Below are 144,179 nucleotides of genomic sequence, written 5' to 3' on the forward strand. Positions count from 1 at the left end.
GTTCATTGTATTGATGCTCTATCATTAAAAAAGTACACTATTTGGCACATAATGCTAACTGTCTGCTTGCTCTTGCTTTGGTGTTTGCTGGTTATTGCAATGTTGCTCGTGAAATGAATTTGATTTCAACTACACCACACAGAACATTCTGATTGGCTTTAGTGTAATTTAATAGTGACAATCAACCAAAGCCCTAATTCTGCAGCTCTCAAGAATTATTTCTAGTACTTTGGGTCTCTTTCCATATCTTCTCTTTTATCCTGTGTATTTGGTCAGCACAGTGGGCAGTCGGTCTATTCATTCTGCTTGGCGCTGCTCAGGTCAGAATATGTTCAACCAGCAAGTCCAAATTATAATGATACATTAAGACTTCGTTTACTGGGTGGATGAATTGAAAGCATTATATCTCATTCTAAGAGTATTTTTGAGAAAACTACCAGTGCCTAGAACAAGTATCATATGCACTTCAACTCTCGATAGTTTTAAGTTAGGTAGGCAAATATCTATAGCTATGTATACTTGTGCGTATACTTTCAACATATTAGCTAGTGTTTTAGCTACACGAAAGAGCCTGTGTTGTCGCTACTTAAGTCAAATATATGGTTGATGCGCCGCTTGTTTTATTGTGCACTTGCACTTACTTCTGTGGTGTCTTAATCACTGTAGACGCCTGACAGCTGAAGTATCGCAGCAGTGTCGAAGCTAACTTGCACCTACTATAGCTACAGTATGCCAACAGAGACCTATCACCGTATTTGTTCATTTTCTGAAAACCAGCCGTGTTTGCTAGGTGAAATTTGTAGTGTACTTATGAGTTCGCCGGTCAGTTCATGTAACTTATAGGACAGAATTTACACGAGGAGGAAACGGGTACCATACAACATGACTGCTGCTAACTGACCATTTATTGTGATGGAAGGATTAAAAATAACAATAACATTGTATGCGTGATTATATTGTGCACAATTCTTTCAGAGCAAAGGCGTAAGTTGTATATAAACGCATAAAATCACGAAAAACGGTATTTGTGCAACAAGAAAAGTAAATATGCGCAGACTAATTTAAATCACTTGTCATCTAGACACGACGCCTTTTTTTCCATGAATTGATAATGGGGTCTGGCTCGCATGTCTTATTTAAGTGGTATGCCTCACTAACTCTCTTGTAAATTTTTCATCGTGGGTGAAAACAGATAGGTGAACGATGTTAATCCAGCCTGAATCCTATCGCGGCAATGCACGGCCAAACTGGACGAGCATGCTGGTATTTTGAGTGAAATATGGGAATTTATTTGACACATTTAATTGCCGGTCAGTCTGCCCTGTGTGCATTTGACCATTTGTGAAATAAATACAGCACACTGCCTCTCATACACTAGACAAATTTGGTGGTATCTTTAACCAAGCAAACCTCCCTTGCCTGCTCGCGTTTCTCAATTCACTTGTAGACTATCGTGCATATCCTGCTTACTTTATTTTTCGCTGGAAATGTGTGTGCATAGTAGTCAAAATGTAAATTTAGAAAGGCAGCCAAGAAAGGAGGCTTGCTGAGTTAAAGATGCAACCAAATTTCTTTTGTTTCATAAGGGTTAGCATAGTCTGTTCCTTTGATCATGAATGTATTCGGTCAAATGTACAGGGGCAGACTGGCCGCTGCCTCAACATGCGCCCAGGAGGGCACCATAATTCACTGAAAGGATAAGTATTCTCATGCCACTTGACGATGCATTGGCACGACTGGTGGAGCGCGCCAGATTTTGATTGTTCTTCTGTTTTGTTCATCTATGGCAACCAATTGACCATCAAAATCAGTGAGGAATACCACATTAAAAATAGAACGTGTGTCAGTTGTAGAGGTAGAAGCTGTATTTTGGCTATCACTAATTGCTCAGAGGGTGATTAGAGGCAGTTGCTAGGAGAGCTCTTCATCTGGTTGGCTGGCACAAACTGTACCTCTTTAGGCATTTCAAAAAGCTGACTCTACTTGGGATCACGGAAACTGCTTATGTGTTGCTTGAATACTCTCTTTAAAAATAAATTTGAAACAGGGTAAGCCATATAATTTTGTGTGCAGCCCCTACACTAATGCCACTAGACGTACCTGCCATTTCCGGTTACATTTATCGCACAGTTGGACATACTTCTTTTTGCTACCAGCACTTAATGACATAAAACCGATGGCCTATTGCGCAAGCAACAAAAGCACATCAAAAATGCTTGGATTGATGTCAAATTTAGGGGGGTTCATGTAAACAGAGCAAATAATTGCTTCAATAAGAAAGTTTTGCAGACTGCGTGGGAATAGAACCTGTAGTGTGAAAGGCGCACGCTTCCCTTACGCCATGGCAGCTCTTTGGTTCTGGCTGACTTAAGGTGTGCCTAGTGCGTGTGTCACATTGCGCACGTCACATTGCAGCCATTTGTTTGACTAAAGGTGCTTTCATGTTCCCACACGTACGCAGTCTTAATGTGTCTCTGCCATCTTCTATTGCAGGTACACCTAGGAAATGTTGTATACATTGGCAAGGATAAGTGGGACCTGCTGCAGTGCCATGGCCGGGACTCCCTGTTCTGCGAAGAACTGGCGAAACTGGTGCGGGGAGTCCTGGCGCTCGGCGTAGAAGCACCACAGGGGCTCCTTGTTGGCGCTTGAAGTACGGCTTTGCTGTTGAGAAGCCGACATTCAGCTGTGGGGAGTAAGTATCATTCACATTCTTCCAAGTTTGTTTTTGTAATGTTTCTAACAATACATGTATTGCGCCGAAATTATTAACTTTTCAGATGCATTTGATGCCTAGCTTTCGAAATGTCGTGCCCCTGAGGTGAAGAAATCGTCTTCTCCTCATACTTGGTTTTGGCCGGGAGGTTGAATCGAGTGACCGACAAAGTTTTTCGCGTTTAGGTAGCCCAAGAAACACTATCGTCTTTAAAAACAAACAAAAGCAGAAGTAACGAACCAGCTTATTTGTGGCTACCCATGAGGCGCGTTTTTTTTCCCTTTAAAAGTGCCTCCGAAGTGGCGCTAACGTACTTATCAGGTCCAGAATTTTCGAATAACCCCGCTTCCAAAAGCTCGCGTTCTAATTTGGTTTTTCCACAGCCTACAGCTTCCGTATTCCTCATCCGCGGATAGCAACCGCAACTTTTGCAGTGTAGAACAATATTCAACCATTCTCCCAATTTGCAACACCTGTAGCGTTGTCGTAGCCGGTCGTTCAGGCACTGGCTGGTCTGTCCCAATTAAACATGAACACAGTGGCGCATGGGCCACGCTTATGCAAGTGTTTTGATGTACAACAAATTCTTTCCTGACTACCCGCGATGCGTTTGCACAGTATTGCCAACTTGCATGACGCAGAGAACACAAGATCCACTCCATACTTCCTCTTCCCTGCGACTTTCCTTAAGTTGTGCGAAACCTTCGGCACATACGGCACAACCGCGAATAAAGACCTCTTCTGCGGAATACCTGCAACCTTTACCGCTGCTCTTTGTTCAGCTATTTAAGAAAGGTTTCTGCGACGGCTTGTAGGAGCGGATGCGGGAAAGCGGCCTGCTGTACTTGCAGGAAGTTTTTTCCAATAAACGTTCACAGTTGACAGTAGCGCTTGTCCCGTCCGTCTCGCCTCACTCTGTCCCGTCTTTCGCGCTTCACCACACTCAAATATGCATCACCAACGGGTCCAAAGTTCCACCCTCTGACTACAAGTGCTATTCTTGAGGCGAGCAAATGAAAAATAGAGAATTCTGTAATCTCAAAATAACCATAAAAAGTATTTCATCTTTGCACTTCTGGTCTTCACGCGCCAGTTGCATGTAGCTGCCTCTGCTAAGTGTGGCCTCCGAGATCTGATGGCATCCTGAGGGTTGGTTAATGCATACGTAGCACTGTCAATGCAACCGAGTGTGTTGTTTATGCGCAGTAACATGTACAGTCGCCTTTGCTAATTGACGTTCGCAGGACCCCAAGAGTTGGTTGAATTATCCGAAAGATTGAATTAACAGTGGCAAAATAAAAGCAGGTATTTTTGATCACCCGAGGAGGTCTGTAATGGTTTCCTGCTTGCTCATGAAGCACAACTCAACCGACATGCATCACTGAACGCCAACATGTTTTCCTCAGTAAGGAAAACTTAAGTTCTGGAAGTTTTGAAAAATAAAAGTAAAGGCAAAGTAAAACAGCTAGACACCAAGGGAAGCAGTACAGCTGTCTTTTTGGATTTCTTGTTTTTCAAACTTTAGTGGCCGCTGCTCGCATGAGGGGACATTGTAGAGGCTGAATTCACCAAAGCGACGTGCTTACGCACTCTTATAAGTGTGTTTTTGTTCCATGGCAATATGTGGTTTCTTGTTTGGACATTGCAGTTCTTTCGAAAGTAAAAAGTCAAATTAAGCGAGGTCAAGGTACTGACAGTTGACTGTATATATTTGTCATTTGTTCGTTGTATTGTGCAGGTAGCCGACATAATGCGGCCTTTTGCTGTTCTTTTTTTCGCTAAGGCGCATCTCAGCTATGCTCTGATAAAGTACGGGCTTACCAAGTGGCATCTTTTCAAGAAAAGCTTACGCTTTAACGTCTTGTACTGCTATAGTGAGAAACCACAGAACTATATTATTCAAGTCCACAAAGCTGAACACTCGCCGAACTTAGATGCAAGTGCTACAACACCAGTTACCTGCTCGACGTGCCACTCAGGCACTCGACTGATGACAAAACATTTATTGTGGGAGTTCCGCAGGCTACAAAGACATTGCGTAGACATATCTGAAGCTGTACATTAGGACTTAAAAGAAAGGACAATACCCAATAACAACAGCCCACGCGACACTACAGTCCTTCACTACAGTCGACACTACAGTCCACGTCTACAGTCTACTTCGACACTACAGTCGACGCGACACTTCACTCCTTGTCTGTAGTACTTACTTCGTCCCGTCGTAGCACTGTTTGTTACCGTCCTAATGATGTACCAACCAGCCCCGACCAGAATACTCCGTCTGGGACTTCATACACGAGGCATGAATGGACCATTTTTGTGATTTCTCCATTTCTCCTCTATTTACCCCATTTCACTATATAAAGAAACTGCATATAGAAACTGCAAACGTGCATAGAAACTACTGGCTTGAATGACTATATATATAGTCTTTTAAGCCAGTAGTTTCTATGCACGTACAAATTTATCGGTGAATTGCAGTGCAGATGTAGGCAATGACAGAAGAGTCAAGACGACTGGCATGCGGCAACATTAACAAAAAGCGTTATTTACCCCGACCCATGTTTATAGCGTCCAGTCACCACATTGCACATGCGAAATTCGCACCCCTAGGAAGAAAGTTAACTCTTTGTCTGACAAGTGTACAGATGGTGTGCTGATACACACAGAGCCAAGTCGCAAGATCTTTTCAGCCTCAATTATTTCACGTGTCAGTTCATCACCGCTTCTGCTGGAAACAGTACACTGAGCAAACGACGGTTCAGAGTCACACGAACTGCAATGACATTTAAGCCTACCGTCACGCGCGTTTTTCTTGACATTTTATGAGTGTTCTCTCAGCGGGTCATTGATAAAGCATCCTATTTGACCTATGTACTGTTTTTACCACAAGAAAGAGGGATGCAATAAGCCACGTTGCTAACACAGGTGACGAACGGAATTTGGTGTTTTTGTTACATATGTGTGGCCTGCTGCGACATTGCCTTTGATTACACAACTTTATGATATGCAATTTTCTTGATATTGTGAGAGCTTATTATGTAGGGTATGACGGCCACTTTTTATGTCTGTCAGATGCAGTGACCACATGACGTCTACTCTAAAAAGCGCATGCGCCGAGTGGTTGCCATGTGGCCACTGCATTTGACAGACATAAAAGGCTGTCATACCATACATTCATAAGCTGTCTCACAGTATCATGAAAACTGCAGATCGTTCCAAAGTTCAAGTTGTCTTCTCTGCACCTCAGAAGTTTATAAAGTTGTGTAATCAAAGGAAATGACGCAGCGCAGCACACAAGTGTAGCAAAAAGCACAAGAAACCGTTCGTCACCTATGTTAGCAACATAGTTTAATGTACCCCTCTTTCTTGTGGCAAACAATACACAGGTCGAACAGGAAGCTGTATCAATGACCGGCTGAGAGAACACTCATACAATGTCAAGAAAAACGTGTGTGACAGTTGGCTGCACGTCGTTGCAGTTCGTGCGCCTGTGAACCTTTGTTTTCTCGCTGTACTGTTGCCAGCAGAAGCAGTGATCAACTAACACGCGAAATTATTGAGACTGAAAAGATTTCGCGACTTGGTTCTGTGTATGTTAGCATCTGTACACTTATCAGACACAGAGTTGACCTTCCTAAGGGTGTGAATTACGCTTGTACAATGTAATGAGAGGCGGCTATAAACATGGGTCGCCGAAAATAAAGATTTTTGTTGGAAGTTAGCACAAGTCTATTGTCTCGTCTTTTCTGTCGTCAATAGCTGTGCTGCAATTCACCAATATGTTGTACCAACAAGTAAAATTTATCACTCACTGATTGGAACTTTCTTTTCATCTCGAATGAAATGTGGTTTTGGGACCGTGGTAGAGCATTCACTTCATTTGTAAATTTTTTTTCTCTTCCAAGACTGAACTGGATGTAACAAGCAGCAGTGGCATTGCAAGGAAGCTTTATGTTAAAGGAATATACTGATACCCAGGTCTTAACTGCTTAGCGCAATAAAAGAAGTTGTGGGTATTGTTTATTGTGCTTTTCTTGCTCTTGTGTCCGAACTTATGGCTATAATTGTTAGGTTTTACTGAAATTTGATTTTGATGTTTTGCATCATTCTTCTGCGTAGGGTCACTAATGTTTGTTTCACAGTTATGCGAAGCTTAAGTTGTAGGCATTTTTATAGCCTGTTTTCACAGTAAACATGGTTTCCTTCAGTTTTTCAGATGGCACTTCATAGGTTGATGTAATTCATGTCTCTGCAGGTTGCCGCATTATTGACTTGGAAACCAGTGAGGTCTCTGGATGCAAGCTAATCGCCCGAGCCGAAAGTGCTGCCACCGCCGCTGGGGCCCTGGACTGAAGGCTCCACCCACCACGGAGATCGACACTTCTCCGTGCCTAATTAAAATAAAGTTTTCTCTCTCTCTCTTTCTCTCTCTTTGGATACAAGTTAAGCTACTGAGGGAGGCATGTGTGCATCACGTGTGCTGCTGGCCATCCTGTGCAAAAGTGAAGGCTGGCTGTCCGTGCTTGGATGACTTTCTGTCCCTCTACGCCCTGGGCTGTGTTGACTACTTCACACTTGCTGCCATGTCTGCAAGCTTAGGACAAACACTGGCTGGATGCTTGGCAGCACATAGTATTCAACCGCAGTGGTACTGTGCTGTGCTTTTGCACATTACAAAGTGAATAAGGACAGTATTTGTGCTGTTATTAAGAAGTATAAATTGTGTTCCGCCATTGAAAAATGAAAACTTGACAAAAAGCAAAAAATTTCGAAGTCTGACCTAAATGGGAAGGCAACATATATGGTGTTGTAGTTGTTAGTAGAGTGTCTTAATATGCGATACAATCCCTTGATGTTTAATGAAGAATATTTTTAAGTGTGTTATCAGTGCTGTTCATGTTGTTTTTCTGAGTTACTGTTATCTAAGTGTCATTATTTGTTTGCCAGTATGATGTCAGCAGACGGTAAATAAATGCATGGTTTGACATTATAACCAGGTTTGTCTATGACATATTCACTATTAAGGTGGACCAATGCATATTCATGGGTGCATATTCAACCACCACATATTCCTCCTGCACAAACAATTCCTACATACTAGCCTTTGTTCTTAGCAGCTCATGTTGGCTGTTATGCAATTTCTTGAAAGCACATGCAGCTACCGACACATAATTTTTGGAGCAGTAAGTCGGAAGCAAAGAAACTGATTTTTTTCTGTGGCCTAAGTTTAAGTGATATGTTTTAGGAAAATGAACATTTGTGGAATATTTTTGCTTTCCAGCTTTGAGAACCTTTATACAAGAACCTCTGCACACTGGACGTGCATACTGCTCTCTTGCTGTTATAGACGAAATGAAAAAGTGTTTTTATGAACCACTTTGCAGCTTTTCATTATGCACTTTTACTTGCAGTCAGCATCTATATGCTGTGCTATGGGCAACAGCAAGACAAGTCAGGCAAACCACCATTTGGAACACCTTACAGATTCTGGATTAGGGCGCGTAGGTACCATATTACCCCTTTTCCCGGTGCTCCCGTGGGTGCTGCCCTGTTTGATCACGTGGTTACGAATCCAATGCTTGCTTCAGCCGCCTTCGTTGGCTCCGTGTTTACAATGCAAGCGCGTGACGCCGGCGCGGCGCAGCAAACCTCCGTTTCGACAGATATCGTAGACGGTGACTGTGTGGACGACACGAAGCTTTGGCCATAGCTTTAGAGGACCTATGTAAGTGCTTTCAGAGCTCATTACGCGCTGTCGAAACGGCGCGAGCAGCGTATACGTGGCTTGTACTAAATGCGGGGCTAGAAATGTATCCCAAGCTGTCCAAACTTTCCGCTTATGAATTAAACCAGGATCAGTGTGCTCTTTCTTACTTGTGAAACATTTTGAAGCAGCGGCTTGTCATGTTTCTGACTCAGTAAAGTTCCTCGGTGCGTGCACTATCTGATTGTTTATTTTCAGCTTAATCGCTCGCGGGTGTGCTCTGCGGCGATACAGTTGTTCTTGCTGCGCACAAAGCTTGGAATGCAAATGTTCTGTACTTTGAGGTAGCTTGTAGCAAAGACGTGTTATTGCTAGTCCCTCGGTTACTCTGTGGACCGTCACGAAACGTTCAGCTTCCCATATTCGTGTCTTGTCGGTTTAGTCGCCGTGACTCATGCTTCGGCACATTGATTCAAGTGAGAGCCCATTCACTTATTCGCATACGTTGACAATAGGGGGGGGGGTGGTAAGTTTGCTTTGGAGTAGGGGTGCATGCGTGCAGGCAACGTACGAGAAACCGACTATGCCAGTAAGTGGCACGATTTCTTTTTGTAAGGAGCGGTACTCACTCCTAAGTGCCGACGTTCCGGAGTTGAAGTCCTTTTTTGGACGTTAGCTATACAGCGCTGGCGGATGAACTATCGTTTTTTTTATCCTCGAGGAAAGCCGTGCATCACGGAGGGCCGGCAACACAGGCAGACCTTATGAAGCAGCGGCCACACAGGTTCATTCCGTTTCTTACATATTCCTCAAATTCGCATTCTTTATATGCGCATCACTATTTTTGCAGCTAACTACCGCTCACGTCTTCTCTTTATCGCTTCACATTTTGCAGCATGAATTGGGTGCAGTGCATTAGCGAACACGCACTTGCATTCCGACAGCTGATCGCACAGTACCAGGGCCGAAGCAGGAATGATTTCGTATTAGTGCACATTCGCTGAGACAACGTATGGGGCGCGGCCTAAAGCGCCATCTCGTTCGTCTTGAGCAAAAGCTCCGCGAAAAGGGTCAATATAGTGCAAGACAAATCAGCTGCCCGTACAGCAGTGCTGTCAGCATGACACGGCTGACAGCACCGCAAACCCTTAAATTTATGTTTGCTTGACAGATTACGCATTCCAGTACTTTTCATGTTGCATAAGCATGAAAATGTAAACAAGAATTGGGAAAAAGCAGGATTCTTTTACGTATACATATTTTGTATATTACCACCACAAGGTAAGATACATAGATATCTTTGTAAGATGCACAAGATATATAGGTAAAAGAATGCTGTTTTTCACCAATTCTTGTTTAAGTTTTCATGCACATGCAACATGAAAACTACTAGAATTCATATTCTGCCAAGCAAACATAAATTTAAGGGTTTGCGGTGCTGTGAGCCGTGTCATGCTGACAGCACGCTACAAATATTCTGCAAATACTCTACAAATATTCAACAAATAGTCTACAAATATTCTGCAATGTCATTTGAGTGTTGCGTGAACGTCACATACGTACGTTGCCTGAAAGCTCAAGTGACATAAGGCAACTTCCAGATTACGTTGTCGGGAAGTTCCGTTAACTTTATGCCAACGCCATGAATGTGCTGCTCAACGCTGCTACAACGTTACTACCCAACGTTGTCTGGCGATCAACAAACCGCACATTAACAGCATGTAGGCAACGTTATGCACCGACATTTGTGCACATTCACAGAACGTCACGGCAACATTTTGCGTTACTTGGTTTAGCTAGCTTTCAATCGCGCTTTGTCAACGGGCGTCAGAGTACTTAGCTCGATACGTTAACAGATACCCTGTAACCAAGTGTCCTGGTTGTTTACCTTCACTTTGCTGTGTGATTACCTGTGTTGCTTATATTACTTGCTGTGTGCACCAGTAAACTTAGTTATGAGTCAGCGCTCTCCCTTTGTTCTTTCACGCCGTCCGTCGTTTTTTTTTCGCACTGTTAGAATTGTGAATGCTAAACCAACTCGCCCACCTTACCACTTTATCGCCCGGCCTAATTGGTTCCTACAATAAGGCTGGTTGCTTATTTTGTGCAAAAGCCTGTTTATTCCGCTTCGATATCTGGCCTTATTTAAATTGGGGTGAAGCGATGTGTTTGGCAGCAGAGATTTAAACCCAAAAGCTAGGTTTTGGTCGTGAATCATGTGGAACATGTCTGAATCGAAACGGGAGCCATATTCTGCTTCGACTGACGACGGCGTAACAAGTCAGTCTTTTAACATTGGTGCCTAAGTCGTTATGCTGTACTGCTCTCCCTCAGTTACTGGCGGACGCAAGCTAACGAACTAGATCCTACATTAGATATCGGCATTCGGGACCTTCCGTTGCTGTAAACCTTTAGTTGCGAGTCAGCATCAGTGTTTGTCGTCTTGTAATTTTTACCTTCCTTTTTTTCGCAGTTTTTTTTTTACAATAAGGACACTTCATACGACAGTGGGTGCAAGAAACGCCGCACATTCGGAGCATGCCGTCGTTATACACAAACAATCAAGAAAAGAGAGAGAAATATATCGGAACGCGTGTCACATTTTACAACTTGTAGCCGTGGCCATGGGCGACCGAGTTTCTTTATATATATATATTTTATGCCTGCTGGCAACTACTTTCTGTAAATTAAAGTGAAAGTAATGAATTTAAGGCTTTGGGCAGTCGCACACATGACAATTGGACCATCTTCTATTCTGGTTAGTTCCAAATGTTCTTGCTGTTCAGTTTAGTTCACCTTAGAGTAATTATTTTTACAGTAATGAAGCGATGCACCGCATTCGTGCAGAAAAAAATGCATCAGTCCTAAGAGCTTTATTTGTTTCATGCATTTGCTAGTGGTTCTAGCAGTGTGATAACTTCTAACGTATATATGGGCCCACAAAAGTTCTCATTTGTGATCCCGATACTGAAGCTGTGGACATGCATGTTAGTTAGGTAGACACCGATCATTTGGTCTTATGTTAATTTACACGCTGCTTAAGCATCCTTTGTCGGTGTTCTTGGGTCTTATGTTTTACTGTTGTGCCCCAACAGAGCCTGCACCAAGCACTTCACGACCCAGTCAGCTGACCCAGCTGCACGACTCAGTCAGCATGACCCAGCCAGCCTTCGCTCAAGGTGTGTTCAGAGCTGGTGTACAGCTAATTGCTGACTTTGTTGCCTGTGCTGTATCTTATGTGTTACTGTTCTGCCTCAACAGATTCTGCACCAAGCACATTTTGTCCTAATCACAGGAGCATCCATCTACACCAACAGGAAAGTACCGGATCTGCATTCGCAAAGTCTACGAAGGACTGTCAAGACTGAAAAGAACATCAGCCTTCGTTCCACCAGCACGGAGATTGACCGAATCATCCATGTACCTCAACAAAGACTTTCTAGAAATTCTTCATGTTCGGATGCAACAGCAACCTCTGAAGAAGCACGGACGACGCTGGCCAGAAGAGTTCCGTGAGTACGCCTCTAACTTATACTTCAGTGGCCCAAAAGCGCACAGGTACCTGATAAAACGCTTAGCCTTCCAACAGTAAAAACGTTAAGAGCCTGGTTATCGGTAAGATAACTTAAACCTGCATTGATGCCAGATATCCTGGATTTCGAAAAAGAAAAAAAATCGTGTTGTCATGAATAGGACACGTGTGCTAATCTTTAATGAAATTTCTCAAAAACGAAACCTGCAGTATGACTCTAAGCATGATTGTTGTTGTTTGCTTTGTTGACAGCGGGACTCAAAGGTCTGGTCGTGTAACAAACACAGTACTCTTGTTTCTGATGTCGGGTGTAGCGAAGCGGTGACTCCAGCCTGTAGCTTTCATGACAGGTGATGGTGCAGTTCATTCTGGACCCTTTCTAAGTTTACTGAGAGAACTAGTAAGTAAGCAGAAGGACTGTGGTTTCTATGTAAAGGCTTTCATTTGCGATCAAGCTAGCAAAAATTGCGCACTTGGGACAGCACTCGCCGTAATTCGACGGAATACTTTTTTAAATGGAGGGGGCAAAAATATACTTTATTTTTGATCCGCCGCCCTTATTGAAAATGTAGTAGTAGTTGATTAGTAGCTCATGCACAAGTACTGCATTACAGTATTCTTCAATAGCTACGTAGTTTCGATGATGCTCAATGACCCCTATGTTACAGCAGAACATTACTGAGGAGAGATATTTGGCAATGCTCTTCCCCTTCGTAAGCAGTAAAACGTCGCAAGCCAGCTTTCTCATAAACGTCACGAAATATCAAGCAAGCATTCGTCCGCTGCGTATATAAAATCACAAAACATATAGAGCGCCCATTCTGACTTTCCGTTTTGAAATGACGTCTAAACACCTAAACGGCGTGGAGCTACGTCAATACACGGCTAAGACGTCAATCGCGCCCTTAAAGAAACGCGAGGAGCAAATGCGCACAAGCAAGTAGAAACTCATGAAAAGGGACAGTAGAAAGCCAGAACAGGCGCTTACGGGCTTAATAGTTTCATCGATAGTTGAGGTAACTCCTACAATGACCGTAGGACACGTTTAGCCCTGCTCTACCGCCGCGTGGAATTGGCTGCAAGAGCAGAAATAATAACCAAACACATCAAGTGTAAAATGGCTTTCTTGACACACAAAAAAGGTACCATGCCGTATTAAAAAACTGAAATGCTTTTTTTCGTCATTGTAATTATTTCTCAAGGCCCTACAGCGAAACTTCCCTATAGCGAAGTTGAAAGAGCAGCCAAACTAACATCGGTATGTCGGTGTATTACTACATTACTATACGGTTACTATTACATTATTCTATAACTATATTTTATCCGATTTGCGGCCACAGCTGACATTGGCCTTCTAGTGCAGTTATGTGGGAGTATTGTTACTACTGAGTAATCCCGATTGAGAAACCCCGATTGTACAGTCGAAGTACATCGAAAGATGGTTTTCTGCCTTGTTTTCGACTCTTTCGATTCTCTAATCGATTTTCCTGGTCAGCCATTGTCCATTTTCGCCTTCATGGTGCACCCCATAAGTAGTGGTTAACACGTTTTACAGCGTTTTGCGAGCGTCCCGGCGAAGCGGGAAATTACACAGCACTCGTTCTTGTACTCTTGTAGACCCTTCTAAGGAACCACAAAAATATGTGCAGATCGAAAAGAGAGTAAGTTATTTAGATGAAATGAAAAATATCGGCAACATTTTGCTGCCAACAATAAATTGTTCAATGATTAAAGGATGCTAACAGGACGTGATCTAAAAAAATTGCTGCCAATAAAGCACTTTTCGTTAGCATGCCTAAAGAGTCAATGAAGAAAAAACAGCAAAAAACCAGCACAATCTGCACTTTGTGCAAATAAACAACAGTCAATCAAGTTATTCAAATAGAACAAAATAAATAAACAAACGCACAAGGACATGTTCAGTGTTATTATAGGTTTATGGTGTCACTTTCAGAAAAGAAGATTAATAGAGCTTTCAGACATGATCGCTCTAATCATGGGTTGTCATTGCCCAAGCAACAGTTCTAAACTGAAGGCCGATCATCTAGCGTCATCACTGTTATCATCAAAGCACATCTTTGCTGTTCAAACTTAGGACAGCTTATGAGAACGTCGGACGCCTTTAGGACCAACGACATTGCCAAGAAATTTGAGCTCTTGGAACCCGAAGTAGCATTTTCAGGCTTGATGATGAGGTCGGCAGTACGCACTGCAGCGACGACGCGATCGAGTCATGCGAGATGTTCGTCAAATGTGCTCGAGAACATGACGAAGTCGTCCAAGTATGCGAGGAAGGTTTGCCATTTGAGTTCAGCAAGCACGGTATCTATCCATCATCTGCTGAAAGGTGGCAGGTGCGGAAGCGAGACCGAAGTGGAGAACTTTGAACTCATAAAGCCCGTCAGGTGTCACAAACGCTATTTTCTCACGATCCTGTTCATGAACCTTGATTTGCCAATACCCATATTTAAGGTCCAATGAAGTAAAAGCTTGGCATGTTGTAGAAGGTCCAATGCGTCGTCGATGCGTGGCAATGGATAAACATCGCCCTTGGTGACACGGTTCAACTCTCTGTAATCTACAAAAAGCATACTCTGTTGTCTTTCTTTCTGACTAATATTACAGGGGTTGCCCACGGGCTTGTGGACGGCTAGATCACGTCGTCTTGGAGCATCTCTTTCACCTGCTGCTTGATCGCTTCCCTTTACACTGGAGACACTATGTAAGGACGCTGGCGAGAAGGACGTGCTGACTCATCCGTAGTAAGTCGGCGTAAAAGAGATAAGAGAGAGAAAGACAGTAAACTGGGCAGAGGTCGCAAAGAATGCTTATCGTTTTACGAGAATAGCGATAAGCAACGCAGATGTCGCTTATAAGCAAGACAGATGTCGCTTATAAGCAACCCAGATGTCGCTTATAAGAAACGCAGATGTCGCTTATAAGAAACCAGATGTCGTCGCTTCAGAAAGATTACGACATGTGCGTTGCTGTCTTTGCTGACATCAGGATTGTTGTCGTACAACAACAAGGCCGAAGCTTCAGAATGATTACGACCTATGCGTTGACCTTATGGCACATGCGGCAATTCATGATAGAATGTAGAGCACATTCTCATAAGGTGTCCTAAGTTTGAACAGCACAAATATGGATTGAAGACTGCAATGTTAAGGCTAGACGATGGTCTCTTCAGTATACAGGGTGTTTCATTTGAGCAGAACCAAATTTTAAAATATTCCCTTTGGCAGATAGCGCAGTTATAAACTGCTCGATGAGGCGGTCATTACTTCCACGAGAAATCGAAACACCTAATTGAATAATTAACATGATTACGATAGATAACTTTTAAATTCATTATTTCAATCTACGAATTATAGCCGCTGAGTTCGCAAGGCGTATCCACTTGCAACAAAATCTCAGGACTGAACAAGTTTCGAGGTATTAATTTTCAAAGTGTCTGACGAAATGCATGGGCGTTCCAGTGAACTTTGTGGTTCAATGCATAAAACAGCGTTTTCCTCAAACAAGGTAACTGGAATTTACCACTTTGCTGGACGCTCGCAAAATTCCGTAAGACGCATTAAGCCACTACTTGCGGGTGCACCGTTTACCAGGAAAAATGGATTACAGAATGCAGTCATCTCACGAAGGCAAGGCAGAAAACCATCTTTCGATGTGCTTCTGTAGTGCAGTCTGGGTTTTTCAATCGGGATTACGCTGTACTAACAGTACTACCACGTCATTCCACAAGGCGACCAATGTCGGCTGTGACGGCGAGAATCTGATAAAATGTAGTAATGCAGTAATGTAATAGTAACAGTAATAGTAATGTACTAATACACAGACATACCGATGTTAGTTTGACTCCTCTTTCAACTTCGCTATAGCGAGGTTTCAGTGCAGCGTCTTGAGAAACAATTTCAACGACGAAATAAAGAATTTCAATTTTTCTAATGCTCGATGGTACCTTTAGTGTGTTTCAATAAAGCCATTTTAAACTAGATGTGCTTGGTTAATACTTCTTTTCTTGCAGACAATGAATGCGGCGTTAGCGTAGTGCAAAATGTTTCCTACCGCCGCTGTAGGAGTTCGCTCAACTAGCGATGAAAATATTAGGTGCGTAAGCGCTTTTTGTCGCTCTCCGCCATTCATTTTTTTATGCTTCGCTGCTTCCCTGTGCGGGTTTGCTTCTCGCGCTTCTTTAAAGCCGCGATTGACGTCTAGGCCGTGTATTGACGTAGTTCCACGCAGTTTACGCGCTTAGACGTTATTTGAAAACGAAAAGTCAGAATGGGCGCTCCGATTTGTTTTCCTATTTTATTTAAGCTGCGGACTTGCTCCGGCTTGACGTTGCGTGAGGTTTAAGAGAAAATCGCTCGCGAGCCTTTCCTGCTTACGAAGCAGAATAACATTGCAATTCATCTCCTATCGGAAATTTTCTGTTGCAACCAACGTGTTATTGAGCAGCATTGAATGCACGTAGGTAATCGAAAATGCATTAAGGCAGCACTGCGTGAAACCGCTAAACCGTTAATCACGCACCGTTAATTACGGTGCGTGAAACCATTAAGTACGCTGCACTAGCAAGCAAGCATGCTTACAGTTGAATGTCACATAGGATGGCCTGTTAATGGAAAGAAATCCCTGAAACATTCTAATTCACACAGTTACATGAGAAACGTAATACGATATTTCACAGCAGCCTGACTGGAGAATCCAAAAAGCGTGCAAGATTAACTGTTAATCGCCAAGTACACGTCCAGCAGTGACTTGATGGGGTTATATATCTACATGCATCGTCGCCGTCACAGAGTTTCATACAATTACTGGAGAGAAATGGTGCACTAGTGCCTAAGGCAAGTGCAAGCAGGGCAGTTCAGCCGGCATGGGAATGAGCGGTAGTAGATGGATTTGCCTGCACTTCGTCTTTCTGGTTTTCAATGGCTTCGTGACCGTTTAACGTGATCATTTTTAAGAAAGCGCTTCGTTAAAAATATTTACATAAACATTTCTACAATTGCCTGACTGCAGGATTCGAACACAGGACCTCTAGCAGAGAAGCCCGATATTGAAACCGCAAAGCCACTGAGCAACCACAGCTGGTATAAAAATGTTCTACAATCCAAATATATTGCTATACTGCCTTTAATGTCTGTGTAGCTCTACGCCAGCCACTGTTATAGTTTGATTACCTGTTATAACCGTGCCAGTTATGTGTCATTCGGAGGTAACCTTTAGTCTAGCTATTTATGTTAATGTCCATTTCTTGATGCTGCACCGCCATGAGCGTTATTAACTAGTTATTGCAGCGATACATCACCGATAGTGAGGTTTGTGCTCCAATTTTGGAGCTGTGGCCCTATCGTGTTTCTCCCGTATGCCAGTTTATCCAGAGGGCGGAGGTTGAATCTACGTTTCATTTTGCCTGTGCACGAATATATGCTTTGAATATATATGCTACGTGGTCCACTGATGCCGTTGGCATAGGGGTGTGCGAATATCCAAATTTCGAATGCGAATTGCATAGCCTGTGCTAATATTTTAACATTGGATGCCAGAACCCACTATTTGAAGCTTTTGTACCTTTATTTCTCTTCGAATAATCGAGCATACTTTAAGTATACTAGAACCATACTACAGGTACGCTAGAGACCGTTTATAGCGGACCGTTTTCGGGGTAAAAGTAAAACGTGCGATTGACACATCACGCCTTGTACTAAGTGAAAACTAGTTTAGTTTTTGTTCGCATTAAAATCTGGTAATGCGAATTTTATTAACATGAGGAAATCTCTAGTCGGGGTTAGCAGGACGCGCAATCGCAGTGGACGACGCACGCAGCCCTGATAATTATCCAAGAACATACATGTCATATAGCGTTAATTTTCTACTTTGGAACAGCTGCAAAAATTAAAAGGGAAACGCAAAAACGGTCGTGTACCGAAATTTAGGTGCACGATAAGAAGCTCCATGTCGTCCAATTATTCTGAAATCGCCCACTAGACCGTGCCTCATAATCAGATCTCGGTTTTAGCGCGTATAACCCTCCGATATTATTCTTATAAAAATAAAAGCCTTTTGTTTCACTGGCATTTTTGTTCTGTGCAGGTAAATATAAAAAAGTATATTTCACCGACTGCACTCTTGCCGAAGCACAAAACACAAAGGCGCGTTAGGTGCAAATATTTGATTACCTCTAACTTTTATTATCCCCATGACTAATTCATGACGGATAAGGTAATATAATAATAGGTTAGCCAACTGGGAAGACATATATGTAAATGTAGCTCTAACTGTTCTCGCTTGATTTCGCACATCGGGAACTATCAACCTCTTGCATGTTCAAAATATTACAGCGGTGAAAGGCAGTGAAAACAACACCCCCCCCATCCTCCCCCTACAGAAAAAGCAGTGGCGCTGTAGTATGACGCTCAGATCTATCAAGGAGCACAAAACTGTTACATGCATCTGAATACGCACTGTTGTTTTGTTTCAAGACTATTACTGTCGTCGAGGCCACTGACCATCAGCTTTTAGCTATTTCTTATTTGCGAGCTTTTCAGTAAACCTAACACCCATTTGCAAGCTGTACTACACATATCAAATGAGGTTAGGAAGTGATTTATTTTGCCAAGCAGACTCCATCATGCAAACGTCTTATTTAACTTTGTTATGCAATAAAATTATTTATATTACATTCGCTTTTCCAAGGTACTGAGCTTAGTAATACAACAGCAGCTAAAAAAAGGCGGAAGCTTGCACTAGGCCGCGCGAAGCTCAAGACACAGCGAAGCTGGCCGATTGATTGCGTCTCCAGGTTGTAGCTAGGTTGAACTTGGCTAGGTCGAGGTTTAAATGTGGTTATAGCTACGCCTAGTTTCCAGTACTATGCTAGTACTGGAAAGGTGCGGCGGTAACGCGACGGTGTGGGGGAGCATGACGTCATACCAGCTGTGGCGGCGGTGATAGCGTGGACGGTGGCGTGGTGGCGCGGCGCACCTTTCCAGTACAACCGCAGCCTTTCCAGTACTAGCACAGATGACGTACATGAGTATAGGCCTAGCTACAACTAAGTTTAAACCTCGACATAACCAAGTTCAACCTAGCTACAACCAAGAGACAATCAATCGGCCAGCTTCGCTGTGTCTTGAGCTTTGCGCGGCCTAGTGCAAGCTTTCGCCTTTTTTTTTTCTCCTCGCTCAACGCGCCGCGTAATGAAGACAGGCGGGGTCGGGAAGTCAGGGAGCTGGCGAGGAGGAGACCGCGTGCGAATACTCCGCGCCGCCCTCCTGGGTGACGCCGCCCTCCTTGTTGCCATGGCTACGGCGCGGCAGCTTATTGATACGAACCACATATTACTGCTGGCTCAAACCGCTTCGCTGTTAAATATTTTGAACGTATGATGCTTCTGTTTAAAGGCATCAAATAATTTAAAGGACATCGATCTGAAATGGATTCATCCCCGGGAACAAGCGATGTGTCGCTGTATCGCTGGCATTTGACGCTCGTTTGAAAGAAATATAGACTGCAAAGAAGCCACAAACAAAATTTTCCTTAAAATTTATGCAGTACGAAAATCATTGACGCATTTATCAACAATTCAGTAGATGCTTCGGAGAAGCGCTCCTTGTATTTAAGTGCATATCGTACTCTCGAGAATCCAAAAACAAAACAAAAAATCATCGATATATGCTTGGGCACTTCCATAAACAATGTAGACAAAGGGATTCTGAATGGCGGTATAATCATTAAGTCTAAAATATTATCATGGCTCTGGTGTATAATGTATAAATATATAGAATGTCTAAACTTTGTTGCTGATAAATCTATAATAAACACATGAAAACCGCATTTGATAGTATTATCCTTGCTGACGCACGGAATCAGTTTATGCGTACTTTTTTGACCGTCTGCGCTCTTTCTCGTCTCTGCCATGGCTTATATAGAGGCCGCTTTCCTTGATCAAACGGTACTGTCTTCTTAGGAGGCAACTAAGCGCACCAACCAAATGGCCCACAAGAAATCCATTGCATTGGTGGTTGCTTTATACGGTAAGCTATTTTATGGTGTTTTGACTATGATTCAGATATTGCTTCCCATTCCTCTGAATGCTCCGGCGATATATATATATCATTTCTCTGTCTCTGTGCCTGCTGTCAGGTCATTGTTCTTGCCTTGCTTTCTTAGAATGCCTTCCATCGTGTGTTGACACTTCATATTTATTGTCGCTCCAGCTCCATACTTATTGTCGCAGTTCCTGCTTCCTGCCTTCCTGCCTTTAGCTTTTATCTGACAGCACATTAAGCTGATTGTATGTTTTATAGTGTCGTTGAAAAGAAAAGTGTACAAACATTGCATTCTACCGGTGCTAACATATGGGGCAGAAACTTGGAGGTTAACAAAGAAGCTCGAGAACAAGTTAAGGACCGCACAAAGAGCGATGGGACGAAATATCTTAGGACTAACGTTAAGAGACAGGAAGGGAGCGGTGTGGATCAGAGAACAAACGGAGATAGCTGATATTCTAGTTGACATTAGGCGGAAAAAATGGAGCGGGGCTGGCCATGTAATGCGCAGGTTGGATAACCGGTGGACCATTAGGGTTACAGAATGGATACCAGGAGAAGAGAAGCGCAGTCGAGGTCAGCAGAAAACCATATGGTATGATGAAGTTAGGAAATTTGCATGCGCAAGTTGGAATACGCTAGCGTAAGACAGGGGTAATAGGAGATCGCAGGGAGAGGCCTTCGTCCAGCATTGGACATAAAATATAGGCTGATGATGATGATGTTTTATAGGTTTAGGTTATGTGTTCAGCGAGTCTGTTTCCTATTTATGTACAAGGCCACTATTTTCTCTTTTTTAATGCAATTAAATGCACTTAAGTTTGATGGCACCTATATGTGGCTGCATGTAACTAATAGATATCTCGTTTTGTAATGTTTATGAGATGCATTTCTGAAGCATATGAATGATCCAGGGGTACCAAAGAAGGTACCAAAGGTGGCACCGAAGTCAAGCCCTGCTGCTGTGTCTCAAATTATTTCGGCCGACGGCTAGGAGCGACGGGGGAGATGGATTTCTCTCCTGACATTCATTGACTGGTGTTTTTTTAATTAACTTGCTCCTCCTCTTCGTTCATGAAATTATTAAAATAATCAGCAGTACTATTATGTGTCGCCTTGTTTATGCGAATCTGTTAGGTAGAGTATTCCACCTTGGAATTTATTTGATTTACTCCAGAAGCTTCCTCCCTAATACGCTTTTTTTTCTCGCTTTTCTAGCGATGCATATAATATCTGGAATATGTGAAGGTGAGATTCTAACCTTTTTTAGCTTCTTTTTGCATAACTGTGTAATTTCGGTAGAGCATACCAGGTGTTATTTTTTAGCACAAACACAATTTTAGAGATCTCCCGTGGAAGATAGCAGGAAACTGGTCCTTGAGCTCTATTATTTAAAGAGCTGGACGTCACTCACACCACAAATCAAAATACATAATTTAAAATGCATAGTATTTCACTAATAAATGTTATAGGTAATTATTTCGGGCAGACATTTATTGGAGCTAGTGAGCTCTGAGGGCACGTCTGTTGGAACTACTCTTGAAATTGGCATTACATGTAGATTACCATCGTGAAATTTGAGGTAAGATGCACTGTTGTTCCGCTCACTCTTTCAAGAACACACCTTTTTCTACACTGAAGGAAAAATACCTAGAACTCCAATGTCTTTAGTCGCACGTCTTAGGAAACTCATAACTTAAAACCAGTGTCATCCTTATAATATGTTACCAGCGCGGTATCTGTAGAGCACAAGTAGAAATCACTGGCACCTAAGCAGCAACAGCTCTTCTGGTGTCTGAGTCGTCTCTTTGTGTTAACTGCGGAGCACTTTAGGGCCACGGGCCGTCGGGGTCGGCGTCTACCGTGTGATCACGCTCAAAAACAAGTGCTCAATACAGGGTCAAAACAAGTGCAGATTTGATCAAAAGCGGTTCAAAATAAACTAACATGAGGCAGAATAATTTAAAAATGTGGTTGATCCCTCTTATATAGGAATCGGTATAGAACACGAAAGTGAAACGTGTCTTCACAGAAGTAGTGTAATGTTTATTGCACATTGATATATAATGTCTATTGGTGTTTTGTGGCTAAAGCGCCCTTAGGCGTTGATGCACCCACGCTGACGCCTGGTGGCACGTCTCCTCCATCACGACTACCAACGTCGATGACCATGAGCAACCGTCGTGCATATGGAAGCTGCACTACGCTGCACACGCTAGCACAACGCGAAAGACGAAGCACGTAACTGACACACTAATACAACGCGCAAGACAAAGCACGTAACTGAATCGTCACCGAGTCAAATCAGCGCGTACAGCGCGTCGTAATTGCAGCCTCCGCGATCAACTTCAGAAACATTTTCAGAGCTAATTGCGGAGGCCACGCTCCGCTGTGCTGAGTACGGTGAACGCCACCTAGGTGGCGTTGGTAGTGCTTCTTGATGCCAGCGTCCCTTCGAATGCTGGCATCGAGGCGTCGTAGTGCTGAGACCACCGAAGCGTTCACTGTCGGTGCGCGTTAAGCCCGGCCCACATTCAGCGTTTTCACCGGCGTTTCCTGCCATTGCGTCTCTCGGCGTCGTTGCATCAACGGCGCCGGAGAGGTCACCCAGCCACATGAGACGCACGCAAACAGCGCCAGTCCAGCGTCGCACAATGTGACCAGACAGATTTAACCAGAAGCAGTGTGCAATGTCATTCAAGTGAACTATGAGTAATGTTCCCGATTAAGGTTTTTAAGCCCTGTTTATAGTTCTGCGGCACACACACACACACACGCACACACATTCACGGCAGCGCGCTCGAAGGTACGAGCGGCTGCTTTCTCAGACGGCGCCGCCTCGCCGACGAGACACTGGCGCCACATGGTGGCACGCACGCGAAATGGTTGCTGCGGAAGTCGCTTGCAAAAGTTGCCAGCAGCGCGGCCGCAGCCATGCGCTGATTGGTCGGCGCCAAGTCGGCGCTCATCGATCCGCTTCCGGCGGCGGCGCCGGCGCCGAGATTTCTGGTGTGCCTTGAGTAGGCCGTTTCGGCTTGGCGCCTCCCTCAGCGTCGACGCTGAGCGGCGCCGGGTCACGAAACGCCAGGAAACGCCGGGAAAACGCCGAATGTGGTCGGGCCTTTAGTGTCATAATGCAGTACTTCTCTTTTCTGCTCGTAGGCGGCGGCACCGCCCCGAGCAAGAGCGCGGGTACACGGAGGAGTGTTAGATATATAAGGCGCGTCTGTGTAGCTTTCTGCAAATGCGTTTGTGGCGCAATGGGTTAAACGCTCGGCGATCTATCGTCGCGGACCGAGAGGTCGTGGGTTCGATTTCCAAATTTTGCATGTTTGTGGAACTTTTTCTTCTGGTTTCTTTCTTTGTATTATGTTCTATGACGTATTTCCGTGACGGAAATACGTCAGTGAAGTCTTGGTGGACCCCGGCATAAAACACTTTCGTGTTAAAAAACAGAAATAATCAAGCATTCAGCGCAATAATTAGCAGGAACTCGTTAAAATCGCTTGTAACTATCATCAGCAATCTTTGGCTCCATGTGGGTGGCGGTTTCCCACCAGTTGTGCCTTAGCACAGGTGTCAACAGAGATGACGGATTGTTAAACGAAACGGAAACACCGGCGAATCACTACTCCGCATTTCCCCAGCTTTTCCGTTGACTGTAACTGAATTACCGCCGAATTTATGATCATTATATCAGTTCATTTATTATTCCTGCTTACAAGAACGGCAGCAGATGACAAACATAGCCTGGCAAAACGTCTCTGCTCCTATTACAGTTCGGCAAGCAGGCCGACGAACATGACACAATTTTGCACCTCTAATCATATCGAGAAAAAATTATGGTTCACAGCACAATAAACAAGAGGGAAACAATGATTAAATTATACACAGCTCGGAAATATACGGCTTGTGGTCTACTTTAGTAAAACCCTCTTAGACATTGTATCAATTCCAGCTGCAAACTGGCATATCCCAATTTTCCTTTCTACTCTTCTTCTAAAAATAACGGCTGCTTGCACTACTTATCTCAAAGTCGAGAGTCGGATGCCAAGCACCGGCGGCCTCATTATGACGGAGGAGATATCCGAGGACATGAGTTTACAGAACATTTCGCACTCCAAGCAGCACGGCAAAGGAAGCACACGCAGTTACTTGTAATGAGCGCACATTATGTTTTACAAACAACGTGTTTCTAGAACCGATGGCTTGGTTCAGTGCTGCGTGTTTAAAATTTCGCAACAACAACGCAAGTGGCCGCATTTAAAAATAACACTTGTTACCTGCAATGTTTGTGCGCTATAGGCACTATAATTTTTAGAGTGACAACACTTGTTTGGTTTGCCCATCGTTTGCACACAAAAACTGAAGACTTCACACAGATGGCCAGTTTCCGAAGAAAGAAACGAAAAATGCTGCCTAAATTTCCCTTACGGGCTTTCATGCATGTCACTTTTTATATACGGATTTGCTGCCTGTTACGTTTCCCATTTGTAATCGAAACGCTAACTTTGGCCTTTCCTTGCACGCCCCAATTGTGCATGTGCGAATTCCGCACCTGTGCACTGGCATTGTCGCAATGTACAATCAGCCCGAGTACAGTAATGCGCTGCTGTAGAAAGGATCGTACACAGCCTGCGATTGATTTTAAGACAACGTTTCTCTAATCTCTTTTTTTACTACTTGGGTGCATACACTAGCAGCAGAAATGGTAAGCGCCGTTCACACATTGTCTGCGTGGGGGTGCACGTTTTCGGACGGGTTATCAGTCCAGATGTCCGATAGGCACTATTTACATATTCTACTTCGAGTAGATTTAATTTGGATTCCGAAATGCTTCCGTAGCCTATCCGAGGCTGACGTGCAGTTTTGGCTTTGAAACTTTTCCAGCACTTCAATAAGACACGAGGGCGAATTTGTTGTGAAAAATTATTCCTAATTGTTTTGTTATTTGAAGTATAAATAGCAGCAAAGAGGATACATCCCACGTAGCGCAATGGTATAGCAACTGAAATATCTGTGATGATGGCAATATTATACGGGGTTACGATTTTTAAGTTTTGTAGAATTTTTAACTATCAGCTGTTGCAGATAACATAATTCTAGTCCTTGAGTTGGATTATTCAGAGAGGCGGAGATTACTTGCACAAGAAGTTGAAACACATATTCAACTAATTAAAACAGCCACTGACTAACTTCTCAAATATATTTACTTTACGGCACATATTGCAACTTAGGAATTATAGCTGATGAGTTTGGAAAGTGTATCCACTTAGAATGAATGTCCACAACGACACTAGTTTGGAAATATGCGCCCTCAAACACGCCGTAAAAACGCATTGTTGTTTCACTCCCCTTTTAAGGGTCTATTAAAGCATGAAAGTAACTGGAAAGACTATGTATTTATTCCCACAAATTGGGAAAGAACATCTCGAAATTGGTGCCATACTGTAGATTCAAGTGGATCCGTGTTGCAAGCTAACCGGTTACAATTCTCAAAATGTAATATGCGCCGTAAAGTAATTAATTAAGAAGTTTATTGGTAAATTTTGAGATATGAATAAAAAACGCCTACCACGACAGTCCACCAGTGACCATCTTGCGTTTACTTGGCGCTTACCGCTGCCTTGTTCGCATACCAAGCGGCATTACAGGGCACTCGGTATTAGCCGTTCTGTGTTTTGCAGCCCTCATGAGTTGAATAAAGCATTAATATTATAGTTTTCATATAGTTTCATTATAGTTTTTCAGTACGGTTCGCACCCTACTAATTCGCGTGTCTGCAACAGCTAGCTCTTGCTGTTACGAGGAGCGCATACGATTGTTTGTTCATTTACTTCGGACTACCCTTCCCTTACAGGCTAAAACAGAACAATAGATTTGGAACAATTTCAATAGCTAGGCTATCAAGGCCACTGCTGAGGTGCAGTGTGGTCGTATTCTGCTGTTGTGTTTTTTTTTGTTTTGTTTGCAGTGAATCAATTTGTTATGCAATGTCCGCGTGTTGTGTGGAATGAATCATGAGCAGAAAGAAGTGTTTGGAAATTATTGCACACAGCAAATCCTGCATGCATTTGTGTACCGTGATTTTGGGGAAGAGCTTGGGGACTTTATGCAGAACCCCATATTCTCAAAGTAATCCTTCGCTTTCCACTGTGTTAAACAACACCTTTTGGTTTTGGTGCAAAGCAGACGCAACTAACCACACAACATCGGTGCTTTAAGCCTAGAAACATCGTTTCTGTGCAATGTATGCAGGTACGGTGCACTGCGCTGTATGCCCAATTCCTCTACAAATTATCATCTGGCGCAGTTAGTATTCGTGAAAGGAAGTACTTGAGATAAGCTTAGTTTTCCGACCGAGCTGCCAACCGCGCACTTAGGCATGAAATACCCTGTTATGCTGGAATCTATTGAAATGCCGAGGAGCACGTTGTTCTTTGCACCTACTCGAAGGCTATATCGAAGCAAAAGCAAATATCAGGCTAAATGCAACACCATATGCACTGATTACTCCCACAAGCGCTCAAAGGTGCCTCACAACCGGATCCTGTTTTTGGCACTTCAAATCCTAGGAATAAAAAAAAACTGCACCGCATGGTCTTTACCACAAGATAGGCACACTTATACATTGTCTTTAGCGTGCGCATAGTTGTAAATTTCCAATAGTATTGCGACTGGTGAGCACAGCAATGGATGCAATAAATAAGATCGACGGGACGGCTATCTTGAGTGGTGGCTACTCCTGCACGAACGAAGGATGGCTTTCCATCGGAGGACGGTGCACTTCCGGACAACTCTCCGACCGTTGGTATCATATACAGTAACTATATCAGCGGTGACCTGAGTGGCGCCGCCTAGTAGGGAAATCTGAACTACTCCCCAGGTACCTGCCGCGGTAGCAACCCTTAATTTTTTTAATGGGAAGATGCTAGATGTGTGCGCCACTGAGCTTTACGGATATGAAAGGGAGTATGTAAGTATAGACAAGCAAATACGATGACCTCACTGGACCATTCGATCAACTCATGTGTGCTCATGTAGTCTTTAAAATTGTATTAGCAAAAACGCTCTTGAACATCGTCATAAAAATTACCTTTCGTGTTCAAGCCAGCTGGGTTCCTGAAAAACTACCTGAACGTTGTGATACCGCACGCACTTCTTACCGTAGATGACAGCTGCGTGAGCCTCCCGTAGGACGGATAGCTAGGCTAGATGCAGTGAATTCATGCTTGAAGTCTGCGTGGAAAGCAACGGCCGCATGAAAAGAAGGACAAAGGAAGAGGGGTGTGCTGGTACTGCAGTGCTCATTTTGTGTCCTTCTTGTCGTGTTTAACTCATTTTCCACACTGATTTCAAGTAGACGCCCACACCTGCATCCGAAAGCGTGTCCCTGTTGAGCGCCAACTTTATGGCCACACGAGCCACAATGTTTTTAGCGACTACTCACATTTCGGAGAAGGTAGCGCGTCCGTCTATTTCTGCACAGTATAACGCAAGTGCAGGCAGTATGGGTAGCAAAGTTGAGAAAATGTCACTCTTTCTTTCTACTTCATTCACAGATGCAGAAGAATCATCCGGGCAGACTGAGCCATACGATTATTCTGACGGTAAGAACATTGTGAAAACCTCACAACTTATTTCGTTCTCTGAAAAGCCATGCAAAATTATTTAGAGTATTTCCATGCAGCTTCATCTGATATCAGAGGCACAGTGACAAGGATTATTCACAGGAGCATGAGAATTCTACAGAAGAATTATCGAAATGATTAGTAATGTTTTTTTAATTAGTAACGGCAAATAATTGCCAGTGTGAAACATGGATCCGAACGTAGTTTCGATCCTTCCTCTATGTTGCATACACGTGCCATTTGCGCGAATATTTTTGCCGTATAGCAAGACTGCTTTCATACTTTCATTTTCTAATCTCCAGATGGCAGCATATTCGTTCTGGCTTATTTTGAATCTTGTTATTTAACGATAGCGTTGAAGGAACCACCACACCGAGGTAATGAGCTTGAATTTGAGCAGCATTTTTGAGCGAAAAGTGTATGTTAAACCATAGGCTGCCACAGCAAGCTCACAAAATGTGAGTGCATTCGGTTCAGTGGAAAATTTGTATTTTATTTTTTGACGCTGTTGAACCGCCTGGAGGCACAAGTAATTGCAAAAGCGAAAAGACACGGCTCCCTGTAAATAACGTAAGCCGATCTCGAACGCGATGCTTTCGTGTGAAGCAAGCACCGGAAGCCATTGCAAGATATGAAAATTTGTAATAGCCGCTATACGTCAATCGTTTCGTTTTTATGGTACTAGCATCTAGTTACATTATGTTGCTCAAGGAGCACACCGGAAGTCGGCCTCAGGCAACCGGAAACTGAGGTGTCTCCGAAACCGTGAGAATAATAAAAAACTCATCTAAAAGGAGGTAATGGTTTAAGTTAAGAGTTGTATAGGATAGGTATGATCTAGGAGCATAACCTTAATTAAGGCAAGAGCAAATAAACGTCAGGTCTGCCTCATCCTTATGATGATTACCTATAATCATCAGCAATGGCTCGAGCGTCGTCGTCTTCTTCCACAGATGGCTCTTTGGCGCCCCTCGGCGCAATCGCGCGAACACGCTCCTGCCACTGCTCACGTGGTCGTCGTCTTCTTCCACAGCTGGCTCCGTTGCCGGCTATCATTCCAGCGTGGAATTTCACTTCTCTGCTGTCGGCGTAATAGGGAAGCCGCGTTTACGGCGGTATGAGGCATTGCTTAAGGGGGTATGAGCCATTCATAATTGGGTGCGTTGGGGCACATCGTTAGCTGCTCCTCCGGGCGTAATAGAAGAAGGACGTGTGTTAACCTAAGTTTTAGGGGCTAGCGCCGTTAAATACACTTAAAGGTAAGAATAAGGTCGCCTAAAATTTCTTGAACGTGCGTCTTGGCTATCTGGCAGGTATGCGGTTCATTTTTATCGCGTCAGTGAAAGAATAGCGGGCAGAACTGAATGGCCAAAGCGTTGCTGCACCTTTGTGTGCCAGGAGGGCCCAAGCAGAACGTCCAGTGTAATCTTCAGCTGTTCCTAGCAGACGACAAACTTGTGGCACTAAATTTTTTGATGTCACACTGTCCGTGCCAAAATTGCAGTCGCTGTCAGTGGGAGGAGCTTAGAGGCATCGGTACAAAACTAAATTTTCTAGTTTGAATGTTCGATAGAAACCCACTTATTGTATGTGTATAACTATACTGGACGTCTACTCTCAGTCAAAGTGATAAATTTAGAATAGGTGGATCACGTTGTCGTGGCCTCGTTAATTTTTTTGCAAATACTCTTGCTTCGAAACTACATTGCCAAACAGCTTCGCCTCATCGCGTGACACTTTAAAGCACAATCAACATTCCATGGCCAACATGCTTTTTCGCATTTGTATAGTCATATTCGCGTTCAGTGCTTAACAGAACATGAATAAATTCAGACATTAGCTTAGCCTTTTTTCTAACGCACTATGAATGGCCGTATTTTTGAATTATTCTTTCCGTCCAGTTATATCTACTGTTCATCACCTATCGCACTGGGTGGCTGTCCCTAGGAATGCCAATTGGACAACGTCGTGTGGCCGGTTGCTGTGGCGCAATGATTTGAAATATAAAGATATTATGAAATACAGGAACATGATTTCATTACGTAACACCTCACATTAAACTTAATTTCTCAAGTATCATTGAACAATGATATCACCACAAGATCAAGTATCTTTGAGCAATGAAATCGCCACATGAGACGGGTATGTTGGCTAATCAGTCATTTACTCGCTGATATTGTGTTAGATGCGTGACTGGTGGAACTATTTATAACGTTGCTTCATCAATACCAGGTCCTACGTGCAGAGTGGTCATAGGCAAAAAAAAACACGCCTGGATTCTATTGCAGAATGTCTGTCCTCCATGGAGTCTATGTTGGCTAATTTTTGAATGAAATGACGTTCAAGTGCCATCCGAAGGGTGGAAGAAAGAAACCGTGCTACCAGTGCAGAACTAAAAACGAAATCAGTACTTATATTGTGGCTGCCCTTCCATAATTGAAACCTCCATAATTGTAGCTTAATATTCTTAAGCAATCGCGCTACCCTAAAAACACTTTGGTTTCAATTAACGGAATATCACCAGGGAAGTCCAAATTCGAAGCTTACGAGGCCCTTTGGCATTCAAGAAACCTTAATGACAGGTGTTAGAGGTTGTTAGTCGGATGTCACTAATAAATAGTTGAGTTTTCAAAATGGGCAGCTCGCATACGGAGGCTTTGCAGGCCGACGCCGTCGTTCGTCTCTTCACGTCGCGAGTGTCTTGCTAGTGGGGAGTTAGAGGCCGCGAGATGGAAGCACCAGCATTCTGCTTTTTTGCATAATTCGCATGTTCGTTTTGCATGTTCGCGCTATGATTGAGAACCCTTCAAACAAACAACGTATTTTGGTATGAGCTACTTTATATTCCCATATTCCTACAGCAGGAGCGTCGGTAATATGATGGGCGGCCAATGAACCGGTCTAAAGCCGTTGTAGAAATCCGCCACCGAGTGAAAAAAACTAAAAGCCACTACAGGGGCATTGTCCTTATGCGCAATACTTAAAAACGGGCTGCATGGAGTCGTGGACACAAGGTCATTGTTGCAGCGATAGGAGGGCAACAGTTCAATGGCACAAATGACTCCACAAAGGAGAAGGCACCTTTCCCCATTTTAACTTCCTTCGCCTGTTGTATGGGATGGCATTAAGAAGGCCCCCCTCCCGGCACCACCGAATAGGCCCTCCGAATGGAACACCATTTTTACCGAGAGACTGTTATCAGTATCTGCATGATGTGCATATCTACATGATGTGCACATGCTCAGTGCAACTGCGATGAGCAAGACTTTAGGCACTGCGCTTGAGGGGCACTTGATACGCAAAGGATCACGCCTGATACTTCGACGGTGGGAACGTCGTTGTTTGCGTTATGCACCTTTCTTGTGGGAAATACTACACCGGCCGGCCATGGCAACGTTCTACAGAACACTGAACAGATCATAGAATTGACCAGAAATACTGGCAGCGTTCGCGCTAGTGCCTTGAGTGTAAAGAACGCAAGCGTAACGCTTTTTTTGTCTGGTATAAAAGTGCTGCCTAATAACGCTCATAGGACGACGCGTCAAGCTTTTCATGTTTTTATCATTAACATTCCGGAAATAGATGTGTCGACTTACCCTCTCTTCTGCATGAATATAACAAAAAAAATGGCTTGACCACATGTCCTAAGGTGTTCTTTTGTATTGTATTCGATAGTGCATCGTGAGTAAAGCGCTTCGGTTGTCGCTTTTCGTTCCCGGTGCTGCTCGTTGCCGTTGTTCGTAATGGAATGCAAATTCCCTCAACATACGATCCATTTTACGTTTCAGGGCAATGCTCACCTTGTTGTCATGATCTGTCAGCGCTACATTTATACACGGACGAAAAGGACCAGACTTTCACAGGAACATTCCAACTCGCCCAGTTATCGCTACTTGTACAGTCAATTTGCGATAATTTGAGATATACTATTATTTAGTGAGACACTCCTTGTTCAGATATGTGCCAATCATCAGCATGTCATCGCATATTGAAATCAGACGCTTAAAGCGCGGAGAGCAAGTACACCGTCACCCAACTGGAATGTCTAGTAGTCGTCTTTGTCAAACAGAAGTTCCGGCCTGCATTATGTTGTGCCACACCACTTCTGATGCGTAATCGCGGCCGCGAGCGCTTCCCTGCATTCCTCAGAGGGGCTAACTTGCTCCTGCAGAAATGCCTTTCACCCATGCATAATGGGGTGATGCAAGCCCAACCGAGCTCCCAGCGCCAATGCCTCTGGAATTCTCTTGAAGCTTCTCCCTTCCGGAGGAAAAGGAATGCTACACGGGTGATGTCACTCCAGCCGCACCTTGTTACATCCGAATATAGACCGCCGAAGGAGCGTCGCCTAAGGCATTTAAGGCCGAACTGGCCGCTTGTTAGAGGAGAGAGACGCCGCCAGATAATCCTGTGTATCTCGTGGGCTCTGACAGCTATTTGCCTGTTTTGTGTCAACTATTTGTCAGCTATTTGCCAACTACCTGTTACATATGCACAATATGTAAATACGCGTATAAAGTTTCCTTTACTTCTCAAAGTCCGGGACTCCCCCTCAGTCGTGCAGACTGTGTCATTGTGTCTCTATCACTCCGTTTCTTAGGCTCCGTTCGTAACATTGGGCCCTGCCGTGGGTTTCGAAGACCTAATTCACAGCATTGGTCGCTGTTCTGGGATACCGAAGACGCCCCATCCCCAACAATGGCCTCGAGTTTGCAATAGCGACTCATTATTTACTCTATTGGTTTTTCGGGCCCCGCGATCCAACTGGCCCGTTGGCCCGCTGCGCGTTACCCCTTAAGAGCTGCATCTCTATTCGCCTTCAAGAGCGGGTGATGTGATAAGGACGCTGGTGGCCCATTCGTCTTCCCTTCGGTGGAAGCTAGTGTTCATGGTGAAGACCTCGAAGACAATCTGATTTCCGTCTTGCTGGTATTCTCTAATATCAGTACCTTCAATACTAAACAACATCATGACCCTACCTTGAAAGCCGTACTGGAATCTGCAGTTTTGTCAGTAACAACACAGCCTTTCACTTTTCTACGTTACTAGCTGTAAGGAGACTAAGTACGCTCTACTGCCAGCGGCTGCTACTCTACTAATCTGCACGGGACGCTGTTGCGTATGGCGCGGCCGCACGATTCCCATGATAGAATTCCGATGCGGGCAGTCTAGGCGCACCGAGGGCCGATGGCTTCGCGTGCGCTATAGCACCCATACGCTTGCGCCTCACCCACTGTAGTGCAAGGACATTGTGAGTGTTTATGTGAACGTGGACTGTTTGAGAGCTCTTGAGGCTTGTGAATGAAGAAAGAACATACAGAAGAAGGCGAGCCGCGGGCAGCTTGCGCGCTTGGTAGCGTTCAGAAACGAAACAACAGAAAAGGGAGAAGACTGGCGGGTGCCGAACGGGCAGGGGAGGCTCATGTGATGAAAGACGCAGGACCAGTGCGCTGTTCCAGGAGCTCCTGTCGCGGTACGTGAGACCTGAGGCGGCCCTGAAGACAACGCGCCTGCCTGTCGGTCCAGACGCAGAGTGGCGCCTGGTGTGACGCCGTTTGCAGCAGGTCTGGCTGTTGCCTGCGCGTAACCGCCTGTTGGAGCAGCTTCAGGCCGTGTCCGGGGCGAGGCCTAACCGAGGCCTAACCGAGGCCTTTGTTTTGAGGCCACCTCTTGCTCGAGGTGGCACGTGAAGTTACGGCGGTAGAAGCCACCCGCCCGAAACCCGTTCGAGGGCTCTGGCCACGGCAATGCAGCCGTGGGCGATCGCATGCCTCGTCTGATGACCAGTGCCGTCATGGTGCCTTGGCTCGCCTCAAACGGAAGTCGTCGTGACAGCTCAGATGATCTACCGCCGGCCGATGACATGATCAGGACTGAACCCGTGAGACGTACTTGCTCTTTCCTTAAACGCTGCGCGTAGGGCTTAGTGTAGATGTGTTTGCTTTAGGGACTTTCCCTCTGTAGTCTGTGTTAAGTACTTGTCTTGTTTCAGTCCTATCATGTTAGATAAATTTTGGCTTAAATCCGTTTGCGCGTCCCTGTCGTTCATTACGGCTTGACTGCACACAGACATACGTGCCGAACAACTATTCCATCACACCTGAATTCACAAAATGAAACATCACTGTAACTTTTTTGTAGGCATGGCAGCGCCATCAGCCAGGTAGCCAACTCCCGTTTGTATTAAAGATAGCATTTATGTTACTCCTGAGAGTTTTATTGAAACCATTATGGGTTTCCTCGTTTGAAGAATGCTCTTCGGTCACTGATTTTGTATCGGTGCGTCGAGGTGCGTTGAGGCGGTCATTTCCTGCACCAGGCCGGCCTGCCCCCGCTTCTTGCACGTGTTTTCGTCCAATGCATTGTAAGAAAGCCCACACACTCATAACAACGTGCTTATAAGAACATGTTACAGCGCGAGCAGTATGAACCTAACTGTTCTTACTCGCAAGGTCCACAGCACACTTTTTTTAATTATGGGGTTTTACGTGCCACAATCACAATCTGATTATGAGGCACGCCGTAGTGGGGGACTCCGAAAATTTCGACCACCTGGGGTTTTTTAACGTGCACCTAAATATAAGTACACGGGTGCTTTAGTATTTCGCACCCATCGAAATGCGGTCGCCATGGCCGGGATGCGATCCCGCGAGCTCGCGCTCAGCAGCCCAACACCTTAGCCACTGAGCAACCACGGCGGGTCAGCAGACTTGGTATAGCCTCCTTATTTCTTGTTCACATCAGTTACAAATAATCCATTACATTAGACAGTCGGTCCTACTCTCGAAACTGAAATAAACTGCACGTACGTTTATTGTATAAATTTATGAATTCACATAACTGAGAAATTTATTGCACAGTTAAGGATCCCTTTCACAGAAACCTGCATCACAAAAAAAGTTTACGCGAAGTAGAGTTCTTCACCATTGCATACAAAAATGGGCGTTTAACAGACTGGAAATCCCTGCAAGTCACATCCAATTACGAAAAATTTGCAGCAGCTGCTGTGACTTGTGTCGTGGGTTAGTTGACGGGCTCCGAATGCTGAAGAAAGTTGTTACGACAGCCAAAAAATCACTGAAGCGCCCGGTTAGAATGCGACGCTGAACGCCCTACGCTGTGCCCTGAGCAAAACTAAAACACAAGAAATTTGGTCATTAAAGTGTTATATAGTTTTAGTCTATAGGTTGTCGCTGCTGTATCCACACTCATATCAGTGAACATGGAGCATGGCTGTAGTAATTGTGAAATTGCAGAGCCAGGAGGCATGGGCGCAAAAAATATTGGGGCTAAAGGGCAATTCTCAAAGCGATAATTTCTGTTGCCGCTATTTTTATGAGCTTCACATGTTGCTGATTGTTCTGCTGGACGAAAGCGCGACTTCAAATGCCCAGACGGAGACCTAGCTGTGCGTTCGTGCATCGACTCGACTGCTTACGGCTTGTGTGTTCACATTTTCACATTGAGCACATTCTTGGAAATGTAGTCATATCATGCCGTCGAAACAAAGAAACAACCCTTTCGGTTAGGGATAAATGTGTACCGATATTGTTAGAGTTGTGAGAAAAAAATCAATAACGTTTCGAGCACCAGTTCGCACCAGCGCTGCCCAGTGTATCCTGCCACCTCGCGATATGCTGCACGATGCTCTGATTTGTCTGCATAGCGCAAGCGAAAGCTTTCTCAAGATAAAGCATAAATGGACACCGTGACTCATGGGAGACAGCATTTGATATTTTACATGAACAACGGTGAACAAAGTTTATGGTTATAGAGGTACAGCAGGCATACACATAAAGACATCTATCGTAGGCAGTGTCGTCATTAGGAGTGGGCGAGAAGCCCAAGGGCGTCCTCAGAACTTCTTGCATTGTAAGCAAATTAGTGCCGAGTTTGGAGAAGCTACATTGGATTTGATTACTGAGCAAGAAATATACTTGATAATCAAAATGCGAAGAATTGCTATCACTTCGTGGAAAGAGTGATCAGTCTCGCTGCCTGTGGGTTCTCCACTCATTCGCACTGATCACCACCACACAGCACAATACGTTCACCAACATGAAAGTTTAGTCATTCTTCCTAGAATAGCAGCTGCAGACGTCTTGGGTATTTCCTGGGCAAATTGCGTGGAGAAGCGGCTGATGAAGTCCATTTCTCCAGAACTACCAGGCGAGAACTACGTTAATGGTTTTCGTACCAGCGGGGAAGAATGTTTTGGTCGGAAGCAGAAGTTCAGAGTAAGTTATTTCTGAGGAGTCCCCAGTTTGCCTGCGCCACATCTCGTACCAACAGATGCCCTCTTCCTTGAAGTTTTCGATGCAGTCAAAGCCTTACAGTTCTTCTGTGAGGACAGCAAACTCAACACTACCTAAATACTTGATTTTTTGCTGAATGCAGCTGGATAAGTTTGAAGCTCTTCGCATTGCTTTCAGAAAAGCGGGAAGCCACAGAAGCCAAAGAAGCAATCCAAGTAGGGCACATACATTGCCACACGGTACCATTGCTCTGGAGACTGAATCCCGTCGTTGCCTTGGTGGGGCTGACGAGAGACTTGTCTTGGTAAAATATCGACACGTTGAAGCGATTGGCTGCCTCACTCGCTCTTTTCATGATGTCCGAGAACTGCTCTTCAGCGCTAGTCTGGCGGCCGCGAGAAAAATTCTGTAACTCAGAGATGCGGTCGTGTACAGAACGGATCTACAGAATGGTCGTGTACAGAATGGAATAGTCTGTAGAAGGTTCGTACCTGTTTCCATCTGTGCGCTGTGCTTCGCTACAATTTAAAAGCAGACGATGAAAGACGAGCTGGTTGTTGCATAGTAGAGGATGTGAGCTGCTTCCCTAGTTGCAGCGTTCGAGATTGATTCCATTGACGCGAGTGCTTCGACTATGGCCACGTAATGACGAGAGAAGATCCTAATTGACCTGAATTTTACAGACCATCTTGTTTCACACAGCATCGGAATGTTGAGCCCCAATTTGCATCGGAGCGGGCTCTCACGAAAGACTTTCATGGTTTGTTTGATGATCCCTGTTGTGTTTATAATTTCACAAACCTCGTTCAATCGTTGATTACAAGATTCAGATTGTGACTTGCGCAGTTGAAGAATAGTGCCTTTGAAGGCTTTTTCTGTAATATCCTGTTCACTGCAGCTTCTTTTCAATTCATTCTTGAGATATTGTCACCGCAATGTAATCCCAAGCAAAACGCTGAATCATCATGGCTTACTACGTCACCGGAGCTCACTGTTAGTGGAGTTTCTTCCATGGAGCCGACGACCTCAGCTACTTCCTGCTGATGAAAGTTTGCATCTCTCTGGTCAAATGCTGCAACGTTGTCACAATTGAATATTTGTCCTGGCAGCTGCATAACATTCAGTGTGCCAACCGCTGACACTGGAAGAAGCGTTGGTTGTCCATTATTTAGGACTGCGGAAAGCAAAGCTGGCTAGGGAGTTCCTCGTGGTTGATAGTGTTAAAAGATATACGCACAGTGATAGAAAGGGAATTAAACACGTACGCTGAAAACACGAAACGGCTATATTTGCATGGAAAACTCATTTTCACCCTAAAATATACGCTCGCAACTTTATACATCTCGCTCGATCTCGCTGGCGCACCAGCACTGTCGAGCAACAGCAAACGCACTGCTTGCCGCTCGTCCTCCCTCATGCGCTGTCCTCGATACTACTGGAGCTGGACTTTCACCGCAGTAGAAGCTTTTTCAGAGGCGGATTTATAGGTTTTGTTTGGGGCCTCGGGCGGTGCGGGGGGGGGGGGGTCATCATTTAGGAAAGGAGGGTCTACAAGGAGATGTGACGCTAGAGCGGGGGTTGGGGGTCATTACATTCTCCCTATTAAGTGTGGTGGTCAAGATTTGCTCCTAAATGCAGCCGGCACTTTAAGCGAAAACTGAAGTTATCGCGATAAGGCTGCATAAATCTCCGAGTTCAGAAAAAGAAAATGTCAGACTTATCCGTCTAAATTGTTCCGCTGTCTTGAATAGCCAGCAGGGGCAGTCTTTCTTTCACTGCAGTGGCATGACCGGCAAGATTAGACATGGTTTATGACGTGCAAAGTTGGCTCGCAATCCTGAATGTCATTTCGCACCGATAAGCAGGTACATTTCGGTATTTGTCATCGCAGAATATTGCGGCCACAGGTGAACTATCATACTTTTGTTTCGTAAATCGCACATTGCAATTTAGCGATATCAGATTTCCGACTCGAAAAGAAACCTTCTCATGAATAAATTCAAAAATTAAAATTCAATAATAGGCCACGGACAAGCACAGGATTACAACAGAAAAATAGCGTAGTGTCAAACATACAAAGAATCTTATTTTCTATACGTCACAATGTCCACAAGCAACTATAAAGGAATTCGCATATAATGAAGCAAGCAGCTGGGACATCAAGGGCACAGCTAAATGCACCTATCAGAAGAATAACATTTATCTGAAAAGGGCTAAAATTGAAAAAAGAAAAGAAGATAAGGAAATAGCTGCTCTTCACGCCGTTATATTTGTGCTGGCGCTGTGCTGCATGATCGCCAAGTTCACAGTGCAAGTGAGATAGGCTGATGACTGTACTCTACGTAAGAAAAGGCTAAAGTAACATGATGCATTTAAGCCGCCATCTAATGGTGGCTCAATTGTGCCTAATCTCGTTAGTAAAGTTGTTAGACTTTAGGCAACCATTCGGCACTCTTTCCCATCGTTCCGTTCTTTCTAATCCGACGCTCTTATTGATTCCTAGATTCATTTGCGCTTCAAATTTTTGTCCTCACGCTTTTGCGGAAGTTGTCCGCGGGCACTTTATCAAAGAATACCAGAAGTGAGAGGTGCCCCGGCAATTCACACGCACTCCATCGTTCTTGTCGTATTCAACACTAATACTTTATGAGGCCTCTACGAACTTTAGACGACTGGACTTTTCTCCTTTCGCTTACTTCTCGGCACCGTCTCTTCGCACGTCGGAGACCCCGGGATCCATTCTTTCCACTGGGTAGCATTGACCGTAGGTAGCTAGACCGGGTAAAAGGAAGGGCGGGTGCGATGTCATCCCCTCCACCCCCATCACACACACACACAACTTTGGCAACGGTGGAATCAGTCCCACATTCATGGGTGGTCAGGAGGTAATTGCACCTGTAATTGAGCTCTGCACGCACGGCCAATCATCGTATAGAGAGAGAGCCAAGAAACTGCTTTTAAAATGTAGTGCTTCACACCATTTTATCTGCACACTTTAGATATGAGCGACTTACCATTGTGTGTAGAGGAGGGGGGGGGGGGGGGCTTACAGTGGACTTGACTATGGAGCGTAGATATGTTTTTCGTGAGTATGTGCGTTTACCGAGCACACTGAGCAGATACAGGGACATTTTCAGGGATGCATTAAAGGCCGAGGTAATTGGTCAGAATCTCTGTGTCTGCTTGGGATGGCGCAACTTCCACGCCCCGTTACCTTGACAGCTGAACATAACATAATTTGCATTTTGCTTCACATATATGCTATCGAGTTGGTGATTAGCGAACTGTCGCATTTCATTTGCGGGTGTCAGAAACAAGTAGAATCGATACTGAGATCATTAAATTATAAATCGAAATCTCTAGCCGGTGGCAATTAAAGAAAGCAGGCAGCATTTCACAATTCTCTCGGTTCGCTGCTTATTTATTAGAAGCAAGTCGATTTTTACGCATCTGTAGGAGCCACGGAGCCCTTCGATGGCTAAAGGTTAAAAAAAGAAGTCTAAAAAAAGCGCGAACATTGTACTCGAGGATTATTTGTACACCATGACGAGCGCTGTTGTCTGTTAGAAACCCGGTTCAACGTGTTTTATTTAGAAACCCGCTTATCACGCATTGAGAGGGTAACACCGTTCATGTGCGATTGCAGGTTTATGGTTGCACGAAGCCACGCAGCTCAATTCGTTGGTCTGCCTACTGTCCCACCATGTAATAATTACGACTACAGGACCAAAAAGCATATTTATGTTGATATAAGTGGGTTATCACCACACAATTTTGTAAAAAAGTATGTCGCCAGCGAAAACACAGTGCACCCGTGCGCTCGCTCTTCGCCACGAGGGTCGGGCCATGCAGGGTGGCAAGGGCAATTCGTGACATATAACAGCTGACAGCGTATTTGCGAACTGTGATTGTCACCTCTTAATTCAACGCTCGTCCTGCGTGCTTGTTCTATTTGTCGTCATCCCATTTTCACAGCCGTCATATTGAACTTTTTTGAAAGTTGCTTATTAAATAATGTAAGCATCGTATATTGAAAAAGCAACACTACTTACATAAATATTAGGGGAAAATATATTGCTTTAATGTCAAATGAGCAGAAATCAAATACTATTAAAATATGGGGACCTTTTATTGGATATTTGTGAAGCGATATCACACTTCGAACTGCAAGTAAGTGAAACGTGCAAGTAAGTAATAATGGTCTTCTAATGCAAATGCTCTCTCGATGGCAATCATCAGTGGAATCACAATATGCCCACATACCTGTTTCGACAACCTCTTAGCGAATAGTTTTATCAAATTCCAACAACCAATCACTTCTATTAGCGAGCATCGTAAATTTCTTTGCCCATTCGTTGCTCTTCTCTCCTGTAGCATTATAACTGTTGTCGCCGTCCATTCACTTCAAACACCTGCGATACTTCAGAATATTGCGCATATGATTTATAACTCGGTGGTAGTGTGGACCAAATTTACATGAATTGATATCATCCTGAGTAGTGATATTTTAACTAAGCCTCACAAGAAAGCCTAGAACATTAGGATGCAGTACAATATTGGTAAAGAAAATTACCGCTCCAACGAAGCAGCCTTGTGATTTTTTTTCGCTGCGTCCGAAATTTACACAGACTGATGAATATACACTAAGTATTGTTCTTCTCACGTTCAAAATGATGTGTTGACATGACTATGCTAACTCTCACGTTCTGTATTTCTTCCAGGTGCACCAGTGACATGCTTTTTGGCAAATTCCTCGGTTGGTCTGGTGCGTCCCTCTAGTACATTCATATATTTCTTGTTCCGCTGACAAACGTCGCAGCATACGTATATATTCAGAAATACATACAAAAGTTTCACTGAGTGCATAATTATTTGCACGAAAGGCAAACAAAAATTGGTCCATTTCAGCAAATCATCTAGCTCAGAACTCGTTTAGTGCGAAAGCATTGACACACGCTACGGTGCGACGTTGTGCAAAACTTACGCAATGCCGCCCGCCTAATTTCAAAGAAGACAGCGCCTACCGCACGACAGAAATAACGCCTTGGGTGAAGAACGCACTTCCTTCACGTAAATTCAAGATAGCGAAGGCTGTTACCTGCGAAGGTATTTATTAGAATGGCCGGTCCGCTCAAAGCCGCACTAAGAATGACTGCTTCAACGCGCAACATCTATTTCATTGCCACCAGTTTTATGCGGCATACATAACCGTAGCCCCCACTCTCAGAACGTTACGTGCATAAAGGGCGCAGATAATCTGTAGAGCCTCAAGTACCACGGAAATGTGGAAAGAAAAAGGCAGAAGGCAGGGAGGTTAACCAAAATAACGTCTGGTTGGCTACCCTACACCGGGAGAATGGGAAAGGGGAACACAAAGATTACAGGGACAAAGAGGAGGGAAGGATAGAAGGGAAATTATCAGTGAGTTCGTTGACGCGTACGTTATTGCAGTAACAGTCACAGGCGTTGACACAAGCCCGTCGTCCTCAATAAAAGTACCACGAAAAACAAAACAACGAACTTGAGCCACTCATTCAGCTCCGCTCCGAACCAAATGCTTTGAGAGCAGATGTCGCAATCATATTTGGAACGTCTTTGCGATCGAGACAACCTCGTTCGCATCGGCTGCAGCATTGCGTGAAGTATATGCAGACAGGTCAGCCTTCTGAAAATATGTGTTGAAGAAAACACTTTTTCTTTTGCTATTCACACAACCTTCGGTACAAGTTATGAATGGTCATGCGGATATTGCCAGTGTGTATTTCTTTTATTTAGAAATACTCGGAACCCTCTCCTGAGGGTCATTACATACGCGATTGCATAAAAGTATGCATAGGAACGTTACACTACAATAATAAAACAGAAGGAAATTAACCTTTAATAAACTGCTTCCAACGCCTCTCGAGTAAATTCTGCGAGCCCCTGGGAGCAATTATGTCGGTTGCAATAAGGTAAATTACGGAAGCAATCATGCATATCAGCCATAACATCACAGGATCCGAACTTGTATGCCTCAGGCTTCGGACGTGCGAAATATGCTCCTACAACTCAAAATAGCAAACAATGCCTCAGAATTGGACGAATTATTTGCAATGTTGGTAACCCGGCCGATAATGAAAACACGGAAGGCGGCACTTGCCAAGTTGCGGCGCCCTCAATGGGTGAGAGTTTGGAACCGCAGTTTACAGTTTTCGCGGCATTTGTCGACCTGGCGGTAAGGGTCCGGGAGGGTCAGGCCAGCCGACACGGGAACAGTTGCGGCGGATGGCGCACCAGCATTGAGTGTTCATTTTCTTCACATGTTTCAGCGCGGGTGTTCGTGAATTAAAAAAATAACGCCACTATTCGGCTAACCTTGATACACGCTGTATATAACGACGCGAAACTGTCGCGCATGTAGCTGTGTACGACCAATGCCAAGAATACAATCCAAGTCCGTTACTACACATAGCCTGCGATGTTGTGGAGACTAGCAAGACTTATTTTGCGGCTGCGTTTACGCCAAGAAATGGCTTAGTTTTTTTTTTTACTAGAAATTACGCGACATTGATTTTTTTTACGGGGGCTAAGTGATAAACAAAAAATGATTTAAACCTTCACAGCAAATGAACCAGTTATACGGCGATTTATACATTGCTTTAGGTTATTTGCTAGCCGTTGTCTTCCTTTACGGGTTTTTCTCTTCCAGCCCATCGCGGGCGTCTCAAGCGCAAGCTCGCCCTGGACTAAGGAGAACATGTGCAGCCGCGACACTTGACGACGAAATGCACGGAGATATACATTCTGATTGCCGAGTTCCTTGCATAAATTTCACGGCGTTGCCCGCTAAATATGAAACTGAGTATATGAGTTTCCAGGCGACGCTGAACACCAGGCTGGGCTTCACTGCTCCAGCTCTAGAATATAAATTCCCGGACACAAGGAATAATTGTGAACATGTACAATGCCCTTCTGAACTAGCCGAAAATAGAAATTATTTGACTCGCACAACACAACATATTCCTAGTTTCCTGCAAATGTATTAGCTGTGAATTCTAACTCGGTGTATAATTTTGTTCTGCCATAACCGCGGTAAAAGATGACTATAATGCTTGACAACGTTTTCCAGTGCTGGGATAAGTTATTTCTCGGCGTAACTGATCCAGAGTTCATAACTTTGGCTGCACATAACCCTTAGCATAACCATCATTTCTACGAAATGTCAACTCGGTGAGCCATTCTGTTCTCCCAGGAGACGGGAATTTTACGTATAACGGCTTTATAACGATTTTGACATCGCGCATACATATGATCTTTTGTAAAACTCCTTATTAGCTGACGCTCTTTGAACTTTGGCAACACATTACCAGCATGACAAGTTTACAATTCTGTAACTCAGCAATCAACAACAGTCAATAATTGTGAAGCCGAACCTATTTAACCATACTGCTGGCGGCCCGGCCAGCCGCAGGTGCTCGCCCGGGGCGCTGCATCTTGAGAGCCATCTGAGGCGGGGACAAAATCCGCCGTGCGTTGTGTTTCCGCGGCTTAGTTCGCGTTGATGTGAGACGCAGCACGAAGGTCAATTCGCTCGCTGCTAGTGCCACGCTTATTCACTCCACCGTTTTGGCAGCGAGTTTCGGCGGTCAACGAGTGAGATGTGTTCATGTTTGCTTGTGCGCGTGGGACGCCATGCTTGTTAGTTGAGTTAATATGCCTATGTTTACAAGTTTATACCGCCGATAAAACTGCTATGCGGACTTGGTATAGCCGTCCACTAACTTGCTATCGCAATCCATGCTTCGCCTTTCGAGCGAAACTGCGACTTTTTTCCCTGTTCCTTGACATACAGCACATAGCTGTGCATCAATGCATTGAGCGCACTTCCTAAACAGATTCCATTTAGCACTTTCTTGCACAACACTCGCATCAACTACATGTGGTTTCGCATAAAGGTTGTCTATACAAGTGGGAAGGACCAGTTTGGAGTACTTCAGAAGCATAGCAAGACTAGAATATCAATATAGCACAATAACTTAGACTAACGGTGCACATGAACTACTGAACAATAATCGGCCGCGTCTCAATTTTCTTTTCATTTAGATATCAAGAAATTGCACTCTTTTTTGTACAAATGGCACATCGCAATGGAATGCCACCGCCCCAGAGAATGCTACATGTTACGTGAGTACCTTCTGCTCCATCTTTACATACATTGAGAAACTACTATTTTGGTATAGTGAGGTTCAGTTTTTCAGTGCTTGAACACATTGCCGCCTGAGAGTGTTAGCTGGAGATCAAGTGAAAGCTTTACCGAGCATGACTGCATCTTGTGCCATAAAGTGCGAAGCAATAGTGGGGCGTCATAAATAACACGTGCATGAAAACACTTTGTAGTACAGCAGATATCCCTTGCTCTAACATGCGAGGAGAGCGCGTATTAACATGGGCCTTCATTCATGGCTCTACAAAGTGAATATTTAAAAAGAAAAATATTAGAAACACTCTCGAACTTTCATGCTAATTTTGAGTTGAAGAGAATCGAATGTCACAACACTTCTGCCTTCCTATAAAGGGGCATGCGTCCCAGAAATTGCAATGCATTTTGGCTGAAGAGTCACTTTCGACTACACAAAAAAATGCAGATAGCCGACAACGGCAGCTTACCAGCGACGGCATTGTCGATGCGCGATGGCACACAGCACAAATATTAGACGCACCTTTTGGTAGAGCTTCATCAACGTTTGATTTAATTAGTATAGACATGTGTTAGATATGTTTGCGCTAATTTTTTCGCCGATTTTGACGAGGTGTTGCCCTTGCACAGGTGCGGGGAATTTTGAATATGTTTGTCCGATCAGGAGTTGGCTGAACTTTCACGCTTTCCTGCAGAACGCCATAATCAATTTGTTCGTTGCAGCGAGATACTTTTTCGGCATCAGCCATCGATGTATGCACTTGACGTCGACGCCGCAGTTGCGGCCGGCTGCTCACTTGCCGTGCTCCTCGACTCACGTGACAACCTTGATCTTAAATACAGCGTCGAACGGCCAGAAACACTTCCTTTTGCATTATGGACTCCCGGCCTGCAGCTGACCAATTAGCCGAAGGAGCTTGCTGAGATGGTTGCGACAACGGACCGCACAGAGAAAAGATGGCGCCTGCGCCTTGCAGAAAGTATCGCGGGAACACGAAGGACACTGTCCTGGGGTCACGTCCCTGACGTCAGAGGTCAAAGCGCAGCTTTTCCCATCTGATAACGGCGGGAGAAAGTATGCTGCCCGCCAAAATTCGATGACGCGAGGGCGAGACAAAAGCGTACCGAACGAGACTCCTTCTTGATTCTAAATTGTTTTTCAAACTTCGGTTGCTAAGTTGGGATACGGCCCATACATGGGGGTGGCCCTTACTCGAAATTAAGCGATAGTTACAAACGCATTATTCTCGTGGAAGTGGCTGTGCTAAATGGTGTACCCTCTCCGTTTAACGCGTGCGTGCTGGATAGTAATTTTCAAGAAATATTGTTACAAGCCAATCCCCTACATTGGAGAAGGCGCCAGCAAGTCGAGGAAGATGACCGAAAAAGCGCTCGTGTGGTTGTGGTTCCGCCATCTCGGCTTCGCTCTCTATATATTCCGTCACTACATTGTCCGTCTTGTTCTGCCTACACTTGTCCCCGTCGCATTTTTGGCGAAGGTGTGGGGTACCAACGCGAGACAACGGTGCTCCGCAGTGGACGGCGCCTGCGTCTTTCCACAATGCCCGAAGTGATGGTTCGCACCACAACTGTGGCAACGTCAACGGTTGTCGTTGCCAAGCCATGAAGGCCAGGCACGTTTTGTGGGACTGATGATGCTGACATCGAAGAGTGGTTGGCGATCTACGAGCGTGCAAGAACAACCGGCGGGTTGATACGGTCATGTTGGCCAACATCCTATTTTATCTTCAAAGGGACAGCTAGGGTGTGGTTGGAGGAACACGGAAGAGGAGATCGGAAGTTGAGATATCTGCCAGGAAAATATGTGTGCTCTTTTCGGGAAGACCCTCGGTCGAAAGATCGCGGTGAAGAAGGAGCTAGCATCACGTGCCCCAACATCAACAGAATTCTACCTGTCTTGCATACAGGATGTGCTGGCCCTTTGTCGCAAAGCGGATGACGCTATAGCAGAGTGGGAAAAAGTGATACACGTCCTAAAAGGGATAGCAGATGATGCGATCAATCTGCTAATCTGCAAGGACTGTGACACAGTAGATGACACAAAGGAGTGCAAGCGTTTTGAAAACGCCATTAGTAGACGTATTACCCATCAGTTCGCTCGACTTCCCCACACGGCAGCAACATTGTCCTGCAAAGACATGCCTCCGCCGCAGCTGCCGCTAACCGCGGAACACGTGACGAAGATCATACGGCGTGAAATTGAGGCTATGCCATCTGGTTCCCCGTGCTCCCCCGTCCGTGAGTCTAGGTTTACCATGTTACCGCTTGTCCAAGCCATCGTTCGTGTAGCGCTATCCAATGCTGGTCTGGACTCCATGTGCGCCGTCGCTTCCTCCCGCCCTACTGGCCGTTTCCCAGCTTCGTATATCCAACGCCACAGGCTGCGGCCGGCAAACAAGCCGAGTGGAGGACTGCCTGACGACCGGCCCACTCGCTTTATTGCCGTCGCATTGGTCATGTCGCCAGCGATTGCAGTAACCGGCGGTCTTGGCTTCAATTTGCCTATGCTCATAACCGTCGCCCTCCGACCGATCCTGACCGCTTCCAGCCTTACCGCGAGTCTCCTCCGCACAACGGTGATGACGTTCCGACCATGTCGTACCGTCGTCCTGGCCTCCCATTTTGATGTTGATTACTTGCTGACTCGAATATCCGAAGTTCTATTGGCCCGAAATACTGCCGCTCCTCACAGTCTCGTTACCATCAGTAAGAACACAGTGTCACTGCCCATCTTGAACTTTAGCTGGTGCCCGAAAATCATCCCCGTAGGCATGCTCTGGCTAACGTCTCTGCTGTCGAAGAGTATGCCATTTCTGCATTCGCTGCTGACGATTTTTCGCCTTCATCTGCGGCCACCACCTCGTGCAGTTGATCTGATGTCAGCTTCGATACAATGATAGTGACTCGCCTCGCCCCAGCACACGCTGCCGAGCGCCGGCATCTGTTGCTGTCCTATCGCGACATCTTTGTCTTTGATAACCGCCTTTTGGGTCAGACATCCATTGTGACTCATCGGATGCATACTGGCGACTTCAGTCCCATCCGAAGACGTACCTACCGCGTGTTCCATGCTGAACGGCAAGTGATTCAGCGCGAGGTCGACAAGATGCTCGCCAAAAACCTCACCGAACCTCCCTGTAGTCCTTGGGCATCACCTGTCATCACCTGTTGGGCTGCTGCGTCGACTACCGTCACTTGAACAAAGTCACACGTAAGGACGCATACCCACTGCCGCGGATTGATGATGCCCTCGAATGTCTTCACGGCCCTACATACTTCTCATCCATCGACCTCCGCTCGGGATATTGTCAGATTTCTGTCGGTGACCTGCATCGCGAAAAGACCACATTAATTACACGCGACGGCTTTACCAATTTAAAGCTATGCCTATTGGCTTATGTATTGCCCAGCCACGTTTGAAAGAATGACACTCTGCTTCTTGGCTACAAATGGTCGAGATGCCTCTGTTATCTCGACGGTGAACTTTGCCGACATTGCTCGTCCGCTAACACAGCTCCTGCAGAAGGACATCACATTTGCATGGGGACCTAAACAAGTCGATGCATTCCGCACGCTCACCAGATTGCTTACTTGTCCCCCCAACCTGGCTCATTTTGACCCCACAGCACCTACAGAAGTTGGTACCGACGCCAGTGGATACGGCATCGGCGCTGCTCTCGCTCATCGGCAACAAGGCCAAGACCGCGTCATCGCCTACGCGAGCCGCCTCATTTTCCCTTCCAAGCGCAAGTTCTTGATCAATTAATGTGAATGCTTTGCTCTAGTTTGGGCAGTCGCAAAAGTTCGGTCGTACTTGTTTGGCCGCACCTTTTCGGTCATCACGAGCCACCATGCGCTGTGCTGGCACTCGTCCCTCAAAGACCCGACTGGACCACATGGTCGCTGGGCGCCAACGGTTCAAGAATACAGCTTTGACGTCCTTTACAAGTCCAATGCCATGCACCAGGACGCCGATTGCCTATCACGTCATCCTATCGACCCTCCCGACTCCACTGTCCTCGATTCTGATGCCTGCGTCCTCGTAATCTGTGTCTTGAGTGACATCCGCAATCAACAGCTCAGTGATGCAAACTTACGGACCATCATCGATCCTCTATGCGCTACTCAATCTCACCCGTCTATCCACCTGTTCGTGCTCCTTGATCACATTCTCTGCCGTCGTAATAACAACCCCAACGACCCCGAGCTGCTGCTCGTCGTACCTACGACCCTCTGTTCTACTCTCCTCTACCAGCTCCACGATGCCCCAAAAGCCGGACACCTCGGGCTGGCCCGTACATACCACCGCGTGTAGCGTCGGTTCTTCTGACCAGGCCTTTACCGTTCTGTACGTCAGTGTGTTGCTGCTTGTGAGTCTTACCAACACCGCAATCGCCCGTTCTTGTTACCCGTGGGTACACTTCAGCCTGTCGACATCCCAACTGTCCCGTTCTACCGCGTGGGCGTCGATCTTGTTAGACCATTCCCGACTTATTTTACGGGTAACATGTGGATTGCCGTAGCTACTGATTACACCACACGATATTCCATCACCTGGGCACTGCCAACAATCAGTGCCACTGACGTCGCGGACTTTAAACTTCACGATGTTATTATCTACCACGGCGCACCACAGCTCCTGACTGATCGCGGTCGTTCATTTCTTCCAAAAGTCGTTGACGACATCCCTCGTTCGTTTCCCACACGTCACAAGCTAACCGCAGCCTACAATCCGCAAACAAATAGGCTTACCGAGCATCTGAATCGCACGCTGACCACGATGCTCTTCATGTACGTTTCCGCTGATCATTGTGATTGGGACTTCACTTTGCCTTATATGACATTCGCTTACAACTCGTCCCGAAACGACACCGCCGGATTTTCTCTGTTCTACCTGTTGTGTGGCCTCCACCCAACGCTGCCATTTGAGACTCTCCTGCCATGAGCTGCCGACGCTCCTACAGATTACGCCCACGATGTTGATGCTAAAGCTCACACCGCTCGCCAGATGGCACGCGATCGTCCCTCTGTCTCGCAGATCTCCCAAAGACCCGCTATGGCAGCCACCACAGAACTGTTCACTTCTCTCCAGGCTCTTTGGTTCGTCGTGGGCGCCGACCCGCCACGAGGGCCTATCTTCGAAGCTTCTGTCTCGCTACTCTGGCCCCTGTAAGGTTCTCCGCCAGCTCAGTGAAGTCACCTACGAGACCGCTCTGGTGGAGGGTAGCTCGTCGCCGTCCGTACCTCCTAGTGATATCGTTCACGTCACCCGTCTGAAGCCCTATACTGCTCCGAAAACGACCCTTCCCTTCCCTAAGCGCCGAGACAGCGCTCCCATCGGCGGGAGGGGCCATATGTTACAAGGTTACAAGCCATTCCCGTACATTGGAGAAGGCGCTAGTAAGTTGAAGAAGACGACGACCGAAGAAACGCTCTTGTGGTTGTTGTTCCGCCATCTCTGCTTCCCTCTGTATATATTCCGTCAATACATTTGCAGCTTTCTTCCGCCTACTCTTATCCCCGTCACAATATAAAATCTTTAGAGAAAACGTAACTGATATTAAATTCTGCCAGTTTGCACATATTCTTAGAAGTGCGAGAGTGCCATGACATTGCATTTTAGTGAAAGTATAATGCGCTACTGGTCGTTCAGTTTGCTGCGCTACCACGTCGGCCACACTTATTTGCTTATCTGTTTGAGGGAAGGCAGCTTATTTGTAGGCAGGGATCAGCGTTTTCGGAGTGTCTTTTCGGGCAAAATCTGAAGGTGTACTTCGCAGTTTATTTTTTCCACAGAAAACATGTGACAGCTTTCTTTTACGGTGCAATAAAATTCCCCAATGTTTGGTCTTGTGAGCCACATTCTCCTTTAGTACCTTCTTCTTTGTCAAAAGCAGCCTAGACGGTAAAACAATAACAAAGCGTTATAACCCCAAGAACCCTTTTATTTAGTTACCATTCACAATAGCAGAAAAGCTTACCAGTATCACAACATCGTGTAATATTTACATCCAGTTTCACCAATGTCTGAATCGGTCATTACGACAGGCTTTCCCATTTACGGCCCCGCAAATCCGAGAGCACAATTTAGAGCATTCATGCTGACAAGTATGAAAATTTCTTCAAGGTATGGTGGAAATAGAGTAGTTACTGGATTTAACCAATTTTATTTCTTTTTAGTACTACCCAACTGGCTTATCAGAAACTCCTGATGAAGTCCAAGCGCAATCGTACAACTGCAGTTTGGGGAAATGCCACAACGGCACTTGCATCCCGGATGGTGGATACGCTAGCTGCTAGTAACGGAAGCAAGAAGAAGCCTGATGTTATTTGCCCCAGGGGCTGAAAACTCCACGTGTTAAGTAAACCGGCTAATAATATTATGTAGAAGCAATTTACCGGCAGCTGTGGTTTCGTAAAAGGAAATAAAGTTTACATTCGGTGAAAAACGGTGTGGTGTCTCATAAAAACTCAAATACTGCTTTCTATAGTGCAGCACGTACCATTGTGTATTTTAAAGCGTTCGCTGCAATCTTCTGCCTAAGCACATTGGTGTAGACTAATGCATAAGCACCCTAGATTGCACAAAATATTCATCTCGGAGACATGTCTTTCATCACACAAGTGAGTGAATAAAGTTCAGGGGAACATCGTCAATGAATTATATATATATATATATATATATATATATATATATATATATATATATATTGTTACGCTACTCTGCACAATATCGAGGAAGAGGAGCACGAGCTTGGGGGCTGAAGAAGACGACGCTTCAGTGACTGACTGGTTGTGTCAATCCTTGTCAATCGTGTAAATATTGTAAACATACCTTCCCGTCTTGCTTCTTCCCTCCGTCACATATTTAGTGGAAGTGCGGGGTACTACTGTGCTCGACGGAGCTCCGAAGCGGACGTAGCCTGGCCACTAACAAGATGACGACCGCTGGAGCCGGTGCTGGTACAGCCGCCATGCCGAGAGGAACAACCGCTACCCCAACGCCGACAATCATCTTGTCCCCGCCCCGCGACCCAGGCATGTTTTCCGGGACCGACAATCTTGACATCGATGAGTGGCTCCACATGTGCGAACTTGTCAGCGCCCATAACAGGTGGGATCCAACTGTTATGCTAGCAAACATAATTTTCTACCTGCAAGGCACGGCACGGGTCTGGTTTCGAAACCACGATGAAGAATTGCCTAGCTGGGAGCAATGTAAGCGAAAGCTCCGCGAGTTATTTGGCAAGCCTGTTGGCCGTCAGCGAGCTGCGCAAAAGGAACTTGGGTCTCGCGTCCAGACGTCAACCGAATCATACCTGATATACATCCAGGATGTTCTCGCCCTTTACCGCAAGGTTGACGAGCGGATGTCAGAAGAAGACAAAGTGAACCATGTACTGAAGTGGACGACGATTTTCATCTGCTGGTATATAAGAATTTTTCCACCATCGACGACGTCATTACTGAATGCCGACGCTTCGAAGAAGCAAAATGTCGTCGCATCGCACACCAATTCACGCGTCTTCCAAACACAGCTTCTACGTCGCCGTGCGAGGATCTTCACTCTCCGAATCAGCCACCAACGTCCGAGAGCCTCGTTCGCGTCGTTCGGCGAGAGATCGATGCCGCGGCACCGGTTGGCTTCCAGAACTATGCTACCGATTCTCGACCGACAATTTCCCTCGTGCAGTCGGGCGTACGCGAAGTGTTGGCGAACCTTGGCATTCAGTCTGTCTGTTCCGTCAACCGATCGGATACCTACGCCTTTCCTTCGATGCCTGCTTCGCGACGCCAGTACCCCGCTCGGCCTTTTCGCAACCCAGCTGAATGGCGAACATCCGATGACAGGCCGATTTGCTTCAACTGCCAACTCGTTGGCCACATTTCCCGCCACTGCCGCAATACCTGGACGTCATCGCAATATCAGTCTGTGTCCCCACCTTACCGCCGCTCACCAGGTACTCGCGCACAACCGGAAGATTCCATAGAGCCCTACTATTCTACTCAAGCGTCCGCATCTACACGGAAGAGTCCTTCACCCTCACCACGACGCCCCCTGTCTCGCTTACCCACTATTCGCCGTTCTCCGTCCCCCATGTCGGTACTCTACGGGAAACTGACGAGTGCAGCTCCGAGGGGTGACGCTGCTAGATCGACCCGGACTGAAATACCTCTACTGACCTAAGCGACGGATAGGAATTTACTTGTTGTGTATGTGGGTGGCGTCCCTGTTACTGCTCTGCTTGATACCGGTGCGCACATCTCTGTGATGAGCGACCAGCTTCGTCGACGGCTCACTAAAGTCCTGACTCCTGCGGCGTCCTATGTTGTGCGAGTCGCTGATGGAAGAACACTGGCCACAATAGGAATGTGTGCCGCTCGTGTGGGCGTCGCTGGCCGCCAAACATCTGTATTATTTACTGTTATTCAAGAGTGTCCCCATGACGTTATTTTAGGCCTTGATTTTCTATCCGCTCACTCCGCACTTATCGACTGCTCCGCTGGACTTGTTCAACTCGATTTGCCTTGCCCTGACCCGCCTGAGGAAGTTCCCAGCAGACTGTGCTCCGCCGAGCACATTCGACTTTCCCCACAAGCCATGACCTGCGTCTTCCTCTCCCCCGCTCCACCTGTGCCTGACGGTGACTATATTGTTTCTCCTCTCGCGGACGTCCTCCTTGCCCATCACGTTGTTCTTCCGTACACCGTCGTCACTATCACCAACTCCACCAGCATTCCTCTCGTAAACTTCGGAATTGGGGACCACGTCCTCCCTCAAGGCATAGTCCTTGGGTACGCTGTCCTCCTCCCAGGACTGCCTGTTATCCGCCTTGACTGCTGATATTACGTCGTCTCCCGTTGACTCTTCAACTACTTTGCCGGCTGTCTTTCCGGAGTTAACAAACATGATTGCTCCCGATCTTCCGCCACACCACGCCGACCAGCTACGCCACCTGCTTGCCTCGTTCAGCGACATTTTTGACCTGCATGGTCGCCCTTTAGGCCAGACCTCTCTCATGACACACCGTATTGACACCGGTGACCATACCGCGTGTCTTTGCATGAACGATAAGTCATTCACAAAGAGGTCAAAAAGGTGCTCTCTCAAGGTATCGTCGAACCGTCAACCAGTACTTGGGCGTCCCCTGTCGTTCTAGTTAAAAAGAAGGACGACACCTGGCGCTTCTGCGTGGATTACTGGCACCTCAACAAGATCACAAAGAAAGACGTTCACGCTCTACGACGCATTGATGACGCCCTCGACTGCCTCCACGGTGCGAAGTACTTTTCTTCCATCGACCTTCGTTCCGGCTACTGGCAGATTGCCGTCGACGACTTGGATCACGAGAAGACTGCCCTTATAACGCCCGACGGCTTATACCAGCTCAAAGTCATGCCCTTCGGCTTATGTAATGCTCTAGCTACATTTGAACGCATGATGGACACACTCCTGCGTGGCCTGAAGTGGTCCATCTGTCTTTGTTACTTAGACGACGTCATCGTTTTTGCGCCTACATTTGCCTCGCACCTCGAGCGCCTCTCGCTCGTTCTTTCTGCTTTTCGCACTGCTGGCCATCAACTATTGCTATTCATCTAAATGCCACTTCGGCCGCCGCCAAATTGCTATCCTCGGTCATCTTGTTGACTCATCTGGTGTTCGCCCAGACCCGGACGAAGTTCGTGCCATACATAAGTTTCCTGTACCAACCTGTACTAAAGATGTACGGAGCTTCGTGGGTCTGTGTTCATACTTCCGCCGCTTCGTCCACAATTTTGCGGAAGTTGCCCATCCTCTTACTGCTCTTCTGAAGGCAGACGTTTCATTTTATTGGGGCCCTGCTCAGGCAACCACCTCCTCGAAGCTTATCTCCCTTCTGACATCTCCTCCCATCCTGGCGCACTTCGACCAGTCCGCTCCTACAGAAGTCTGTACTGATGCCAGTGGTCATGGAATCGGTGCCATTTATGCAAACTTCAGCGAGGTCACGACCGCGTCATTGCATAGGCCAGCCGTCTGCTTTCTCCCGCTGAGCGTAATTATTCCATCACTGAACATGAGTGTCTTGCGCTTGTCTGGGCAGTGGCGAAATTTCGCCCTTATCTATACGGTCGCCCATTTAAGGTCACCACAGACCACCATTCGCTCTGCTCGCTTTCGTCCCTGAAAGACCCTACCGGTCACCTAGGGCGCTGGGCGCTACACTTACAGGAATACTCGTACACAGTTGCCTACAAGTCCGGCCGTTTGCACCAAGATGCTGACTGCTTGTCCCGTCATCCAGTCGACCCTCCTGATGTTCCTGCGACCAATGCTTCTGCTTCTGTATTTTCGCTATCTGCTTTTGCTGACCTCGCTACCGAACAGCGCCGAGATCCCACCATACGTAGTATCATGGACAAGCTCACATCTGGGTCAAGCGATCCCTCCCTTTGCTTGTTCGTACTCCAGGACGGCCTTCTACATCGGCGCAGCATGCACCCTAGTGGACCTGAGATGCTGCTTGTCATCCCCCGGCATCTTCGTACCACTGTTCTGTCCCAGCTGCACGATGTACCAACTTCTGGTCACCTTGGGGAATCTCGTACGTACGACCGTGTCCGGCGATGATTCTTTTGGCCTGGTCTATACCGATCTGTCCGCCACTATGTCGCTTCGTGTGAGGTGTGTCAGCGCCGGAAGAAGCCGTCTGCGCTCCTGGCTGGTCGACTCCAGCCTCTTGACGTTCCTGCCGAACCCTTCTCTCGCGTTGGTGTAGACCTCCTGGGACCTTTCATCGCATCTACCTCCGGCAACAAGTGGATTGCCGTCGCAACCGATTATACAACTCGGTTTGCGATCACCAGAGCCCTTCCTACCTCCTGTGCAACATACGTCGCCGACTTCCTGCTGCACAACATCAATCTTCACCACGGCGCTCCTCGTCAACTTCTTACCGACCGGGGTCGCTACTTCCTCTCGACAGTTGTGGACGACTTGCTCCGCTCCTGTTCTACCAAACACAAACTTACTACTGCATACCATCCGCAGACGAACGGTCTTACTGAGCGGCTTAATCGAACAATAACGGACATGCTCTCCATGTATGTGTCTGATGACCATCGTTACTGGGATACTGCTCTCCCTTTTGTCACATTCGCCTACAATTCGTCGCGTCACGACACTGCGGGTTACTCGCCATTTTATTTGTTGTACGGCCACGATCCCGTATTGATTTTTGACACAATACTGCCTACACCTCAAGAGCCCGTGCCTGAGTATACCCGCGACGTCATTGCCCGAGCCGAAGAAGCAGGCCAAGTTGCTCACCATCGCCTTTGTGCTTGCCAGATCAAACAGAAAAGCATTTATGACAGTCGTCACCGTGAGTAGCACTGACAATTGGGCGAGTTGGTACGGATGCATGGCTTCAGAACGGCGCAACAAGGAAGACGATTAGACGAAAGAACACACGAACACAAGCTCCGAACTCAAGGGCTATGGTGATCGAACGGCGCTTGTGTTCGTGTGTTCTTTCGTCTGTTCGTCTTCCTTGTTGCGCCGTTCTGAAGCCATGCGTCACCGTGACGCTGACTATGCTCCCGGGGATCTTGTCCTTTTATGGTCTCCGACCCGCCGCGTCGGTCTCTCCGAAAAACTAATGTCTCGCTACTCCGGTCCTTACCGCGTCCTTCGCCAGGTGACCGACGTGACCTATGAGATGTCTCCGGTCACACCTACTACTCACTCCCTCCGGACTTTCCATGACATCGTTCATGTCAGCCGTCTGAAACGCTACCAGTCCTCTTATATCTAGGAATCACCGGGACAGCGCTCCCACGCCGGGCGGACATATGTTACACTGCTCTGCAGAATATCGAGGAAGAGGAGCACGAGCTTGGGGTCTGAAGAAGACGACGCTTCAGTGACTGACTGGTTCTGTCAATCATTTTCAATCGTGTAAATATTGCAAATATATTTTCCCGTCTTGCTTCTTCCCTCCGTCACAATATATATATATATATATATATATAGTGGTGAAACGACGACGACGACATTGACTACATGTGCGGCGCGTCGCGGCAAGAAGAGAAAGAGCACGAGGTGGCGCGGCGGAGAAAAAAAAGAACAGGTAGAAGACACGAGCGCAGAAGAGACTGGTTCGGACGGCGTTCGAGGAGCCAGGGTTCGAGAGGGTTGCTCGGGTGAACCGCTGGGCAACCTCCTGACCAGTTGCGCTCCTGCGGATGTCGGTGACCAGTGCGGCGACTACGTTCCCGCGAGACTGTTCCCGGCTAGTACTGTTCCTGGTCGTCTGATCTCATGCCGTTCCTCAACGTTCGAGCCGCCGCCACCGCTAACCCAGCATCTCGGCAAGTCGCCCCACTACGTCTTTCTCAGCGACCAAGTCGTCCCGTCACGGTCTTCTTCTACTGAAGACGACGAGGACGTGAGCGCGAGCAAGAACCTTGTAGCGTAGGGACTTCGCATGTATGGGTTACATGTACTTTAGTCACTGTGTGATGTGTGCGTCGTGCTGTTTGTATAGTATTTTACAGAGTGCTTAGGTCTAATATATGTTATCTTCAAACCTAAACGTCCACGGCTCTATCCTTCACCGCACCGCACGTCAACAAACGTGATGGTCCGCAATCATCTATATCATATATATATATATATACCCTTTGCTAACAATTTTCTATTTCTCGCTTTATGGCGAAAGCGATGATATCGACACGTCAGGCAAATGTTCGCTGTTGTCGCCGTGATGTTCCGTATCCGATCCAATCGCCATATGCATGAGCGACCGATACTGTGTGGGTGCGGGAAAAAGCACGCAACAGTGAGCCGAAAAGGATGGCGGCTTGACGGGCATTATCTTCCCACGAGCTCAATATTCCGGTTAGTTGTAGGTCACGTAATCAAACGCAAATGGGAAGGAGAGCACGCGTCTTCTCCTCTAGCCTTGCCGTAGCTGTGAATGACTGGACGCAGCTGACGCTTATGCGGCCCGCGTGCCCAATCAATTTCTTAGTAATCATTGGTGGGTGCAGTGATAAAGGGCGACCAGGGATGGCTGCTAACTTCATGTGCGCTGTCTGCCTTGCCGGGCTGTCTTTCCGCGTCCCTAGTGTTGCAGAGTTAAGAGACAGAGGTCCTTGCAGATCACTGACAGAGGCTATCAATAGTGGACATAAAAAGAGACAGATAATGATGATGAATTTAATTTTTGGAGTTGCGGTGAATCGCGTGGCTGTACGAACGTTCGCCTCCGTTGCCGGCGTTCTTCATAATGCTTGCGTTCTGAAAAGAGTGCTCGAGGTCATCCAGTGAGGTATTTTCAGGTTTACATGGTCCGTGCATTACACTATGCTTGCTACGTTTTTGTGTGAATGTTTACTACAATATATGTGGCCATTATAACTAACGTATAGATTCGTTTAAGGGCCGCACTTTTCTGTCGCGAGTTTTACGGGCCTTTCATGGGACCGGGCCATTTTACCTCATTTTCCAACTACGGGTATGAAATCCGCCGTAAACCTCCGCGATCGCATCCTCTCGACATCCAGTAGCGATGCGCGAAAATACGCTGCGCTCGACAATTCGCTGTTGTTCCCGATCAGAATCAGCGCACGGAACGTGATTGCTTCTCGGTTGGATGTCTTTTTTAGGAGCGAAGCTCCTTATAGCGGCACCCGTTCCGTCCCCGTCGTAGTAGTAGTAGTGTGTAACCAGTCTGAGAAAAATGAGAAAAAGAATTTCGAAGTTGTGTCCGTAGCGCGGAATCGAACCAGGGACCCCTCGCTTCCGAGCGCGCGGCGTTAGCCCACTACGCCACGAAGCGCACATAGACACACACACCACGATGGCAATAAATACCCAACATTAACGAAAGGCCGCGTTTCTAGCGCGTTTCTAACGCGTTTGTGCTAGCGCGTTACGGCCCGTGTAAGAAGCTGGTGTAAGACGCTGTGGCCTCTCCGCCTCACCATCAACGCGTTTTTGACTTGCCACCGCCTTCACGCCCAAGGCGGTGGCAAGTCAAGTTCAAGTCGAGGAGCGTTTATGAATACGGGGGGTATACTCTCTCAGCAGTCATGTGATGGCGTCGGCAAACGCGGTGCACGTTCCGGCATGTGTAAATGGCTGCGTAAGACGCTGTGGCCGCTCCCCCTTACTAGAGAGTACTGCACGTTTCTAACGCGTTTGTGCTAGCGTCCCCTTAAGCGGGAGATCCGATGATTCCCTCCGGAGCTTCGCCCACTCATCATCATTCACCCCGTGGATATGCTGTGATTTTTTTTAAACATTGGCTGTGATTTGTTTGTGCCGCCCTTACTCGGGTGCGATCCTTACACGAATTTACACGGTCAGAATCTTCCTTCGTGTAATTGTCTTCTACTTCGCTATCACTAATACTGCTTCGCCTTCCCGGCCAAACTGCACTCCTTTTTTTTCTTTTAATACTTGGAGCCCGAGTATAAGTGCTGCGGCGCAAGTCTTCTAGACTTCTATTTATTCTGATTTCAAGTGAATTCGGCTTGGCATAATTTTAGTTACCGAGTGAATTCTATATGCAAGGTGTTTCAGCGAACACTTTTCAATTTTTTTCAAGGAGGCCTGATAGTACAATTCCAGTTCATGAGCTGGTCTACTCGAAAAGGCGGACATTACTTGCACAGTAAATTGAAATGCAGAATCAACTAATTATCAAAATTAACCAATTAAGATTTAGCTAATTACCTTATGGTTCATGTTGCAATTTACAAATTTCCTTAACCCGGCTATTACGCTAACGTTAAACTAAAACTGTCTATTACTTAAGCCATACATTAGTTCGAACTAATTCTACCAAATCGCCTGCATTCTTGTCCCGCGAAACACGTCCATATGTTTTACAGTTAAACATTCGGCCTATCTGTAACAAAAGCGACGACCTTGATCATCTTCTGCAGAGCCTATATGGCAATTTTGATGTGATATTACTAACAGTCACACGGACAGCGCTGGATGCTGATTTGGAGATATTCCTGGGTCTGCACATTCCTAGCTCAATCGCCATTCACGAGGATGGGAATTGCGTTTTATGTAAAGCAATAGTTAAATGCTGATTTGGTCTCACATGTTTATTTGATAATGCCAGATTACAAAATGCTTACCGCAAAAAGTAATGGGAAAATAGTGTCAGTACATTATAGGCGTCCATCTGGCAATGTTATGCCTTTTCCAAACTTATTTCGAAAGCCTTCTTGATTTCTTTTGAATTACGAAATTCTAACTGTTATTGGAGTGGACTTTAATATTAATATTGATTGAGGTGGCAGGTGCTAGTTTCGATTTTATGCCTGCTATTTCAGCAACTGCTCTCAAGAACCTAATCAAAACTCCCGCGAACTAGAGCACTGCACGGGCCCGGGCCGACCCGAAAGCCTGGGCCGGACCAGGCCGTCCGAAGCGTTTTTTGGCGGGCTTGGGCCGGGCCCGGACTTGAAGCCGCGGGCCCGGGCCCGGCTCGGGCTTGAAGCCGTGGGCGCGGGCCGGGCTCGGGCTTGAAGCCATGGGCCCGGGCTGGATTCGGGCCCGCTCATTAAAGGGCCTAACTCGGGCCTTCGACCAGACGCAAACGTTATGCATTGCATGGTTCAAGGCATTCTGTGCAAAGCTGAAGTGACACATGCAAAGTACCTTAGCACAGAAAATAGGATACCAGATGAAGTTTACATTTTTCCTTTTCCACAAAAACTAACACTGTTTCCGCGTCAGGAAAAATAAATCATACAAAAACTGCTCTTCAAACCATTTCCCTGATACCGCTTTTGCGACTGCGATATGATCACGCTCGACACTCTTATGTTATTTTAGCGCAACCGAAAGGAATGCCTGTTTCTACGTGCGCGTGTATATTATGCTCCAAGCTCGGAATTCACCTATATATATATATACATACATATATATTGTCACGAGGCAACGCGAACAAGAGGCAACACGCTGAACAAGACGGCGGAACAGCTTGCGAATCACCAGCACAAAGACATCTTCTTCGTCTTCGAATTAGCCCGTCCTACTACTCGGAGTCAGTTAAAGCACATACTGTCATTCTCGTTTAACCGTCTAGATAGAGTACGCGTCATTTGCTCTCTCTCTAAAAGAGCATCGCCCCGATGCTAGGCAATGAAGTTCGCTTGGTCAAAATGAGTCGCTCGTACAGTCACTCGATGACGTACAGCTTCATGCGCACTACGTGCACAAGTTCAGAAGGGTGTTGGCGGCGCCGTGTGCGCAGTAAGGGCTATCTGGAACGACCTGGTGTGTGACGTCACTTAGCCGACGCAGCACTTTATATTGTCCGAAATATCGCCTCAGCAGCTTCTCGGATAGTCTCCGTTTTCGTATAGGCGTCCAGACCCATACTGTGTCACCGGTTTCGTAAGTTACAGGCCTATGATGGGCATTATAGCGACCTGCATCGTATGCTTGCTGCTGGTGTATTCGCACGCGTGCGAGCTGCCTGGCTTCTTCTGCACGTTGCGTAAACGCATCGGCATCCGTGTCAATGTCGTCAGGTCCGTGTGGTAGCATGGCATCGAGCATCGTCCTTACTTCACGTCCGTGGACAAGACTGAAAGGAGTCATCCGTGCAGTTTCTTGTTCAGCCGTGTTATAAGCAAACGTGATATAAGGCAGAATCTCGTCCCAATCGTTGTGCTCTATATTCACGTACATGGAAAGCATGTCTTCGAGTGTTTTGTTCAGGCGCTCTGTTAGTCCGCTTGTTTGTAGATGGTAGGCTGTTGTCTTTCAGTGACTTGTGCCACTGAGCATTAAAAAGAAATTATGGGGTTTTACGTGCCAAAACCAGTTCTGATTATGAGGCACGCCGTAGTGGGGGACTCCGGAAATTTGGACCACCTGGGGTTCTTTAACGTGCACCTAAATCTAAGTACACGGGTGTTTTCGCATTTCGCCCCCATCGAAATGCGGCCGCCGTGGCCGGGATCCGATCCCGCGACCTCGTGCTCAGCAGCCCAACACCATAGCCACTGAGCAACCACGGCGGGTACCCTGCAGAATTCAAATCCGCCGTGGAAGAAATCCCACGCATCGACGCTAACCAATAGAACTATCGGGTATACTGCTGCGCATCATTGTTATTTTATTTATTTCTGCGTTGTATTCCCTAACTGACTAGTATTCATTTGACGTGTATTCACGAATTTTACTGTAATTAGGTTGTATCCCCTGTACCCACCCCTCATGTAATGTCCCTCACAGGACCGTTGATGTATAATAAATAAAAAAATCAAATAAAACCCCCTCTATCATTATATGGACTCTAGGTCACGAGTCTACGTGGCAATCAACAGGCACCTGCGCCCGAGCCAATCCAACCGAGCACCGCAGATAGAGACCCTGGCTAAGACTTACCTAGAGCCTTTACTACTCACCTGCTACAGCACTATCGCTTAACTCACTGTATCCTACCACTCCCACACGTAACACTTGCTCCCGAAGAGGCTGTGGCCTGGCGAAGACATCAGACTATTGCCTATCCCCATCTTAGCTCTATACCACGCCACCCATCCCACTTTATAGTCATGTAGCTGTCCTCGCTGTGATGAATATGCCTCTTTATATCACTCAGTGTGGCCATGTACCCAACCTTCTATCCATTCTCAGCCCTACCCCTGGCCATTGAGAAGCAGTGCTTGGCATCTAGGATCCGCACGACCTGCGACAAAGGAGCCTACCTATGCCAGCAAGCGGAAAAGCTCGACTAGCTTCAACGCTCGTTTTCTTTTCAATAAATGTTTTGTGCTACTACTACGACAGGAACATAGCGTTTCCACCACTGAAATGAGTGCGCCTCGCTTTAGTACAGGCACAAAATTTCTTATTGTGACTCCCCGTTTAACATTTTATAGCGAAGCTATATTCTACTAACCAACGCGTGCCCAGAAAAAAAAAGCTTCCGCCAAAAAAGAGAAAAAATTACGAAACAAGCATCAAAAGCACATGACAGCTGATAAGGTCCCTGTTGTCAGCAATTGAATGGAGAAAACAGCATATTGTCACCTGTAGTAGTGGGAACAGGGCAAGCGCAGAGGCACAAGAAGAAACAAGTGCACGTGCTAACCGCCCCGCTCGATAGTTCGTTCTCGCCGCCGTTTTCTCCAGAGCCCAGCTGCTCTCAATAAGCGTCGACAGCCCCCTTTGAAGACGCGTGGCAAAGTGGTGGAGGTGCTGCGTACTTCTCACTCATGCGGCACACTCCTCCTGGGAGCGGAAGCACCAGCCCTGTGTTAGTCAATACTCCCGTCCATCTGACCAGCCGGAGAATCCGGGGACTGCCTCCTGAAGACACCGCAGCGCTTCAGACTACCGCAACCAGTATGGAATGTGTAATGACGAACCGGTAGACACTCAGTACCTACTGGTGCCGAAGTCGTTCTATGGCGACGTCAAGGAAGACGTCAAAGACTGGATGACCGACTTCGAGCGCGTCGACGAATACAACGAATGGGACAACGCGACTAAACGTAGGAATGTCTACTTTTGCCTGGAGGACGGCGCGCGTACATGGTTTCAAAACCGTGAGGAGCAACTGACGTCTTGGCGCGAGTTCCGCCGTCAATTACTAGACACCTGCGCCAGTCCTGATCGACGCGAACGAGCCGAACGAGCAATCCAGGCCCGAGTCCAGCTTCCCAACGAAAACGTTACCGCATTCGTCGAAGAGATGACGCATTCAGACGAATTGATTTTTCTTCTGGTTCATTATAATTTTGGGGGCCGTTGATTTAAGGTTTGAGGTTAATTAATACAGAGAACATCTCCTCATTATCTGTGTCGTTAAATACTGCAGATTCACTCACAGCGTTTGAAATGAAACTAACAGCTTTTGGAGGGCACCCAGAACGTAGAAAGCGTGTTAAGTGTGTGGTAAATTTGCCAGCAAGATCAGCCCCTGACACCGCATCACGTTCAATGATTAGCTTACCAATCGCGCTTCTTTTACTTTTCCTCAGAAATGTGTCGTTCAAACACATCCAAAAATTGTTTGAGATATTTTTCTTGTGTTTATCAAAAAAATCGTATTGAAATGCGGCATTCAACCTACGAAGTTCTCTGTTCAGTTTATTGCTGTAAGATTTCAATACCTTCAGGTCAACAAGATCGCGCGCAATCATAAAACACATGAAGAGCCTGTTCTTGCGGTGAATAATCTTCACGTGTTCAGTAGTTATCCATGGCCTACGCAAGTTGATGTTAACAACTTTGCTTTTCCATTGAAACACCTTTCATACATTTCTTTTCTTCTATTCATACATTTCTTTTATCGTAGCAATGACTAATTCGAATGACTGATCAGATTTGGAACAAGCAAAAACAAGGGACCAATCGGAATTAAGCACAGAGTGAGGAGAAAGACTGATGATAGCCTGCTCAGTCCTGCACAGATAAGAATATATATGACGGTTACAGAGTTTACATTACTACTGAAGTGAAAATGAGGCAAATATAGCGCCGTAATCGCTGATGTCACAAGTAATCGTACCAGCACAGGTAACAACAGAAGCACCGTCGGCAATAAATTAATCAAGAATGCTAGACGAAGACGCGGCAACTTCCGTGGGCGTGTTGATTAGGTTTCTGAAACCATTTGCTGAAATGCAAGACATGAAATCAAGTCTAGCACCTGGCACCTCTATGACAATATTATGTAAGTCTCCTCAAATAAGTCATAGAATTATTTTAGCAAAACAAATCAAGGCTTTCAAAAAAAAGCTTAGAAAAGGTGTGACATTGCCAGATGAAGGCCTATAGTGTAGAGACACCATTTCCCCATTAATTACTGTGGAAATGATGATGATGTGTGGCGTTTAATGGCGCAAGGGCCAGCTATGGCCAAAGAGCGCCATGACATATGGTAATAAAATGTTTATGTATTATGAATGAAATGATTAAATTGAGTTGCTAATGTACATGTTATGTGGCTGTAAAGAGGCCTAAGAACGGGTGGCTGTAAACAGCGTAAAATAGAATGACAATGATTCATGAGAAAACAAAAATGAGCATAAAAGTTTCACTACGAAACATACAAGGACTACTGCCTCCACAGGGCTCTTGAAGTAGAGAGCTGAGAGGCGTGTGGTATAAGAACTTATGTCACTGCAGCTACAGCCTCGAAGGGGAGGCTGTGCTACGCATGACCTGGCCAAATTATTTATAAGGCGTTAACTTCATCTAAAAAGCTAAAAACTGTGTTTAAGTTAAAAAGTGGTTCGTTGCTCAGAAAAAATGCTGGGTGAAATGGGATATGCTGGCGATATGCAGAATAAAAGTACTTTTTACGCTCCCTTTCTATTTTCTTGCACTGGATGAGGACATGGAGCACTGTAAGGGTGTCGCCACACCTTCGACATGACGAAGTATCACTTCCAGTCAGTAGGTAAGAGTGGGTGCCGAAGGTGTGACCTATTCTTAATCGGCACAGGAGCACTTCTTTTTATCGTGCTGTTTTCTCTGATATCCAGTGCCCTAATTTTGGTTTGATAAAATGCAGTTTATTCGATACCTGGGTATCCCACTGTTTCTGCCAGTGCTTCTTCAACTGATGACGTAAGTATGGTTTAAGGTCTGTGGCTGGAATTGGTATGTTTCTGTCAGCGTTGCTAAAAACTACTGAGGTAGCGTTCTCGTCAGCATCTTCGTTGCCTTTTATGCCACTATGGCCAGGCACCCAGCATAGGACGATGACTTGTTTACCGTATAAGCTGAGCACAGCAATGCATATAGTTCATTAAAAACAGTGTTCTTGTTTTTTCGTACGCTCATTAGAGCTCGGACTACACTCAATGAGTCCGTGAACACAATAGCTTTTGCGAGGTTCATTTGTTTTATGTGTTTAACTGCAGATAGTATCGCGTACGCTTCTGCCGTAAAAATATTTGTATGTGGATTTAATGTACCAGATATTAAAAACGATGGTCCTAGAGCTGCATATGCAACACCAGCAGGAGACTTCGAAGCGTCTGTATAGAATTTAGCACAAGAATACTTATCCTGAAGTTCACGAAAATGTGAATGTATACGTGTATCAGGTGCTCGTTTCGATATTTCAACAAAAGAAATGTCACACTGTATATTCGGCCACTCCTAAGGTGGTGGGAGCCGAGTAGGAGCCATTAGAACATTCTTCAGAAGAGGGGCGCCTAATTCTTCTGACAGTGCTTCCAACCGAAGTGACAGAGGAAGCCTAGTGGCCGGGCGGTTACAGAACAGCCTGGCCGCGGACATGTCGCGAATGGTAGAATGGCATGGATGTTGACCATCTGATTTAACCTTCAGGGCGTAGGCAGAGCTTAAGTATGTCCTTTGGAGATGTAGTGACCACTCGTTTGATTCAACGTACAGACTTTCTACAGGAATAGTCCTGAAGGCACCTGTAGTGGTGCCTAAGTGGTGAACGTATACCTAACGTATACCTAAGTGGTGAACGGAATCTAGCATCTTCAAAGCACTAGGTGCAGCGGAGTTGTATACTATAGCTCCATAGTCGAGGCGCGACCGATTGAAACTTTTGTAGATGTTTAAAAGGCATCCCCTGTCACTTCCCCAAGATGTCTGGGACAAAAGCTTCAGTAGATTCATTGTCTTCAGACACTTCGCTTTCAGATATTTTAAATGGGGGATAAATGTTAATTTAGTGTCTAAAATGAGGCCCAAAAATTTGTGTTCATGGCTCACAGATAGCTGTTTTCCATTAAGATGAATGCAGGGGTCAGGTAGTATACCTCTCTTGTTCGAGAAAAGAACACAAGTGCTTTTTTGAGTTTTCAGTTTAAATCCATTATCGTCAGCCCATTTACTTACTTTGTTTAACCCAAGTTGTATATGTCGCTCACAGATAGAAATGTTACATGATCTAAAACCTATTTGTACGTCATCCACATACACCGAATAAAACATCGTACTAAGTAAGACAGTATGGAGCGAGTTCATTTCCACAACGAATAGAGTACAGCTCAGTACACCACCTTGTGGTACGCCCGTTTCTTGAGTAAATGGACGAGATAGGATATTACCAACCCTGACACGGAACGTGCGATTAGATAGATAGCTTTGAATCACTCTCAAAAGCTTGCCTCGGACTGCCATTGCAGCCAGATAACGGAGAATTCCAAAATGCCAAGTTGTATCGTATGCCTTCTCCATATCTAAAAATACCGATAATAAAAACTGTTTGTGCACGAAGGCATCCCGGATATTCGCCTCGATGCGAACAAGGTGATCAGTTGTAAATCTACCCTCCCTAAAACCGCACTGCAAGGGGTCTATTATTTTGTTGATTTGAAGATAATGGATCAGGCGTCGATTTACCATTTTATCAAAGAGTTTACATAAGCAGCTTGTCAGGGCTATAGGCCTATAGCTGCTGGCCAAACACGGGTCCTTGCCTTCTTTTAGAATAGGTATTACAATTGCTTCCTTCCAGGCGGACGGAATATAGCTGGCAGAGAAAATGACGTTGAAAAGCGATAGGAGTGTTTTGTGTGCTTCGGGGTGTAAGTGTTTCATCATCTCGTAAACTATTCGATCATTTCCAGGGGCCGATTTATTACACCAATTTAGAGCAGCCTGAAATTCTGCCATGGTAAATGGACGGTTGTAAGGTTCATTTCTGTCTCCTTTCCGATCCAGAGGCAGTCGCTCTGTTTTTCGCCTGTGTCCCAGGAATGCATCTGAGTAATGGGAGGAACAAGAAATGTACTCAATATGTTCTACTAGAGAATCAGGTTGGGCCTCAAGAGTGTCTCCTTGTGTATTGACTAATGGTAGAGGATGAGTTTCACGGCCTTTTATCTTGTTTACCCTGTTCCAAGCTTTTCTTCCGTCTGTATAAGAATTTATGCTAGATATGTATCTTTGCCAGCTTTCCCTTTTGGCACGGCGGCGTGTTCTTCTTCCTTCAGACTTTATTTTCTTGAAGCTGATTAGATTCTCTGTAGTCGGAGAGTCGCGGAGGTGATTCCAAGCCTTATTTTGTTTCTTTCGCGGTTCCCTACATTCATCGTTCTACCAGGGAACACGTCGTTTGGAAGGCGAACCATTTGGTTCGGGGATACATATTGACGCCGTATCAACAACAAATGCCGTCAGATATGCCACTGCATCATCTATAGGAAGCGTATAGATGTCTTCCCAGTTTATGCGCGTGAGTTCTTCATACCGCTTCCAGTCGGCTGACTCGACTTTCCAATGGGGGACGCGTGGAGAGCACTCATCAGCTTTTGTTAATTTTAGGACGATAGGAAAATGCTCACTCCCATATGGATTTTTAATCACGTTCCACTCTAGGTATGGCACGAGTGTGCTAGATGCAATGCTTAAATCAATAGATGAATATGTTTTGTTTGCCACGCTGTAAAATGTAAGCTCTTTCTTATTTAGTAGGCATGCATCTGTAGAGAAGAGGAAGTTTTCTACTAAGCGCCCTCTAACATCACAGCGCCAATCTCCTCAAAGGGTGTTGTGTGCATTAAAATCTCCAACGACAACATAAGGTTCGGGCAGTTCATAGATGAAGCTGTCAAATTCTGCTTTTGATAGGTGATAGTTCGGGGGGACGTATAGTGAAGCAATTGTTACCATCTTATTAAAGAGTACTGCACGGACAGCAACTGCCTCCAGAGGCGTTTTAAGCTGTATTTGCCGGCAAGCAACACCTTTATTTACTGCTATGGCCACACCGCCCGACGAGGCAAGGGCGTCGTTGCGGTCTTTTCGGTAAATGGCATACTGCCGGAGAAAGTTCGTATGAGAAGAATTAAGATGGGCTTCTTGGACACACAGCACCCTTGGATTAAACTTATGAAGGAGTTCCTTAATGTTATCAAGATTGTGGAGTAAACCTCTAACATTCCACTGCAGTATCTGTGTATCCATTTTATATGTGTTTTGTGCTGTGTGTCTGAGAGGTAAATTAAGCTAGCTTACGAGGCCCCCCGTGATGGGGGTTTCCCTTTCTTCCCGGCGCGCTCGAGGGAGCTGCGCCGTTCTTTGGGCGTCTGAGACGCCGGTGTTTTTCTTGTATCCATCACCTCATCTGAGGCGGTGGATAGTGCCCGCTCAGCGGGCACGTTTGCGGGGGTTTCGGGCCTATCTGCACGGGCAGTGGCCCTGGGTCCGGCAGGCCCGCGGGTCTGCTGGCCCTCCTTGGCAGGGGGCGGAACAGCGCTGGCTGCTCCAGCAGGGGGGGGGGGGGGGGCTGATGGCGTGGCTGCCGTCACACTCCGTGTGACTTGAGCAGCCGCCGAATGACGTGGCGCTGCCCCCCGGCGCGCCAGATCGGTGTAGGACGGACTAGACTGGTTATGCATACAGAAACGCTTGCGTGCCTCTTGGAACGATAGATTAAATTGGATTTTGAGTTCAATGATTTGCTTTTCTTTTTTCCAAGACGGACATGAGACATGACAGGGGTGATCTCCGTCACAGTTAGCACAGCGGGTGGTGAAAGTGCAGGAGTCAGATAGGTGCTCATTGGATGCACATTTTGCACAAGTGGTGCGCCCTCGGCAGCTTTGCGAACCATGCCCGAACCGCTGACACTTGAAGCATCGGCGCAGATTCGGGATGTATGGCCGTACACGGAGTTTGCAGTATCCAGTTTCTATTGAGTCTGGTAGGTTACTTGTTCCAAAGGTAATTATTATCTGTTTCGTCAGGATTTGCTTGTCATCGCGCCTGATGGTTATTCTTTGTACTTTTACTACATTCTGATCTTGCCACCCTTCGAGTAGCTGGCTCTCACTAAGGTCAATTAGGTCATCTTCAGAGATGACACCGCGGAAAGTGTTCAATGATCTGTGTGGGCCTGCTGATACGGGAATGTCTCCAAAAGCAATGAGTTTTGTTAATTTGCTGTACTGGGTCTTGTCTCGAACTTCAAGAAGAACGTCGCCGCTTCCCATCTTAGTTACTTTGTAGCCTGGGCCGAGCGATTCTGTCAAAGATTTTGACACAACAAAAGGAGATATTGTGCGGACTGCCTTGGTTTTGTGCTGACTGTGGATTACGTGGTACTTTGTGAATGTTTCTTTCGGCTGCATGAAAAAATTGAAGCTTTCATCAGTGCGCCCCCTCTTGAGGGAGCGATCAGGTAGTGGGGGGAAATTGGATTCCATAAAGAGATTCTTATATTCGGCAGGGATGGCCGCCACCCACCATGGAGCCCAACTAGGGGACGACACAGGACAAACTATTCAGTTCTGAGCACGCCAACGGTGCATCCCCACTATAACCAAATACCTATACCCAAGGCTGGATATAAGCACAAGGTTAACCCTTGCTGCCCATGAAATCGGAAGTAAAAGGAAAATAAAGAGAGGACAGGAAAGATTGAAAGTGAAAGACGAAGATTGGGAGAGAAGGACAGGAAAGGGCAACTACCGATTTCGCCCGGGAGGGTCAGTCCGGGGGTGCCGTCTACGCGAAGCGGAGGCCAAAGAGGTGTGTTGCCTCCACCGAGGGGCCATAAAGGTCCAACACCCGGTATTGACTCAACCCCCAGGATCCCCTTTTCCCCGGACACGGCTAAGCCGCGCACGGCTACACGCGGGAGGGTCCAACCCTCATGTGCTCGGGTACGTGGTGTCGCAACTCACCAAACGCCCGCTGATGCAGACGCCCCTGCGGGGAATTACTGTGGAAAGCGTTTCATAATCTGGCGTTACCAATGAAAAATCAGGGACCAAATCAACCTTGAACTTCTGCTTTACAAAAAAAACGCAACACCGCCTCCGCGAGAAGGTCGACTGAGGTAGAAATGTGCATACCCAGAAATATCCTAGAAATGGTATCCTGCACAGCCCATGTTTCTGTCAGTAATACCACATCAAAACTGCATACACACTTTGGAGAAAATAATCAAGGTTGTCGCTCATGTTACAGGTAGACCCAATGTTTAAGTGTAAAAAAAAATGCGCAGCTTGCACTAATGGTGCAAGGCTTGAGTAAAAAGCAGACTTGGTGATAGACTTAGCTTCTTCCAAGTTTTACTAGGCTTGGCTAAGTTTTGCTAGGAAATGCTAAGTGATGCTAAGAACGGTATTCCGATTCGACTAGCCGCCTAAGCGCAGCTTCTCGTTTAGCCCCGCGATTCATTTCAAGTTGAGCAGCTTCTTCGGGTGTCCGAATCTTCTTTGGTCGTCCTATGTCAAGGCTGCATGTACTCGCCACAGAGCCAACGAGAGTTCTCTGAAGCTCGGAGCCACCGTCGTGGCGGCTTTGAGCTTTATTAAAGACGACTGTTTTTCTTGGTCCACCTAAACGCGAAAAACTTAGTCTGCCTGTCACTCGATTCAACCGCCCGGCCAAAACCTAGCAGTTAAAAACATGCTTGAACATGAAATATATATATATATATATATATATATATATATATATATATATATACGCTAAAGTGTTTCGAGATACTAGCACTGGTGGCACGGAGTCATACACGTCGTCAACATTATACAACGCAAAGGAAAGCTCAGGCCTATTTGAGGCAAAATATATATACATAAGCGTGACCCGAAGCGTTCATTTAATTAAGAATACACATTGGACTAGTTTTTACGTTAGTAAACAAAAAATGAAAGCGTTATAAATGTTGTCGAAAAGACGCTACGTGTTAAAAACAAGCCGACTGAAGCCGCGGCTCTGTAGCCAGCTTTGAGCCAAAAGTAATAAAAGGTCCCAACAGATGGCGCGAGAACAGGGCGAACGAGGGAAATTTTAATTGAATTCAGCAAAACCTCCATTGCATCTATCAAGTTAAGAGTGAGAAGGGAGGGGAAGAGCGTAAGGAGTGGGAGGGGGGAGAAGGGAAGGTGTTACAAGGCGGCAGAAGACTATCGTCTTTGGATGTCATTTGCAGCGAAGCAAGCAGATATGCGGCATTTCTCTCCCGTGATGTCACGGCCAAGATGTGTTTCCACAGTTGCCGGGGGGTGGCTGGTCTAAACCTGCCGAGCCGCCGCCAGAGGCGCCGGCTGCACTCACGAACACCATGAGCGTTCGGCGCGAACGTAGGGAAACGCGAACGACGTCGGCAGCAGCACTGGGTGTTGCCTCGTTGGTGCTCCTAGAATTTCTTTTTCTCTCTCTCGCTCTCATTTTCTCTTTCTCCCGAGCATAGCGTGCGTCGCGCGAATGCTCTCCTTATTTCTCCTTAACGTCCCATGTCAAGGCAACATGCGCACGGTATGGCGAGGAGGCGAAGCACACGCCGCTCCAAGAAGTGGTTGCTAGGCAACGCGCTGTGACGCCATCGCCAAGCACAGTTTTTTGTTGGCAATACGCGGCTAACTAAGAGCTTAAACAGCTCCGTTGTTAAAACAAAAATCATGAACCATTCCAATCTGTGAAGCTGGATGACAAGCGATGCTGTTTAGAACATGATGCAGAGGTGACACAGTCGTTTAACACATTCGAGCCGGTTGCGGCTGGACTCTCAGCAACGATTTTCATGGGTGTTTGCCGCCCGCGGCCGCCGATTGCATTTTCGCATCTGTTCTCGCCATCCCTTTGCGTAGGCGCTGTTCCTCGGGAGTGTGCACCATACGCGGCTTCCCCATTACGAGAAGTGAAATTCAAAATGGAGAACGGCAGCTTGTCTTGCAGACAACGCGTGACGGTGCCGCCGGCCCTTGAGAGCGCAAGAAAACTAGGCATGCACGAGCTTGGAAGGACGACAAAGAAAGGGTGGTGTGAACGTAGACAAGGCCTATGCATGCGGCACAGCGGTAAATCCTTGAGAAACCGTATTATCTACCAGAGAGTCTACTGATCTCGAAATCGGGCCATATTCATAAATATTTTACACAATATGCATGTCCAAATGATGAGACGAATAAAGTATTGCTTAGAATGAAGCGATTTTACATCAAATTCGGGACCTGAGTTTTTGCTTACGGAGTTGAAAAAAACCACGGAACTCTAGCCAAAAACAGGTTTGCTGTAAAACGAAAAGCTATTTGTTGAGATGTTAGAATACGATATGATAACGCTATATAGTAGAAAAAGTTCGAAGTAATGCAACGCTTAAGTAGTGTCGTTACGCAGTCAATGCCGCGAGGTCAGCTTCCCAACAACACAGACATCACGCACTTTTTTGCTTACAAGTACTTACCCGCTAGTGTGCCATGCAAATGCGTAGCCTGACCGTTTAATCCGGTCTTTGCACTTACAGTGATGATCGTGAGACCGTTTTGTCACGTTTTCTGAAATGTAAACACTACTTTCCGCAAGCGTCAGGGCCCGTCCCACTGCTATCCATTAGTCTCTTGTCTCCTGTTGTGTGAATCTAACGATAATACCTTCTGGCCTAGATGGCAGTTAGTTCACCGCGACGACGTCTTGCGTGTCTAAATTGTCAAGACTTCAGCTGTCAGTTTCTAGTCACTGGCCTGTTCTAGGCTAAATACTCAAGCTTTTACTAGCTTCATGAGTATCAAGATACACTGCGATCCTCTCAAGTTCACCACAAAGCATTTCAGTTGAATTTTCGATGTCATTAACTTTCCAAGTAAAGAAAGGCGAGAGCTTTGTTTGGTGTTTATTTATCTCAAGTAGGATCATTCGAAGATCTACCTCTGCAGAATCAGTGTTTCTGGTGTTAGTGCCCTTTCTACTGACTGGTTTTCATGTGTACTTCCTAGCTTACGTCTTCAATTTTCTCTTACCGCTGAATGAATCCGCAGACACACCAGACAAAGCGCCTACATGAAACACAAAACTACACACATAGCACCGACAGCATGTTGGCGCGAGTTGCCGCTGCTGCTAAGTGAAGCGAGACGCCCATCACAGCTTCCAGCTGATATATATGAGATGTTGCTATGGTGGCTTGTGATGAAGGGAGATGGCGATCCGGATTCCTGTGTACTTAGTGAACAGGCGAAAGTTGCCCAGGATGACTGTCTAAAAGTCCACGAACGGTGTCCACTGTAATACGCATACGCGAATTTCAGACAGCGTGTTGACCCGAGTTGCCGCTGCTCCCAATAAGGGGCCAAGAACCCATTGACATGGCTTCGAAGATCCATGACAGCACAGTCTAGTTCGATTTCAATATTCGTGGTACAATGAAGGAGATCGTTGCATTCTAGCGTCCTTCACAACCGCATCGACAATCCCCAATCCTTAAGTCATACAGCCGTCTTGCAACTACTCCATCATAAAGATGGCAGACAAGGCCACTGTCCGCAGATAACTATGCATTTGGAACATCAGCTACTTCGTTGAAATTATTAGTGAACAGAGAAGAGCGAAGATAAAAAACAAGCACAGTAATTGTATTGTTCGATTGCAATCTTCAGAAACTACGCAACGAAGATCCCTGTGGCTACAACGTATAGTGCCAAGGCCTCAAATATTTTCACAACAGAAATGTTTAGGCTTAGTTCAATGTGGCAGGAGGCGTCGACATAATAAAGTTGTCGCCAGGATAAAAGGAAGTGGTCTATTGATTCCATTTCATTAAAAGTCCGGCATAGAAGGGACATGATCAGCCGAGCTATCCGTAGGTAATCGTTTAGTTTTTAGGTTAGTCAGCGTAATCTTATATATTAAGCTTTCAACTGCCGACAAGAAAACATTCCTATATTCTAGCACAAAGGAATATGTTTAAAATCTGAATATATGTCAGAAAGAATTTGTTTAAATAATATCGTAAACAAGCTTCCTATTGCTCGACGCAATCACGGAAGCCATGTCAGGCGAAATAAGGAATACAGGTCTACTTGAGCATGTTATAGGTTAATAAATCCGCCATTTGATTTAGTTTGCCTCTATAACAGATCACGTGGAACGTCGCTGTTACATCGCTGCAGTTTCTGCAGCTCTTTCACCAACCTCGGCGAAATGTGACAATATTTTACAAAACTTTCGGTGAACCTAATGTGATGCGTCAAAAAAGATCGAACTAAATTGTATAATTAGGAACTTATTGAGTTTCTTGTTGTTTTCTCTTCAGAGCTCTTTATGGTTTTGAAAAGTGCGTCTTTTGATCGATATAGACCGCATTAAGATAAAGATTGATTAAAATAAGCCGTCTCTTTGAAGCAACACTCTGTATAAATTTTGAAAGTTTACTCGTTTCTGGAACTGAGAGAAATTTTAACCATCTTTCTCAATTTATTATTTTTATTATAAACAGGCAAGTGAAAAGGTGCTTCATTCGCGGACGACTGAGCACACTGAGATTAAGCTTTGCAGTTAAAAAGTAGGTATCGTAAAAATAAAGTTGTGGGAATTTAATATTGTCGGCCTATTATGGGTACAGAGGTAAGGTTCATAACTTCCATAGGAGCCAGTGACAAATCCAATAGAGACTCAGGATTGTGAGCCTGGCTGAAAGGTGCAGAGGTCGAGGAGGGGTAAAATTTCAGTTTACATTCAGTTTTGACACGGCTGGACTGCCAGCATATCCTTGGGGGGGGGGGGGGGGGGGAGGGAGGAGGGGGGTTTACCAGTGGTCACATTTTTCAAAGGGCGTCAAGTAAAAAAATTTGGAAAAATAGTTGTCTTCAAAAGTTCATATTTGTGGGATAGGAGGGGGGAGGGCCGGGTTTAGGGCCTTGAGTAGGCTTGAGGTCGCAAATTTTAGATAACTGTTTTTCTTAGGCTGTTCAGAAGGTCAATTTGTGGACTTGTGCTGGTTATTTGCGAGTGTACACGGCTTTTACCGCCAGTTTAATCTGCATAAGGGCAGCCACTCGCGCGGCTGTGCAGAGAAGGGCACGAGTGCTGCAAAATATTAACAGTCTACGAGTGTGGATGGAGGGGGTGCACTATGACGAAGTTTGAAATTGTAGTTGTAAGTCTGCAACGTAGCCAAAGTCTGCAAAATATTTTTTCCTTAGATTCGCCAATTTCTCATGAAAGTTATTCACTCCCTCGGTGTGTGTTCAGAACCATATCTGAAAGATAAATGTCTCGAAAGGAACTTAAGCATTAATTTACATTACTGGGCTTGCAGGTAATACTTTAAAATGCACACTAGTACATGCGATAGTTTACAAAGCAGTACTAGTGTTTTTAGGTCACGGTATTACGTTTTTCATCTAATGAAAAATTTATTTCCTTTTACCAAACCACAACTTGTGCTAAACTGCTTCTAGAAGACCTTATTAAGCCTAAACGCCAAATGGAAGTGCAGGTTTTCTTCACTCATGATGGTTGTCAGCACCTGCAGCGAATACGTCATGCTTCCTCTTGCATCCGTTACCAGCACTCAGCGCATTTACCGTTTGGGATGCATGTTCCATTTTCGCAGGAACCCAAACTGCAGTTGTAGATGCTGGCTTGTTCCCCAGTGCTTTTTAGCGCAGTGGCAAGGTACTAAAAGAGAAATAAAACTTCAATTCCAGAAACTGATCTATTACCACTACAATTGTAACAAAGTTTCACATGTCTTAGCATGCACACGGTAATTTGTGCGCTCGGTTCAGTGTGGGCGTAAATGCGCAAGCATGTCATTATGAACGATTCAAATATTGGTGAATATGGATATTAATATTAAACAAACTTGTGATGGCAATAAGCCTTTCTACTATTGTGAATGGTGACTAAATAACGTTCTTGGGATTATAATTTTCTTTTTGTTTTACAGTGTAGGATATTTTTTTTGAAAAATGAGAAGGTGTTAAATGGCGATTGTGGCTCGCTAGACCAAAATTTTTCGAATATTACACGGAGAAGCAAAGCTCCAATAAGGTTCGCTTTCTGCGAAAAAAAAAATTAACTGCGAAAAACACCTTCCGATTTGCCCCAAAATAAACTCCGAAAGCGCTGGCCTCTAAATGAGAACACACCTGCGGTTTTTCATTTCGCCCAATTTGCTTTAAATAAAAAAAACCTCATAGCACATTGTCGATGCATTTTTTCGACGATTAGCGCATCATACTTTCAGTCAAATGCAATTCCATGGTACTCTCGGAGCTCTGAGAATATTTAGAAACCGGGAGCGATTGCAATGAAGTGCCTCTTCGCTAAAAGTTTTGTATTCCTTGAATACTACTGCGAACTTGCACGCCCGCGGGAACCGGAGCGTGGACGCCATTTGCCACAGCCGTCTGCGCGAGAAGTCATTGTATTGCAACCACCGTATCATGTCGAGTAAACGCAGCATCCATGTAATGGCCGCACCCCCAATTTAGCAACCCAAAATTGGGAAGGAAAGAAGTCGAATAGAGAACCAATCTATTCGGTGCTCTGATGCTGCTCACGCGCATCATCTTATTTCGGTGGGCACCGTACTTTCCCGCACCGTTACGAGATGGAAAGAGCTGCGCTTTGACCTCTGACGTGAGAGGAAGAGAAAGAAGTGCTCAGGGCTCACCGGTGCTCTGGGCATCTCGATATTATGCACTCTTTTACGGTTCTGCCGGTTTCGTCAACGTATTCTCACCAAGAATGAGCAGGAAGACGCTTGCACGACCACCTGAACAAGGTCAGCCGTCTACTTCATCGCTCATGTTTAAGCGACGTGACTATGGCAGCTCGGACCACCTCCATTCCTACAAGAGCTCAACGCCCGAAGCCATGAACTCCGACAACGAATACACCGTAGTCATGGGTCGTCGTATGAAGAGGAGGATGCGCCAGATGTCAAGTGAGCATACTTCATCTAACGAGAGGGAGCAGCAGTCTTTCATGGTCTCTTACTTGTCGCTTACGGGGTCACACAACCTGAACTCCTTAAGTAGGCAGTTTTTATATGAATATTTTGAAAGTGTGGCCCCTGGTCAAGTCAACGAAATCCGGATCAACTCTCGAAAAAACATCCTGAAGGTAGATGCCAAGAGTTCAACTATAATAGAGAAGTTAAAGACTATTCCAACATTAAGCGGAATTCCCGTCCGTTCCTTTATTACTTACGGGAGAGAGTCAACGACTGGTGTAATTTCTGATGTCGACATTGACATCAAGAATGTTGACCTCAGGAATTTAATGAGTTCATCGGTGCAGATTCATGAGCTTGACTGCTTGGGGAACTCCCGGTGTCTCAAACTAGTATTTGCTTCGTCAACGTTGCCAATGACTGTCAAAGTGGGGTACGTGATACACCACATCCGACCATTCGTCCCGAGGCCTCTGCAGTGTCGGAAATGTCTCAAGATTGGTCACGTAAGCGCTGTGTGCAGAAATCAAGTGACCTGCCAGTGTTGCGGTGGGCAACATAATACCAGCCGACTGTGATGCACCTTCATTGAAATGTCCCAACTGTCCTGGATCTCACGAAGCAACGTCGAAGGATTGCCCGAAGATGCAGCAGGAAGTTCGTATTCTCCAGAAAATGGCAAAAAAACAAGTCTTCCCATAGACAGGCTGCTCAACCTGTTCACCGAGACAGACAACGCTCGCGTAAGAAGCACCATACAATGACTTCAGGAGAACCGGATTGTGGGGCGCAGGGGCCTCGACAACCTCTGCCTGTGCCGGCATCGAAGACGGTAACCGCGCCTACAGCAAATTCAGGATCTCCGAGAGCACAGGGCGCACATTCGACGGCCCTGGGTGGCACAGACACGGAGTCGCCTTCGCTGCCCAGTAGATCCACTACCACGATACCATGCCGTAGTGTACCTCTACGTCAAGACGTGGATTCTAGGGCTAGTAAAGCTGATGACCCTATAGGCAAGCAAGGAGCTGAAAAGAATGACAAAGAAAGCGTTGAAAAAATGCTGAAATGCCTGCTAGAATCAATTCCCGTGATTCTCTGTGGTCTCCAGACTCCGGCCGCTAAAATCGCCGTGCATGTCCTCACCGTACTGGAGCAGCTGATTGCTGCTCTTTACATTGCCTTGCTTGGCACCTCTGCTGCTGACGCAGGAGAAGCCCATACACCAGCTACTTCGCGGTGAGTTTTTGTGAACTTTCAGTTGTATTCGTGACTCCGTCCATGCTCTGGAAGGTAGATGACACTTTTGAAGGACCTTTTTGGACTTTGTTGATAGCCATGAGGATGATGAACTTGCCTTTACCGTTGTACATCTTTGTTCTATGACATCATCAACCCTCATCCAGCCTTTATGTCCCCGTTCCCCCTCCCCCTGTGCAGAGTAGCAGGCTAGAGCATGCTAGCTCAGGCCGACCTCTCTGCTTTCCTTCAAATAAATTATCTCGCTCTCTCTGACGTGAGGGACGTGGCCCCAGGAAAGGCTCCTTCGTGTTGCTGTGTGGCAGTGTTCAAGGCGCAGGTGCCACGTTTTCTTTGTGTGATTAGTTCTCGCAGCCAGCAGAGATAGCTTCTTCCGCTAATCGGTCAGCTACAGGCCGGCAGTCCATAATGCGAAAGTAACTGTTTGATGGCGTTCGACGCTGTATTAGAGATAAAGGTGGTCGCGTGTGCCGAGCAGCTCGGCATGTGAGCAGCCGGCCGGAACTTCGACGTTGACGAAAGGCGCATACGTCGTTGGCTGAGAAAGAAAAAGGAGATGGCTGCAACGAACAAATCAAGCAAGGCGTTCTGTTGGAAAACGTGCAAGTTCACGGAACTCCTCATCGGGAAAAAAATATTCCAAATGGGCCGCTCCTGTGAAACTGACACCTCGTCAATATCGCGAGAAAAAAAAAGCGCGACCCTAACACAAGTTGATACTAATGAAATTAGGCGTTGCCGAAGCTCTCTGCCAAAACGGGCTTCTAATAATTGTTGTGCAGTGTGGCATCGCCCATAGCAATGCTGTAGGTAGTAAACTGCCGATGTCAGCTGTCTGCCTCGTTTTGCTTAGTCGACAGTGACTCTTCAGGCAAGACAGATTGGCATTTTCGGCGACCTTTGTCCTTTTATGGCAAGTGTAAATTGTTGCGACATTCGCTTCTCTTTCACTAAAAATTGGCATCAAAATTCGAGAGTGTTTTCAATGTTTTTCTTTTTAAATATTTTCTCTGTAGAGCCAGGATTGGAGGTCTATCTGATTACGCAATCTCTTCGCTTGCTAGAGCAAGGGGTGTTTGCTGTAGTACGAAGCGTTTTCATACATCTGTGATTTATGATGCCCTATTATTGCTTCGCACATTAAGGACCAAGATGTAGTCATGCTTTCTAAAGCTTTCTCTTGATTACCAAGTAACACAATTAGGCGGATATATGCGGCAAGAAATAAAGAACTGAATCTCAACATCCCAAAATAGTAGTTTCTCAATGTGTGTAAAGAAGTTGCAGAAGGTACTCACGTAGCATGTAGCATTGTCTGGGGCGGTGCTATTCCACTGCGATGTGCCATTGGTACAGACATCACTACAATTTCTTGATATCTAAAAAAATTTAAAACGCGGCTGATTATTGCTTAATAGTCACTGCGTAACGTTAGTCTAAGGTATTGTGCTATCTAGATATTCTACTCTTTTTATGCTTCTGAAGTACTCCAAACTAGTCCTGCCCACTTTTATAGACAATCCTTATGCGAAGCGATATTTATTTGGTGCTAGTCTTATGCAAGAAAGTCCTACATGAAAGCAGTTTGAAAAGTGCGCTCGATGCCTTGATGTGCAACTGTGCGCTGTATGTTTAGGAACTTGGAAAAAAGTCGCAGTTTCCCCTGAAAGACGAAGCGTGGATTGCAATAGCAAATTAGTGGACAGCTATACGAAGTAAGGATGCTAGTTTTATCGGCTGTATAAACGTGTAAACATAGGCATGCTAACTAAATGAACAAGCATTGTGTCCTGCTCGCACAAGCAAACATGAACACATCTCACTCGGTGACCGCGGAAACTCGCTGTCAAAACTGTGAAGTGAGAAAGCGTGGCACTAGCAGCGAACGAATTGACCTTCGTGCTGCGTCTCGCTATAACGCGAACTAAGCCGCGAAAAGACAGCGCACGGAGGACTTGGTCCCCGTCGTAGATGGCTCTCGAGATACAGCTCGCGCACGCGCGGACGGCCGGGCCGCCCGCAGTAAGGTTAAATAGGTGCAGTATCCCTATTTTTGACTGTTGGTAATTGCCGAGTTAAAGAATTGCAAACTTGTCATGCTGGTGACGTGTTGCCAAAGTTTAAAGGGCGTCAGCTAATAAGGAGTTTTACAAAAGATTATATCTATGCGTGTTGTCAAAATCGTTATACAGCCGTTATACGTAAAGTTCCCGTCTCTTGGGAGAACAGAATGGCTCATCGAGTTCGCATTTCGTAGAAATTTTGGTTATGCTGGGGTGATGTGCAGCCATAGTTTAGAACTGCACATCACTTACGCCAAGAAATGACTTACTCCAGCACAGGAAAGCGTTACAAAGCATTATACTCAGCTTTTACCGGGGTTATGGCAGAACAAAATCATTCGCCGTGTTAAAATTTGCGTCTAATAAATTTGCAGGAAACAAGGTCTATGGTATTATATGCGAGTGAAATAAGTTTTATTCTCGGCTACTGCAGGAGAGCATGAGTCCTTATATCCAGGCATTTATATTGTAGAGCTGCAGCAGAGCCGCCCAAACTGGTGTTCTGCATCGCCTGGAAACTCCTACACTCGTGAAGTGTCGTGACTGCACACGTTCGCCTGCGCCTAGCGCGAGCTTGCGCCTGAGATGCCGCGACGGGCGGCAAGTCGAAAAGCTAATGGGAAGACAACGAAAAGCAAGATAACCTATAATAACCATAGATTGCCGCATAATCACTGAATTTGCTTTTAAGTCTTTCTTTTCTTCAGCCTAAATAAAAAACCATCTTACGTAATTTCTGGTAAAAAAAAACTTAACAATTTTTTGCTCGTAAGCGCAGCTACACAAAAGATCACCAGCTCTTCCCCTGTCGAGAAAATGGTGGTAAGCGAAGCTTGTGGCAAGGCGACGGTGTCGCAGGCCTTCCGCTTTGTTTGCCCTAAACTCAGGGTCGGAGGCTCTTCGCTGACGTTAGATCTCAACATCGTGCTCCCGCAACTACGGCTCCGCGGATCTTCACTGACATTTCGCCTCGGCTTCGGAAGCCCCCACGATTGAATCGGCACGTCGACGACGAACCCTTTCCCGAGCGAGTTTGCGGTGCCGTCGCTCAAACGCAGCCAGCGCCTCGGCGGAACGGACCAAGCGGGGCCTTCCCATCCATACGCTGAAACTGATCTGAGGCGAGGGAAGCCAGGCGGAGCACGCGCCAGCCCCCTTTCCTTACGTTTCCCTCTCCACAACACACCAAACGACTCTGATTGGTGGCGCGCGTCACGTGATCCCGCGCCGGCGCAGGTTACCCGGCACCTGCACTACTCTGGGAGCCGGCGGGTTTTTTAGAGTGACACCACCACCACCACCGCCGAGACTTGCAAGGAAATAAAACTTCATTTGAAAACTCGTGTTGGACTCGAGAAGATAGCACGCTATCTAGCACGCTAACGAACTTGGCCTTTCGTGACATTGGTCGTACACAGCTACATGCGCGGCGCCTTCGCGGCGCTATAACAGTGTGTATAAAAGTTAGCCGAGTAGCTGCGTTCATTTTTAGATGCGAAGCAGCTTATGGTCGGGGCTATCTCACTCCCTCCCTCCATTCGCCGTGCGGTGTCCACACCCGCACTGCGCATGCGCATCCTCCTCCCCCTCCTTTTCTTGTATGTATATGTATAGTATATGTACGCCAAGCTCCGGCTTCCGGAAGCCGGCATCTGGTTCCGGTTCCGCTTCTGTTTCCACTTCTGGTTCCGCTTCCGGAAGCCAGCTTCCGGCTTCCGGAGAACGCTTCCAGCGTTTTGCCCGAATGATCCCCTGGTGCTTCGCCCACTCATCATCATTCACTTCATCCTTTCATTCTCCTCCCGCAACGCCACGATGAGTGCCACGGACAGCGCCAGCCTCAGCGCCGTGGACAGCGCCGCGGAGAAGAGGGCTCGAGCCGCTGCCACGAAGCGGCAGCGGCGACAGGCCGATCTGAAAACTAATGGGAACTTGAGTCGACCCCATGGCTGCTTCGCGTACTACTCAGGGTTCCCCTACGGGCAGATGGTGTAATTTTTTTGTTTATACACAGCAGCGATAATACACATGAATAAAATAAACACTCAATGGCAGTGCGCCAGCCGCCGCAACTATCCCCGTGGCGGATGGCCTGACTCTCCTGTACCCCTAGTGTCTTGTCGAAAAATGCCGCGAAAACTGTAAACTCCACCTTCACACTCTCGCCCATGGAGGGCACCGCAACTCGGCAGGCCGCACCTTCTGTGTTTTCACGAGCGGCCGTGGTATACCCTTTGCAAGTACATCATCCGAATTCTAAGACATTCTTTGTTATTTTGAGTTGTAGGAACATAATTCGTACGTCCGAAGCCCGAGGCATACAACTTAGTATCATGTGAAGTTGTGTATTGTGCAAGACATTGCTGCCGTAATTTGCCTTAAGGGCAACGAGAAAATTGGCCTCAGGGGGCGCGCAATATTTGCTCTAAAGGCGTTGGAAGCAGTTCATTAGGCGTTAGTTTCTCGCAATTATGTTTTTGTAGTGTAACGTTACTATGCATGTTATTATTAAATCCTGCATGTAATGTGCCTCAAGACAGGGTTATGAGTGTTTCTAAATAAGAAAATACACACCGCATTATCCGCATGAGCATTCATACTCAACAGGTACTGATGTTTGTGTGAATTTCAAAAAAGAGCGTTTTCACTCAACACATATTCTCAGAGGGATGGCGTCTCTGCATATACTTCAAGACCATAGCACGCAATGCTGCAGCCGATGCGGACGAGGTTGTCTCCATCGCAAAGTCGCTCCTCAGAAGATGGCGACGTCGGCTGTCAAAGCCTTTCGGTCGGAGCGGAGCTAAAAGAGTAGCTCAAGTCCGTTGTGCTGTTTTTCGTGGTACTTGAGGCTCCACAGATTAACTTCGCCCTTTAACATTCTGAGAGTGGTGGCTACGGTCTATGTATGCCGCATCATGAAACTGGTGGCAATGAAATAATGTTGCGCGATTGAGCCGTCATTCATAGTGGTGCTTTGAGCGGAGTGGCTATTCTTAGAATTCATTTCGCAGGTATGAATAATTATTATCTTGGATTTACGTGAACGGAGTGTCTTCTTCGCCCGGCGTTATTGCTGTCGTGCGGTAGGAGCTGTCACGTTTGAAAACCACCGGGCAGCATTGCACGAATTTTGTACAACGTCGCAGCGTAGGGTCTGTACGTGCTATCGCAGTAACCGAGTTGCCGAACTGGAAGAATTGCTGAAATGGACCAACTTCTGTTTGACTTTCATGCCATAAACTGTGCATTGTATGAATGAATTTTTGTATGAATTTCTGATGATATAGGTGTGCTCCGACGTTTGCCAACAGACCAACAAATATATGAATGAACTAGGCACGCACCAGACCAACCGTGGAATTTGTGAAATGGCATGCCGCTGGTGCACCTGGAATAAATACACAACGGCAGAGTTAGCATAGTCATGTCAACACACAATTTTCAATGCGAAAAGAAGAATATTTAGTGTAAATTCATCAGTCTGTATGAATTTCAGACACCGCAAGAAAAATCAATTAAGTAATTAACGCAGCAGCATTTGACAACAATACATGCACCGTGCCTCAATTCTGCGCGGTTATGCAGTCGTTATCTTCACGAAAATGTGTTTTAGGTAGTCGTGCGCCTTGTTTTGCTCCTCCGTATTAATCACAACGACATTGCATTGTAGTACTCACGAAAGCAAGCAATGACATAAGTGTCCCACAAATTATTCTCCTAAGTGTAATTCCGCAACGATGCATCGAAAACCGAATTGACAGGTCTTATAAGTTAAAATATTTAAGTATTGAGTCTTTTTAACAGCAGTCTGGCGTTGGTTTGTTCATAAAGAGAATAACATGAATTGGGCAGTAGTTTGAAAAGAAAACCTTGGGACTGTTTCTAGACACACAAGACTCTCGCGAAATGGGAGCTCACGGGACCAAAAAATTAAGCTCCGTTGATTAGGACTTTTATACGAGAGATGGAAATCATCATCATCATCATCATCATCATCAGCCTATATTTATGTCCACTGCAGGACGAAGGCCTCTCCCTGCGATCTCCAATTACCCCTGTCTTGCGCTAGCGTATTCCAACTTGCGCCTGCGAATTTCCTAACCTCATCGTCCCACCTGACTTTCTGCCGTCCTCGACTGCGCTTCCCTTCTCTTGGTATCCATTCTGTAACCCTAATGGTCCACCGGTTATCCATCCTACGCATTACATGGCCTGCCCAGCTCCATTTCTTCCGCTTAATGTCAACTAGAATATCGTCTACCCCCGTTTGTTCTCTGATCCACACCGCTCTCTTCCTGTCTCTTAACGTTACTCCTAAGATTTTTCGTTCCATTGCTCTTTGTGCGGTCCTTAACTTGTTCTCGAGCTTCTTTGTTAACCTCCAAGTTTCTGCTCCGTATGTTAGCACCGGTAGAATGCAATGATTGTACACTTTTCTTTTCAACGACAGTGGTAAGCTCCCAGTCAGGATTTGGCAATGCCTGCCGTATGCACTCCAACCTAATTTTATTCTTCTGTAAATTTCTTTCTCATGATCAGGGTCCCCTGTGAGTAATTGACCTAGATAAACATATTCCTTTACAGATTCTAGAGGCTGACTGGCGATCCTGAATTCTTGTTCCCTTGCCAGGCTATTGAACATTATCTTTGTCTTCTGCATATTCATCTTCAACCCAATTCTTGCACTTTCTCGATGAAGGTCCTTAATCATTTGTTGTAATTCCTCTCCCTTGTTGCTCAATAGGACAATGTCATCTGCGAACCGAAGGTTGCTGAGATATTCGCCATCGATCCTCACTCCTAATCCTTCCCATTCTAAGAGCTTGAATACTTCTTCTAAGCATGCAGTGAATAGCATTGGAGAGATTGTGTCTCCTTGCCTGACCCCTTTCTTGATAGGTATCTTTTTACTTTTCTTGTGGAGAACCAAGGTAGCTGTGGAATCCTTGTAGATATTTGCCAAGATATTCACGTATGCCTCCTCCACTCCTTGATTACGCAATGCCTCTATGACTGCTGATATCTCTACTGAATCGAATGCCTTTTCATAATCTATGAAAGCCATATAGAGAGGTTGATTGTATTCCGCAGATTTCTCGATTACCTGATTGATGGCATGGATATGATCCATCGTAGAATATCCCTTCCTGAAGCCAGCCTGTTCTCTTGGTTGACTGGAGTCAAGTGTTGTCCTGATTCTATTGGAAATTATCTTGGTGAATATTTTATACAATACTGAAAGCAAGCTAATGGGTCTGTAATTCTTCAATTCTTTAACGTCTCCCTTCTTATGAATAAGTATAATGTTGGCGTTCTTCCAGCTCTCTGGTACACTTGAAGTTGTGAGGCATTGCGTATAAAGGGCCGCAAGCTTTTCAAGCATGATATCTCCTCCATCTTTGATTAAATCTACTGTTATTCCATCTTCTCCAGGCGCTTTTCCCCTGGTCATGTCTTTCAAGGCCCTTCTAACTTCATCGCTAGTTATAGAAGGAGCTTCTATATCCGGTTCATCACTATTTCGAATGGAAGAAGCTTGGCTGTTTTGGCTACTGTACAGGTCAGTATAGAATTCTTCTGCTGCTTTTACTATGTCATCGAAATTGCTGATGATATTACCATGCTTATCTTTCAGTGCATACATCTTGCCTTGTCCTATGCCTAGTTTTCTTCTTACTGATTTCATGCTGCGTCCATATTTTACGGCTTCCTCAATTTTTCCCACGTTATAATTTCGAATATCCCTTACTTTCTTCTTGTTGATCAGTTTTGACAGTTCAGCGAATTCTATCTGATCTCTTGAGTTGGACACTTTCATGTTTTGTCGTTTCTTTATTAGGTCCTTTGTTTCTTGGGAGAGCTTCCCTACAGGTTGCTTTGGTGCCTTACCTCCCACTTCAATTGCTGCTTCTGAGATCAGCCTAGTTACGGTTTCATTCATTAGCTCTATGTTATCTTCATCTTCCTGTTCTAAAGCTGCATATTTGTTTGCGAGCACCAGCCTGAATTGGTCTGCTTTTACCCTTACTGCCTTTAGGTTGGCCTGTTTCCTCTTGACTAATTTCACTCTCTCTCTCTTCAAATTGAGAGAAATCCTAGACCTCACTAACCTATGGTCACTGCACTTAACCTTACCTAACGCTTCTACATCCTGCACTATGCTTGGATCGGCAGAGAGTATGAAATCTATTTCATTCCTTGTTTCTCCATTAGGGCTTTTCCAGGTCCACTTCCTGTTGCTGCGCTTCCTGAAGAAGGTATTCATTATTCGGAGCCTATTCCTTTCCGCGAATTCTACTAACATCTCTCCTCTTGCATTCCTAGAATCGATGCCGTAGTTGCCAATGGCTTGCTCACCAACCTGCTTTTTCCCCACTTTTGCATTGAAGTCGCCCATGACTAAAGTATACTGAGTTTGCACCTTTCTCATTGCTAGTTCAACATCTTCATAAAACTGTTCTATTTCTTCATCATCGTGACTAGAGGTTGGGGCATAGGCTTGTACTACCTTCATTTTGTACCTCCTATTCAGCTTTATTATGACGACTGCTACCCTTTCATTAATGCTGTAGAATTCATCAATGTTGCCCGCTACGTTGTTATGCACTAGAAATCCTACCCCGGATTCTTTCTTATCTGGAAGACCTCTGTAGCAGAGGACGTGGCCGTTAGTCAGTACTGTGTAAGCCTCACCAGTTCTTCTAACCTCACTAAGGCCAATAATATCCCAGGAAATTCCTGAAAATTCTTCAAATAGTCCTGCTGAGCTAGCCTCACTCGAGAGGGTGCGCGTGTTGAACGTGGCCAGGTTCAGTTTCCATTGGCGGCCTGCCTTGACCCAGAGATTCTTAGCACCCTCTGCCGCGTAGCAGGTCTGACCGCCGCCTTGGTCAGGTGCTCCGCAGCCACTGGGAACTGAGGGCCATGGGTTAATTGTCGGAGTCATGAGGGAGGTAGTGGCCGAATACTGCACCAGGGAGGCCAATTCCTGTTCTGGTGAGGGAGTGACTTTGATGAAGCTTAGTGGGCCTGCCTAGTTTGGTTGCACCTGAACTAGTATAGCCCCACTAGCTCTCGGCAATATGTATTTTTTTTTTTTGCTTTGCCGGTGTCAGGCACCACTCCATGCCTGAAAATGTAGTGGAATGGAGCAGGATTCGAACTTACGACCTTCAGATTTGAAGTCGGGTGTTCTACCTCTACTCTAGATGGAAATGACGGATATAAAAGATGCTCTTCGACAGGGGCCAATACTTTATCGTCAACAGCAGGTATTAGGTGTAGCAGAAATGAATACAAAGCTTCGTCTTAGATAGTTTATACCTTCGTGCAGCCGCTGAGATGAGATAACAGCACAAAAAGATAGCGTAGAGACAGCGGAACTGATGGGCACCTAGCCAGTCCTGACTTTGGGCTGGGGATGACTACCAACCCCAGCATTTTCGGAATTTATGGATTATGGATTATTGATTAATTATCTATTAGCTATTCATTGGATATCGATTGGCTATCGCAAGGTATTGTCCACGTATTTGAGCTAGGCCAAGAACTACTCACGCATCCCCAGCATTTTCTGGAATTTATTTAATATTGATCGATTATCGATTAGCTATTGATTGACCATTGATTGGATATCGCAAGGTATTGGCTACGTATTTGGTCTAGGCTAAGCACCATTAAGTAATCCCCAGCATTTTCCAGAATTTATTAAGTATTGATTAATTATCAATTAGCTATTGATAGGCTATCGGTGACTGACTAAGCCCAAATAGTCCCAACCATGCTTAGGCAGGCTCAGCTTCGCGAATTCACAGGCGCATGCGCCATTGCGCTTGGACCCTTTATGCACTACCGTCAGGATCGGCCCACATTTTTGTGGACAACTAACGCACTAACGGTCGGCTGAAAGAGCTCCGCTGTTAATAATTACGAAATGTAAATGATAGGCGTTTAGTCAAAAATGTCCCTTTTCGTGGGCAAACCGCTCTAGAAGCTGTCTTTAACTTCTTCTCCAGCATCAACGCACTACGCGGGCCTTTCTATGCCGCCATCCGAAAGGTCACCGAAATTTCCTACTAAAAGAAACCGCAGCATGCCACGCCCACGGTAGAGCCACACTAACCACAGTACCAAGAAAAGCCGCCTCCACGAGGACGCGGGAAACTGGCTTGAAAACTCGAAAAGAAAAAGCGCAAACAATTATGCCTGTCGCGGTGCCGCTGAGATACGTTGTTGAGTTTCGCTTTCGCTAATATTTTTTTTAGATCCATTTGCCCGAAGTTGAAAAATGTGGTTTCGTTTCATAACTTCTTTTTCCATTGCCTTAATGCAAAACCAACTAATCACACGGCTGTTTCGTTGCAGCGGCAATTTCGTTTACCAATATCCCACTGCTGACTAATGTTCTAGCTTTCTCGTGCGACTTAGTAATAGTATCACTCCGCAAGAGAAGCTCAATTCATGTAAATTTGGTCCACACTGCCGGCCACTTATAAATCATATGCGGAATTGTCTGATAAATAGCCAGTATCTCAATTCAATGAACGGCGACAACAGTTATCATAATGTTACGGGAGAGAGCAGCAACGAATAGGCAAAGCAATTTCTGATTCTCGCTTATAGAAGTGACTGCTTGAATGAAATCTGATAAAACTATTTGTTAAATAAATTTTCGAAATGGATGTGGGCACATAATGCGATGCCACTGAAGATTGTTCTCGAGAGAGCATTTTCACTGGAGACCTTTATTAGTTACATGCACTTTCAATAAAGAGTTCGAAGTGTGATATCGCTTCACCAGTATTCTATAAATGGTCGCCATATTTCAATAGTATTTGTTTCCTGCACATTCGAATTAAAGCGAAATATTTCACAGATTTTTTTCCATGTAAGCAGTGTCGCTTTTCAATACACGATGATTAGATTATTTATTACACATCTTTCAAAAGAAATTCAACATCACGGGTGTGAAAACTGGATAGTGACAAACAGAACAAGCACACGTGACACACGTTAAACCAACAGTTGACAATTCCAGTTGGCAGATACACTGCCAGTTATATGTCCCGAATTGCCGTTTCCATCCTGCGTTCCCCAACCCTCGCCATGAAGACTAATCGGACGAATACACCGTGTTTTCGCTGGCGACATACCTTTTTTCACAATAGTGTGGTGATAACCTACTCATTTCGACAAAAATATGTTTTTTAGTGCTGTAGTCATGCTTATTTCACGCAGATCTCGAAATTAAAACGATTATAACTAGGGTGCCGAACCGAACCCAGACAGCAAATCGTACCCGAACGGGAATTTTGGGTGAAGCTCAACCCTAAATGATATTCTTACAACGTTCCTGAGTCAGAACCAGACCAAATCCGAAAAACGCAATTATTGAAGACTGCGAGAGACTCACACGATTGCGAGGTCCTCACACAAGCTCGGAAGTCCCGTTTTGAAAACAATGCTTTCTTCATGTCTCCACGAGCAGGGAACATTTATCTAACAACTTCTTTTTCTACAATAACAGCGCTTTCAGTGCCGCCCAATAAAAATTCAAGCATAAAATGCGACAACGGGTGCTAAATCAGATCGGCGATTATTCCAAATAACTACTTCTTCAGTGGGCGCACCCCAAATGCAGAGGCTGACGACTACCGAGTTGTGTGTTAGAATGGAGATAGACGACGGGCATGTGTTTCTAACTACGGCCACATAGGCAGACGCGCTTGGGCTTCTAAAGTCAGCTATGCCAGCTGTGTTCCGCAACCGAAATTCGCGTGATCCACGGAATCAGCATGTATTTCGAACCTTACACTTTGGGCGTTAGGTAAGACGACACAAACTCCAGCCATAATAAGAAACAGAAGCTCGCGGCTGTAACCAGATCAACCGTAAAACGAGCACGCCAACCATAAACCTGCGATCGCTAATAAACGCTGTGACCCTCTCAATGCGGGATAACCGGTTTTCTAAATGACACGCGAAATTGCTTTTTGTTTTTGTGACATTTTTTCACGCATGTTTGGCGCCTCCTTGCAGGCTACAACGCTCCTAAAGTTTTACAAATTATTCCCGGAGTTATACACAAAAAATAAATGGGCTCCTATCGCACGTTCTAACTACAAATTTCAATTTTGTATGACTGTCTCTGAGCCCCTCACACCGACATCGACTGCAATCTTGAGCACGGACTGCGTGACGTCAGAAAATGTAGTGCTAAAATGCGTCCTCTGCACCGCAGCAGTTCCCGAGACTACATCGGACACAAAGGCGCAGCAAGGCCGTAACCATTGGTTTGTGCACGCTGTTGTTTCGCTGGCGCGATAAAAACCAAAAGCAGACCGATGAGACAGCCGACGCGCACATGCCAAAACTAAACGGTCGATGCATGGCAGCCGTTACAAATTTTCACCTCCGGCAGTTGCTTCCAGTGCCTGCAGCACACAAGATTGCATCCCATGTGTGCAATTTTGTTTCGTAATTACTTAGTGGCGCCAGATGATTTAACAGCGTTAAAAATAAAATACATATCTTATATTGAACCAAATGCGCACACATTTCATGAGCTTGCTGTGGGATGGTCGTGGTTTGACGTAGAATTCATATTTGGAGCTCAACCTTCAACGCTAACATGAATTATTAAGATGACAATTAGCCAGAAACAATATGCTGCCATCTGAAGACTAGTAAATGAAGTATGAAGGCAGTCTTGCGATACAGCAAAAATATTCATTTGAATGTGACGTGTATGCAACATCGATCAAGCATAGAAACTACGTGCGGATCCATGTTCCACACTGATGATTACTTGCCCTTACTTATTATTAACAAGGACGAATTATTCAAATATTTTATCTGTGCAGTCGTGTGAATCATGCTTGTTACTGTGCCTCTGATATCGGCTAAAGCTACACGCCAACACTCTAAACATTTTGTATGGCTTTTCGGATAACAAACTAAGTTGTGAGGTTTTCCCAAAGAATGCTCTTACTCTCAGTCCCGTAATCGTAACCTTCACCGCTTGAGCCCTCCAGTGGTCCTTCTGAGCCTGCAAATAAAGTTAAAAAAAGAGTGACGTTTTGTCAACTTTGTTAGCCATATTGCCTGCACTTTAACTATACTGTGGAAAAATAGACGCACGCGTTTCTTTCCTCCGAAACGTCAGTGCGCACTAAAAAAACCTTGTGGCTTGTATGGCCACGGGGATTTGGCCCTTAACCGTGACGCGCAGTTGGATGCCGGAATAGACGCATACTTCCAATCAGTGCGAAAACTGACTTCAACACGACAGGCAGAACACAGAATGAGCGCTGGAGTACGATCAGAACACTCTTTGTCCTTGTTTTCATGGGTCCGTTGCTTTTCACGCAGACTTCAAGTATTTTGGCAGCAGAGGCAGCAACAGGAGCCGACACTTTCGTCTACACTGCAGATTCTGCAGCCGCTCAACGACTGTCAAGAAGACGGTGGGCGGTTGCATCGTACCTTGAGTGCAACTGCACGGACGCACCCAGCGGCTGCATCGCTGCCTGCCTGGACTGCCTACGACTGATTGCGGGAACCACGTGGATCTACGTCACGTCGGTTGCCTTGCAAGCCCTTCATAAGGAGCACTGCTGGCCTTTCGCTGTCATTTGGCAGCAGAGGCAGCAACAGGAGCCGACAATTTCGTCTACTCTGCAGGTTGGAAATAATTTTTTTATTGCTCATAGTCTGATTTTCTGCTCTGCTGCTCTGCTGCCAAATTTTGTCTTAGGTGCTTGTATTTTTGTGTGTTTGCCGTGTGTTACTGCTGCTGCTCAAAATGGGAAATGATGAACTTAAACGGGAAATTGCGGATCTCAAACGTGAGTTCCGTAAGGAAGTTCAAGAACTCAAGCAAAGTGTAGAATTCACTAGCGAACAGTATGAGGCCTTGAAAGCAGAATGTGAAGCACTTAGAAAAGAAAATGCCGACCTAAAAGCAGCACAAGAGCCTCTTCTGCAACAAATTGAGAAGCTGAGAAAGCAAGTGTGTCAGAACTCATTAAAGATAGTGACACAGGATCAATATTCGAGAAATAGGAATATTGAGGTGAAAGGTGTTCCTTGCTTGCAGAATGAGAACCTTGGGAACGTTCTGCAGAAGGTCGGGGAAGTGCTTGGCGTGCCGATAGCTGAGCAAGATATCGATGCTTGCCACCGCGTTCCTGTGCGGAATTCTGATACTGATAAGAACATAGTCGCGTCTTTCAATCGTAGGTCGAAACGTGATGATGTGATTAAAAAAGCAGGAAAAGCAAGACATTGGTTTTTCTTCCAAGCAGTGTGTTTTCGTGAACGAGCATTTGTGCCCTCAACTAAAGCAACTGCTTGGCATGATTGTGGTAAAGAAAAAGGAAATGAAATGGCGCTTTGTATGGGTGAGGGACGGAAAAGTGTTCGCGCGAAAAACGGAAGAGTCTGGTGTGGTTAAAATTACATGCGAGGCAGACCTAGCTAAAATCTGTTAGTGATGATTGGCAACGAACACTTTTTGTATCGTATTTTGCTATGATCGTGCCACGCAACCTAGTTCGTCCTGTTTACGCCGACTCTCTTACCTTTTTGCACTTCAATGTACAGTCTGCCCGTAATAAATACGATCAGATAGAAGCATTTCTTAACGAATTCACGTTCAGGTTTGACATAATAATAAGTGAGACGTGGTACAACTCAGAAGATGACGTTATTTCTTTGCCCGGATACGAAAGCTTCTTTCTAAATAGACCAAACCGCCGTGGCGGAGGTGTGATGCAGATGGTGCCAGAAAGGCTTTCATGTGACCTGATTGCAGATCTCTCAAAAAGCACACTAGACTACGAAGCGCTTACAGTGCAATGTGGATCCTATGTTCTCGCTGTTTTGTATCGACCACTTGATGGTAATAGTGAAAGCTTTCTAGTCTTTTTAGAACAATTACTATGTTATGCTTACCAGAATAGACTGTGACTGCAATATAAACTTACTGCAATCACATGCCGTCATCTGCCCTGAAACAGGCCACGTTAGGGACTTTTACATGAGGTTCACAGTGGCCGCGTACATGTTTATGTCGATGGCTCAGTCACACCTACAAGTTCAGCTGCCGCAGTGGTGATTCCAGCAAGATCCGTCAAGATGCAGCTAAAGACGTCACATGTCTCATCAACAACAGCTGCTGAACTGGTAGCCCTCCGTGCGGCTCTTCATTTCATTCTGGAGGAACAACCCCATCCATGGTCAATCTTCTGTGACTCCAAGGCAGCCCTCCAGAGTTTACTCTCAGTACTGCGCCATGGACCGCATGAGCAGCTCGTCGCAGAGATAAGACAAGTACACCATCGCATAGTTGATGAAGGGCACAATATAATTTATCAGTGGTTGCCTAGTCACTGTGGCATACATGGCAATGATCGAGCGGACGCAGCGGCCCGATCTGCCCATGACGGTGTCAACTGCGTTGCCATTCCTCTTTCGAGAGCCGACGCAGCGAAAAAACTTTCCATGCTTGCGCGTGAGCTAACATTGATGGAATGGACTTCCTCCGATTTCACAAGTGCACGCCTTCATGCCCTGGACCCTAATTTACAGCTTCGTATTCCATTCGACCTTCCACGACGGGACTGCACACTTCTAATCCGTCTATGGCTTGGAGTAGCATTTTGAAATGCGTACTCCTTTCGTATCGGAATGGCCAATAGCCCACTTTGTGAATCCTGCGGGTGCAACGAAACAATCGCACACCTTCTTTGTGAGTGCCCTCGTTTCAACCCGCAGAGAGCAGCTCTCTCAGCGACAATAGATCAACTGGACAAACGCCCAATAACAGAAAGGAACATCCTTGGAAACTGGCCTACACAAACAACGGCGCGAGCCGCCCTGAAGGCACTGCTGCGTTACTTGAAAGACACCGGACTCAGTGACAAATTGTGACTCTGCATTGTGTTACTTAGGACGGAACGTTCAGACTATGCAACACGAGAACGCCTTCGCGGACTTCATGACAGTGCCCACAGAAACAGTTCTGTTTTGTGTGCGTGTGTGATTTTGTTGTTTCCTTCCTTTTTGTTTATTCTTTATTTTCACTTATTTTTCTCTCTCTCTCCTATCGCATCCCTTTACCCCTCCCCCGGTACAGGGTAGCCAACCGGAGATAACCTCTGGTTAACCTCCCTGTCTTTCCTTTACCTTTTTTTTCTCTCTCTCTCTCTACTGCAATCAAATACAGTTTCCCGCAATCTGATCTTACTCCTTGATTCCTTTGGTTGTGCGAACGTGATAGAAACAGCCACTCGAGTCACATGCCTTTCTGAATCCCTTATCGACTTATTTATTACGAACAGCCCAATGCAAGATATCAATGCTGGTATCATTGTTGCTGATCTAGGTGATCACTTACCGATATACATGTTTTCTAAACAAAATAATACACTTAAAGCGAGACGAAACCATTGTAAATCTTTCGTCATGCAGGAAATCCAAGAACAATGAATGACTTTCGAAACCAACTTCGAAGTGTCGAGTGGACGCCCGTATTTGAGTGTAACGACGCTGATACGGCCTACGATACGATTATGCGTATCATAAAAAAATAGGTACACTAGTTGTTTTAAATTAAAAAAATTAAAAACATCTAGAAAGATACGCAAACCTCGGTTAACAAATGAGTGTCTAAATTTAATTCGTAAAAAAACAATTATACTATCACTTTGTGCAGTCAAGAAGCCCGGATGATCTTTTTGCATTTAAGAAATACCGAAACTTTGTAACTAAGTTTCTTCGAGATACAAAGAAAGACTATCTGGAAAAACTGTTTAGTGATGCTGATACTAAAGGCGACACAGTTTGGCGTGCGCTTAATAAGCTCCTAAATCGCGACAGAAGTCGTTATGAAGAGCTCGAGATTACAGAGAATGGGAAGCAGCTAAAAGGTATAGAATTAGCAAATCGTCTGAATGAACACTTTACAAATTTAGTGATAAGCGCTCACAATATAGATGCACTCAATTTTTTGGGTGTGCCCAGTGTAAATACAGCGTTTTTTGAGCCCACGACACCTGACGAGATTTACTCTGCTTTTATATCCTTAAAGAACAGTAAGGCACGTGACATTGATGGTCTGCAGATTAAACCAATAAAATTTGCAATAGACTTGTTCGTGCCCGCTTTCACCCACGTATTCAATGTTTGCTTGTCTACTGGCGCCTTCCCTACAAAAATGCAACAGGCAAAGGTTATTGCCGTGTTCAAATCAGGGGACAGAAATGACATGTCAAAATATCGGCCGGTATCAATGTTTCCTGTCATATCAAAACGCTTAGAGAAGGCTATCTGTAAAAGGGTTGTGTCGTTTTGTGAAAAATATCAAAATTATCGCCGCATCAATTTGGGTTTCATAGGGGCCGATCGACTAAATTAGCTCTATTAACACAGAAGGATTTATTCTTGAACGGCTATGAAGAAAAAAATTAACATTAGGCGTATTTATTGATTATTCCAAAGCCTTCGACAGGATCAATCATATCACTCTACTAAAACACTCGAGCATTACGGATTCTTTGGATTACCCCTGGACATTCTAAGGTCGTACTTAACCCATAGGAAACAATGCGTTTGCATCTCGATCGTATACTCAGACTCCCCGAATTTAGAAGCTGGTGTTCTCCAAGGAAGCATATTAGGGCCTATACTTTTCAAGCTCTATGTAAATGATTTAACAAACATTACTAACTTACCACACTATATAATATACGCAGATGATACCAGTCTTTTCTTCCAATCATTTAATGTTAATAACGTATCACAACTAGCAAACACTGTCCTTGATAAACCATATTGGTGGAGTAAAGCAAATTCTTTACAGATTAACTCTAAAAAAACAAAGCTGTCCTTTTTGCACCCGCCCAAAGACATGTAAATCGTAATCTAAACATATTCTATCGATCAGAACGAATTGACGTCACCGCGGACGTGAAAACACTTGGAGTGATTTTTGATCAGCATTTAAGCTGGGTCAAACACGTAGAACGCGTGGCAACAAGTATGGCAAAAGCATGCGGTGCGCTTTGTAGGCTTCGAGATGTCCTTCCGTTAAAACTACGGCTATTGCTGTATAACACAATGTTTATTCCTCATGCAAATTATTGTAGTCTTGTGTGGGGGACGTCACAAAAAACATTCAGACGTTATCTCTTTTACAAAAAAAGGCTTGTGCCATATTGCTTGCATTTCTTACGACAGTCATAGAAGGACCTTGTTCTCTAAGTTTAATGTTCTCCCATTTCGTTACAATTATCAGTTTAACCTTGCTATGAAATATAAAGAAAGCGTAAAACGAGGCCACACGGGATTTACTGATCTTTGTAATCTAAGCAAACCTCATCGCATCAAATACGACATTCGGGAGCGAGAAACTTGGTCGTGCCTTTTTCACTAACTAATCATGGAAAGGACAGACTATCGTGCCGAATATCGCTATTAGTGAACAGTCTTGAAAAAGAAAACGTGTATCTTAGGACTGTTTCACGTCGAATTCTGAAAGAATACTTCATTAGCCGTGCGATTGCATTTGAATAGTGTATGTTGTTATTTGCGTTTCCTTTTCTTGCTTGGAATAAATTTGTATTTGTCTTGTATGTGAAAGTCTTATGTATCTGAAAAAATGTATTGCTTCATGACGTTACATAAATCTCTAATTTCTGCTAGGAAAGGCGTGTATTGTTGGTAAAAAAATCGTTATAGTGTATGTTTTTCAAAATGTAGTTTATATATTGTTGCGTGAAAAAAAGTTCACAAAATGTCTGCTGCCAAATACTGTAGGGGCAGGGGCCTTTGTCAAGCCGCTTAAATTAGCGGCTTTTTGCTCCTGTCCTAGCATTTGTACATTCAAAGATGAATGCTGAAATAAAGGAATGGAATGGAATGAATTCACTCCATCTAGCCTAGCTATCTGCCCTACGGGAGACTCACGCCGCTGTCATGTGCGGTAAGAAGTGCGCGCGGTATCACAACGTATCAGGTACTTTTTCAAGAACCTAGCGGGCTTGAACACGAAAGGTAATTATTTTGAGGATGTTCAAGAGCGTTTTGCTAATACAATTTTTAATGACTACATGAGCACACGACGCAGCCGCGACCATGCGAAGCGACAGGCCGCACACCGACCGACATCGAACCCGAACACCAAGTGCCGACTTAGACGTTAACCTAGACGGACGTCCAGTGGTTGCACTCGTCGACACAGGGGCCGACTACTCCGTCGTTAGTGGACGATTTGTGTCGCAACTCAATAAAGTCAAAACCGAATGGGAGGGTCCTCAAATATGCACAGCAGGAGGCCACCTCATAACCCCGAAAGGACAATGCACTGCGCGAGAGGTTGTTCACGCTCACACCTAACCTGTGAACTTCATCATCCTACAGCAGTGCTCTTGCGACGTCATCCTCGGGATGTACTTCCTAAACGAAAATGGTACGGTGATCGACCTACAGACGAAAATCATAACACTGACGACAAAGTGGTCAGAAACAATGCAAAGCAATCATTATCATGCGCCGCATTCACCATCGTCGACGATCAAGTGAGCATCACGCCAGATGCGAGCGTCATGGCAGTTGTCGAAACAGACGCGTTCTCAAGCGGCGATGCGATTGTCGAAGCGAGCTTGCAGCTGCTTCTGTATCGCCAGTTGTGCGTCGCACGCGGTGTCGTTCACCTCCGTGAAGGCTGAGCGGCTGTGCTAATAACCAATTTCAGCACGGAACACAAGCACATCAACAGGGCTACGGCGGTCGCCTTCTTGGAAGAGTTCGCCAAAATAAGCGACGCCTTAGCGGTCTCCGAGTCTTCCCATGAGGCGTCGTCGACAGTGACTCATGAGGTGAACTTTGACCTTAACCCCGCCTTTCCTCAACAAAAGGAAGAAAAGCTTTGTCGCCTTCTTCTGCGACATGCCGATAGTTTTTGGAGGTCATCGAGGATCCGGCAAACGCAGATAGGAAAGCACCGCATTATAGCCGATGAATCGGCTCGCCCCATCCGCCGAAGTCCCTACCGCGTTTCTGCGCGAGAACGCGAATCAATCAAGGCACAAGTTGAACAAATGCTTCGCGACGACGTCGCGACCCTAAAAAGCTTCGACACGATGCTTCTGCCGCCGGGGGTTAATGTCACGTATGAGTTCGTGCCGCTGTGGGCAAAATGCCGTTGGCAGGTGAAGAGGAGGTTAAAGTGTCTCGGAGATTGGTAGATGGTGTTATCGTGGCCACTAAGCTGGAACCCTGTAACTGTATACGTGGATATACGTATACGTATCACGGACTGGGCAAACTTCCGCAGCGAAAGAGAAACTCAAGAAGCCCGAGCGATAACCGATCTATAAGCCTGGATTAGAGAACTGCAGGAATCGGTAGCAAAACACTCCAAGGAGGTTGCACTCCCCACGGACAATCCGGCAGTGGATTCGCGCCTCTTACACATGTGGCAAGCGCGCCACAGTCTGCTTAGAAGATGTCGAAGGCAGCGGCACAACTGTAAGCTAAAGATACGCATCGCCGAACTAATGGACGAGGCAGAGCGCTACGCAGATCAACTTGCACGACAGAACTGGGAGAGGTTCTGTAACTCCCTCCAAGGAACGCTGGGCACTGCGAAGACGTGGACCATACTCAGACATCTCCTAGATCCGACCCAGAGCAAGAGAGAAAGCAAGCACACGATGAGCCCAGTACTACACAACTTCGGAGGTCCAGACGATCGTGTGCCTTACAAAGTAGATATATTGGCCAGCTGATACTTGGTGCAAAGCCAGCGGCTGACTACGCCGGACTGGGAAAACAGCGAGCTCGACCGGGACATAACGCGTTCCGAGCTGACACGAGCGATCGCAACACTCACTCGAAACACCACTCCTGGCAAGGACGGAATCACCAGCAAGTTGCTACGTAACGTGGACGATTCAACCGTACAGGCAATACTGGAACTCTTAAATGCACACTGGAGCAGAGGGACCTTACCCGCGGAATTCAAGCATGCGGAGATTACACTGATACCAAAGCCTGGAAAAACGCCCTGCCTGAAGAACCTAAGACACATTTCGCTTGAGTCTTGCCTCGGTAAATTGAAGGAACATGTTATCTTAGACAGGCTACAGACGCATCTCGATGAACGTCAACTGATGCCGAACACGATGTTTGGTTTTCGGCCCAACTTGTCAACGCAAGACGTCATTCTGCAGCTCAAGGAGGAAGTACTGACTGCAGCAACGCCGTGCTGCCCAAAAACAATTCTCGCACTAGACCTAAAGGGAGCCTTTGACAACGTGGGGCACGAAGCCATACTATCCAATCTCAGTGACCAATTGCGGCCGACGAACGTACAGCTACGTGAGGGTTTTTCTCACTGATCGCACAGCCACAATAGGGCTGGGAAATGTGAGGTCACAGCGAATAGACACACCTAACAGAGGAACGCCACAAGGAGCAGTGCTGTCACCGACACTTTTCAATCTGACCATGATGAAACTCCCAGACCAACTCGAGAAAATACCTGGTATCAGACATGCTTTGTATGCAGGCGACATCACGATATGGACGGTCGGAGGGTTCATAGGAGAACAAGAGGCATTACAGGAGGCAGTAGACGACGTAGCAAGTTATGCGGAGACATGCAGACTGCAATGCGCGCCGGATAAGTCGGAGCTCCTCATAATCGAGAAGCGCTCACGAGGACGATCAACAGCCCCGGCACCAACCATCCACCTGCGAATAGGTCCTAGAGAAATTACCAAGGTAGACACTTCGGATCCTCGGCTTACAATTACAATAGGACGGGGGCGGAGGATACGCCATACAGAAGCTACGACACACGACCACGCAGATCTTGCGCATGATTCAACGAATTACCAGAAGGAAGAGGGGACTCAAGGAACAGGACATTATCCGATTAGTGCAGGCTCAGATTGTGAGCCGCATTGCGTACTCGGCACCATATTTAAATTTCAGGAACGCGGAATTGGAGGTACCTGACCGGCTGATACGCAAGGCGTATAAGCAAGCGCTTGGACTCTCACCCGGAACGGCTACTTTTCGCCTCGAGGAGACAGGGGTGTACAACAACGCATGGGAAGTCATAGAGGCCCACCTGGTAAGCCAGAAGGAAAGACTACTACGCACAATAGCAGGACGCTGCGTCTTGGAACGTCTTGGATATTCCGTACGGAAGACCAGGGCACTGACCAAAATCCCAACACGAATACAAGAAACTATGCACGTTTCACCGATTCCCAGGAACATGTACCCAAACTTCCACATCGGACGGAGACAAGCCCGAGCGCAGGCGCTCGCGAGAAAGTATGGAAACCACCCCAATGTGATGTACGTAGACGCGGCCAATACCGCAAGAAGCACCAAATTCGTCACCAGAGTAGTCGACAATCACGGGAACGAAATAAATCTATCGTCATTTTCCAGAGTGAGCGCTGCGAAGGCAGAGGAACTAGCGATAGCGTTAGCCATCAGGACGAGACCGCACTGGGATTGCGTCATAGTTCTGAGGGACTCTCGGATGGCATGCAGAAATTACTCCAGGGCCAAAATATCCAGGGCTGCACATCGCATTCTGAATGGAGCGCACCAGCTGCACCATACATACAAATCGTGTGGATTCCAGGGCATGAGTCCTGACGCGGCAATCAGCAGGCACACGCCTACGCCCGAGCGCATGCACACCGGGAGCCGCGAGAAGACCGCGCCGAGCAGATCCAACCAGAGCCCATATCAATAACCTACACTCACATCCTACAACACTATCGCCTTTCACGAAGAACACTACCCCCCCCCCCCTCATAATACTCTGACGCGAGAGGAAGCCGTAATATGGCGAAAACTCCAAACAAACACATATCCACATTTGAGTATTTACCACGCCACACACCCTGCGCTGTATTCCTATAAATGTCCACACTGTGATCAATGTGCAACACTTTACCACATGGCATGGGCTTGCGCAAACACACCACAGCTAACACCCATAACACACCCCACCACATGGCAATGGGAGGCAGTGCTGTCCAGCTCCGACTCCACGGACCGGCTCAACCTGATCAATCGAGCGAGAAGGGCAGCTAAGGCCGCTGGACTCCTGGACTGAGGGGACCACCCACTGCAGAGCGGAGGAGCTACCTACGCTCGCGTGCTCTTAGGATTAAAGTTTATTTTCTCTCTCTCTCTCTCTCTCTATACGTGGATATATTGTAATTACATTTCTTTTCGCCCCGTAACACTATTTACGTCTGCCTCCTGTACTCTTTGATTACGCAATTCCTTATGACTGCTGGTACCTCTACTGAATCAATTGCCTTTCTATATTCTATGAAAGCCACATAGAGAGGTTGATTGTACTTCGCAGATTTTTCTATTACGTGATTGATGACATGAACATGATCCATCGTACAATATCCCTTCCTGAAGCCAGCCTGTTCTCTTGGTTGATCGAAGTGTTGACCTGATTTTATTGGAAATTATCTTGGTGAATATTTTATACAATACTGAAAGCAAGCTACCTCACTTGAAGTCGCAATCACTAGAGTAAACTGCAGAATTCCATTTATACATTTTTACCTGCACAGAGCTGGTCTGGTTCCCTCACCGAACTGTCCCTATGGCGGAAAACATGACACATTAGATCATTTTCTCATTGTTTGTCAAAGATATACTGAATTGCGGGAAAAAAAGTTAGAAACATCGTGTGGCCTACTTGAAATGCTCAAAATTTACTATCTTTGGGAGCCTCGACCCTTGGGCACTGCGACATGAAGGTTGTTGATGCCATCCAGGATTTCATTGCAGTGTCAGAAAGATTTAGACGATAAAATGGGGGCTTAAGGTTCCGTTATATGTTTACAGAATTGATGACTAGCTGTTTATCTTTTTACGTTTTCATTTAATCCTTTATTCTATTGAAATAATGAGATATAATCTGCCTAATAATTCTCGTATACGTATCTATTCCCAAACTTATGTTTGCGCTATTTAATAATTCTCCTTTCTTATTGTTATGTCGAAATGCCCATTCTTAGCCCATCCCCCAGATTGGTATCTGCCACTACCACCAAGGTTCTACATCTACATGTCCAATACATCCCAAGGAACTACATCGTCTACATCTACATGCCGCGCGGACTGTCTTCCACCTTGTATGCCAGTGAACGCTTGTAAATACTCTATCAATAAATGTTGAACCTCTCTTGCCCCAGTGCCGTTTTGGTACAGGTTGCGGGCTCATGACACACGACGGATTTAAGCAGCCGGTGCTCCTTGGCAGCATCTGCAATGCCAGCTCAAGGCTAGATGCTTCGGGCACGTCGCCATCTACGCCCACCTTCATCGTGGCACCGATTGGCTTCAACTATGCGAACGGCTGGGCGCAAGCAGCCACTGAGCCCAGACCGCTGTGCTCGCTAACTTGATATATTACCTCACGGGAACGGCGGGCGTCTGGTTTGAGAACCACGAAGAGTAAATGCCCAGCTGGGATCTGTGCAAGTAAAAGGTTTCTGATTTGTTTGGCAAGCCTGTTGGCGAGCCGCGTGTCGCGCAGAAAGACCTTGCGTGCCGAGTTCAGACTTACTCTGGATCCTATGATATTCAGGACTTGCTTGAGCTTTGTCTCGAGGTTGACGAGAAGATGCCGTAAGCAGAAATGGTCGCGCACATTATTAAAGGAATCACTTTCATTCCACCACTAGTGGAAACGGAAGGAGACAGAAAACGTCTGATCGTTTCGCTAACTATGTCTAACTTCACTTGAGCTAGAAAGATTTTTAAAAAATGCTGCCGCAGGATATTTGTCAGGTGACTTAGTGTATTGGAGCTAGGTTTACGAGGGTGCGAAAACAAACTTTCATTCCGATAAAGTCAGCGACTGCCGACGGCAAGGGACAAAGTTCCTGGACAGAAAGACAAAAGAATGACTCAAAAACCACGCGAAAAGGCGGCTCACTGGTAGCTGTAAAGCGCTTCGAGAAGCAGTGTCACGTGATCCTAATTTTGACGCCAAAACGACAGAAGTGCCTGCGCTTCCGCTGAGCCCATTCGCATCCACTATGAGGTGCTTTTGAGCATCAAGGTAATTTTTAAAGTTGTCCGTGGCGTCCCCGGCAATTATAGTCCGTAGCGGGATTAACTTAATTGGTTTACATTATTCACAAGAAAATGTAAATGCATAATCTAATACTCAGCAATATGTTGCTAGCTAACATCTAAAATACTCACTTTACCGCATATGTTGTAATAACGGATTGTAGCCGGTAACCTCACGAGGCGCCTCTACTTGGAGCTAACTGTAAGGATAAGCTGTAAGTAATGCTGTGGAACGCGCTAGTGTATTTGCTGGGTTCTTGCTTCGTGTTGCGAGCGTAATATAAACGAGTCACGTTGACTTCTAGCATTCGAACAATATCATGGCATTATCAGGGACTTGTAAGCTAAACCACTTTTTTGAGAAACATTCATTGCTAAAAGTAACACAACTATACTATTTCAAGGTTTTACAATGGCCTTTACGAAACAAGCTTGTATGTTTTCAGACTACATCAGAAATCATATTGACTACATCATGATTCATCAGACTACATCATGATCTCATATTTTCTGATCATGTACGTACATTCTCTTAGCATGGTCAAATCAATCCTTACACGTCATACTATTGATTTTTTGCATAATTATTGAAGCGTTTTTTGTATATCTGATAGTGCATTAGGTGCCACAAATGTGTGCTTGATTCCACCTTACGTACAAGTCTGTGTTAACTTAATTGCGTGAATGTTGACATTGTACCATCACTTATGCCACAGAGGGCGCCCATTCGTGGGTTGAGCGTAGGCGTCCCTCGGCGTATACCCGCGCGAACGCGCTGGTGCCACTGCTCGCGCCTTGGTCGTCTCCTTCCACAGCTGGCTCCCATGCGGCTCATCATGCCAGCGTCCCATACTACACCTCCCTCTGCAAAGGCGTTGACGCCAACGGCCCACTGTCAGCCGGCGGCGGTGATTTTGGTCTCGAAGTATTTGCATCGATATATCGCGAAATGAAAACGCGAGTACAGCGGTAATCTAATATTGCAATAATTAGTACACTAACGGTCGACCTTTTTGTCTATTGAAATACATCTAAAACGTAGAAATATAATCATTATAGACAACCGCTGAACCGAGATTATAGAAACTTGCTGTCTTCTATAGCGAAAGCTGCCGAATAACACCGATTGTCTGACGCAGAATTTGGATTGAGGGCTTGATGGTTTTTCCAGGCGTGGCCGAAATTAGGCGACTAGTAAAAAAGTTAAAGCAAGAAGTTTACAAATCCAGAACCATGTACTAAGAACTGATATCGAAGTTCTCCAAACTGCTATGCTAGAACATCTTACGAAGAAAACTGGAATATGCCAGTTTAGAGCTAACTTGAAATTGATACAATGTTTAAGAATGTTTTACTAAAGTCAAACATAGGCCGTATATTTCAGAGCTGTGTAGAATATATCAGTTTCTTCATCTCTTTTTTATTCTGCTGTGAAAGACAATTTTTTTCCGATATGATTACAGGTGCAATGTTTTGTCATGTTCATCGGCATGCGTGGTGAACTATAATAGCAGCAGAGGCCTGTTGTCAAGCTACTTAGCCTTTAGCGTCTGCTCCCGTTCCCGTAAGCAGGTAGGATAAATACCTTCATACTTCCTTAACAAAGACGAGACCCAGATTCCAGAAGAGCTGTTGTTGTTTTAGGGGCCAGTGATTTCTATTTGTGTTCTATAGATACTGTACTGGTAACATAACGTGAGGATGACGCTAGTTAAGGGTTATGATTTCGCAAAGGCGTCCATCTAAATACTTCGGCGTTACGGGTATTATTCTCCAATCTAGAAAAAGGCGCTTTCTTGAAAGAGTACGCGGAACAACCGTGCATTTCAACTCAAAGTTGACGGTGGTAATCTAAATGTAATGCCAGTTTAAAGAGTAGTTCTCATTTAAGTGCCCTGAGTGGTCACTATATTCAATAAATGTGTGCCCAACATAATTAGCTGAAACGTTTATTAGTGAAATATTATCCATTTTAAAATATGCATGTTGATTTATTGTGTAGGGGACGTCCACGTATTGAGTAATAAAGCTGAAGGAGCAGTTTTCTGCTATGTGCCACAGGAGATCTTTAAAATTGTGTTTGCGCTAAAAAATAAAATTACCGAATTTGCAGAGTTATGAAATAAGGAAGCCAAAGAAAGTTCGAAGCTCACCATCACATATTCCAGATATTATATACATGGCTAGAAAAGCGAGAAAAAAGCGTGTTAGGGATGGAAGCTTGTGGAATAAATTAAAGAAATTCCAAGGTGGAATATTTTACTTAACAGATTCGCATAAACACGGCGACATATAATAGTATGGCTTATTATTTTAATAATTGAACGCAGGAGTGTCAAGATATTTTACCATAAATTTCACTCTACAGCGATGATGGACTCAGTACCATTTTCCGCCTGCTGTACAACCACTGTTCATCGTTATTAGTCCTCTCTCTCTCTCTCTCTCTCTCTATATATATATATATATATATATATATATATATATATAAACGTTAAAAGAAGTGCAGGCGCATGTAGAAATGCAAAGAACATTTAACGCCGACGTTTCGGACGGGTCCGGCCTTCTTCGAGCGTGTATATATATATATATATATATATATATATATATATATAGAGAGAGAGAGAGAGAGAAAGGCTATTTTTTTGCTGCGAGTACAACTGCGCAACCATTAGGAAGCGACAGATGTGCGCCTCAAAAGTAGGAAAAGCGGAGGACGAAGTATGGCAATGAACTGAGGCTCAGCCGTCAAGTCGCGGCACCAAATGTAGAGTTGTGGTTTCTTGTCAGTGATGTCTTGTCACAATAAATCTATATATTTTCATATTTATTTTCCGCTACTTAGTTTTGCTTCTGAGCGGCATCACATACAAGTCATCTGCTCATGTGTGCTCATATGCTCCCACTCCAGGCATGAGCGTTGTGCGTCCGAACACTAGCGTTCTTGCTGCGCAGCTGGGCTCACACCGCACAGTGGTGCAAACATAGGACTTAGCGAAAGCAACCGTAGACAGGAAGTTGCAAGCGCTGACGCGTTTCCTACGGTCTCATTAGGTGCGCAGTTGAGACGCGACGCTTGCAGCGCCAGCATTGTGAGACGCCTGATAGCTGTTTCAGCTGCGCAGCACAAGCAGCTTTGTTGGCCTCTGTGTCGCGCTAACTTATCACCCCCGCGCGTATCTTTAGAACATCGTCCTAGGAGATTGAGCGCAATGCACACCCTTGCTATCGCTTTCAATGCTACGCCCTACGTAAAAACAGCAGAATACATTTAGTAGCGTACGGATCTGTACTTGATTGTAATGTGGCATTGCTATTTATGTCACCATAATCATATCGCCATGATTTTGGCAACTTCCCTGCGGAGCGTAAAATGAAGGTGGTGTACTTTGACGTCTTCACATAAAGACACATCTTAGGGGAGTCTGTGTTGGTATTTCCCCCGAAATGGCCATGTTGTGCATACACAAAAATGGCAAGATGCCAACAATTTAGCAATAAAGACTTACACATGCATTGTGACCGTTAAATCTGCATACATTGATTATATATGTCCCAGCGTACTAACAACTCCTGCAGCGGTCGCTCAGTTACTGCAGTGTTCTGCTGCTGAGCACAAAGTTAGGCGTCATTGTTCAATTTTAGATTCAGTTCAAGTTTATTTTTCTTGCAGAACAAGGAGACAGCAGCCTCATAAAAGCTAGTTTACCGAGTAGCCTGACGGAGACGGCAGGCTCCTTCTTTGGCAACAGTGGACGACGGCATTTACAATTATTATGATTCAGGAAGCAATCTCACAAACATCAAAAAGGGAGATCTATTGCCTTTCATGCACCCACAAATAAGTGCCATTATATTTATATGCTGGCACTTGCATTAGAAAAGAGAAAATAGTGGCCTTGGACATATCATAGCAAGATGACCCGCTTAACACATAACCTAAGCTTATAAAACTTACGACCAGTTTATAGTATAGTCAGTGAAAACCAAAAGGAACAAAGCAGGAACTAGGAAAGTAGACGATAAGATGGGAAACATTTCAACACAAGATGAAAGGCATTAATTTAGAACACAGTAACATAGCTTACCATATAAAGCCACCACGAATGCAATAGATTTCTTGTGGGCCATTTGGTTGGTGCTCTTAATTGCCTCCTAAGAAGACAGTAACGTTTGATCAACGAAAGCAGTCTCTATATAAGCCATGGCAGAGACGAGAAAGAACGCAGACGGTTAAGGAAGTACGCATGAACTGATTCCGTGCGTCAGCAAGGATAATACTAGCAAATGCCGTTTTCTTCATGTGTTCACTATATATTCATTGGCAACAAAGCTTGTCGATTCATACTGTTACCAACGCCATGATGATATTTTAAAATTAATGATTATACCGCCCCTCAGAATCCAGTTGACTACAATGCTTATGGGAGTGTCCAAGTATATATCGGTGATTACTTTTTGTTTTGTTTTTGCATTCTCGAGAGTGCGATATGCACTCAAATTCATGGAGCGTTTGTCTGAAGGATCTACTGAAATGTTGATAAATGCGTCATTCATTTACGTACTACATAAATTTCAAGGAAACTTTTGTTTCTGGCTTCTTTGCGATCTATATATATCTTCGAAAGAAGCGCCAAATGTCAGCGATGATACAGCGACACATCGCTTGTTCCACGCATGAATCGATTACAGATCGATGTCATCTTAAATTATTAAGCATCAAGCGTTCAAAATATTTAACAGCGAAGCTTTTTAAGCCAGCCGTAATGTGTGGTTCGTATCAAGAAGCTGCCGCGCCGTAGCCATGGCAACCAGGAGGGTGGCGCGGAGTATGCGCAAGCGGTCTCCTCCTCGCCAGCTCCCTCCCTTCCCCACCCCTGCCTCTCTTCTCTCTGCGACTATTCTTGTCATAGAACCCAGAGACCATCAGCTTTTAGCTATTTCTTATTTTCGAGCTTTTCAGTAAACCTGACACCCATTTGCTAGCTGTATTACACATATCAAATGAGGTTAGGAAGTGATTATTTTGCCAAACAGACACCATCATGCAAACTTGTTATTTCACTTTCTTAAGAAAATAATACGATTCATTATTGCATATTATTGCATATTATTATGCATATGTACAAACCCTGGCTAGTGATCTCCGCTTGTTAAAAGAATTCGCATTACCAGATTCGAATGCTGAACAAAAACTGAACTAGTTTTCGCTTAGTACATGCTCCTGTTGCTGTGATTCAGACATTCGGCTGCGCTCAGGCCAGATATCATGGCAAACGGGAGAAACACAATGACAGGTCGCAGCTCCAAAATTGGAGCACAAACCTCATTATCGGTGATGTATCGTTGCAGCAACACGTGAATAACGTGCATGGCGGTGCAGCATCTAGAAATGGACATTAAGATGAACAGCTAGACCTAAGCATTACGTCCGAATGACACATAACTGGCGTGGTTATCATAACAGGTAATCAAGCTACAACAGCGGCTGGCGTAGAGCTACACAGACAGTAAAGGCAGCATAGCAATACATTTGGATTATACAACACCTTTATATCCGCTGTGGTTGCTCAGTGGCTTTGGCGTTTCAAAATCTGACTTCTGTGCTAGAGGTCCTGTGTTCGAATCCTGCTGTCAGGCAATTTTATTAATGTTTATTTAAATGTTTTTAAGGAAGCACTTTCTTAAATATGATCACGTTGCACGGTAACGAAGCCATTTAAAACCAGAAGGACGAAGTGCAGACAAATCCATCTACTACTGCTCATTCCCATGCCGGCTGAACTGCCCTGCTTGCAGCTGCCTTAGGCACTAGCGCACCATTTCTCTCCAGTAATTGTATGAAACTCTGTGAGGGCGACGGTGCAGTGTAGATTGATTACCCCATCAAGTCACTGATGGACGTGTACTTGGTCATTATGAATTACTCTTGCACGCTTTTTGGGTGCTCCAGTCAGGCTACAGTGAAATATCGTATTACGTTTCTCATGTAACAGTGTGAATTAGAATGTTTCGGGGATTGCTTTCCATTAAAACGCCATCCTATGCGACGTTCCAACTGTAAGCATGATTGCTTGCTAGTGCAGCGTAATGAACCGTTTCAACGAGCGGGTTTGCGTAGTATTTCATGCACCTATGCTGCCTTAATGTATTCTCCAATACCTACGTGTGTTCAATGCTGCTCAATTACACGTTTATAACAGCAGAAAATTACTCATGGGCGATGAGTTTCAATGTTATTTTGCTTCGTAAGCAGTGAAGGCTCGTGAGCCGACTTTCTCTTAAACGTCACGCGGCATCGAACAGGCACGTGTCGGCGTCGTAGATGAAATAGGGAAACAAATGCGAGCGCCCATTTTGACATTTCACTTTCAAATAACGTCTAAGCGCGTAAACGGCGTCGGAGTACGTCAATACATGACCTAGACGTCTATCGCGGCCTTAAAAAAATGCGAGGTGAAATTCCCACAAGGAAGCAGAAACACAAGATAACGAAATGTGGACAGATAGGATAGGCGCTTCCGCGCTTAATATTTTCATCACTGGCTGATTGAACTCCCACAGCAGCGGTAGTACCCCTTATGCACTACGCTAAGGCTGCATTGAATTGCCTGCAAGAAATGAAATATTAGCATAACACATCTACTGTATAATGGCCTTATTAAACACTAAAGGGCACCATAGAGCATTCGTTAAATTAAAAATATGTATTTCGTCGTTGAAATCATTCAAGACTCTACAGCGACCACCTCGCTATAGCGAAGTTGAAAGAGGCGCCGAACTGACCTCGTTATATTTACCTATTACTACATTTTATCAGATTCTGGTCGTCACAGCAGACATTGGTAGCCTTGTGCAATGACGTGGTAGTACCGTAAGTACTGCGTAATCCCGATGGAAAAACCCGGATTGCACCGCAGAAGCGCATCGAAAGATGGCTTTCTGCGTTGTCTTTGTCAGAGACGACTGCATTCTGTAATCAAGTTTTTGCTGGTAAACCCTTATCCATCTCCGCCTTCACGGTACACCCGCAAGCAGTGCCTTAACGCGTCTTACCGCATTTTGCTAGCGTCGCGGCGAAGCGGTAAATTCCAGTTACCTTTTTTCAGAAAAACGCTGTTTTATGCATTGAACCAGAATGTTCACTGGTACGCCCATGTATTTCCTCGAACACTTTCAAAATTAATATCTCGGAACCGGCTGAGTCCTCAGAATTCGTTGCAAGTGGATACGCCTTGCGAACTCAGCGGCTATAATTCGTAGATTGAAAGATGTGCCGTAAAATAATTAATTAAACATTATTTAGCGTAATCATGTAAATTATTCAATTAGGTGTTTCGATTTCTCGTGGAAGTAATGGTCGCCTCATCGAGCAGTTTAGAGCAAAAATTATAATTGCGCTCTCTGCCACGGGCAATTTTCAAAAATTTGGCGAAGCTAAAATGAGACACCCTTTATAGAGAAGACACCATCGTCTAGCATCATCATTGCTGTCTTGAATGGATATTTGTGCTGCTTAAACTTAGGACAGCTTATGAGAACGTGTTCTACATTTTATCATGAATGGCCGCACGTGCGATAAGGCGAACGCAGAGGTCGTAATCATTCTGAAGCGACATCTGCGTTGCTTATAAGCGACATCTGCGTTGCTTATAAGCGATATCTACGTTGCTTATAAGCGACACCTGCGTTTCTTATAAGCGACATCTACGTTGCTTATCGCTTTACAAGAATATGTTTCTTCCTTTCGCTTGGGGAGAGGGACGGGGGAAGAATAGATAAGGAGCGAGAATATAAAAAATCATAAAGAGTCAGTCATTTACACAGTCTGTCGCAGAGGAGGGTTCACTGTCGCAAGCGTTCACACAGTCCAGTGTCCTTCAAGAAGTGAAGAAGAGCTTTTGTGGCCCTTCGCATGCAAGAATGCGTAGGCCATGGTCCCAAGATAACTTCCAGTAATATTCCCAAGATAACTTCCAGTATATTCGGGGCAACATTTGACTTCCATCAACGAAGAAACTAGTAGGCTTCAGGAAGGGGTAGATTACAAATCTTTAATGGATAACGTCTATGTCATTGATCAGGCAATTGAGCTATCTGTGGAGTACAATATGGCTTTCATAGATTATGAAAAGGCATTTGATTCAGTGGAGATACAAGCAGTCATAGAGGCATTGCGTAATCACGGAGAACAGGAGGCAAACGTGACTATCTTGATAAATATCTACAAAGATTCCACACCTGCCTTGATTCTCTAGAAGAAAAGTGAAAATTTTCTTATTAAGAGAGGGGTCACGCAAAAGACACACAATATCTCTAATGCCTGTATGAAGTATTCAAGCTATTAGACTGGGAAGGATTCGTAGTATGGATCAACGGTAAATATCTCAACAACCTTCTGTTTGCAGATGATATTGTCTATTCCGCAACACTTAGGATGAATTGCAACAAATGACTGAGGACCTTAACTGAGAAAGTGTAATAGCGTGGTTGAAGCTTATCATGAAGAAGACAGCGGCAAGGTTCATTGCCTTAGTATGGGAACAAGAGAGAGAAACGAGAAGGGAAAGGTAGGGAGGTTAACCAAGGACGTGCCCGGTTGGCTACCCTACACTTGGTGAGAGGGAAAGGGAAGAATAGATAAGCAGCGAGAATATTAAAAAATCATAAAGAGTCAGTCATTCACACAGTAGTCGTAGAGGAGGGTTCACTGTCACAAGCGTTCACACAGTCCAGTGTCCTTCAAGAAGTGAAGAAGAGCTTTTGTGGAATTTGGCATGCAAGAATGCGTGGGCCATGGTGGCAGAATCTTTTCCTCTGACAGCACTCTGCTATCTAACATGCTGAGCTTATCTTGAAGAATCCGTTGTAGGGTGTCAAAAGCTGGGCAATGACACAGAAGGTGCTCTAGCGTCTCATCGCGCCCGCACGAATTGCATGCCACATTGTTAGCCATTCCTATTAGGAATGAATAGGAATTTGTAAACCCGACGCCGAACCACATGCGACATAGTAAAGTTGATTCGCTACGGGAGAGTCTAGGTGGTAGGCAAAGTCGAAATTTAAGGTCGAGATAATGCAAGCGTGAGTTGCTGAAACCTGGTGAATTCCAACTTAGAAGTGTAATGTGGCGAGCAAGTGATTGCAGTTGCCGCGCAGCGTCCGTCCTTGAGAGTGGTATAGGCACTCGCTAATGTGTTTGATGAGCCGAGCGAGCAGCTTCATCGGCGCTGTCGTTGCCAATAATTCCGCAGTGGCTCGGCAACCACTGAAATACGATGTCGTGTCCTTTCTCAATTGCGTGGTGATGAGCTTGCCTTATTTCGTACACTAGCTGTTCGTGTAAATCGTGCCGTAGGGCAAACTGCAGAACTTGTAGTGCTGCTTTAGAATCGCAGGAAATGGCCCAACCATTTGGTGGTTGCTGGAGCACGTAATGGATTGCACCTTGAAGAGCCACAAGTTCTGCTGCTGTCGACGTGGTGTTGTGAGAGTATTTAAATTGCAAAGAGACGCCATCCGATGGAACAACCACTGCTCCGGTAGAGCTGTTGGAATTGGTGGAACCGTCCGTGTAATATGTATTCGGTCAAGATAAGACTCGTGTAGGCAAAGCAGGGACAACTGCTTCAGGGCTAAGCATAAGAGGTCTGATTTCTTAGCAATCCCAGGAACTGAGAGGCACACGTGAATTTGCCGGAGACACCACAATGCCGATGTTAGGCGTTTTGCAGGCTTGAAGCCAGAAGGTATCGACTCGTGTTGCCTCGTCACAATACTACAGTATGCAGCCCGTGGTCGTCGCGCTGGCAAACCGGCTAAATGGTGGGATGGCAGTCGTGAAAGGTGTCGAATGTGCGCTCTTAGCGTCTCTGCGACGATATGGGTGGTGATCAGGTGCTCCTGTGCAGTGACAATCGTCGCAGCTGTCGAAGAACATCTCGGGAGGCCAAGACATGTCCGAAGCGCTTGGACTTGTACGCTATGTAGTGCAAGGAGCTTAGTCTTGCATGTGGTCGACAAGACTGGAAGACTGTATCGAAGAAATCCGAGAAATAGTGCCGTGTATAGGTGTAACATAGAGCGCACGGATGGTGCCCACGATTTTGCAGCTATGAACTTAAAGATATTCTCAATACAAATGAATTTTTTCTTCATGTAGGAGACATGGGGACTCCAGGTGAGGTTTAGATCCACAATAACGCCTAAAAATCTGAGTTTTCTCGCATACAATTGAGTGGCCTTCGATGCACACCGGGTAGAAATACATCGGTTTTCGTGTAAATGCCACTAGTGCACATTCTTCCGCAGATATTGTCAGACCTTGTCGGCGAAGATATGCCACTGTCAGGGTTGCTGCTTTGTGTATTCTAGCGCACTTGTGGCCGTGTCACGCCGGACGCCCAGATGCAAATATCATCTGCGTAGAGCGAGACATTTGCGGTCTGTGGTAGCGTTTCGGTAAGCCCCACTAGAACGAGGTTGAAAAGAGTCGGACTCAACACTCCGCCTTTTTGGACACCACGACTGGAAATATATCTATTTGTCAGGACATCTTCTGTAAGAACAAACACCGATCTCCTTGAGAGATAGCTCCTAATCCATCTGAAAACGTGGCCTCCAAGTTCTGCATCCTCAAGAGCTTGGAGAATGACTTCGTGGGTTACGTTGTCGTAGGCACTTTTTACGTCTAAGAAGAGTGCCACAAAGAGGCGCTTCATAGCTTTTTGTTGCTGCACGGAGGTCACAAGATCAATGACGTTGTCTATTGAAGACCGTCCACGTCGAAAACCAGCCATAGCATCACGGTAGATGTTATAGTATTCAAGGTACCACTCCAGACGTGTCAGCAACATCCTCTCCATGACCTTACCGATTCAACTCGCAAGTGCAATCGGTCGGTACGATGTAAGGTCCAGCGGAGACTTTCCAGGCTTCAGTAGAGGCACCAGTCGGCCTGCACTTTCACTCGTCGGGGACTATGCCGTCATGCCAAGATTTATTGAAGATATCTAGCAAACAGCATTGCGCTGTTGAACCCAAGTGTCCTAAGGAAGCGTAGGTCACCCCATCGGGACAGCGTGATGACGACCGCGTGCACAAAGCCAAAGCCGCTTGCAATTTTTCCATAGTAAGAGGCACTTGAAGCTAAACATTTCGACAGAATTACCTGTCTGGTTGGGAAAATTGATTAGGACTTAGAGATTGACTCCAACCAAATAAGGAAATTTACTTGCCCGACCTTTCGGAACCAGTTCGGCTCCTTCAGGGGGTATTCTTCGGAGGTGGCGGTGTGCCGCTTTTAAAAGGTCCGTCGTAACAAAGGAGAGGAAGGGATAGAGAGCGTAAGGTGCGGAGACACTTGGCAGGGCACCTGTTCTGGACAGACAAAATAGGTGGTGGGGTGGGGGGGGGGGGGGGGCTTCGGCGTCTAAAGGGCGCCCAGCATCGGTCAACCCAGCCGACCAGCGACGCCGAAGCCCCACCCACCCCCCCCACCCCACCCCACCACCTATTTTGTCTGTCTAGAACAGGTGCCCTGCCAAGTGTCTCCGCACCTTACGCTCTCTCCCCCTTCCTCCGAAGAATACCCCCTGAAGAAGGAGCCGAACTGATTCCTAAACATTCGGGCTAGTAAATTTCCTTATTTAGTTGGAGTCAATCTCTAAGTTATAAGAGGCACTTCCATACTTTCATCTCTCGCGACAGGGACGTGATGTAGCGAGAGGTCCATTAGAACGATGTCACCAGTAACCTTTGCACAAAAATCATAGTAAAAAATCTAAATAAAAAATCATAGCGACTTTAAGCTCTGGTCGACTTTGATGTGCTCTGAAGAGACGACGTTGTTGTGGAAGTGATCGAAGACCCTGCAGAGTTCTCCACACGGGGGATAGTGGCTTGCTAGGATCCAGGGAATCGCAGAAGCTCTTCCATCGTGGTCCTGAAGTTTGTTCATCTCACGCTGAATTTTCTTCTGAATGCGTCGGGCTTCCCTGAAGTCATAAATGGACTTAGTCCGCCTATATCGTCCCTCGGCCCGCCGGCGGATCGCACGAAGCCTCTCCAGTTCTTCGTCGAAATTTGTGCGTCTTGTCGATGGTGTATACGTCCGCGTAGAAGCCTGCAGCGCTTGTATGATACTGTCTTCAAGGGGCTCGGGATGTTCATGTCTGCACTTGTCCTCGATCGAAAGTCGGTAGGCTTGCCAGTCAGTTTGTCTTGACAGCATAGGCGAAATAGAATTGTCAAAGCCTCTGACAATAATGTAGGTAGGCGTATATGGTCGCTGCCATGAGTTTCAATGTCTGTGAACCATTGAACTTTAGAATCTAAACTATGAGACACTAATGTAAAGTCCAAACAGCTACTGTAAGTCGCTCCTCGGAGATAAGTCGGGCTGCCATCGTTCAAAACTCTCAGTTCGTGCTCGGCAGCGAGATCAACTAGAATCGTGCCTCGTTGATTAATCCTGAAGCTTCCCAAAAGTGGATGATGGGCGTTAAAGTCACCCATGATTATCCAAGGACCTGAAGTTTTCGTGAGTATGTCATTTAGTCTCTGTCGATGAAATCGACGTGATGGTGATAGGTAGGCACCTATTAGTGTAAATGAAACTTTCTCCTTCTTGACACGGAGACATACGTAATGATTGTCGTCGTGAGGCTGCACTTTTTGCTGAACATGTGTGAGCTCCTTGCGAATATACACAACAACTTGACTTCGTTCAACGCATGATGAAGAAACAAATGACTCGTAACCCGACAGTCGAATTGTTTTTGAAAAATGAGGTTCACAAATTATGATAATCGGGAACTTGTTCTAAAACACATAGTGCCTAAATTCTGACATCCGTGACTGCAGACCTCTGGCATTCCATTGAAGTATGGAAGCGCACTTGACTTGTTCCCGGGAAGGTCGCAGTGGTTGTGGATGGCAAGCCATCTTGTTACTGTAGACCCGCAAGTACTGGTTCAAGGGAGTCGAGGACTTGCAGTGCGCATTTAGCGGATGTTGTTTGCATGGTATTCAGAAGGGAGCGGATAACACTCACCATGGACCTCAGAATAGTAATGACCTCGACATCTTGGGCAGCTTGATTATCTGCTGCCGAATTAGCGCTCGGCGGTAGTCGATGCTGTCGATCCTCTGAGAAGTGTGCCTGGGATAGCGCAGGCCAAGCAGCTTCACATTTTTGCTGAGCTTCGGTATTCGTCTGACCATGTAGGTGTATGCGCTTGGCGGTGGCGGCGGTGGCGGCGGTGGCGGTGGCGTGAAGGAGCGCTCTGGGGGTAAAACAGTACTTTTTTCTTTCCAGGAAGTGCGCCGTGGATGGGAACGTCGTCTTTTAACAGTCATTATCGCTTCCTTTCGTGACGAGCCGTCCTTCACCATTTGCCTCAAGATTCTCTTCTCCTCCTTGATTAGTGGACAGTTGTTTGATGAGGCATCGTTATCTCCATTGTAGTTTCTGCATTTCAGGGTAGCCGCTTTGCAAGACTGCTGTGTGGGGTTCGGCGCAACGCGGGCAAGTTGGCTTGTTGTTACATACCCCACTCACGTGGCCCATTATCAAGCACTTGTGGCATTGAAGAGGTCTCGGAATATGTGCTCGAACGACATGGCGAAAATGACCAACCTTCACATGTGAAGGAAGGCAGTAACCTTTGAAGATCACCTTGACGCAACGGGAGTTGCCTATTCGGCTAACTTGCAGTATGTCCGTAGTGTCAGCAGCTGGCTTGACCAGGACAGGAAGGTCAGCATTTGGTATAGAGATGTATTTATCATATATGACGCCCGTGGTCATGCCTCTGTCCTGCGGGATGTAAGCACGGACTCTGATATCGAGAAGCTCCGTGACAGTTTGCAAGGTATGCAAAGCGACCGGTTGCTCGACGTCAATGGCCAGGACATTCTTACTGGGATTAGTTCGAATGTCGATTATCTGATTCGGCACGAGAGCTTCAAGACGTACCGAGATGACTTGCCTATTCATGCTCCTCAGGTTGGCCGAAGGATCAACGGGAGCAAACAAGATAGTGTGGGGCGGCGGACCACAGGAGGCCTTCACGGTTGACCTACCTCCCGCCGAAGACCCACCGAAGATTCTCCTCTTCGCCTTGCGTTTCGCCATAGGGACAAACATTCATGATCGCCAGTCAGCCTGTAGAATTTGGGCAAAAGTACGTTTATCTAGGTCAGTTACTCACAGGGGACCCTGATCATGACAAGGAATGTTGCAGAAGACTGAAAATGGGTTGGAATGGAACGGAAGGCATTGCCAAACCATGACAGGAAGCTTACCACTGTCGTTAAAAAATGAAGTGTCAATCACTGCGCCTTCTACCAATGGTAACATACAGGGCAACAATTTGGATGTTAACAAGGAAGCTCGAGAACTAGTTAAGGTCAGCGCAAAGAGCGATGGAACGAAAATTGTTAGGCGTAACGTTAAGAGACAGGAAGACAGCGGTGTGGATCAGACGCTAAACGGGATCGCCTATATTCTAGTTGACATTAGGCGTAAAAATGGAGCTCGGCAGGTCATGTAATGTGCAGGATAGATAACCGGCGGACCATTAGAGTTACAGAATGGGTGCCAAGGGAAGTTAAGCGCAGCCGAGGACGGCAGGAAATTACGTGGGGTGAAAAAATTTGGAATTTTGCAGGTGAAAGCTGTAATCTGCCAGCGCAAGACAGGGGCAATTGGAGGTCACTGGAAGAGGCCATCGTCCTGCACAGGGCACAAACAGAACTAGGCTGATGATGATGATGCATCTTGTTTGAATATCTTCGAGACAGAGAGAGAGAGAGGAGCGAGAGAGAGAGGAGCCCGACTCCAGTACACGCCTAGCACTTCACGGAGTTTGGGCGGTGGCAGTGCGTCACTGCGTTGCTTCAATACTTTAATCGCATTACCGCGGGCAGTGCTCCTGGATGTTTTGTGTCCGAATTTTAGTCGGTTACCTTGATACGATGATGCTCTTTGTTTCTTGATTTATTTTTCTGGTTGTACTCAATCTTAAGCAGCATTAAGGATTAAGTGTGCTGTGAAAGGTATACTACTTCATTTAACTGCAATACTTTTACACCAGGAGAGTACCAAGCCCGTGCACTAAAGCTATGAAAAGTATTTCTTCTGGGAATTTAACTAATAAGATAATCGGACAAATGTCGAAAGAAATTGTGTTTTGAAATAATTTTTTTTAAAGTTGAACAATGATTTTATTACACTAGAAAAGCTAATTTAAATTTCTTGGTTGGGTGTCTTGTATTCTAGGACTCTTATGTGGTGCCACGTGTAGCCCTACAGGGGAACTATAGTCAATGCTGGTTAACCTCGTATGACCCCTGCATTCACTATGATGCTGACGAAGTTCGAAAATTCCGCGAAGACATTTCCTCAGACGACGCTGCCGGCAATAAATGTCAGAGCAACGTCCTGCGTGGCTATTTCTTTTGTGTCTGAAGTGTGGGTGACACCTGAACGCACTGTAGCCTCTCCGACAGCTTAATATTCCCCACAGCAGATCACACGCACAGCTTCCCGCGACAGCAGCGCCTAGAAGGTAAATGTGAATCAACGCGTAGCCATTGTTAGTAACACCACTTCTCTCTCCATCATGCAGCTGACTTCCAGAGCTTTGAAGACGAACTGGGTAGGCGCTGGGCCTCGCTTTGGTCCCTGGGGCCATAATTCGTGTTCACAACGGGTCTTCGCATACAGATTGCCACGGAAACGACGCTTCTGAAAAGCCTTTTTTTTATCTGGTCATGACAGAAGATTTCGAACTGTATGCTTCAAAACAGAAAGAAATCGCCCAGTCTCGTTAAATAGCACCGAACGAATGCACGTGTAAACGACGTGCTTCGGGTAAATAGGGCAAAGTCTAGGGCTCTACTTGGCTTTGCAAAGACGTTTTTTTTTTGTTTGCAGAACGACTTTGACCATCACGCAAGATTTTTGAAATTGTGTGCTGTATTTTATGCATTATAGTTACCCCTTGCTGCATACTGCAGAAAATTAAGACTGTAGGCGTGGCAGCCCAGGACGTACGCATCGCAAACGGTCATTTGCGAGCAACAAAAAATGCCAATGATATTGAAGGACTGATTCGCGTTATACTGATAAGGGCGTTTCAAATGGCGCAAAAGGGCAACATATATCTCCTTTGGTTTCTTTAATGTCAAAAGGTGTGCACGTGCATTTCTAGCTGTCATTCTTCCCTACTTTTCTATTTTATTTGAAATTTTATTGCGAGGCCCCAACATCAGTGAAGTCATTTGCATTGTTTTTTCTTCTTTACAACGTTCTGCTATTCGTTTAACTATATATATATATATATATATATATATATACAGGGTGTCCCAGCTATCACGCAGCATGGTTTAAACAAGGAGGAATGGCGTTACGCGACGCAAACATAGAGCGTATTGTTTCCGGTTGAGTGGAGTAGCCGCCAGTAATTTTTTCAGTTACTGAGAGTTAATTATTTAATTGTAAATAATTCTCTAACTTCGAGAATTATTGTCCTAATTATCAAAGTGTCAGTGAGAAAATTGTGGAGCAACATAAAAAAACTGCCGATACAGCTTTCTGTTGGTCAGTACATGCTACAAAAACGTTTTTCCGAGCGTGAAAGAAGCCCGCGAAAAACGTAATGTGCCTCGAGCGGCCAGTCGTGCGACAATTCTGCGTGTATTCGCGGGCTTCTTTCATACTCGGAAAACACATTTCATCATCATCATCATCGTCGTCATCATCAGCCTATATTTTATGTCCACTGCAGGACGAAGGCCTCTCCCTGCGATCTCCAATTACCCCTGTCTTGCGCTAGCGTATTCCAACTTGCGCCTGCAAATTTCCTAACTTCATCATCCCATCTGGTTTTCCGCCGACCTCGACTGCGCTTCCCTTCTCTTGGTATCCATTCTGTAACCCTAATGGTCCACCGGTTATCCATCCTACGCATTACATGGCCTGCCCAGCTCCATTTCTTCCGCTTAATGTCAACTAGAATATCGGCTATCCCCGTTTGTTCTCTGATCCACACCGCTCTCTTCCTGTCTCTTAACGTTAGTCCTAAGATTTTTCGTTCCATCGCTCTTAGTGCGGTCCTTAACTTGTTCTCAAACACATTTATGTAGCACGTATTGAGCAACAGAAAGCAGAAAGCAGTATCGGGAGTTTTTTATGTTGCTCTACAATTTTCTCATTGACACTTTGATAATTAGGACAGTAATTCTCGAGTTAGCGAATTAATTACAATTAAATAATTACCTCTCAGTAACGAAAAAATTACTGGCGGCTACTCCAGTGTACTGGAAACAATGCGCACTACGTTGGCTTCGCGTAACGCTGTTCCACTTTTTTTATATCGTGCTGTGTGATAGCTGGGACATCCTGTATATTTAATATTAACGACTTGCCCTCTGACATTCACGCCAACACAAGACTCTTTGCTGACGACTGTATACTGCCTAATAAGATTACTTCAACAGATGACCACGTGATCGTAAACAATGCTCTAAAATCAATCTATGCGTGGTGTACAACGTGGCAAATGACACTTAATGCAAAAAAATCTGTTCTTTTGAGAAACACAAGACAACACCATGTACAGGAGTTCCCTTACACCATAAACGATGCCCCCTTAACAGCAGTACAGAGCACAAGTATCTCGGTCTAACACTAACGTCTGACCTTAGATGGATCTCCCATGTTTATCATAATTCTTCAATGGCCCTAAGCCGACTTTTCGTTCTTATGCGGCGTCTACGTCATCCCCACGAGAAAATAAATTACTAGCTTATAATTCACCTGTCAGATCAACCTTAGAATACGCTATCTTAGTTTGCATTCCGTCGACTAACAAATTGATTAACATGCTAGAGGGAGTATAAAGAAAAGCAATTAGATTCATTTTCATTAATTATCGACTTACAGATTCCCCAAGTGCTCTGCTAAAAACTGCCGGAATACTCACAATCCAAAACCGAGCCAGACTCGCACGGTTGAAATTACTGCACCAGATAATTCATAACAACTTAAATGCTAACAGTTCCAAGTACGTGACCATCGCAAACACGTGATAACACGACTTCAGCATTCCTACACCCTACAGGAATATCGTTTTAAAACTGACTGTTTTAAATACCCTTTTTTCCGCAAGCCATAAGGCAGTGGAATAGTTTACCTTCCAATGTCACCAAAAGTTTGTCAATTACATTTTTTTGTCACTTCTTGAAAATTGCTAGATTCTCAGTTAGAAAATTTAACTGTTGCGCACCTTCTTCACTTGTTACTAGTGAATTGCTAACGTTCTTTGCAACTCCTTTGTAATATACTGCTGGACTGTATAGATATACATATTGCCCCACTTTATACTTCTCAGTTTGATGTTGCAACTTATTAGGTTTGTTATACTGAGATTCTGTGTTTGTATTTTGTATTTTTATGCATTACTACTATGACTACATTATGTTTATTGTCTGACCTTGTGTCCTACCTGCAATATTGCCTTACGATATTGGCAGTATTTTCTAAATAAATAATTAAATCATTTATATATATATATATATATATATATATATATTTATATATATATATAGTAACTGGATTTATCAATGGGCCAAGCGTATTTAGGAAAATCAGAAGCACAACTTCGCGGTTATCTTAGGTTTAATATTTTGCCAACAGTTTCGGTCGGTGGACCGACCTTTTTCAAGGGATCCCTTGAAAAAGGTCGGTCCACCGACCGAAACTGTTGGGAAAATATTAAACCTAAGATAACCGCGAAGTTGTGCTTCTGATTTTCCTATATATATATATATATATATATATATATATATATATATATATATACATACAAATGACAGCCGCCACCTTTATGAAAGGAAACACTCGATCGCGTGGCAGATATCCTGTGGCGCGGCGCCGCGGTGAGATGTGAAACGAGAAGCAGAGAGTGGTGGCCGTTCCTTTTACTGTCGAACTACCCCCTTCTACACCCCTTCTTGCTGATATCCTTCATTTTTATTGCTTTATGTTGTTATGCTGGACGACCGGACAAGAGCGCTTTGTTCGTAAGTGATAACGCCAACACGGCATCGCATCTTCCGGAGTGATCACCGAAAACTACGACGATAGTTGAACCTGCGCAGATGTATTATATCTGTATCTTTCGTTTGGTACTGGTGTAAAGGCCCGCCGTATAACAGATGTACAGGGTGTCCGAGCTATCATGCACCAAGATTTAAATATAGGTAAATGTCACGTAGCTGGACTGAAGAAATGTAATGTTGTTTGTCGTCGCTTGGAGAAGCTGAGATTATTTTTGGCATTCCGCCTAATTACATAATTAAGCTTAATTAATTAATCAGCCTTCTAAGTATTATATTAGGTTAAAAGTGTTAATGATACAATTGTAGAGCATCATGAAAAACTCCCGATACAGCTTTCTGTTGCTCAACATGAGCTACATAAAAGTGTTTTTTCCTGAGCCTGAAAGAAGCCCGCGAATACACGCAAAGGGCCTCGAGCGGCCGGTCGCGTGTTATCTACACGTAGGATGATAAGCGCTCTTCTTATACGATTTTCGCTTGTATCAACAGCACGTGAGATAGTAAAAGCCAGTCTGGTCTGTGGAAATTTATTGTAGCGATAGCTACATTACGCCAGGTTTTCGCTTCTTCGCCGTCGCCGCACTCTGAGGCGTGGCCCCACTGTGACGTCACACCACGGCCCTCGATTCTCCAGCAACTCGGCTCGTCGCGGTCGTCGCGCGGCCGCCGCTCCTGCCGTTGGTAAAGTCCCTTGATAATTCGAACTCACATTCTTTGAATTCTGCCGCCGCGCCGAAGCCTCTCACACGCCCTCCTCTCCCGCTTCTCAAATCGGCGCTTTTCTGAGCGAAGATTGGTCCCTCGGGCCGTCGCCAGGGAAACGCGCGCGAAATGACACTTTGCTTGTGTTTTCATTTTCGTCGGTGCCATTAGCAGGCCGCCTCCCTCTGTTGCGAGTCAAGCTCCGTCGGAGTGCGAGGGGTACGCTCGGACTCTTGAAGGTATGCTTTTTATGTGGTTTTTGTGATGCCCGGGTGCACACAGCAATTGCGGAAGCAAGAGTATTGGGATGTGTGCCGCGGTATCCGGAATACGGAAGAATAATCGAATCCGTCCCATTGATGCTGATACAGTGATACGTATGGTTGCAAGGCAGCGCGTGTCCCGAGCCAGGGTTCCACAAGTTTCTTCTACAAGTGCATTTTTCTAACACCTTTTATTTCCCTATGCCTTCCTTTATTTTCCCGTATGTTTCTCGTGCAAAGCTCCAGGAGGCACCTCATATAAAAATTGCACCTGAGCAGTTGTGAGTTGTCGTTTTATTGCCGTTGTGTAATCGACGCTCCAGACCCGTACTCCGGATGAGAAATTTGTTTTGGCAGGGCTGGATATTTTTACCGGTACCAGAACAAACAGGCAAAATGCCAAAACACTGCAGATCTCTCTCAGCCGGTGCTGTCAGCCCTTTCTGCTCCTACTAGCAGTTTTACGGCTGAATTGCAAGAGAAATGGCACCTGGGTGAATCAGTAAGACAATAGTATAGAAGAATAAACCAAATAAATCCGCAAAGAAGGACCAGAACATAGCTAAACGGATGTTTAAACATTTTATAACAAAGCTATATGCATCTGTTTAGACCAATGACCGCCTTCGCTCCACTGTCGCGACACCACAACGCTAGCGCTCTTCGGACATCTAGCGTAATGTGAGGAGGGAGTCAGAGAACTGCCTTTTTACGCGAGCCTTGACTTGCTACAGGTGATCTGCAGACAAGGCGAGAGAACTGAGGCTATCGTTATCACATGCACTTGAAGGAAACCATCAGTCGGAGAAACTAAGGCAAGCATAGGGGAGTGTTTCTTTTTTTATATTTTTAAGCTGTGGTGATAAATACTTCGAAATTGATTGTGTAATCATTATAATATGAAAGATATAATAGAATAGAAAATAGAAGAAAAAAAAGCAACTATGTGGCGCCGGTGGGATCCGACCCACGACCTCCGAATTTCGCATCCGGCGCACTACCAACTGAGCTATGGTGATGGCTGTCCAATCTTCCAACTTTTGTGGGTATTTATTTGTAGTGTAAGCTAATGTCGAAAGTGCCGGCCGGCGCCACCGTCCTCCATAGCGGTGGACGTGGTACGTCCTGCATTACTGTGGAAGTCACGTGGACCGTGATTGAGCTTTCTAATCAATTATTTCTTTCATAACTGATTAGACAATCAATTTCGAAGTATTTAACACCACAATTAAAAAAAGGTAGAAACGCTCCCTTTGCTTGCTTTGGTTTCGCCGACTGTTGGTTTCCTTCACAGGTGATCTGAGTTACATTGAAATATATTCTGAAAAATATTTGCAATCATGACCTAGGTAACTTAGAAAATGGTACGAATTATTTCCTTCCAGCTATCAACCACAAAATGTCTACGTCCTTTATGGCCAGGCTTTACAGCGATATTGATTCGACAAGGGTGTCTGAAAGCCTCCTAAAGTGCCATCGACGGAATAGCCTAGATACTTCATGCAGAGAACGTAATTTTTCCATAACTTAATCTAATTATCCGTTCACATTAGTAATCATTCAGAGATTTCAAGTCACACCCTTGGGCAGGCCACTTCTCCAAATGGTCGGCAAAATTGTTGATCCCTCGATATCATTAAAAAATGTTATTGCTTTTCAAGCAGCTGTGATTTTTTCTAATCAACATGTAATAAAGCAGCTGCATGGAAATCACTCCGAAGCACCAAGAAACTATCCTGCCTCTAAATCCACTCGTGAGCAGCTTCATAAACAGCATTTCTGCGAAAATCCTGCACTAGAAAAAAATCTGCATTTAGCATAACGTCACTGGGCTCAAAATTATTGAGGAATGTACAAATATACAACTTAAATATTCTACCATTGAAACTCTGCAGCAATAATACGACCGGTATTAAAATGCCAAAGCCCTATGTGGGCTGTAATAGTACGCAGTTACTGTTCATACCGCAAGCGTTCACACTTAACGCTTTCATTGCGCAAGCGAGAAGATGATTAACGGGGCTCATGGTAGGGTAAATTATGTCACACCACTTTCTCGTATTTTTGTTTCACAGTAGAACGTAAAAGAAAAACGTTAACTTAGGAACGCGCACGCGGGTGCCAGCCAACGCATAGGGCCGGCGCCCGCACGGTGGCCTTCTCAGCGTGCCGTGCGCAGAGCGCGCAAGCGGCTGGGAGAGGATATCAAGGAGGAAAGCGCGGGAGTGAAGGAGAGTTTCGGTACTTTCTATAGACTTGAATTCAGAGCCGTTTTCCGGCGCCGCCATTTTCGCGCGACGGTGGCGCCGCGGTGCGAGCATTGGCTGTGGACTGCAAGCTGCGCGAATGGCTGCACTGGCGGAAGCAGGAGCAGTAGCAATGAATTGTTCTTCAAGCGGACCGTTTACGCTTAAAATTGCTAAGTGCACACTCATTTCACTTCTGCATTATGTACGCATGACGAATACAGTAGAAAACGCGTCGGATCGAGGGCACGCTTCATTTTTCTAAAGTGTCGCGGTATATCATGGTGGCAATGAGGGCGACACATTTTCATTTGCGGAAAACGTATGCAATGGTTTCCGCGCGTCGCAAAGCGAGATATTCAGTTAGATTAAATGTTGTGGCAAGAGCCAGCCATGGTGCAAGATAATTTGTGCCAATAAGTATGCTACAGCTGCATGTGACGTCGCTGTGCGCTGTCACAGAGCCTTTGCAGTGACATGACACTGCACTGTGGCGAAGCTTTAGTTGTTCACAAAAGTAAAACTCACAAGGTATAAAACTACGTTCCATTCGTACCTCCGCCAACTTATCCAAACAGGGTAGTGGTTTTTCGAAATGCGTTTCACACTTCTTGTAAAGTTACTGAGTGAAGGACGCGATGAAAGTAACAATATCGCCGTGAAGCACTGTTTGTTTTCTTTTGAACCGTCTCTGAAAGCTTCTCTAATAGCCTCGTTGGCCACGCGATACGTGACCAAAGCTCGCTTGCTTGAACACAAAAAAATGCGTAGCTTGCACTGGAGGCGCAGTGCTAAAGAGACAGCGGAGCTCACGGGCACCTAGCTAGTTCAGGTCTTTGGGCTAAGCGGAGCACTACCAAGTCATCCCCGGAACATTCCGGAATTTACTGACAATTGATCGAATATATATTAGCTATTGATTGGCTATCGCAAGGTATTGCCCACATATTTAGGCTATAAGCTAAGACTACCAAGTCATCCTCAGTATTTCGCCAAATTTATTGATTATTCGTCGAATATTGATTATCTATTGATTGGCTGTCGATTGGTTATCGCAAGGTATAGGCCACGTATTTGGGCTAGGCTAAGCACTACCAAGTCATCTCCAGTATTTTCTGTAATTTATTCATTATTGATGGATTATCAATTAGCTATTAATTGGCTATCGCAAGGTAATGGCCACATATTTAGGCTAAGCTAAGTACTACCAAGTCATCCTCAGTATTTCGCCGAATTTATTGATTATTTGTCGATTATCTATTAGCGATTGATTGGATGTCGATTGGTTATCGCAATGTATTGGCCACGTATTTGGGCTAGGCTAAGCACTACAAAGTCATCTCCAGTATTTTCTGGAATTTATTTATTATTGATCGATTATCGATTAGCTATTATTTAGCTATCGATTCGCTACCGATATTTATTGGTCACGTATTTTGGCTAGGCTAAGCATTAAGAAGTCATCCTCAGTATTTCCTGGAATTTATTCATTATTTATCGATTATCGATTAGCTATATATTGGCTATCGATGACTGCCTAAGCTTAAGTAGTCCCAACCATGCTTATCTAGACTTAGCTAGGCTCAGCTTCGTAAGTTCACAGGGGTATGTGCCATTGCACTTGAAACCTTTCTGCACTCCGGCTTGGATCGGCCCACATTTTCTGTTCGCACATTGCGGACTAACGCTCGGCTTAAGCAGTTCCGCTGTTAAAAAAAGAAAAAAAAAAGAATCCTTAGGGAGCCCTTCTGCCACGCAACAATAATCATGATCCGGTTTCCTAGCGTTTAAGTTCTTGAAGACTCATCACTCGGCGCCGCCGCCGCGTTGGTGCAGTGGTTGCGGTCAGTGGCCTAGCCAGGGGGGGGGGGGGGTTGGGGGGTTCAACCCCCCCCCCCCCCCTACTTACCCACCCTTTGTTTTCGTCGCTTCGCGCTGACATAATTCATGAAACCGGTGCTACTATCACAACTTAATTCCTGGGCGCTTCCGTTTGGGTTGGTAATTTACAGCGAATCATGTCTGCATATGGAAAAAACTGTCACGGTGTTTGTCAAGGCTTCCACACTCTGCGAAGTTTTGGGCGAGAATGTGGCGGCCGCATTCTGAAGCAACAAATGCGGCAGCCGCATTTTAGATGATGGCGAAAACGCTTGACGCCCGTTTACTTGGATTTAGGTTGCACGTTAAAGACCCCAGGTGGTCGAAATCTCCGGTATACATTTCCGCTGCTTCCCTTCAGGTGCCGGTTAGGCCGCGCTCGCGCAGGATTTTAGGCTACGTTCACACTTGGTCTCAAAGCTGTAGGAAGCGGCAAAATCTTGCAAAAATCCGCCCGCCTAGGCGGCAAAACAGGCAGAAAAACAGGCTGCGAGCCAAATCGGTCTCGGGACGATTTTTTCGCCATGGCGAAGCGGAAACGCGGCGGAAAGTCGTTCTGCTTCACTGGAAGCTACACTAGCATGTAAACAACCGGTCGTAAAATGGCACCGGGCACCAAAACCATGGCACCAAAAGTGTAGGCTGTATTGCTGATCGCCACGATCAAGAACCAGCCCTTGCTCTACGACAAGAGTGGCACTAAAACGTACTGTCAGCAATACTCGCGATAGTATTCAATGTCGCGCGACCGGAGGTGCGGCAACGAAGCCTTGGCGTGACCCAACTTCTCGCGCTTTTGCAAAGCCAGGCGAACCCACCACCGCCGTTTCCGAGGTGTCCGCGTCTTTCGTTTATTTATTGTCCATTTCTAGAAAACAAGTAGGTAGAAGTATAACACCCATTTCTTCTGCCACTTCCATGGCAGACAATAGTTAGGCAGATTCCTCGTTGGCGCTCCATAATTATCCTCGCAAGTGTACGGTATGTTGCAGAAGTCGCGGGGTGCTTTTCTCGTCGCGACGATAGATTGGGAGCGTAGGTCTCACGTAGGACGCGCAGGCTTTGGCGAGCCCCAACACAAGGGCCAGCCCGGGTTTTAGCTGTGGTGTTCCCGTTGCCCCTTTGGTGTCCGGGAGGCGCCGACAACAGGGGCGTAGCCAGAAATTTTTTTCGGGGGGGGGGGTTCATCGGCCCGACCAGGGGGGGGGGGGAAGCGTCTGCTTTCCACTACGTGACGTGATCGATAATAAGTATCGGTAGTTTAAGCACACTCTACGCATGTATATCAAAGACATGGGACCCCCCCCCCCCCCCCCTCGCGTGTGTGTGCGGCACTGTGTGCTTGTGAAGACATTAAGAAAAACGTAATGTAAGCTCAGTAAAATACAGTAAGTACGACAGGTACAGTGGGCGTTTGGAGCAACCGTCTCTCATCGCGCCACTGAATGGACCAGTCTTCGAAAACGCATCATTCAGACGACCCGCCCGATCGGAGAAGACATCATTAATGGTTAATCTCCCTTAAGCGTAGATGGCGTCGTCCTCGTCGGGGCGAAGTGCGTTTCACAGGTCAAGGACGGCTATACATGTGAAAATGCACGTGTTACCAGGCTATACCTACTCCCATAGCAATAGCTTGTTCGCTGCGTCTTTGCGCTAGAAAACTTGAATACGCGCAAAAACGAGTAATGCTTTTTTTTACGAAGCTTTCGTCGCCTTGCATTTCCTGCGGCAAGTGCATGGGCCGCTGTGTCTTCCGCTGTGTGCGAGCGTGCAGCCGTCATTTGCCTTTACGTCAACAGATTCAGAATTGTACAGAATATTTCACCGCACTGCATAGTTATGGCATGTGTACGCATTTTAAGTAGTGCGTGCGAGTCATTTCTGCTTCACTTAGGCTGGTGCAAACAGGAAGTGGCCTTCTACCTCACAGAATCTCGACTGATTGGTGTACTAGTGATGCAGGAATGAACTCCGGTCTTGTTCAGTGCATAGTGCACATAATCAATTTCTCAGGACGCGTGAACTCCGACGAGAACTGTCAGCGTCTGCAACAAGAGTTTACTTACGCTGTACTGCGCACAGCAGTAATACATGCTTGTCGGCTGTCTGTTTCGTGCATTCTGTTGCGAGTCGGTGGAATTTCACTGCTGGCACCAACCCTTTCGTGTGTACATTGCTGGTTTGGGATTCCACAACACAACAGCAACTACCAGCCTTTCGTAATTGCTGGTTTGGGATTCAGCAACACAACAGTAACTACCAGCCTTCCGTAGGGGCGCAATCGCAAACGAGAGACGTTTTGCGCTGCAGACTATGGCTACGTTCACATTTGGGAAGCGGCAAGCGAGTGGAGAGGCCAAAGCGGCCGGAAAATTTTTTCCGCGCATGTCCAAGTTCACATTTGTTTTGCTACCACCGCGGCCGCGCTGCCGCTTTCGTCCACATCCATCTAGTCTGCGTACGTTTGTCGGCGTGGTGGCGCTCATTATCGCATTATTTCGAGCGGTATGTTCATTCACTGACCCACCCGTCATCAAAAGTGATCATCTTGCGCAATTTCGCGTGTCATCTGCGACCTTCGGTAAGTTCCTCGTTGGCGTTCTGTAATTCTCCTCACACGGGCGCGGTAGCGCTGTGTCACAGGTTGCTGCCTATAGGCGTGATTATATTTCTTTAATAGCTTTTATTTACAAGTTGTAATAACATTTCATCATTTCGTATTATTTTCGGCGCCTCCAGGACACGAAAGCGGCAACGGGAACGCCAAAGCTAAAACCCGGGCTGGCCCTTGTGTTGAGGCTCGCCGAAGCCTGCGCGTCCTACGTGAGACCTACGCTCCCAATCTATCGTCGCGACGACAAAAGCACCCCGCGACTTCTGCAACATACCGTGCACGTGCGAGGAGAATTATGGAGCGCCAACGAGGAATCTGCCTAACTATTGTCTTCCATGGAAGTGGAAGAAGAAATGGCTTTTATACTTCTACCTACTTGTTTTTTAGAAATGGACAATGAATAAACGGAAGACAAGAAAGCCTCGGAAACGGCAGTGGTGGGTTCGCCTGGCTTTGCAAAAGTGTAAGAAGTTACACTTTTACACGCCAATGCTTCGATGCCGCACCTCCTGTCGCGCGACGTTGAATACTATCGCTGACAGTACGTTTGAGTGCCACTCTTGTCGTAGAGCAAGGGGTGGTTCTTGATCGCGTCGATCAGCATTACAGCGTACACTTTTGGTGCTATGTTCAATGTTACGACCGGAAGTTTACATGCTAGTGTAGCTTCCGGTCGAGCAGAACGACTTTCCGCCACGTTTCCGCTTCGCCATGGCGAAAAAATTGGTCCGAGACCAATTTGGCTCGCCGCCTGTTTTTCTGCCTGTTTTGCCGCCTAGGCGGGCGGATTGTTGCAAGATTTTGCCGCTTCCGACAGCTTCGAGACCAAGTTCCTACGCGAACGCGGCCTAACCGGCACCTGAAGGGAAGCGGCGGAAATGTATACCGGAAATTTCGACCACCTGGGGACTTTAACGTGCACCTAAATCTAAGTAAACGGGCCTCGAGCATTTTCGCCTTCATCTAAAATGCGGCTGCCGCATTTGTTGCTTCATTTGTTGCGCATTTGTTGTTTCAGAATGCGGCCGCCACATTCGCGCCCAAAACCTCACAGAGTGTCAAGGCCTTGACAAACACCGTGACAGTTTTTTTCCATATGCAGACATGATTCGCTGTAAATTACCAACCCAAACGGAAGCGCCCAGGAATGAAAGTGTGAAAGTAGCACCGGTTCCTTGAAATATGTCAGCGCGAAGCGACGAGAGAAAAGGGTGGGTTAGTTGGGGGGGGGGGGGGGGGGGCAAAAAAATTTGGGGGGGTTTGAACCACCCCCCCCCCCTTGGCTACGCCACTGGCCGACAATACGAAATGATGAAATGGTATTACAACGTGTAAATAAAAGCTATTAAAGAAATATGACGCCTAGGCACCAACCTGTGACCCAGCGCTACCGCGACCGTGTGCGGAGAATTACGGAACGCCGAAGGTCGCAGATGACACGCGAAGTTGCGTAAAATGATCACTTTTGATGACGGTACGTGGGTCAAAGAATGAACATACCGCTCGAAATAATGCGATAATGAGCGCCACCACGCCGACAAACGTACGCAGACTAGATGGATCTGGACGAAAACGGCCGCGGCGGCCGCGGTGGTAGCAAAACAAATGTGAACAACTTGGACAGGCGCGGAAAAAGTTTTCCGACAGCTTCGGCCTTTCCGCCCGCTTTGGCCTTTCCGCCCGCTTGCCGCTTTCCAAGTGTGAACGTAGGCTTATTCTGCGCGAGAAACGTCTCTTGTTTGCGATTGCGCCCCTACGGAAGGCTGGTAATTACTGTTGTGTTGTTAAATCCCAAACCAGCAATTACGGAAGGCTGGTAGTTGCTGTTTTGTTGTGGAATCCCAAACCACCAATGTACACACGAAGGGGTTGATGACAGCAGTGAAATTCCACCGACTCGCAATAGAATGCACGAAACAGACAGCCGACAAGCATGAATTTCTGCAGCGCGCAGTACAGCGTAAGTAAACTCTTGTTGCAGGCGCTGACAGTTCTCGTCGGAGTTCACGCGTCCTGAGAAATTGATTATGTGCACTATGCACTGAACAATACCGGAGTTTATTCCTGCATCACTAGTACACCAATCAGTCGAGGTTCTGTGAGGTACAAGGCCGCTTCCTGTTAACACCGGCGTAAGTAAAGCAGAAATTAGTAGCACGCACTACTTAAAATGCGTACACATGCCATATCTGTGCTGAGCGGTGAAATATTCTGTACAATTGTGAATCTGTTGACGTAAAGGCAAATGACGGCTGCACGCTCGCACACAGCGGAAGACACAGCGGCCCATGCACTTGCCGCAGGAAATGCAACCCTCTCGTATGAGGGAGCAGGGCGACGAAAGCTTCGGAAAAAAAAACGCCTTACGCGTTTTTGCGCGTATTTAAGTTTTCTAGCGCAAAGACGCAGCGAACAAGCTATTGCTATGGGACTAGGTATAGCCTGGTCACACGTGCATTTTCACGCGCATAGCCGTCCTTGACTTGTGAAACGCACTTCGCCCCGACGAGGACGACGCCATCTACGCTTAACGGAAATTAACAATTAATGATGCCTTCTCCGATCGCACGGGTCGTCTCAATGATGCGTTTTTGAAGACTGGTCCATTCAGTGGAGCGATGAGAGACCGTTGCTCCAAACGCCCACTGTACCTGTCGTACTTACTGTATTTACTGAGCTTACTTTACTTTTTCCTTAATTTCTTCACAAGCACACGCACACGCGAGGGGGGGGGGGGGCGGTCCCATGTCTTTGATATACATGTGTAGAGTCTGCTTACACTACCGCTATTTATTATCGATCACGTGACCTAGAGGAAAGCAGAAGCTTACCCCCCCCCCCCCCCCGGTCGGGCCGGTGAACCCCCCCCCCCCCGAAAAAAATTTCTGGCTACGCCCCTGGTTGCGGTGTTCGGCTGCTGACGCGAAAGATGCGGATTCGAACCCGGTCGCGGCAGTCGCATTTCAATGTAGGCGAAATGCTGTCTGTCCGACGTCCGTTCGCGTTAAGGAACTACAGGTGATCGAAATTTCCGGAAGCGTCCACTACAGCTTGCATCATAACCACATCGTGGTTTTGACACGTAAAACCCCAGTAGTTATTAAGATGAAACTTTCATAAAAGGAAATTAAAAAGTTCTGCGCCACACGGGGTTTTACATGTAGCAAAAGCCTACCATTTGGTAATGTATAATATAATGTGTAACTTAATGCGTAACTAAATGTACAACTCAATGCATGACTAAATTTGCACCAGGCTTACGCCTTCAAGTGTTACAAAGAGTGTAACGCCGAGCGGAATTTTTAAATATTGGCGCTCGCCACATTCCTATCAAGAATCCCGTTGACGGCACAATGCTGCTCTGGCGAGTAGCTTTTGTACGTCCTTGCTACTCACTCAAACTAGAGTGTACTAGAATACGGTCGAATGGGACGAGAGGCTGGGGCGGCGCATGCTTTGCAGTGAGGCGCCCGATGTGGAAAAATACTGTGGCGGCACTGCGATCGAAGTGGATTGGGCCGCATCAAGGTCGCGCCGTCGGAAACTGCTGGCGATACAGCTCGGCGGGGTCATTCGTACTACTACTTTGCGTGCTGATATTTGCGTTCAGACCGCTCAAATGGTGTTCATAATTGCATATGACATGTATTTATGTTTTCAGAACTCCTTGCTTTTTCTTCTTTATTTTATTTATTTTAATGCCGCTCGGTATGCGCATGCATTGCGGCCGCAGTGTCGGCTTTCATTCTACCATGTATTGTATGGTTCCCCTTGGAGAACAAATATTTTTGTCGTTCTTCAGGCAGCATGTATCTCTCGTGTGTATTGTTGCGCATGTAGTTTTCCATCAGTAGGTCTTGAGAAACGCAGGCGGAGACATATGTAACCTTCCTGCTAGTCGCTTCAAGCGAGTATGCAACTTATCGGCCCCATACGGCGCCTTGATAAAAAATGAGTAAACTGCAGCGCAACATTCCATTCAAGTTTCCGCCTTCCTCGCGTAACAAAATGCGGAGTAATTCGTACGGGGTCATTTATTGCGGCCGGACCTCGAGCGCCGAAAACAGTTTTAGTTAGTCATTCTATATGCTCACCTTAATCCGTATAGGCCATACGTAGAAATTTTTTCACTGTTAATACTTCCAAAAAAAAAGAAGAAAAGAAGGAAAGAAAGAAAGCTGGCGCGATAGACTAATTAGTGGCTATATAGTGGATACGGCGTTGGACTGCTAATCTCCATGGAATTCGCGGGTTCAATCCAGGTCGCGGAATTCGATGGGAGCGAAATGGAAAAAAACACTCGTGTATACTTCTATTTAGGTGTGCGTTAAAGAAGCCCAGGTGGTGAAAACTAAACCTCATAATCATATCGTGGTTTTTCCACGTAGACCCAAGAATTTATTTAAATTAGAAAAGAGAGACAAAAAAGCCGGCAGATCCCACGCCCTGTGGGAATCGATGTTATGCGAAGCAGTGGGCGGGGAGCCGACCTAGTTAACGAAACGACCATGCGAGCACCAAGACGTAGGCGGCTCTTTCATGACCTACATGACACACTTGTCATGACATTCCTGTCATCAGTCCTCAGGAGTCCCGTCAGTTACACCTAAGGGATCTTAAGGCGAAAGCCTTAGTCATGCTCATGACTATGACTTCGACCATCAACATTTGGCTTTTTCCTTCACTTAGTACCACATCCGAACACATTTCATCGGTTTTTGAGTGTTAATCTTTTTTCGATTAGTCATTCTTATTTTTGCTTAGTCATGGTCAATAATATGACTTCTACCACAATCTTTTAGTGTTTCCTTCACTTAGTACCCACGTCGGAACCCATTTCGGTGGTTTGTGAGTGTTAATTTTTTGTGCTCAGTCAATCTCATTTTTGCTGAGTCATGCTCATGACTATGACTTCTACCATCATTGTTTAATGTTACCTTCATTTAGTACCCACGTCCGAACCTATTTCAGTGGTTTTTGATTGTTAACCTTTTTTGCTGAGTCATTGTCATTTTTGCTAAGTCATGGTCACGACTATGGCTTCTACCACGATTCTCAAGTGTTTCCTTCACTTAGTACTGACGTCCGAACCCATTTCAGTGGTTTTTGAGTTTATTGATGTCATTTATGTTCGTCATATACTCTTGTCATAGTATGCCAATTTTGGTACATACCAAATTAACGAAACAACCATAAGAGGACCAAGACGTAGGCGGCTCTTTCGTGACCTACATGACCCGCATGTCATGACATTCATGTCATGAGTCCTCAAGAGTCCCTTGAGCCGAAAGCCTTAGTTATGCTCATGACTATGACTTCGACCATGAATATTTAGCCTTCTTTAGTCATGATAGATAGATACCATACATCCGAACCCATTCCATTAGTTTTTGAGTGTGGGTGTTTTTTCGCTGAGTCATTGCGATTTTTACTGAGTCACGGTCATAACAATGACTTCTATCACTATCCTTTAGTGTTTCCTTCATTTAGTACCCACGTCCGAACCCCTTTCAGTGGTTTTTTATTTCAATTTTTCTTCTGAGTTATTGCCATTTTTGTTGAGTCATGCTCATGACTTTGACTTCTACCATCATTCTTTAGTGTTTCCTCCACTTAGTACCAACGTCAGAACTCATTTCAGTGGTTTTTGAGGGTTAATGTTTTCTTGCTGAGTCAGTTATTTTTGCTGAGTCATAGTCGTGACTATGGCTTCTACCACCATCCTTTAGTGTTTCCTTCACGTAGTACCCACATGCGAACCCATTTCAGTGGTTTTTCAGTGTTATTTTTTTTTCTGAGTCATTGTTATTTTTGTCCGTCATGCCCATGACTATGACTTCTGCCATCATCCTTTAGTGTTTCGTTCACTTAGTAAGCACTTCAGAACTCATTTCGGTGGGTTTTCATGTGTTAACTCATTGTCATTTTTGCAGAGTCATGTTCACGAGTATGACATCTACCATCATGATTTAGTGTTTCCTTCCATTAGTACCCTCGTCCCAGCACATTTCAGTGGTTTTAGAGTGTTAATATTTTTTTCGCTTTGTCATTGTCATTTTAGATGTCAGTTTCATACCCTACATGACACGAATGTCATGAAATTCATGTCCTGACCTATCATTTATGTTCGTCATACAGTGTTGTCATACTATGCCAATTTTGGTACCTACCAAGTTAACGAAATGACCATGAGAGCACCAAGACGTAGGCAGCGGTTTCATGACCTACATGACACACATGTCATCATATTCATGTCATGACCTATCATTTATTTTTGCCATGCACTCTTGTCATACTATGCCAATTTTAGTAAATAAGAAAGTTAATGATATGACCGTGAGAGCACCAAGACGTAGGCGGCTAGATAGATAGATAGATAGATAGATAGATAGACACTCTCAAAGTGGCAAATGTTCGCCAAGAAATGCTCCGCATTTAAAAGCACGTGGCTGTGTTCTTCGACTTTTTTCTAGGGGTGTAAACAATACAGTTGTAAAATATTCTCGAGTAGGATTAGCGGGAAAAACATGTTATGCTTATCCTATATTTCATACATAAATGTAACGCCGTTCCCAAATGTATGACCGCCCAACTCAGCAGCTTATATATTATAAACGGCTGCTTTCAATTATCCGGTGCACAATCATAACGACCATAATGAAACAATGAAAAGAACGGCATACCTCACATACACGTGGATATGTGTGCAGATCTGTTGCGTTCGTTGAAGGTGAGTGTGGTACCACATGGGGCAGCCAGTTTTAATGGGTTGCAAACATGGTGGGACTGTCAAAACGTTTTCCTTGCCTGAATCAAGTTAGCACATTTACAGGCTGCATGCCCTCAAACGGGGGCTTTTATATTTATGATAGCTAGGAACTTGTTATGCAGGACTTATTAACACCCGTGCGTTAATTCTCTCAGGAACTGCGCCTCTGCGCAACAGCCACGATTCTACACCAGTACAATCATTCGGAATAACAGCCCTCACTTGCATCGGTCACTCACCTTTGAGGCCTCAATGGTGCTGTTATGCGTTACATTCGAACGGAAACGACTATTCGGCGCCATACAGTATATCAATAGCACTGGCGTATATATATATATATATATATATATATATATATATATATATATAAGATCCCAGTCAAAAAATCCGACAGGATGTCGGCTTGTCGGCTATATGTTATTTTGGCCTGTCGGCCTGTAAGCCTGTCGGTTCGTCAGCCTGTCGGCGTCCGCCTATCAGTGTCGGCATCCGCCTGTCGGTTTGTAAGTCTGTCGGAACATTCTATTCCGACAGGCCGCAATTGCGGCAGTATTCTCTGCTGGCAATATCTTTCAGCGATAGTTTAACTTTTGCGAGATTTCACGGCTCGGCCCACGAGAGCTCTTGCATTTGCCCGACGCTTGTGCGCAGGCCTGCAGTGCCGATTCTCGCGAAAGTGAACCTACCTCCGAATGTGATTTTCCGAGAATACGATCCCTAGTGGCTTCATCAAGCATGCTTGATTATGCTGTCCGACAGTTCCTAAATAGAAAATACACCTTTGATTGATGGTTTCAAAGTTTTATTGCAGTGTAATTCACACGCAGCCATCATATACATGCAAACAAAAATACAGTATTTACTGTACATAGGTCCTTTTTTCTCGAAATTAATGAAGCTACCCAATCTATGTTACCAACGAATTGCTACCTATATTCATGAAAAAAGCTAGCAAAATTACCGAGGCAGTGGCATTCCTCTGCCACGCCTGGGTTGAAGCAGCACATGGGCGCCTGCTTTACTAGTACATTATTTGTATACCTGTAGTAAATATACACAACAAAGTAGAAAGCAAAACTAGTATTAAGAAATCTAATAAAGTATGTTTGGGGACCACTATTGGAGACAACCAAAGTCTCAACATGGGTTAGGAATGTGGGAGGGGGCCTGCCAGTTCAGATTCAGACTGGTTTTAAAAGATACTGCATATATAGCACACTCGACGGCATTAAATGCATCGTCATTTGGGGTGCCAAGGACGCCTGCGCAGCATCCATCAAGGACGACTTCTCTGGCAAGTGCGAAGAGGATTCAGCTTGCAGCATTTACTGGCCTGCCTTTTCAAAAGCTAAAAAGGCCAAGACGACCAAGCTGAGCGCCATCATCAGGGCAGCATATGAGGCTTCTTCCGGAGCTACCAAAAAACACGAGCATCAAGAAGTGGCCGCTCTTGGTATTTACGTCACATATGAAGAATATACCACGGTGGTGGTCGTGGCTCACCGAGAGCATATGAATTCAACAGAACTAGGAAGGGCCCTGCTGTAAAAGGTGGGATGCTCCTGAGTGGGCAGTACAGCAGGGAATAAACAGTTTTGCTGCTTAACATACAGAAGAGGGAAAATTTGTTTCAGCAATCCCAAAGAACATGAGCACGGAACACAACCAAAGCAGAAGAAAAGCACGATCAAAGACCTTACAAAACAAACATGGAAGAAATCCAGACATATACTACACGGACGTGCGTAGAGTGGCAACGAATTCACAATACTAGCCACAATAGTCCACAGTGATATCTGGCTCCATTCTGACCCCTTTGGCCTGCACGGAGGAGGCAGCAGCCATAGCACTGGCCTTCCAAGATGCAGAGGCAGAAGAACAATCTCTATTGGTCCTGACGTACTCCCAGGCAGCTGGTCCATTCATATACAACGGGCACCGTTCCACACAAAATCCACAGCATGCTAGGCACCACCCGATAATGCAGTGCCTGGCACACTCTGGGCTCAAGGGAAATGAGAAGGCCGACCAAACTGCTCGAAGATCCCTACGAGGAACCCGATCCACCAGCACGACATCCTCGAAGACCAAAGAGACAAAAATACAGCCACCTACACCCAGATCGTACAGGGAAACAGGCCAGGCACTGGCACTGCTTACAAACACACATCATCAACCTATATTTATGTCCACTGCAGCGTTAAGGCCTCTCCCTGATATCTCCATTACCCCTGTCTTGCGCCAGCCGATTCCAACATGCGCCTGAAACTTTCCTAACTTCATCACCCCACCTAGTTTTCTGCCGTCCTCGACTGCGCTTCCCTTTCTTGGTATCCATTTTGTAACTAATGATCCACCGGTTATCCATCCTACGCAGTACATGGCCTGCCCAGCTCCATTTTCCCCTCTTAATGTCAACAAGAATATCGGCTGTCGCCATTTGCTCTCTGATCCACATTCTCTTCCCGTCTCTTAAAGATGGACCTAATATTTTTTGTTCCATCGCTATTTGTGTGGTCCTCCACACACATCCATACGTCCAAATACTTCGCAAGATGCATACACCCTGCACTCTGCCTTTTCCATTGGTGTAGGAAGCGGCCAAGACTCGTCCACGTATTGTGTATATGTAAGCAACGACTTACAAATTCTAAATTCACTCCCTAACGGCGCAAATTCCAAGTAACAGGCAGCGGGACGTTTGGCTTGCTAGCGAAAATCTAGAGAGCCAGAGAGCTCTTCACGATCAAGCCCAGCGAGCCGCAGAGACCAATGGAGCTCTAAACTGAGGCACCCACCCACCACCCAAGACCTTTAAGAGAAATAATTTAAGTTTACACTACTACTGCTAAAAAAAGATATTGGTGGACTTAATTCAAACAAAAAATTTCTAAATTTCTCAACTAATTCGATATATAGTGGTCGACCTATACTCATGTTGGACCTATTTTTTAGTATATACGGTGAGCACTAACTCCACAAAGAAAGGTAGAAGTGCTAAGCTGGTAAGGTCAATATACAAGGTCTGTCCCAGAAATTTGAGCAGTTCCTGTGACTACACTCTCTGCCGCGTTTTTGCTGGCTCGCTGCACAAACTATTGGGACAAGCCCCGTAGCTATCAGTACCAGTAGAACTACCTTCTTTGCGCGTCAGCGAGTTTCTGCGCCAAGTGCCTGCGCACTTCTTTCAATCTTTTTTTTTCTCGTCTTCCGGCGTGACACTGTTGCCCATGAAGATCCGGAGGAGGCCTGCGCAAGAAAAGCAATCACTAGTATAAAAGTCATGAAAGCATCTAAACAATTATTTCAAGCATGCACAGTGCAAGTTCCCAACAATATGCCCACGTTTCAATGAAATATTTTTGCAAAGCTGCATTTTCAATAACCAAACTGCAGGTTACTTTTTGCATGTTCACTCGCATGCCTCAAATTCTTTCTACAGTTTTAACATAAAATATTTCAGTAGCAGATGATCGCAACACAGTGCTTTAGCACTAGCTTCGCTTTTACTGTGGCTATTTGCATGTGCCATCTATACATGAGTACATCAGTTAATGCACACAGCTAGCACCCATCAGAACCAGTAAGGATAAAAGCTAATGATAGACTAAAGCATTCTGATCAGCACTGGGGCTCTTAACTGTTACCACTTAGGCTTGCTCGTTTATCATCTTCCAGAAAGTAAGTGGAGCGAAATTGCACAGTAGTAGTGCTCCTACAAATCTGCATTCTCCTTTGCTGATGTAATTTCACTGCACTTACCTTTGTCAAGGAATTCTCAGGCACACTGGATAGTGCTGCTATGCTTGCGCTCCCAGTACATCAAGACAGCATAAAATTGTAATTTCTTCATAATGAAACAGACCACAACTGCATGTAGAATAATAGCAGACATGTTTTTAAATGTATCCTTTATAAAATTTTAGTTGATACGATCCACTAATTTGGACGATTTCTGTAGCAACATTACATTCAATTAGTAAAAAGCCCACTACTCTGAGGAGTTATCATTCACCCATATATGCCCAGTCTCCTATATGTAGGACGCTGAAAATTTTCCAAATAACTCGAACATTTTTTTTGTAGAAAAGCTAGTGTGCCCACGCGGTTGTTTCTGATGCCCTACCCTTCTCGCGTGCAAGTCTTGGTTAGGGTGGGAGCACTCCTCACCACGTACTTTCAGTCGCAAAATTGTATTTCCGCGTGAGCTTCGATGAACGCCATGTCGCGGAAGAAAATTCAAATAATGCAAATGAAATATAAATTCAAATGATTATTGATGTCGAAATTTTTGTCAGTTATTCCTGAGTAATTGAATATGCTCTGAAAACAATATCATTGTAATTTATGCAAAAGTTTTTTGTTTGCGGTCGGTCAAACAGCGGTGTCCTATATGGAGGACGGCTACAAAAACACAGTTCGAAAAAAATTTTTTTGAATAAAAGGTTGATTCTGCTTTCTGAGGTCCCAGAAGCAATTATTACGGGGAATAAATCACTTTCCTTAATTTCCCCAAGTTCGGGCATATATGCGTTAAGGATGGCACATCAATATAGGTTAAGTGCACTGTTTTGTCGAGCGTAGCAGCACCTTCAGTGGTTGCTATAAAAGTAGTGCTGCTACATTTGCAAAATTATTTTCATTGGAACAGTACGTTCATATACTTTTCAAGGATCACAACTTTTGTGGTGTCACGGCTGGTCTAGCCTCAGTCCTTCCCTTGGATCGCGACTTGTTGGACAAAGTCCCGGTCACGCTTCTGTTCTTAAGCTCATCTGGCATCCAATACATTGAGGACGCCATACGGCAGAACATAGTCAGACGTAGACCGCAACAATGTGGCCCAAGCAGTCCTTTTCTATCCATTGCCCGGATCCAGCATACACCTGCAATATACAGTAACACATACATAGCTTGTGGCTAACAGGTTTTATACTGGACAATACACACTATGCATTTTCTGAACTGTACTGTTTTCTGTCATTCTGGCACATTTATTAGTTGTAGTGGGCTGACCTGCATGAGCAGAACTAAATTATACAGTAAAATTTTAACAAATCTTTTAGACACTCCAACATTAAAATCTCCCAAGCATAAATGGCCATCCCTAAATTTATTAAACTGACAATGACCTGCAAGAATATTCACTGCTATCTATAGCTCGATGAACTCACTAACATCTACATTGACATTGGGTAGGTGAATTTCAATTACGTGTTTTCTGTAGGACCACTCTTTTTTCTCAGGTTGATCTGTGCAGCCACTAGATGCAATATAGAAATGTTCACAAGCATTGCGTTCCTAGGACTGCATGATTACATAATTATGCCATCAATATTAATGTACACAAACAAAAAGGACCTTCACAAAAGTGACATGGCTGAATAAACGTAGACTCGCCAACTGAAGAACACACGTAGCACGCCTGCCTGGTAAGGAATTTTGTAGATGACGCCGGGATATCGAAAATGGCCATCTCCCCAAGCATCGAGATCGCTTTATGGCGGCTTAGTTAAAGGAGCCATCAAGCTAGTCTCGCACGCAGCTGTTTCTTTATGCCCACTATCCCACTGCTGACATTTCTGCGCACTCGTAATTTTACTACCACCAGCAAATGCAGATGATCTGCAAACACTTCTCGTATATTTGTATGCATTGAGAGCACGCATAGTTGTGCTTTTATTGGACACTGTTCTACGCAGGAAAATGTTTGGTATAGTATTAAGCAACAATAAAACCAACTAAAGAATTTGTGACGAAAATACCAGAGCAAGCATATTACCAGGGTCAGATTTTCTACTTGGCCACTCCAGCCAACCAAAAGTGGCTGCAGTAGAGTGCTGTAAACTGACCCCTTTTCATTTATTTTGCTATGCCTGTGGTGTAGGAAGCCAATGACAACAGCACCAAAGGGGCGCCATATACTCGGCCACTTGCGGAAAGCAACATGCGATCATGATGCTGCATGGCACAGCTGATGGACATTATAAGAGGAAGCGCAATTTATAAGAGGAAGGCACTGCCGGCTTAAGAAGCCTTTCCCAGAAATGCTGCCACACAGGCAAATGCGAACAGGCGGATGACGAGTGCCATGTTTGACTACTGGATTAGGATCATATGGCAACGCCAACCAAGAACTGTCTCCTTGTCCATGATATGTACTGTGGGCACCTTACTGACAGCATGAAGGCTGTGCTCTCCCAAGCTTGAATGGACATTGCTATTATACCAGGTGGCATGACGGACCAGCCTCAGCCACTTGACATATGTATCAACAAGCATTTTGAGGATTGCCTGCGGAAATACTTCGCGATCCGGCCGAGTGATGAAGCGTATAAGCTAAGAGCAACAGGTTGTACTAAATGCACATAACTAACGCAAGTGGAGAGCTGGGTCACTGCAGCATGGGACACGCCAGGAAGCTTGATTGCATGCTTTCAAGGAGTGCAGCATCTAAAGTGCACTAAATGGCACCAAAATTGTCTGCTCTTTTATGCTGACAATGATAAGAAGGTAAGCGACAAGGCCAGCAGCAACGACAACACTGCATGGGCTGGGACGGGTCGTGATTAATAAATGCTGTTTGCGTTTTGTGTCTGTTGCCCTAACGTGACTGGCTTACATTGAAGAAAAGCACTTTTTTACCGGCTTATTAGTCCAATAAGTTCGTAGCGCATCCTCTCTCTAGAGGATGCCGGTGTGATAGTTTTTTTATAGCAGATGCCTCCAGGCCCTTGTGGTTCAAGGGCTCTGTCTAGGCAGTAGTGATTCTTGCCAATTACTGCATCTTAAATATTTTAAATATCGTGTCATTCTTTCTCAATGCATTCTTCATTGCATAGTACACCTCATTAGTCATTGCCATGATTTTAGTACATGTATATTTTACGCACTTTACAGCGATTATTTTAGGTCCCTTTACAGCCACGCCTCATCTATTTCTCAGAATTCATCACTCCACTGCAAACTCACAAACACTGGCATGGCGCTCTTTGGCCATTCTTGGCCCTTGCGCCATTAAAGACCATACATCAAGGAATGTGGGCTCTTTGCTTATAGATGCTGGTATTCTTTGAATATGATGTGCACACACTAAAGCACAGGCTGTCAAAAAAGCCTTATGTCTCATGTTTCTCTGATTCGTGTTTTAGTGTATGCACTGCACATTCGAAGAATACCAAATAACTTGTCAAACCTATTTACTGGATTTTACATACACAGGAAAGTTTGCAGTGATTAACAATTAAAGCTATCCACTTACTGCTTTTTGTTTTAATTGTTTGGTGCATCAGCCGCTCTGGTTGATCATGCCTGATCTATTTTTATGTTCAGTGCATACTCTCCGCACTATTTCAT

Source organism: Dermacentor silvarum, chromosome 3, assembly GCF_013339745.2.
Source record: "Dermacentor silvarum isolate Dsil-2018 chromosome 3, BIME_Dsil_1.4, whole genome shotgun sequence".
NCBI classification, from domain to species: Eukaryota; Metazoa; Arthropoda; class Arachnida; order Ixodida; family Ixodidae; genus Dermacentor; species Dermacentor silvarum.